General features: G+C 40.8%; 1 protein-coding gene across 7 annotated transcripts; it reads right to left on the bottom strand.

Moving 5' to 3' along the window:
* Positions 1 to 586: 586 nt before the first annotated feature.
* On the bottom strand, positions 587 to 98,380 carry LEF1 (lymphoid enhancer binding factor 1). 7 transcript variants are annotated; one of them, XM_050944520.1, is made up of 13 exons: positions 97,855 to 98,380; positions 97,035 to 97,285; positions 94,718 to 94,781; positions 93,127 to 93,260; positions 39,292 to 39,424; positions 35,176 to 35,266; positions 32,174 to 32,257; positions 30,284 to 30,406; positions 29,001 to 29,163; positions 23,258 to 23,365; positions 18,347 to 18,395; positions 13,569 to 13,592; positions 587 to 1,624 (listed from the first exon to the last, which is right to left on the bottom strand). In XM_050944520.1, exons 2-13 carry the CDS (start codon positions 97,245 to 97,247, stop codon positions 1,545 to 1,547), a joined length of 1,266 nt encoding a protein of 421 aa, XP_050800477.1. In that variant the 5' UTR covers positions 97,248 to 97,285; positions 97,855 to 98,380; the 3' UTR covers positions 587 to 1,544. The 7 variants fall into 7 exon arrangements, with proteins under 7 accessions (XP_050800477.1, XP_050800481.1, XP_050800478.1 ...); XM_050944522.1 differs by lacking the exon at positions 13,569 to 13,592 and adding an exon at positions 17,646 to 17,686 and having other exon boundaries at positions 1,538 to 1,624; positions 97,855 to 98,379; XM_050944523.1 differs by lacking the exon at positions 587 to 1,624 and adding an exon at positions 17,646 to 17,686 and having other exon boundaries at positions 97,855 to 98,379.
* Between the last annotated feature and the right edge of the window lie 23,516 nt (positions 98,381 to 121,896).

The following is a 121,896-nucleotide window of genomic DNA, read 5'->3' as shown; positions in this document are numbered from 1 at the left end:
GAATTCCATCTTCATGTTTTCTCTGCTTATTCTTGCACAAACTGAGCAGTATCAATGTGGAATTAGAAGCTTGTCACAGGCTCCACTTACTTCAGCTAGTTTGCTCAAGAATTGGGGGTTTATTAAGAGACTGATTGTACCAAGCGATAGTTTCTTTGGTATCACACGTGCTTCAGAAGGTGGCAGGTTTCCTTGGAGAGAGAGCGAATAGTGTGTGTGTGTTGATGGGTATAATTGAATATTTTTTCCCTAACAGCTATCATGTGCAAGTGTTTAGGGAAGATCTGCAAAAGCATGTAACAGAGCAAAGGGAAGGCTGGTCTGTAGTGTACAGCAGTTGTAGTACTGTTCAATGGCTTAAACCCCCAAAAGCAAACACAAAGAAGTTGAGTCAGGTATGTTGGTAGTAGCAACTCTAACTGCTTCCCAGCAGAAGTCCTAATATTGTAATAAGCAGTAGTATAAGCCCCACCCTATTCACCTTGATCAAATCCTTAGGATTGTTCTAGCTGTTATGGATTCTAGTCCTTTTAAACTAGATAGCTCATGCTAAATTACTCTTAACTGGACAAGTAATGTTTTATTACAAAGCTTTTATTTAAAAAAAAATGCTCAGCACAGTAACTCAAACTGGAATGACAAAAATTCAGTTGACAGTATTTTGGCAAAGGCTGTGCCTTATTGTTAAAAAATGGGTACATCGATGCTCATTTCAGTAACTGGCATAAAATCCCACTAACAGGCTAACAAAAACAGATACAAATACAGAACAAGTGAAGTAAATTCAAGTGCTGGGCTTGTTTTGTTTTTACAAGGAGAAGGGAAAGGGGTGAGAAGAACTCACTGCAGTTGAATTTACAAAGTGTAAATGAAACAGGAGTGACATGTCTACTGACCAGCTGATTGTGGTGTTACATTTAGTTCTCTAGGACAATCTATTACATAGACTGAGAGGCCACTATTTGTTACAAATAGTTTAACAAAAAGCCACACTTTCCATACAGGTTTTTTCTCCTCCAGCAGAAAAAAAGATGAAAAAAATCAGATACTTGAAGCTTATTTCAAAGCTCACAACTAGTAAAATATACACCAATGACGTTAGAAACTAAAAGTTAAAATATAAAAGCATTCAAGTTTCTTAAAGCTAAAAACAATTGATCCTTTTGCACCATTAAATAAAAATGTTTGAGCGTCTTCCTCAACCAAATGAATTCCATTCTTCCATGTGCTATATGAGTAGCTATTAGTCTACGTTATTCAGTTGGCTGAAGCAGGCAGAGACAGCTGACCTAGCTGTTGCCGACTCAATATGGAGACAGGAGAGACAGACTTAGGAGTGCAAGGTGAAGATGTTCTGCTGACCTGGGAGTTCTGAAATGCTCATTTGCTCCTTTTTATAATCCGGGTTGGGGTCCTGTGGTAGTGACGAGTTTTGACAGTGATTGTCTTTATGGTTCAGTGTCTTTAGCAGTGACATCATGGTGAATTTGACCTCCTAGAAAGACCCTGGGAGTGGTCTGTGCAGATGAAGGACACCTGGGGGTTTAACAAGCTTCCATTTCCAGAAGGGGTCCTGGTGGTGCTGCCTTTGCTTTGCATGTTGAGAAAGCATTTCTTTTCCCACCTACAGAGGAAGGAGGGGAAAAAAGTATCAACCAAAACCAATTTGCTTTAAGCACTGTCCAAGGAGCCCTCTGAACAAATACACCTTAACCAGGCTTCCTCTGGGAATGCCTATGATGCTCACAGTAATCTCATGGACCAACTGCGTTAGGGGACTGATTTGGGAATAACTGGAGTTCTAGCAGTGCTTTGGCTCATGGTGGAAGCCAGTTAGAATGTTCAGGGCTCTTGTTTTAATATAGTCACCAGATTATTTTGCATTAACAACATTTAAGGTGCCCATAGCTCTAGAATGTGAAAGTCAAAAGTGTTAGGCAATGTCACATGACAAAATAAAACTACCTCCAACAAGGTGTGGTAGCTTTGGCCATGGGAGCATGGCTCCTGTCGTCAAAGTGCTGTCCACGCTTTACATCAAAACTTGTCGTTCGGGGGGAGCTGCGGTGGGTGTTTTCACACTCGAATGACAAAAGTGCCAGTGTAGATCTAGCTTTAGAGAAATAATTCCTGGGTAGGGGAGGGGGCTTTAGTTCTTTGCAACAATTGACCTAGAAGTCTGTTAGAGGATTAGACATCCTCACCCCTCATTACAACAATAGTAGGAATTAGAGGTGCAGCTTGGTTGGTGCCTCATGCCCTGCTCTACTAAGGCTGTGTCTACACTACACAGCTTTTAGGGACATGGCCGTGTCACTACAGCAGTGCTGCTAAAAGTCATGCGGTATAGCAGCTGTTTGGTGGCTCTCCTGCTGACTAAAAGCGTCAACCCCCAACGAGCCGGCAGGAGAGCGCTCCTGCTGACAATGCACTGTTCACACTGGCACCTGCTGCGGCAAAACTTTTGTCTTTCCAGGGAGGGGGATTTAACATTTCTGAAGGACAAAAGTTGTATCGTTCAATAACCAGCGCAGAGCTCCTTTGAAACAAATGGTCTTTTTTTAAGCAACTATGGGGAAGGCTAAATGGGAGGCTGCTTAGCAGGGTCCTCTGAACCCATGCCATGGTGTCAAACAGCAAGAACAAGCCCCATCACGCAGCTAGGCCAGTGTTAAACTTGGGACACCGCTTGTGTAGGGAAAGCCACTAACAGGCCAGGCCGGTTTGTTTACTTGCCCTATCCACAGGTCCAGCTGATTGCAGCTCCCACTGGCCACAGTTTGCTGCTCGAGGCCACTGGAAGCTGCTGGAAATGGCACAGGACAAGGGATGTACTGGCTGCTACTTCCAGCGACTCCCTTTGGCCTGGAGCAGCAAACCGCAGCCAGTAGGACCCGCAAGCGGCTGAACCTGCGGACCCAGCAGGTAAACAAATCAGCCCAGCCCACCAGAGGCTTTCCCTTCACAAGCAGCATCCCAAGTTTGGGAAACACTGAGCTAGGGTATGGCTTCTAGGTCATTCAGAGACTGCGGTCAGAGACCACAGGGCTCAGATATCTGAGGACAGAGTTTGTAAGGATCTTAGGAATGGCTAATATTGTAGCATGCAAAAGGTCAACAGTGCAAACCTTAAGTACTGTTCATGTCCCCTCCAGAGATAAACAATCCTGATTGTTAGCCAGGTTTAGGTAATACAGGCACCTATAAAGACTAACACAGGTACCCCTCTGAAACAGAGACCTGTGTAATTGATTCAGCAGTCACCCATGCCCTCCTGACCCAGACAGCAGGATTATAAAAACACTTCCCAATGCTTGTCTAGTGAGTCATGCCACAGTACTAGATGGTGAATCAGGTATTTTCAGCATAAAGATCAATCTTCAAGGGTGAGCTCAGTGCGACTGTTATGCCATCACCATCTACATGTGCAGTACCTGAAGGGTTACAGTTCAACTGCCAGTCACTTAAACTTTCCCATTAGAAGAGCTTTTAAATTTACTGGAAATTATCTCAGATTTCAACAGACGTCATAGATAATCCAAAGATTTTCTCAGCTGTCCGGGATAAATGAGGTAATATCTTATTAGACCAACCTCTGATGGAGAGGAGAGAAAAAAGCTTTGGTGCTTACGGAGCTGCTCTACAGGGCCTGGGAAACTACAGTCAAGGTGGAACCTATTGTTTAGCGTAAGCAGTTAACACCTCTCCAGTCTTTGTGGGGGGCAGGGAGGAGCAAAGGAGAAAAAAGAATGACAAACACTAAAGAAAAGGTGATAGTGATTTAACAAATGAGATAGTATAGCACCTTGGATCAGGTAAGCCACAAGATGATAAACCCTTTCCAAACAAATGGGTTACGGGGTTAATTTATTAAAATATGTCAAAGCAGAGAATCATATTGCTGAGTGGCTCTATCATGTCATCAGAGCTGTAACTAAAGCCTGCTAACTTTACAGTGCAAATATTTATCCAGTGTGCCAGACTTGAAAATGTAAAGTACATTCCTGTCAGCAGTTTAAACTGCAGTCTCATTATAGAAGGTGTTTAACCAATAGTCAAGATGCACTGTACAGACAGCCGTTGACTTATACTTTAATTGAGCAAGTATCCAAGCTAAAGCTCTCTAGGGACCAAATCCAAACACATGCTGAAATAAAGACATTTCTTTAGTAGGTGCAGGATCAGGTCCTAAATCCCAACTAGTAAGTTGAATTATCAGAAGAGTCCACTAAGAACCATTATTTTGGTGGAAGAGAAAATGTAAGGGAGGACTTAACACTGAATAAACAAGGCTGCTTCAGAACTGCACTAGAATGAAAATGCAAATCCTGCTGCAAAATCCATTCTGTCTCACCCTCCTCCCTCCTTAACTGAATAAGGGAAATTTTCACTCGGAGCTGTGCTTGGTAGTCACAAAAACAGCAAGTAAAGCTGCTGTGCCCTTAAAGAGCAAAGTCAAATACTCATTGCAAAGAAACAGCTGTTTCAACAGACATGGTCTGTATTGACTAATTCAGTTCCTATTTCCTTGGAAAACCATCCCAAGCCCCAACTAAAAAAAGCCTCTTCAGTTTCCTGCATTTTTTTAAAGTAGCACATTGCTCCATATCATACGAGGATCAAAGAGTTATGAAGGGCTCTACCTTTCCAAGGAGCACGAGAGAGGCCAAGCAAACAGCAGAGGAACACTGGTAAGAGCACCCTGCAGATTTATATTTACTTTGTGCCTTTTCATCCCAGATTTTCAAAGGTTTGGTCCAGGTTTCTCTTCCTGGGAAGGTTTTCCTCTCAGTCTTACATGAAAACATTCAGCTTCCTGTTGAGGAATGGCTGTGAGGCGCCAGGCCAGTAGTTCACAGCAGTCTGATACAAGTGCTGTGATTTAGAACTACTCCCCATTAGCAGCCACCAATGTCTACTTCAGTGAAGGAAATGAAATGCTCTTCTGTTGAGATGATTCCCTACCTCCGCCCCCTTCCCTTCCCAGCAAGCTGTCTTTGAAGTCAGAAGGTTAAAATAACGACCACGGCCTTGCTCTGGCCTTCAGTTTTTAAACTGGGACCTTTACTACTTTGAGTCAAAGTACAACTGTAGCAATTTCTGGCTCATTTTCATAACCTCTCCCTTCCTCTCCTCACTCCTTTTTCCACCAGTAAAAAGAGGCTGCTTACATGGATTCCAATTGTACAAAGCAGTGTTAAAAAGGACGCCTAAAGTTATTGTTTCCAGGGTAATACTACAGAAAATTACACAGTAGTTATCCTGAAAATGAGGGCTAAGATACAGTTTTTCCCAGCTGCCTATTTTTTAAGGCTACAAACTGAAAGTAACTTCTACTGTTGATAGACCAAACAGTACCTTTAAAAAAACCCTGAACTACTATAGTGTTGCCTTAAAGATATAAAACAGGTCAAATCAGGATTCTTTTCAAGAAACCACAGGCATGTGCTAAGGAGACTGAAGACTTCCCACATCTGAGACTTCACTGGGGGGCTGCAGCTGAAGTCTGGCCAAGCCAGGCATGCCCCAGCAAAGCCCAATCCACAAGTGAAGTCGGCGCAATCAAAGACTGCAATTACAGTTCCCTGGCTGTGGTTAGGCTTCAAAGAAAGTGCTGCAAGTCACATTTTACATATGTGAAGTCTTGAGCCTAAGCCACAACCTGCCACTTGCACAGTACATCAGAGTGCAGAAAATACACACAACCCCTCTCTGTCTTTGGACTAAGTAACCTAAATGGAAATACAATCAAACATAAAAAGCTCTTAGATTTTGATAAAGCTGAACTTCAGCAACTAGCAACCCCAGACTTGTTACTCACAACTGGAAGTTAGTTGGGTGAAACAAAAATGATTTTTGTTTTCCAAAAAAGAGCAACTAAAGTTTTGCACCCTTTTCCTCCCTACTCTTTGCAATGAAATGGAATGAACACTAGCCCCTGGAGGCCTTATCAGCCTCATCTCACAGGACGTTACAAAATAAAGTTACTCATCTTCACGATTAAACAAAGTTTAGAGAGGATGACATGTTGGAGCTTACATAGATTCATCCACTTCGGATCAGTTATTGGAAGCAGGATGTGTAAGTAGCCTTACAAAGGAGGTGGACAGCCCTCCGGAAAAGGCTATTTGAGAACAAGTGTGCTTTAAAATGGGCTGCATTTGCCTGGTTTTTCCAGCACGCTCTGGGATGGGGCAGTGGAAAGAAGGGAAGGGGGGGGGGATTCCAATTACAAAACCTGCTTTTTATTAGTGTGTTTTGAATGACATGTCATTCAAATGTCCTGAGCAAAACTAATTAGAAATCCAAAAATGTTTTTTCTTTTGGAATTTGCAGAACTGCTGCTAAAGGCCCAACTTCTTGCTACTGTTTCACAATATTAAAGACAAGTAAATAGAAAAAGAATATCAAGCAAGATGTTTATAAGTAACACACACAGTCACATTGAGGCCTTGTCTTCATCCATGCTAGCACCAGTTCAGCTCCATTGCTGGCGATTACAGTGGGATTACTAGTGTTATGCTGGTGTTTTATATAACATGAGTCAAACCTACTCTAAAACAGGGGGGTTAATGACAGGGTTTAAAGTGCCAGTGGCTACCTAAAGCCCTGGCTTTGCTAGGGCTCCCACTGGTCGAGTAGAACCAGCAGCAGATTTTGTTAAAGGCCTTCTAGAGAGCCTGAAGATGACCCTCAAACTATCACTGTTACAGTGATTGAACGGATTATACTGGAAACTCTGGACACATTCTTTCCATTTCAAAACAATGGACTTTGTGTAGTTTATAATAAAACCTTCAGGTTACCTCGAAGTAGCCAAGACTCCAGCAGCTTCTCTGAGGGAAGAATAATCAGTATATTAAGTGACCTGCAAGGGAGGAAAAATGGGTTTGTGCCCTTTTTGCTTCTTTATGATGTATAATAAACATTTGAAGGAATTTCAAGGGTGGGAGGTGGTTGCTTTAATTTTTTACATTAGAAATTCAGTTTTTGTCTACACTATTCCTGCTGTAAGATTTGGTCTGATAGAAGAAAGTATAACATCACAAGTATCAAGGAAGTAAAACCTGCACAATTGAGAGAAGGGAATTTAGTCAAAGTTTCAAATTTTGTTAATGTGCAACACCTAACTCAAGCACCTGACAGTGTCAGGTGCAAAGATGTCCGTCAGTTCTCATGGTCCAAAAAAGTTTCTTGCAATAACAGGGAAAACTTGATTTACTTTTTAAGTATCAAGAATATCAAGTAAAAATTTCTTCAGATAAAAAAAGCAGCAGCAAAAAATGGCAAAAACTTTCCCCCTTGTAAATCACATTTAAGCTATAGCAAGTACAATTTTTGGTTAGACTTTTAACTCTGATTTGAAGAACCAACTTTAAAATTCAGCCTATGCTCATGAATGAGTTAGAGAAATAAATTTTATATTGGAGCAAAAATCTCTCAATTGTTACAGCCGTCTGTTTTTACATAGCTCCATTAACCCCTTCTTTCCCAAGTCCAAAGTTTCCAATACGAAGTAGCAATGCATAGAACTCACTATCCCAGCACTATAGAATCCAAAGGCTCAATCATTCCCTAACCACCAACTGCTACAAAAAACAAAAACCTTCTCTGTTGTGCTCTCAAGCTGGAGTACTTAAGGCAAATAGCAGTACACATTAGTCTCCAATTCTAACAACTCATGAAGGGATAAATTTGCAAGAAAAAAAAAATCACAACCAGTTTTAACAAAAAAAGCTTTCATCAACTTTCAAGTTAATGCAATTTTTTCCACAATGGAACCTGGAGCTATTTTTGCACTAAAATTCTACCTTCTGACCTTTGAATATATTGAGGGAGGCTGTGCTTTCCAAAAGTCACATGCTGGGAATCAGGGTGTCCAGAGTTCTAATTCCACCTAAATGAGAGCAGATTTCATAAAGTGAACTTTTCTGTAGCTCTTCATAAACATTGGTTGCATAGCACATTATCCTCATTTTTACACTGAGGAAGCAGACTCAGAAAAAGTAAATGGAGCCACTCACATAATAGCACAGATGAATCTACGTAAGCGGGGTGGGGGAAGACGAAGTCCTGTCCTTCCCCATCCAGGCCAGGACTAGCAGCTAGGAACCCCTGACTGGGGTGCTCCCAGCAGCAGCACAGGGGAGATCAGACCCACCTCCAGAAACCGCCCCTGGCTTCAGGAATCTTCACGGCTTCTGAAAGCTCAACTCTGAAGGCAGCGCAGAAGTGAGGGTGGCAATCCCGTGACCTCTCCCCCCAACCCTTTTTTTGGTCACAACTCCTACAGTTACAACATTGTGAGCTTTCAGATATGAACATCTGAAAATGTGAAATTGAGGAATTTTAAAGCCATGAAATCGATCAAAATGGACTGTGACTTTGGTAAGGCCCTACCCATACGTATGGCTGTGGAAGTCTTAACCCTGTACATCTTCAGATTTTTGCTCATGGTTGAAGAAATGAAACTGGGGAGGATCAAAGATTGATTAAATAGACTTGTGTGAGGGGCACTGAGAGATAGATAGTTGTTTAAGTACGAGATCAGGCTCAGGAGACTGGGTCAGTTAACAATTGGCAGAGGTCATGCTGCCAAATCAAAACCTCTGAGCCTCAGGTTGCTTATGTGTAAGATGGTTGTTTTCATGTTTTACTTACTACATAATGTTAGAGTGTTTCCGAAGAGCAAAGTACTATAAAATGCCAGCCAGTGGTAGAGGGGAATTAGAACTCAGGACTAGAGCTGGTTGGAGAATCAGTGGAACCATATTCTGTTGGAATATGCAGTTCCATTGAAACTGAAACGCTTCATGATTTGCTTGATTTTGCCAAAAATTCATTTCAGAGGGGAAAAAAATTCTGAATGTCAAAACAGGATGATTTTAGGACAAAATATTTTGATACAACTTTTTATTTTTGTAAAGGGGAATGTTGAAATTTTCAAGTTTCATTCTGATTTGAAATTAAATCTTAAAATAGTTTGTGAAACAGAATTTCCACCCTCAACACGAGGCTCTACTCAGAACTACAGTTGCCTGTTGGTGCTAAATTCACTAACCCATGCAATTTTGAGCAGGGCTGGAGGTGGACTACCAGCAGCCTTCCCCTTCCCTCCCTTTTCCCAAAGGTCAAAATTAGAGCAAAATATTTTCTATGGATGGGATTTCAAGATCTTGTAAAACTCCTCCTGCCTCACAGAAGTTTCCTTTGAAACAGGGTTTTGTTTTATTAATTTAAAATGTTCATTCTAAATAGTCAACACTGATTTACTTACTTTTTGGACTTCATAAATTTGGAACATGAAAAGGGACAAGTCAGTTTCATTTGTGTATGGCTGATTTCACTTTCTAGCTCTTGTAGTAGAGTATGTGGGTTGCAAATATTGCAGGTTGGGATTTAAATACCAATCAACTTAATAGTTTAAATCCATGGAATCACTTTGACCTTAAATTTGTAAAAAAAGTTTAGAAAATGTATATGTTCACCCTAGATTCACCTGCCAATGGTCCCTTAAAAATCAACAAAAAACAAACCACACACTATGCCCTAGGTAACAGATAGAGACATGGCACAAAAACTTTACAGGTTTATTCTGGAATCTACTACAAATGCCAAAAGGTAAGTAGAAGAATGTTCTATCCCTCATCTCTCCCAATAGGTGTCACTGTATTCTCCAAATGTTACCTGAAAAGGGTAATTAAAAAAAAAAGTTTGTCTTTTTTGTTTCTTCATAATGTGTGAACACCTGAAGGGAGGAGACTTTCCTTGTTTATATTTCACATTAGAAATGTCATTATCAAATCTGATCTCCCCTTGGTTTTCTGGCAGACCTGCTGTGTACGTTAAGTCCATATGTGCTTTTACACATTCTTTGAAGCTTCATCAAAAGATACCTACAGGTATTTCCAAAATGTTATTCCCTGATATTAACACCTGTTTCAACAAAAACATTGTAAATAGCTTGACAAATTATCTTCTGCTCAGTGGCCCAGTTTTCACTCTCTCAAAACATGTCATCATTACCCTATTTCTTCAGCCATCAGAGAGCTTCCAGGGTAGACAAGACCTAATTTCTCATGTGATAAGATTTTTTAAAAATGCAAATAAGCTTTATATATCATAAAGCACCAGAGGAGACCATGCACTTTGCTGGTCACTTAAGGCTTAGAAATTAGATTAATTGCAGCAGTCATATTGCTATTTTTTTAAGGGAAACTGGCAGGGTAATTATTTTCACCATTATAGCTTAGGGTATTGATAAGGTATACTAGGTACACTCACTCTTGCTCCTCTGCCAGTGCTGAGGCGCCCATCTGGTGTTTACTGCCTGAAATGCAGGTTCTCTGTTGCCTCCTGGGGTCTGCCTAGCAACAGTGCCTTTTTTTTTCTCTAGCTAATCTTTTAAATGTAAAGTAAACCAGAAAAACCACTTTATTTGCATGTGTATTGTGCTGGATACTTGACTCTCGATCGGAGTGCTATTGTCTAACAAAAGACCCTTTGTCAATCCTTAATGGTTCCTTGCTTAATATGCAACCCAAAAACTGCAAGAGAGAGCAGGAAAAAAAAATCTCTCTGGCTCTGTTTAAAACCATCCTTTCTCTCTGCATGAAAGTCCTAGCAGAGAAAAAGAAAATAATATTCCTTCTGGATTCTATCTTTCCCACAACGCTGCACACCATGTCATAACATTTCTTCCCAGATCTGCACCTTAGCATCCAAAATATGGGTGTTAGCATGAAAACCTCCAAGCTTAGTTACCAGCTTGGATCTGGTAATTGCTGCCACCAGCCAGGAATTATACAGTGCCTAGCTCACTGTGGTCTCCCCAAAACCTTCCCTGGGGGACCCCAAGACTCAGATTCCTTGAGTCTCACAACAAAGAGGAATAAACCATTTCCCTTCCCCCTCCTCCCCTCCAGGTGTTCCCTCCCTGGGTTCCTGGAGAAATATACAGAAGCAAGCTCCGTGAATCTAAACAAAGGGATTCCACCCTCCCTGCTTCAAGTCCTTGAAACACAAGCACCGAGAGATCTAACCTCTCTCCCTCCTCACCCAGAGGGTGTGCAAAGTCAGGCTTAGTAAATCTAACACAAAGAGATTTTCCCTCTGACTTCTTCCTCCCACCAATTCCCTGGTGAGCTGCAGACTCAATTCCCTGGAGTCCCCACTAAAGAAAAACTCCAACAGGTCTTAAAAAGAAAGCTTTATATAAAAAGAATGAAAAAGGACATACAATGGTCTCTGTATTAAGGTGACAATATACAGGGTCAGTTGCTTAAAGGAAAAAAATGAATAAACAGCCTTATCCAAAAAGAATACAATTTAACACATTCCAGCAACTACACATGTAAATACAAAAAAAAAAAAACAAATATAAACCTATTGTCTTACTATCCTTGTACTTACAACTTGGAAACAGAAGATTAGAAAACCTGGAGATAGAAAAAGCACTGTCAGAGCCGAGAGGGCACAGACTCAAGACAAAGAACTTACACCCAAAACTTCCCTCCACCCAGATTTGGAAAAGTCTTGTTTCCTGATTGGTTCTCTGGTTAGGTGTTTGGTTCCCTGTGTTAACCTTTTACATTAACCCTTAGCTATCTGTTTATGACACACTCTCTCTTGCTCCTCTGCCAGATAACATACAGGGTCACAATGTTCATACCTCAAAAACACTTTTACTGCCAGCCACCTTGCCTATATCCAAACACACTTTACTAGAATAACTATGTGCACCAAATACAAAATTTATAAGCTTTAAAGTAAATAAAACCTCAATTACTCCCCCTCCCAACTCCTGACACATAAACACATCCAGGGTCACATTTCTGATGTTCTCCACACTCTACTTACTGAACTCTCCAATCCTGTCACTGGATTGCTTTTATTTTTTTAACGTTATCTACCAGCAATTTAAAGAGCTTTACCAGACAAGCAATAAGATGTGTACTTCATCTTTATGTTTCTACATGATATCGGCCAGGAAACTACCTGGTCAACTGCAGTCATCTGACCAAGTTCTTTGCCACGTATTATTTATGGCAGTGGGGTTGGTCTAGTTCATATTGTTTTTGTCACTGTCTCACGCATTTCCACTACTGCCTAGAAATAAATTTTGGTTTGGATTCGTTAGTTACCAGCCGTTCAAAATCTCATTCCTTTTTAAATAGAATTTGGCTCCAATATTTCTGTAAGGGAACAGATATTTAAATGTAAAATAGTCAGTCTTCCACTTATGCCTCACCAAAAAAAAATAAATCATTAATGTTTTGATTGTAAATAAAAATGATTCAGGATTTCTCCTCATGTTTGAGAGTGCTGCTGAACTAAATGCTAAAGCTGCAAATAAAGATATATTTAATTCTCCCAACTTTATTTCTAATTACTTTATCACTCCTTAACCAGTTGAGAACTTGACATATAGCAGGGTGCAAATGATTAAGTGATATGCCAGTCGCAGTTCTTGTATGTGTCAAGTTAAATATTTCCTCAGTGTAACAATCTGCCTCCCCCGCCCCCAAGAGTGACCTTTTCATTATCAATTCATTGATCTGAAGCCACCTTCCCCACCAAAAATGCCACTTTTACCATTGTCAAGTCATATGGCACCTTCAGATTGATTCTAGAAAAAGTGTTTTTCCAACAAAGCAATATTTGTGATGCTGTGTTAAGCAATATCTGCTTAAACCATCACCACCACATGTTTGGAGACAATTCTGTAATGCTTTGAAATCCGCCATATGCATTTGAGGATCACAGAGTAGTTTCCAAACACTGGATTGCCAAGCACTGAGCTCAGTATTGCAGCATGCCATTTTCAAACAACTTTATTAAGCTTAGTCAGAATCCAATCTCCAAGTCTCATGCAGCAGACAGGTGAGCATGAAGCAGGGTTTCAAATGAAAACTAACTTTAAATCGCCAACAGCTCATCCTTCTTTCAACTACACTCCCCTTAGTACAGAAGTCTCAGGCTGACCTCCCCTGCTTAGACCTATGGATTCTCTCTTTGCTCTCTCCCAACTAATTTCTGTTTATTCTCAGAGCCCTAACCACTTGCCCTCTGACCTTCAGTGGACTCCCTACATTTGTAGAGATGGTATGTGGTGTGCCAATTTAGCACTGCTTCCCTGAGATCTTCAGATCTCAGACCCTTTAGTGAATCATATTTTAAGGGCACTCCCAAATGCATTATGGTCACTCATCCCCAGGGAAGTCCCAGAGACTGATTTCAGAAAGGTCTGGCCAGTACAGACTGCAACAACCCTATTGTGGACACTGTAGTATACTAAGGAAACTGATGCCTATGGTAGGAAAAATATACCCTGGACTGGGTGTGGAAAGGATACCTACTCTAGCCTTCAAAGTAAACATGCATTATTTTAAGTCTGGGGGGACTTAGGTTTTCTGAATCAGTCTGCTCAGTCGTATCTCTCACTGGAACACATTTGCACTGCCCTTATAATCACACACAATCACTTTATCAACAAGTGTCATTCAAAAAAAGCTATCTGCACAGAACAAACAAGAAAGCTCAGCTCCAATGGAGAAAAAGATACCTACCATTCTCAAATTCCATGTTACAAACTGCATGAGGATAGAGAGACAGGTATTATAACACTTCCCACGCCAGTTAGGGAAACACAAACACTCGCAACACATTCATTCACTTCTATTTCAGCTAGTAAGAACGTGCTCTTTGTTATCGACAGAGTTCATAAAAATATTCCAAAACAAATAATTCACTTGAGGCAGGGCATCTGTCCTGAGAATCAAAGCAATCCAAGAAAAACTGAAAATTTCCCAATGTTCAAGAGCTTTTAACTGAGTGGAATATATTGAAGTCTTACATGTTAAGAGATTTTAACCACTTAAGTATTTACCCATCTACAAAAATTCAGAAAGAGTATAAATTTCGACCTGTGAGGATAGTAAGTCAAAAGATCAGTTTTATTATAACGCTAAAGCCCACAATTAAACCATGTACATGACATTTTTATTAAATGTGGCAAGGAGATAAAGGTTGAGCCAAGTAGGATATTACTCACATGCTGAGAAGTGTCATGGTTTGTATTTCCCAATTTTAATACTTGGGCCACCACTGTTCTCTTATTGGGCAAATGATTCCATGCAAATAGCAAGAACCATCCTACCTGGTATGCCTGCATAATAAAAGTAGACCTAGTTCCACATGATCTACATGCATTTAATCTGCAAAAAAGGGACCCTTCCAAAGTATTTTCAATTTCAATACAATTGAAAATATTTACTAGAGGCTCCTTTTTCTGTTTTATCATTAGGGATATGTAGAGATGATTTTTGCTGTTTAGGCATCAATCTGTTCCTGCTTCTTATTCCTCCACTTGCAGTCATGAGCTTTTTCACTATATAAATGACTTCTACAAATAGTAGTGAGGTCTCAGAAAAGAGGATTTCAGGTGAATAAGCAACAGGAGTTGCTTGCAGATGAGTTTCTAACAAAGAATGAGCCTATTTTTATGCATGGTACAGAGTGTATTTTAGCACAGTACTCCATAAAACTTGTATTTAGCGATTGCAAGGAAGGAGGTACAGAGTCTAATACTTCAGGCATTCACGTTTACTTTTGACAAATCTGACTTCAGAATATTTGCTGTGCAGACTCTAATAGTCAGATTTACTATAGAAAGGGTCTGGGTCAGATTTTCTGAAATTTTGCATAAAAGGCAAAACATCCAACCTTACATTTACTTGTATATTTCCCTTCCCCCATTCATTTTAACCAGATTGCACCCCTTAGATTTCACTATTGAAAACAACAAATAGCTCTTCAACACAACCCAGTTTAGACTGAACAACATGACAGCATAACATGCAGAAGGGTAGTGAGTTTTATTCTGAGTGGCATATAGCACAGGGGAAATACTAGGGTAGCTTAGCTTGTATTCCTCTGGTAGAGCACAAGCAGCTGAACATCCAATAGATAACAGTTTTACTGGCTACTTTCAAAGCGTGAAGTCAGCCATGGAAACAAACAATAGAGAAAGAGAAGGGACCTGGAATGTGGTTCATACCTCACACTGGCAATGAAAGGGTTAAGGGGCATTGGTGAGCTCAATTAGCAACTACAGAGCACATCAGGCTCAATTAAGGCTATTATGTAGCGGAAGAGCTTTGTGGTTAATATAAAGAGGTTTCAGGGCAAAGGAGGAAAGAAGCCCAGGAGAGAAGGCCCTGGTGTTCTCTCCTGAGAAAGAAAGTCTGAATTGGTCAGGAGAGAGACTAAGAAACTACAGGGGTGGATAAAAGGGCAAGAACCAGATGTCCTGGGGGGAAAGCTCTGGGCAGTGTTGCTCACTACCAGAGGCAGAAAGGAGCTGGGCAAGAGGGCCTAGGAACAGACCAAGATAGGAAGAACCCAGGGAACAGCAAGAAGTTGGAGGGAGCAGACCTTGGGACCAGGACCAGAACCCAGAGGGTTGTGGGGGATCTGGGTTCCTCTCCCCAAACCAAGGAAGGTTGTGTCAAACCCCATCATGCAAGATACAAAGACTAGTGGAAGCCTTTAGACGAGAAAGTGGAAGGACCACTGGACTCAGGGTTAGGGGCCAAAACCCCGACATAGAATTCAATGACCTTATTTATCAGTTGGACTTTGTTACCCTTAGTCTCTCCCCACCAAGGTATGTCTACACTACAAAATTAGGTTGAATTTACAGAAGTAGATATTTTAGAAATCAATTTTATACAGTCGATTATGTGTACACCCATTTAAGACCATTAACTTGGCAGAGTGCGCCCACAGTACCGAGGCTAGCGTCAACTTCTGGAGCATTGCACTGTGGTAGCTATCCCACAGTTGCTGCAGTCTTTGCTGCCCATTGGAATTCTGGGTTGAGATCCCAAGCTTGATGTGTCAAAAACATTGTCGCAGGTGGTTCTGGGTACATGTCATCAGGCCCTCCCTCCGTGAAAGCAATGGCAAACAATCATTTCTCGCCTTTTTCCCCCCCTGGGTTACCCATGCGGACACCATACCACGGCAAGCATGGAACCCACTCAGCTCACCATCATCGTACGGCTCCTGGGTGCTGGCAGACGTGGCACTGCATTGCTACACAGCAGCAGCTCATTGCCTTTTGGCAGCAGATCGTGCATTAAGATTGGTAGCCATCGTCGTCATCTCCTGGGTGCTCTTTTAGCCAGCCTTGGTGAGGTCAGTCAGGGACGCCTGGGCAGACATGGGTGCTCCTGGCAGACCTCGGTATGGTCGGTCAGGGCGCCTGGCATAAATGGGAGTGACTCCAGGTCATTCTCTTTTTAAGTTCCATCTCCTGGAGAGTCAGTCTTGCCTGCAGTCATCCTGCACTGTCTTCTGGCAAGTAGCCAGGAGACGATGATGGCTAGCAATCGTACTGCACCGTCTGCTGCCAGCCTAAGATGTATAAGAGAGATGGAGTGGATCAAAAGAAGAAAGATACCAGAATGGTTTGTATTCATTTGCTCCCCCCTCCTGCCTTCTGTGAAATCAATGTCCAACAATAGTTTCAGTGAGGTCTGTCAGGGGCCCCTTGAAAAGTTTAATGGAGATTCAGTCTTGCCTGGAATAGTAGGGGGGAGGAATAGCTCAGTGGTTTGAGTACTGGCCTGCTAAACCCAGGGTTTTGAGTTCAATCCTTCAGGGGGCCATTTTGTGTGACAGTGGGGTGCGTTTCTCCTTGATGCAAATCCACCCCCTTTGTTGATTAATTCCCTGTAAGCTATGTCCTCAGTTGACCCTCCCTTGGCACAATGCAACTCCTGGAGACCAATACCATCAAATTGCGACCACACTACCCCAAATTCGACCCGGCAAGGTCAATTTCAGCACTAATCCCCTCATCAGGGGAGGAGTATAGAAATCAATTTTAAGATCCCTTTAAGTTAAAAAAAAAAAAAAAGAAACAAAAAAAACAAACCACACACACACACACCTTTGTCGTGTGTACGGGGGCAGGGTTAAATCGATGTAATGCTGCTAAATTTAACCTAAGCTCGTAGTGTAGACCAGGACTAAGTGACCTGCCAGAGATGGAGAGAAGAATCTCTAATCTCTAAACTGGAGAGCAGACCTTGAAATATAAAAACAAACAGGGACTTAGCCCAATCATCACGGGAGAAAAATTCTTAATAGCTGAAATAGTCTATTTTCTTATACCTCGCTTTTTGTTAGTGTTTATGAATCATTTTCAATTAAAGTATAAGACTATGAGAAAAAGCAAACCAGTGCACCCAGCCAACCAGCATCTTCGAGTCAGCAACAAGTTAATTGCAGTGCTACAAAGCACAGCTCTAACCTGCCCTTTATGAATTGTGTGGTGTGCTGGCTGGAAGGGTTTATATTGCTTAATAAAGCCATCCTTGTGCTTCACAGGCAGACTTGCAGCTAGTCAGTGAGGTATGGTCTGTTTGAAAAATGTAAATAAGAACAGGGAAGTGGTACATCTCTAATATATAGCCGGTATAAAAACCATCAATAATCAAAACAAGGTTTTTTTGGGATATGGTATTTCTATAATTTGTGCTAAATTTAGATTTAATTGTAGAATTAAATCTAAGTAGTTTTACAAGAGTGTCTTTCACAACTGAATTTTAGCAGCAAAGCTTTAGAGATGTTCTTACCATGCTTCAGATGTAGGCAGCTGTCATTCTGGGGCCTGTACCTGTAGAAGATTGTTGTTCTTTAACAAAATTTCCATAGAAGAGTTTTTGCACATTCCAAATAAGTTTTATACCACAATATATTATAATTTGTTTTGTTCTTTTTTATGGTTCTTATACCAGCCATTTTGTTGTTTTTTTAAATATATTTTTCAAGGACAAGGACAAGGAAAAGAAAGAGACCTCACTGATGCTTTGAGCCAACCTATAAGGCAGCTGTTAGTGTACAAAAACTAAAATGTAAAAACACAATGGAAATACTACAGTGGTTACTAAAGAGACATGAAAGGATTATTTAGTGTCAAATAATCACAGGTCTGACACACTTTCTTTGGTCTAAGTATGATAGGGAAATGGGCATAAAGGAAATAAACAAGCAAAACAAGACAAGGTGGCAATGGATAAGTTTATCCAAAGTGAAAACACTCAGTTTCTATCTGAGGAGTGAAAAAGCGTATTTGATGTATGTTTAGCCACTCACATTCAAAATAAAATATTTTAAATATAAGAAGAGGTGAATCAGAAACAAGTGAAAGTGTTCTGAAATGGAACAGTAAGTGGTGTGTGTGTGTGAGAGAGAGAGAGAGAGAGAGATTGATTGATTCCACATGTGACATGGAAAGTAAAAACAAAAACAAGAGAGACAGCCACTCTCAACATACCTGCCGTTGACTCCTGTAGCTTCTCTCTCTTCCTCTTCTTTTTCTTCCCCTGGAAGATAGATCATTTTACCATACCGCTCTATATATAGAATTTTTTTTTCCTTTGTCACCTCCACCCAATAACCATTAAATGAATTCTTTGCATAACACCCCAAATCTGAGGATATTGCGAGAAAGTGGCATTGAAGCAATGGCATTTTCAATGTAGTTAAAACCCAATCTTACATTTCTTCCAGCTGTTCCAACTGTAGCCACAGATTTACCCTTTTCATGCTTATGGAGAAATGTGCAAGGGCCTTAGAATGCGTTTTTTTAAAATGTGACAATTCTAGACACCTAGCATTTGCCAGCATTATTTCGTCCCAGGTAGACCACCAGCAGAAATATTTTTTTGCTGATGTAGAAACACTAGGTGAGTGCCATAATTTACAGTCCTAAGATGCCTTCATATTTCATCTTAGAATCTAATAGGAAAGAAATGGTCCTATGTGACACCAACAAAAGGGTTTTCCAGGTGCAGAAATAGTTGGCAACTAAACTTGCCCTCCTGTTATAAATCACTCAGGGAAAGTTTGTTCCAGTATGTTAACTGTAAAAATCAAGGCCCTGTGTGTCATGAGGCTGAACAATTTGCCACAGAAGCCACCCTTAGACCAGATTTCATTAAAAAATTGTTAGTCCTTGTGCTCACAAAGATAACCTTTTAAAAACCATGAACCAAGTATAAAATCCATGCAGCATGGTCTCTGAGTTTGCAAAGAGCCTGAAACAATAGCTCAAAGAGCCAAGATGTGGTATTAACTGAGGGGGGAGGGGTCGGCTTAACTACATTGCTCAGAGGTATGGATTTTTACACCCCAGAGCAATGTAATGGAGTCGACCTAACTTTTTAGTGTAGACCAGGCCTAAGACATATTTAAAATCAACTATAGGATACCAGAAACTTGCTTGGAATATATTGAGTTCAAATGTAGTTTTTGTTTACCATATTACTGATGAATGGGAGTGTAAAACTCATGTTAATAGGTAAAGTGGTCAGCCAAAAGGACTGGTGAACAACTCCTGATTTGTATCAGATCACTCATTCAAGTATCTCAAAGCACTTTTGCAGACACTAAATTCCAAGCACACGTGGTAGGGATATCTACTTCACATATGTAAACCGAGGCACAAAATGTTAGATTATTTGCCCAGGATCACAACAATTTTTTAGCCACTGAATGCAACAGAACCGTTAAGGATAGGCCATAAAGGCTTTAGATGTGACCAGAACTCCTGCCTTGCTTTAACACTATATGAGCACTTATGTGGCCACCTAGCAGTCATGCCAACTCACACAGTAAAAGAATGTGTCAGGAGTTAACCGTTTCCCTCTTCATATATGAAATAGCGCAGGACCTCATCTGTGATCTTTTACAAAGCTTCAGTTTTTAACAAGGCCCACAATTTTAGCTTCTGTTGGCCTTCACCCATTCTAACTGCCATCTCTACATCCTTCAGTGGCGTTTCTTTCCTGCCCTACATTGCTATCAAAACTCTGGTCTTCTAAACTTCATTGGGATGATAAGGAAGAATAAGTCTGTGATCTGACCCAGCTAGTATTTGTTAAGAGTCTATTTCCAAACATTATGCCACTTTCCACTCAGCACTCTGCCAATACTGGCCTGCATCACTCCTCATGTTCACCTCCTTGACTGTCCGCAGCAGAGCGCCAATTGCACCAGATAACTGGATCTGAATCAGCTTCCAGAGGCTAGATCAAGACCAAACACTTAACTTGTGAGCAAAACCAAACGTCAAGGGCTCTGAAAGCACATCAGCACCTGTGCCACCTAGATCTCTAGATAGAGTGCTTCTTTACAGAGCAGCTGTCATGATGCAACATGCAGTTTGAGAATATCAGGAGAGCAAGACCTTTTTTTGTTTGACCCTGCCATCTGAGGTGAAGTTATGAATACACTGGAGTATTAAGACAGATGAAAACTATTTGAAATTAGATCAGGAAATCCGGGAAAAGTTAGTTGTCAGCATTCCCCAAAAAAAAGATATTAAATTCTGACAGCTCAGACATTGCTACATTAACATTATTTTCTTGGGTCTCTTACAATGGTGTTATCAAATGACAGAAGTAGTTTTGCTAGCAATTTCCCCCTCTTTACTGACGAGGATCCCAATACAATGTCTTTACAAGAATACCATGAGAAATTTTTTTTTTTGCCAAGGATCTTGTCACCTTAAACAACAATGCACTTAGGAAATGTTCCTTCTCATGAGATTTCGGAGAGAGTCCAAATAAAACAAAAGCATCACATGGAGTGGCGGGGAGGGGGAAGAGATGTTGTATACATTAATAGCCCCAAAACATAGTAACATCCAAGGGTATTTATACCTCATGTACTAGATATATATTGGCCAGTCTAAAGTCCAATTCAAACATAACCAGGCAAAGTGAGCATTTTAAAAAAGTGAATCACTGTTGAAGCAATTTATTTTAAGTCATAAACTGCTCTCTGCTGGGCTGTTATGCTCATCACCTCTGTGACACAGAATTGTATTCTTCTAAGAGAAAAAGGTACTGCAACCTTGTGTCCATCATACACATGCACCCAGAGAAGTGTGATAGAGTACTAAACAAAACAGTTGGTGACACCAAAAACAGGAGTGCCCTTATTTGCAACATCAAAAATACCCAATGGTCTCAACATGCCACTTCTGCCTCACTGTCCGAATGTAATGGCTAGCAGCATGCTCTGATTTGGGCTTGAAAATAATGCCAACAAATCATTGATCTGGAGGTGCTGCACTGGAGATAGACATCAAACCCAACTTCCCTATGGTCTCCCCTATATAGTTTATTGCCAGCATTTCCTCACACAGGTGCTGGTTTTCCTACCCAAGGCACTGTTACAGATATTGCCTAGCTCTCTGGTTCATCTATGGAGTACTGCTGGGCTGGCCATGCAACAGAACAGGGAGCCCAATGCAGCTGCAACTTGGAATATTCCGTAAGAGGAAAGCTCTGTGGTGAGGTGCAAATATACTATGGTGATGGGTGGCACAGAAGAGTCTATTAATAGGTGGAACAGGTCAATCTCTTACCATAGACAGGGCTTACAAGAAGTAATAAGTGTGCGCTAACATAGCTGGGCGTGGGAGTCAGGTGGGAACAAGCCAATTTTTTTTAGTAAAGATAATAGCCCTGAAACCACTTGACCTGACTAACACCCTCACTGCTAAGAATTCCACACACCCCCCATACTCAGGGTTTATTTGTGAGTTAAACTCGAAGAAAAACTGGTTTATAATGAAAACTGTAGCTACCATGGGCTCTTTTAGGTATTTGTTTTCAGTTGACTCAGAACATCCGGAGTGCTTTGTTTTGATTCTGCTATTTTCTGGTGTTTTTCAGCCTGTGTGGGTTATTTATTTATTTATATGAAGATTTCAAATTCAAATGTGGCCAATGTTTAGAGACACAAAAGTCTAAACAAAACATTTTTTCTTTTGAAATTCTTCTGTTTTTTTTCTTGTTAAAAATCTGAGTCAAATTCAACCTGAATTCACAAATAGGCTTTAGTGCTCCAAAATGATTAAAAAGGCAGCTTTATTTAGCTCCAGGATCAGAGCATCACACAATTAGAATATTTATTCTCCAACACCTGTAAGAGATAGTGTAATAAAGTGCATTCTCTAAGTGACCAAGATCACAGATTGCAGAGGCGGAAATTAAACCCTGCTCTCCCAAGTCAGCGGCTAGGATGCTGCTTCCTACAGAACCACAAGCTTCATGTTTTGACCAGGTCACATTTTGACCTGTTAAAGTAGTTACAAGCACAGACATTATGAAATTAAGTTTTGAGCCTCCTTTTCAGCAATCAATGGGCAATAGATCAGTTTGGATATGTCTTCATGAGGTATAATGGTAGATTCAAAAGGCTACACTTTCAGAGCAGCAGACTGATATTTAATTGCTTGGCTCTCTCAAGGCTAAATTCTCTCCACAGCTTTGAATATTCACTCCAGAATGCAGCATGAGCAAGGGCCAGATTTTAGCCAACTGCATTTTCCTTCCGTTCATATATCTCTTACAATTACATGTACAATGAAGGAACATCCCATCAAACACTGTAAATACGTCTTTTCCTCTACTTTGGATCTTACTCAGGGTGGCCTCATGCTGAAAACTTTATTCACAACTTGATTTGGTATTTCAAAGTAATTTAGGATTTTTGGAGAAATGGGAAATTTTAAGATTTGAGATAAAAATCACTTTTCCGCAAACACACTGATTTTTATGTTCTCCTATAAAAGCGTCCATTCTGTGGAAGTTCTCTCAAAAGAAGATTTTTGGATAGCAATAGGCCAAGACCAAATGGAAAACAGCACGTGAAATTTGAAAAGAGTGGCTTTCACAGAGCTATATGTAGTAATATAATAAATTGTATAGGCCACATGATAATCTTAAGGGAGGAAAAAATCTTAATTCACTAATTCTACATGTTGAACTTTGAGTTTCCTCTTTCAGAAAAACATGAGGCATCATGCTCATGCATCACTCAGAAAGTATTAGGCTACAAAGTTTTCCAAACTTGGATGTTTAAAGTGAAGACCAAAAAACTTTTACACATCTATATGTATTGTCATTTTAGGCTAGGATTTTCAGAGAAGCCTAAGGGACTTAAGGTGACCAAACTCCCTTTGCTTCTTATCTACTCCACCCACACAGTTCTACACTAATTTGTAATTATGACACAAGAAGCACTAATGCAACTGCTAGCAGATTTCCTTAAAGAAAAGTAAATACAAAGGGAATTTTTTATGACCCTTTAAAAGGCTCTGGGAGGTGGGGTGGTAAAGTAAAAATCAGTTAGGAAACACTAGTCGAAAATATCCATCAAGTGAATGACTTACATAGTTATCTCTTGCAGACCAGCCTGGGTAAAGCTGCATGTGTAGCTGCCTTTCTTTCCGAGCTAGTTCATAATATTTAGCTTGTTCTTCACGGGAGAGAGCATGCCACTAGAAATAAAACAAACAGTGTTAAACTAGGAAATACATCACACTCAAGCAATGTGTCTCATGAACAAATGTTTCTGTGACCCTTTTTTGGTCTTTTCCCCCTGCAAGTGGAGAAGAAATTCATTACTGATCATGAGCTCTAGCATTTCCTACCCAACCATTTGAACATTTGTAAGCAATATAAATGCCAGCTGCCTAGAGCAAGACAAAATTTGTTTATGCCAACTAGAGGATTCTCCATATAATCTATTCAAGAAGCCATGATTGCCCATCGTCACATGAGAAGCCCACAGTACTGGTAATAAAACAAATTTGCCTTTACACAGCCTTCTCCATTTCACATATTTGAGTGCAAACATTAAAGGTATGTCTACACTACAGCAGTGAAACTGTGCAGCCATAGCACCATACTGTAGATGCTTCCTACAATCGACAGAAGGGGTTTTTCCATCAGTGTAGTTAATGTTGTCATAAACAGATAGCTAAGGGTTAATGTCTCTTTCACCTGAAGCACCTGACCAGAGGACCAATCAGGAAACCGGATTTTTTCAACTCTGGGTGGAGGGAATTGTGTGTCTGAGTCTTTTGTCTGTCTGCCTGCTTTCTCTGAGCTTTGGAGAAGCAGTTTCTACTTTCTAGTCTTCTGTTTCTAAGTGTAAGGACAAAGAGATCAGATAGTAAGTTATATGGTTTCTTTTCTTTGGTATTTGCATGAATATAAGTGCTGGAGTGCTTTGATTTGTATTCTTTTTGAATAAGGCTGTTTATTCAATATTCTTTTAAGCAATCGACCCTGTATTGTATCATCTTAATACAGAGAGAACATTTGTATGTATTTTTCTTTCTTTTTATATAAAGCTTTCTTTTAAGACCTGTTGGAGTTTTTCTTTACTTCAGGGAAATTGAGTCTGTACTCACCAGGGAATTGGTGGGAGGAAGAAATCAAGGGGAGATCTGTGTGTTGGATTGCTAGCCTGATTTTGCATTCCCTCTGGGGGAATAGGAAAGTACTTTTTGTTTCCAGGATTGGGAACAGAGAGGGGGATTCTCTCTGTGTAGTTTCACAGAGCTTGTGTCTGTGTATCTCTCCAGGAGCACCTGGAGGGGGGAAGGGAAAAAGGATTATTTCCCTTTGTTGTGAGACTCAAGGGATTTGGGTCTTGGGGTCCCCAGGGAAGGTTTTTCAGAGGAACCAGAGTGCCCCAAAACACTCTAATTTTTTGGGTGGTGGCAGCAGGTACCAGGTCCAAGCTGGTAACTAAGCTTGGAGGTTTTCATGCTAACCCCCATATTTTGGACGCTAAGGTCCAAATCTGGGACTAAGGTTATGATAAATGTCTCTCAAAAGGAAGTAGCTAGGTCAATGGAAGAATTTTTCCCATCAACCTTGCTGCATCTACTCCAGGGATTAGGTCAACCTAACCCCAGCACTTGGGGCAAATTTTTTTCACAGCCCCAAGTGACATACCTAGACTGGGTTTGTTTTTTTGTTTTTGTTTTTTTAAGAGTTAAGACTAGGCCTAAGTCTTGGTCTACACTTAGACATTAGGTTGCCATAGCTACGTTGGTCGTGGCAAGTCACACTCCTGACAGACACAGCTATGTCAACCGAACCCTCAATATAGGCACAGCTGCATCAACGGGAGAATGTGGGTCATGTTTCTAAATTTATGGAAAAAACCTCCCATAAAGTATACAGGACATATGTCTACAGTACAGGGGAAGGCCGGCATAGCTATGCCAGCACTCTCTCCACAGTGGAGAGACAGCCTAAGTAAGGCTCAAATACAAGAGAGCCTCCTGTCTTAGGTTTAAAAACAACTAATATATCCATATTCCTATAGGCTCGACTAACATGAAGGCTGGTAAATGAAGTTACAGAAAGAACGTCAGAAGCTATTTGGGGAAGGGATTTTTTGTTTGGTATCTGTACAGTGCCTAGCACTGTGGGATCCTGTTCCATGATTGGGACTCCTAGGCATTATGGTAATATAGAAAATTAACTTTTGCAAGTTTGCACCAGTAAGGCAACCAGATAGCTGAAGCATATCCTTGGAACCATGAATTCCACATTGCAGCAGCATCTGCAGCTCTGACTGTGACCTGTCCCCCTGCAAACATTAAACCAGTCTTTTGCTGGCTCCTGGGTGCAGAGAAACGTTTCTAAAAATACTGGAACAAGGACATTCCTCCTTTCCATCTTCCTAGCTTCATTAATGAATTTCCAAAGGCCAAAAAAAAAGCGATGCTTTGTTATTACCCACTTTTAAAAACTAACCTGCATAGTTGGCGGGGCACTGCCAGATAACAGGGGTCAATGTCTGACCCTTTTCAACTTCAGAACTAAAGAGTTTAGATAACTTTTTAAACTTGTGCAGAGTCAAATTTGTGGTTTTCCCCAGAAGAGCCATTTCCCTTGTTTGTTTGGATTCTTCACATAACGTGGAAGAGTTGTTTTTAAAAATGACAACGTGACGAACTAGCAGGGAGACTCAGAAGCAGGAGTGCCCAACTGAAACTAAACTACTTTTAACAAGAGACGAGGATTTCGGGTCAGGAGCATCCTTTTAATATCTTTTTGACACTTATGGCAAAGATTCACAGTAAAAGGTTTGGTTTTAACTTGGCAAGTTCCAAGATGTTGCTGAAAGCATAACAATCTAGCCTATTGATGGCTTTCTACCAAACTAAATGCATGGTATCTCAATGCTCTCCAAAAACCACCAACTATTCCAGAATAAATAATGTTAGTCTTTTACATCTGAGCAGTCAGTCAATCTGGGACAGCCAATAAAACGAAAGTAACAGCTATGGAACAAATGCCACACAAAGAACGCCATTCAGGCAGCAGGTAGACACAGCTAAGGCAGCCAACTTTCAATAGAAAGAGAGGCTAGACTAGAAAGGTCTGAGTACCTCAACTAGCTGCCAGTTTAGACATTTCTGCTCCAATGCACAGAAAGTGAAAATGCTTAGAAAAGTGTTTCAGATAAGATAGACATGTTTTTGGGAAGATTATGCTGTTCATAGCAAAACGATGCATTGACTATAGCTGCCTTACGACCATGAAAATAAAAAACATCTAATAAAGGGAGCTCACCTTTCCATTCAAAACTTAGTAGGAAGTTTACATGTAACATGAGCAGATGAAAGTGCAGTGGCAGGAGGAATTCCATTTTATTTTCTGGGGTCACTGGTTCCTAAAGGTCATGCAACTGTTTCTGATGTGGCTGAGCAGCAGGAGTTTCATTTCTCATTGGCTTAATCGTTCAGACTCCTGGACTATCCAGCAAAGCCTGGACTTCAAAATCTTACAGAAGATTTACTTGTACAAGTGCAGAGGCCCCTTTGGATAAAGGAGATGTTCTCCCATATCACATCTCTTGAAAGTGTGCTACACATGTTCAAATTAAGGTTTCATTGATTACTACTATATACAAGGATTTCAATTCAGGGTCTAAAAAAGAACTCAGGAAAGCAAGAGAATTCAGAGTTCAGAATGCACATTGGAGCTGGCACAGAGACCTTCATTCACAAAGTTATGCCAAGTGTGATGGGGGGTGTTGAGAGGGCAGGTATAACGATGCTAGTAAGGCTAGAATGATAGCCTAGATTTGCAGCCTTAAGGCTGCATTTCCTGACTTATGGGCATAAAACAATGCCCTATTACATTATCTGATGCTTTAAAAAAAAAAACAACATAGGCAGGCATTAGGAGCCATCATAATCTATAGATAAATTCTAATTTCACTACAGAGTAGACACGTAAGACCCATAAAGTTGCATTTTGTCAGATTCTGCAATTTTCATGGGTTTTTTATTAGATATCTATGTCTTGATATTTAACAGTTGCATCCACTACAGTCAGCAGTTCTCACTGATCCCAGAGTTCTGCCAACTTAAAATCTAGACTCCAGAGAGGCTCAGAGAATAGGAACTCATCCCACTTACAGCTAGGAGTTTGTCAAAGAGGTCACCATTTCACAATAGCATCAGAATGCCCAAAAGCCTGCAAGGGTGTCAGAATACAAGCTCTTTGAGGCAGAGACCACGTCCCTGTGTCTAACTGACAAGAGGCAATGAAAGGGAATGAAGGAGAGAGAGCAAATAAGGGCTCATCTTCACTTGACACACTTGAGTGGTGCAGCTGCAGCACTTCAGCATAGACACTATTTACACCAACAGGAGGGTTCTCCTATCAGCACAGGTAATCTACCTCCCCAAGAAGAGCTAGCTAGGTTGACAGAAGAATTTTTCCATTGGCCTAGCACTATCTACATCAGGGGTAGTCAGCTTTACTGTGTTACTCAAGGGTGTGGATTTTTCAGGCCCCTGAACAATGTAGCTAGGTCAACCTAACTGGAGTGTAGACCAGGCCTAAGGTTACAAACACTCAAGAGGCGCGCACACACACCCCTACGTTTTGTGTTTGTTTTGTTTCATTGAGGGAGATGGGGTGGTGGTGGATTAGTTAGAAAGTAAGAGCCACATAAAGTTGTTGACACACCTTAAAAGTAGGTCTTGAGGTACATTAGTGAGATTAGCGTGATAGCCTGGATTAAAAGATTCTGAGACTTGTGAGAAACAAAATGGAGCATCAAGGCCAGAATGATTAGTGGAGAGAAGGTGAGTATATTATTTTTTATATATAAGAATAATCATAATCAAATAAAGCATGTTTTGCTGGAGCCAGAAAGCAAAAACTCTACAATACACTTTACGAACAGAACCATACTCACATTGACACCAAACTGTTTTAAAAGCCAAGGGCTTTAAGTAGCTGGCAAGCACAGGTCAAACTAAAGAAGCCCCAGAAGAGAGAGAAAAACTGATCTTATTGGCAGTCTCAGAACTTGCACAGAAGGAAGAGAGAGAGGGGCTTTTTAATCATGTTCCTTGCATGTATTCTGATCTGATTTCTAAAGTAAAAATGCAGTGTACCAAGGCAACACAGCTTCACTACATCTCCTTGGCTAGTTTACTCATGCTGGGTGTGGATAATTCTAAGGTCTGGTCTACAATAGGAAGATGATGTAGTTATACCAACCTGAGTGATGTGAAAAATTCACATCACATACAATGCAGTTAAACCAACCTAACCCCCAGTGTAGACAGCAAAGAATCCTCCTGTCGACCTAACTACCACCTCTTGAGGATTATCTACAATGAGAGCATCCCTCCTCTCAGTATAGGTAGTGTCTACACTGAAGCAACAGCTATGCTGCTGTGGCATTTTATGTATAGACAAGTCCAAGGGATGGATTGTGGTTCTACTTAGAACATGCATTTTATTTTTAGATCAACTGAATCTAATAAAAGTCTTTCCACTTGCTTTTTACTCCCCAAGATAGAGTTAGGGAAATATTAAAACAGTCCTTGGTAACATACACATTAGACAGAATCACAACTTTTATGTTGAGTGCTGCAGTCAAAAGGAGAGGGGCAAGTCTGATGATATGGCTAACTCCCCTGCATGAAACCAAGATGACAGTTTTTATTTTTAGTTGCATATCCTTGCTTTTACTAACTGTTAATGTGTATTCTAGTCAACACATCAAGCCAGGAAATTTGCCTTAAAACCCTCTAAAAAGGCTATATACACCAATTACTAGTAAGTACATATGACTGTACATACCCTTCTGCCAAGAATCTGGTTGATAGCTGCGCTCTCTTTCAGAGTACACTCTGCTACGACGTTTGCTCTCATTTCTTTCATGTATAACATAAAAGCATTCAGAGGTTTTTTAATGTGAGGTCTTTTCGGCTCTTGCTCTTTTCTCTGTTCATGCTGAGGCTTCCTAAAACGTGGGGGGGGGGGGGGAAAGACAGAACATCTATTTACCCTTAGCCTAAAAGTTATTGAGAGGAATATTTTCAAGCTTCAATTTGAAATTAAGGATGTGCTACTGTATGTTAAGTTTGAGAGCTCATGTTTGATCTACTACTGCAACTTTTGAACTTACAGTAGAATCTCAATGTTACAAACACCAGAGTTATGAACTGACTGGTCAACCACATGCCTCATTTGAACCAGAAATGGAGATGGAAGGAGGAGGAGGAGGAAAACGAAGAAAAGAAAGCAAATACTGTACAGTACTGCGTTACACTACTAAAAAATAAAAGGGAAGTTTACTAAAAGTTTTGACGAGGTAAGGAAACTTTCTGTGCTTGTTGCATTTAAATTAAAATGGATAAAAACAGCATTTTTCTTCTGCCTAGCAAAGTTTCAAAGCTGTATTAAGTCAATGTTCGGTTGTAAACTTGTGAAAGAACAACTGCAACATTTTGTTCAGAGTTATGAACAGGCTCCATTCCTGAGGTTTTCGTAACCATGAGGTTCTACTGTATTCTGTACTTAGGACTGAATTTAGTCCTCATGGGAGGACTGTTGGATTGGCAGTCCTTGACGATGAATGAAATTGTACTTGATTTATCCATGAAAAAACACATACTGCCAGCATGTTTCCCCAGTGCTCTGGAAGGACATCTTTAGAGGTGAAAAGGTAGGTCAGTCTCCTTGCCCATTTATTTCTTGAGTCCTTTGTGTTCATCTGCTAAAAAGGATGCCAAATTATAGTGGTGGCTTTTGCAGTTAACACCTTTGCACTAGAAACTGACTGAGTATCAGCTCACAAGCCTAGCTTCAGATATGCCACTGAATGGCAATACACCTTTCGGCAGCTACCACCTTAGATAACATTCAAGGGAGCGACCTAGAAATAAAGGTTTCATTCATCTCAATACTCCTCCCATGAGCCATCCACTCTCCCCTTTAGTTATGGCAAACTTTTACAGAATCATAATTCAGAGTGACTATGAAGGACACTTGCTTTGTTTTTTTACTTCTCAGTCCTCCTTTTAACTATTAATCTGCAAACACTTCAGGATTTAAGGGCTAGCACAGAAAGGCAGACTCACACATGCATTAAGTCGCTGTCAGTGTGTGGATGTTCTTGTTTGACTTGAGGTGTTACAATAGCTGGGTGAGGAATTCCAGTTGCGTGAGGGCCTGCAGGACCAGGAATCATATGATGTGAAAACCTAAAAAAACAAACCAAGTAGAGAGTCTATAACAACAGGAAGAACAGGCTGCACATCCAAAGCTTGTACATTAGCAGTAGAACACTACACAGCTTGCAACAAAGAATATGTAAAAATTAGTTAGTGAAGAGTCATGCATTGTATCTAAGCTTATTCAAAATAGGCCAACATTTTGGTCTGAAGAAGTTATTTTGTTACTTCTCAGATAAAGAGATGGCAATGTACACAAGTAAGTGTAACATACCTACTGTTGCACTAGATATCAACAAAAATACATTTTCCCTTAACCAAAAGGGACATTTCCATAGCAGCATACAAGTGCTGAAAATATCCATCACCAGCCAACAAAGGAGGGAGCTGCCATGCAGGGGGAGGGCAAAAAGGAAGAGAACAGTTCTTTCAAAAAAAACCCATAGGTATGTTGGTATTTAGTTTAGAACCTTTGGCTTTTCAAAATATTTTAAAGTAAACATGTAAGGGTCCAAGATCATTTCACCTATACCCCTACTTCCCCGACATTCTGGGCTAAATCTTTTAACTCTGAAGGCAAATCTGGTATTTTGGAAGGGAAAACCAACTGGTTCTTCCAGAACTAGACGACGTTCCCTTTCATTGTGTTAAGAATGAAGTCATCCTCATAATCAGGTGTACGATCCTCAAAGTGCTGAGCATTCTGGCTCCAATCAAGCAATGCATTCAAGCACACGTTTATCTTTAAGCATGCAAAATAGTCTGCTGTAAAAGCAAGAACATGCCTCGGTAGCTTGCTTGATTTCAGTCCCAAGTGTTCAGTACTTGCAGGATCAAGCCCCAAAAGAGAGCCGTTTACTGCATTTGTCAGTGTTAAAGCTTATGCTACAGTGATTTGCACAAGAGAGCCCAGTAACCCAACAGAATGAGGTTAGGAGGGGGCAAAGTTTGTTGTGGGGAGAGTAGCTATTTTCCCTCTTGGATACCCTGACTGAAACATGCCTGTAGTTCACCTGAAAAGGAGTAGAGGAAGAGTAATTAAACACAGAAGCCCATATAAAAAGTTGTGAGGAGCCCACCACTTAAGTGGACAATCCAAAGCCCAGTGTGAAAACAAAACAAAATGCAGAGATGAGACATTGCAACCTTGTGTACACCAAGCACAGGATGTGTAAGCCATCTTTCCAGAGTGCAAAAGCATTACACAGAGAAGATTTGGAGTTTGGCATGGCCAAGTCTCAGCATTGCTTGCTTGCGCTAATATGTAAACATAGTGCCTGATTCACACACCAGTACAGACATACTGTGTGTATTTACAGCTTGTTGGCATCCCTTTCCTTCTAATAGCTTTGGGCTAAGAAATTCCAACTGGGGAGTAGTTCTGCATATTTCCACATGGCACAGAACCCAATTTGAACTATTTAAGAGTGTAATTACATAATTCAAACTGGAATGAGAAGTTTTGCCTGGTTTCATATTTGAAGAATAAAAACGGGTATTTCCTAATTCATTGTGTCTAACAAACAATGCCCATTTTATATGAAATGGTTTGATTATCCATTAGCACAATTCATAAGTGTTCTAATTTCAATACTTCACTGACTGTCAGGGAAATACTGAATGAGACTAGTATGGGATCCAGGCAAACTGTACATACACAAACGTTTTAAATAAAAATTATACATACATTTTTCACTGACTGAAAAGCAAACAAAGGCAGACCAAGATGCAAGCAGAAGAGCAACTTGCCCTTTAATGCCAGCAGTTACTCCCCGGTCATACACCTCCTACACCTACCTGGACATGGAATGGTCGACTGAGAGTGAGGATGGGTAGGGCTGCCTGAATCCACTCGAGATGGGATATACAGGCTGACCTTGCCTGAGGTCACAGAAGAAAGGAACCCATCAATAATATGATATTGTATTAAAAGATACCCTAGAGTCACAAGCACTTGATGGGAACTCAGCATGGTAGCATAAACAGTTATGTGCCATGTATTCTATAGCTCATAGGTGTCTACATGCTTGCACTGAATAAGATTTCTCTCGCCCACTGAAAAGATATTTGTAATCTAGGTTTTGTTTAAAAAAAAAACAAACAAAAAAACATTGCCTACTTTTAAGTCATTGGGCCAGGTTCCAATACCATCAACTCCTGTGGAACAGTAGTCCCACTGCAATCAGTGATGAATACCAGAGTTTGGTGCACTGGTAGTGTATTAACAGTGACTCCCACAGAACTATTTGGAGAGTTTTCTTTCTTTTTTTGGGGGGGGGTGAGGTGGGGATTTTTGAAATCCCAGGCCTGTCTTCATTTTACATTTCATACAGCATGTCACAAGTTGTCAGCACTTTTAAGAAGCTAAACAAAAAAGTTATATTTTATTAATAAATATAAATAAAAATGAAAAGTACACTTTAGTTACTTGGGTTTAAGGCTTTTCGGGGGAGGAGGAGAGGCAATCAAGTGACTAAAACCAGCTCATTTGAAACCCTACCATTCTTTAGAATTTCTTAAAGATATCGTCACTATATATGGACTTCTATCACCAATTAATGCTTCAAACACTTTGAACTTTTTCTGCTTAGTTCACATCGTCTTCACTTACAGTTGACGTTGATGCAACTCTTGAACAAGGATTAATGCACTCAAGTAATAAAGTTCAGACAGAATAATTGATCCAGCTTTGAAAGACTAAGCTCAATCAATTCTATTCAAACACTTATTGATAGACAAATTTAGTGTTAAAACTGGGACTTCCAAAGCTACTGCATTTATAATGCTCAGGATGAGAGTTTTCACACTAAGTGAGTGGAGGTGGGTGGCGGGGAGAAGAGTGCTCAAACCCAGAAAAAAGTGGTAGAAATCTCAGTAATGCTGCAGCACAGAAATGAGCTGGAAAGAGGCAGAGCATAACTGACTGTGGAATATGTTCAGGTATGAGTGAGCACTGCTGAGTGGATTTCCAAATTTACAATTAAATAGTCTCTCCTTTTCCTTCCAGTTTCCTTCCTCCCTTCCACACCCTCCCAATCTTTGCATCAAGAAACTATTCAGAAGAAATGCTGGCACTTAACCAAAGCTGGAAAAGGACCACCAGAAATCATCTGGTAGAGGTGGAGGCGGCAGCTCAGTCTCGAGACCAGTGAACAGTAAACTGGAAATCAAGTGCTCTGTCTTTGTTATTAACTTACTATTGTGGCTTTCAGCCAGTGATTTTTGTCCTGATACCACAAGACAGAGCACCCAGAGCTCATACTCAGACTTTATGTCCAGAAGGGACCATCATCATCATCATCTAGTCTGACCTGACCTCTTGCACACGGCAGGCCACAGACCCTTGCCCAGCCACTCCTGCAATAGACCCATAACCTCTGGCTGAGTTACTTAAATCTTCAAATCTTGATTTAAAGACTGCAAGTTTCAGAGAATCCACCATTTACTCTACTCCAGTTCAAACCAGCCAGTGACTTGTGCCCCCTGCTGCAGGGGAGGGTGAAAGACTCCCTGAATCTCTGCCAATCTGATCTGGAGCAAAATTCTTTGATGGCCATATCTGGAGTTGGGAATCAGACCCTGAGCATGTGGGTGAGACCCACCAGCCAAACACCAGGGAAAGAATTCTCCGTAGTAACTCTGAGCCCTCCTCATCTACTGTCCTATTTCTGGCCATTGGAGATATTTGCCACTGTAAGCAATCGTCATACCATCCCCTCCATAACCTTATCAAGCTCAATCTTAAAACACATGTATTTTTGCCCTCTTTGGAACTTCACTCCTCTGACCATCAGCAACCTAAATTTCTAATCTAAACTTCTTGATGGCCAATATATATCCACTTGTTCCATCTTGTTCCAACTTTGGACCTTAATTTAAAGGCTCCTCTCTCTCCCTGCTGTTTATCCCTCTGATGAATTTAGAGCAATCATTTCTCCTCAACCTTCATTTGGTTAAGATAAACAAGCCAGGCTCCTTAAGTTGAGAGGCTGCTCAGCACCTTGCATGATCTGGTCTGAAATGTACGTTGGTTTCCCCTCAATCTAAAATTGGAATGATAATACTTACCATTAGATAGGGCACAGAATTGAGTAACAAGGTATGGGATTCTAATTCACTTAACCCCTCTGCATTCAGATTGTCCTCCTACAGTTATGTATACACATTTGTTATCCATTCTAAAATGCTTGGAGATTCTCAGACAGTAAGCATTCAGCATTATTGATCATTCTGTAATGGGAGACATTATATGTAAACACTACCTCCTGAAGGAATCCTATTCTGAATATGGGAGTAGGAGCCTTAGACTGCTAGTGTTAAAAATTAACAAAAATATACAAGCTCTCCAGTAACTGAGTACTGTCCTCAAATCTTATTGATTCTGTAAGGAACATAATATAAAGTTTGTTCTCTATTTTGGTGCAGTTTCCAGTAAATAAACAATTCCATACTTGAAAGTTTGTTACAAGTAATTGCAATTTTGTTTGTTAAAAAAAATTGATATTTCTTGAGACCTGTTTTTCTGCAATCCTACCACATGTCAAGACCCAGAAGTGTGAGCCATAAAAACTATTCTCACTTCAAAGTGAAATCTGTGTATTTCAATTCCTGTACATGTTAAAACACAGACCCAATTCATTTCAAAGATAAAAAAATGTTGATCTTTCAAACTAAAATAAAATATAGTCATTTCTCTGACCGTAGCGATGTTTTTCTTAGTTCATAAATTCTGCATTTCATTCAATAATCCTAAAGAATGTGCGTGAACATATGTCTAAGCAGCAGCAAGAGGATCTTACCAGCCAAGAGGTGGCGTTATCTGTCCTACGCCACCAGGAGACAAGGGATAGAAGGTAGGGATATCAGGAGCTGGAGGATGTCTGGACATGCCTGTCAGAGTATGGAGAACAAGTTTGGTATTTAAGTGAAAATGTAGTGATTAATACTATAATACAAAAACAACATGGTTAACATCGCAGTAAAAATTGTTGTTCTATACAAGGAAGTCTAGCTTCATTTTTGGTTAGTATTACAAGAGAAACACCATTAATTCCAGCCTTTAGAATAATAAGTAGAGCTTGCATCCTCTACTAGATGCAGGATTAAAAGGGCGGGGGGGAGGGGAGAACCTCTTGAGACAAGTAAAGTGGAAGGAGAAGACAAAAACAACCACCAAAAAAACCCCTGACCATGAATGCAGCACCCATGAAATCTAAAAATCGTATGGAGATGCTGTGGCAATACTTCATCTCTGAAGTGTTGCACTGAACCTACTGACAGAGTCCTGAGCAAATGTTCTGAAGAGCCACATGAAATGAGAAAAATAAAGCGTTTTCAAACAGGCAGCACACCAGAGCTAACAGATTAGGTAAATTGTTACTTGTACATTTTTCACTAGTTCCCTTATGAATTTACAGATTTTCGAAACTTGCTACCACAGAGGATCAGTAGTTAATTAAGAATCATTTTCAGGCCTGTAATGGTCACACTTGATATGATTCATTTGGCTTCTGATTGTCACTCCAGCTCCAACTAAGCTCTTCATCAAGTTGACTCCTATGGGCTCCAAGGTCAATCTCTGTTGCACTGGTAGTGTTTCATGGAAAAAAAATAAGAGTCCCATGAGAAGTGATCCATCAGTTCACATTCCCCAGAATACAAAGTCCTACAACTGTAGGAATCACCTCAAGATTAAAACTAATCCTAGTCCCAACTGGGTCTGTGGTTAACATGTTTTACCTAAAACTCATGCTCCAAGGAGAGAAAGAATTATGGCTAGAGGCCACAGAGACATTGGTTTATTTAAAATATGTTTCAGGAGGAGGAGGGGTTTGGAACAGCAAGAATTGCAAATTTAACTTCACATGTTAAATCAGCTACTTGAAAATGTGTATTAAATATTTATATAGAGACACTCTAAAGGTGAAAGATGGAATGTGTCTGATCTTTACTTTGAGTCTCTTAATGTTGATATATTTTGACCACAAACTGATTTTTAAAATCTGCATTTAAGATTAAGGGATTTAAAAGGGTATGTTAGAAATCTTAAAATTGTAGCGGGGAGGGGGTGAGGATGGCAAAAATGTCACCTTAACGGTGTTGCTGCTACTCTGTCAGTTTTGACATTTCAGTAGGAGCTGAAATGAACAATTTAAGACCAGAAAATTCATCTATGGTAAATTCATGGTTACAAGGGGGCGGGGGGGACACCCAGAAACTAGGATCTGAAGCAATTCATTTGATTGAGTCCTCAGATCAAAGAGTAACCAGGAGGTAGGACACAAACACCAATGCAAGCATATGGCAGGAAGCTTTCTTGAAGTTTACTGCGGACATCTGGTCATTCTACATTTTACTAGATTCTGGTGCACAGACAGTATTTAAATTGGGAGACCTAGTTTGACTAAAACCGTGGAGTATTTGGTCACCTTAGAGGCCTCCAGCCTTCTCGTTCATTCCCACTTCCAGCAACCTTTCATCTGCTCAGAAGCATGAGCACTGGAAGATCCCCTAGTTCAGTGAGAATAGGATCTATTCCTTGTGTTAAGGGAAAGATCTGGCAAGGAGAGAGAAAGGAAGGACAACAACAGAAGAAACCAAAATAAGGGAGGACTTTAAGCTAGGGCCTATGATGGATACAAGAGAAAAATGACTGTTGTACAGAAAGACACATGAAAAGCAAATCCTGGCTGAAGTCTCAACATCTTTGGAGTTCCTGTGTTGTGCACCCAATGAGCCACCACAGGCTGGCAACTCTGACATAAGGGATAAAACTTCAGTGTCATAATGGGGGCACATCATAGCAATGGGACTGAGTAATTTGTTCAAAGTCCCCGATGAATTAATTCATATACATATTTATCTTCTGCATTCATGCCCAGAGAGCAAGACTCACAAGGCCAGCACAGTCAGTACTACTGTCCCCGTTATAGGAGCTGGAGTAGTGCCCTGGTCTATACTTGCTTGCCTCAAGGCTTAAATTCGGACCATCTCACAAGCTAGACATTTAGGAATTAAACAGGAATCACACAAGAGAGTGTGACTGGTTCTTGGATACAGTCCATTGATATTGGTGGCATAGGAAGGACAATGAGCACACAAAGGATACATGGGATGAGTTTAGAAAACCTCCCTCAAATGGACAATACTGACAAGTACTCAACGATTTGTCTAGAGATGGGCTTGCACCCGGACCCCAATCCAGAACTCAATGGACCTTCACATTCTAGCTGTGCAGCTTGGCAGTCCTCCAGGAGTATACAAGAGTACTGAAACTAAGGGAGGCAACTGCTACTGATTTCAGTCTATGGATTACGCACATAGCTAGTCCCCTATGCAACCTGAGCCAGCTGCCACCAGTCCCTCCACAAGGCCAAGTCTGCTGCCTTTGTTTCCCCAGTAGAGACCATGACCATCACAGACCCAAGGGAGCAGCCTCTGAGCAGGCCCTCTACGGAGGGCAAGGAGCTCTGCTTTCTTTTCTCCAGGTATTACTGGCTGCCCTAACATCCAAGGGAAGCAAGAGACTTTTCTACAGCCTCCTAACTACCTGTTTTAATAATGATAGCATCTATTAAATCTGTGCCTCTATTGCTCCATCTGCTGGGCTACCCTGGCCTCTGAACCCTCTGTTGTTCCTTTTCCTTATCTCCAAATGCTGTGCCACTATCTTCTGACCTGGATCACCCCTCCACTCTCAGCTTCACCTTGTTCATCATTGTGCCTCGTGTGTCTAGCTTATACCCACCTCGCTTGCTCCTTCCTTGTTCTTGCCAGTCCCCTGCCCTCACCACACCATACTCCCCTCCTTCTCATTTCCCCTCTTGGGGATCTCATTGGGAGCTTGTTTCCTTGCTCTCAAATCCACTCATCTCCATCGCGTTCTGTGCATCTTCACTTCTGGTGATCTGTCTCAATCCAGGTTAGTACACTCCCACACCACGTTTTAGGAGCAATTGAACCATGAGACTAAATTAATCAAGACCCACATGGTTTTAGGTGAAAACTACCAGCACCTCTGGTTTCAAACAAGATTCGTAGATCTTCTCAAGTCTTTCAGTGAAGCCCCATAAATTGCACTTAGTGACATTGTGTTTGTATGTTGCAGGACAAAGCTGCCCAGCATACTGTAAATCTGTTCAATGGCCACTACATCTAGGAGATAAACTTACAAAACTATTTGGTTTGTATGTTTTACATGCACAAAGAAACAGCTGACATCTAAAGATGCATACATCTAAAAATCAGTCTTTTTGCAAGATTAGAAATCTTACACAATTCAGCTACATGCCCAAGATTCTGTTACACTTACATTGCCTGAAATTGTGTGTTCTGAAAACTACACATGTATTTTATAGACCACTACTCAATTAAGATAAGTAGCAATAAGGAGAGAGGGAACTGAGAACCTTCCTCTTGCACGGCACTACATTTTGGAATATGATGAAATATGGAAAGGAAATAAGGACATGAAATACAAGTTTGAGAAAACAAGGAACTTAAGGTTTTAAATATATAATTCAACTCACCTTCCTGTGTCTCAAATAATTGAGATTTCATATTATGGCTGTATGCTGCAATACTTGGGCACAACAGGGGGCGCCAAGGACTAATTTTTTTTTAATCATTTTAAAATATTTTGATGAGCAAAATAAGACAAAGTGATAAAAATGTGCACTGTCCTCCAACTTTAAACAGCCAGTTAAGAGATCCGTATTACGTAAGACTAGCTGTCCCATACAAACACATTACATGTCAAGTTTCAGAGGAAGATAATTTGCTAAATTGACACCCTTGAAACCAGGATTTAGAATAGATCCTTTGATATGCTGGCGGGCTTCAGGGTACTAGAGCTCTAAAACTAGCATCCACAGTTGTTTCTTGTGCTTTCCTTTAGTTGTTAGAAGTAGCCTCACCTTGTTTTGAGTTGGCATCTGAGGGGATGTGTGAAGGGTGTGACCCTGGAGAAAAGTGCTCATCGCTGTAAGTGATAAGTGGGGTGAGAGGGTGAACCGCATGCGAAGGCTGCACCACTGGCACCTTATTTGACTGCAAGAGAGTAAAAACAAGAAGTATTAGTAATAATTCTCAATTCTGTTGTTTTTGGCGGGGGGTGCGGACACTCATGGTAACTAGTTTTAAAACGAATTTGTATTACTAACCACATTTAACCTCCTTGCTTCTGAACATAGAAAACATGGGACTCTCACCTGCTAGGACAGAGTGCTTTTGAGGGGGGATAAGGCACGACAGGCAAGCTTGTAGTGGCAGCCTGAAGACTGTTGGGGCGGACCAGATAGAGAGGATGCTGAAGCCAGAAAGTTTCTGTGATTAGGTGGAGAGACAGCCGCAGCTGCTCTTGGGAGGCCTAGTGGAGTGGGGTTATGGGAAGAAGCAAGAGGAGGAGCTGACTGGTAGGAGGGCAAGCAGAGGCCAAGCAGTCCACATAGTACCAGAATAGGACCAACTACACAGCAGAAATTAAATTATGGGAAAGCTCTACACCACCAATTACAGTTTGCATTTCTTCGGCCTTGAACAGCGATACCAGTCTGATCAGTGTCATTTTTGTTTAATGTCACTGTCTGGTTCTTATGCATTAATACAGTGCTATACTGTTGAAAATTTCAAACACTGCTGAGGTATTGGCTCCTTCCTTCTGCCCTACTCCAATTCCCCAAAAGAGTGATGAATTTTTAGATAAATATTTCAGTTCATAGCAGAGAACAGAACAGTCCCCCACAAGAGTGTAATTTGGGGTATGAGGAGTTGACAGTGTCCCTTTAACAAACTAGGTTGCTTATGATCAAAACATACCAGCTCAATTTCTGGAGAAGGGTAGCACCAGATCCCTGCTGCTTAGGTTGTCATGTACTACATTTCTAAGAACTGAAAAGTGCTAAGAATGCCTGAGAAGACCAGTATTTTCGTGTTTTTCCCAACACCCAGTTGGGAGCATAAAATACAGATACAAATAAACACACACACTTGTATTTGATATTTTCTACAAATTAGACAGCCATTAAAAACAAAAAAAGTGTTTGCCTGATACACGCAAGAGTGGCCTGAAGCTGAAGAAACACCACTAGCAGTAATTATTCTCACAGCCCAAACATTATCCCCAACCCTTTACAAAAACACAAACAAAAAAACAAAAACAAAAACCCCACCACACTAGAAAACAACTTTTTTGGGGACTCACCAGGCCATGTGCACATTACCTATTTTCCTATATATCTTCATTCCTCGCTTCTCATAGCAGGACTATGCTATAGTAATCCTAGCATGTAACAGATCAATTACTCATCATTTCTATCCCAGTATTCTGTCTGCTGCCCCTCCACAAAAATTAGGCTACAAACAGAGGTTTTTAATTAAAAATGAAGAAAGTGGTCAGACAAAAATGCTCTTAAAGCTCAGCAAGGACATTAACTGCCAAATATTTGGAATTAAGAAAAAAAATTAAGAGCCCATTGAAATGAATTTTATTTGAATCCCGATATTCAAACCCTGGCATCATAATAGATTTTAGGACTATATTTCAAAGTCTAAATCAAGGATTTCTTTAGACTTCTAGAACTAGAAGCGTTAAGTGGATAACTAAATTTAAAAAAAGGCTGATAAAAGTGCATGGAGCAGTGTGGCTGGGAACCAGTACAGTATTTTCTGCTTTCCTTGTTTTCAAGAGCACCACCTTAAGGAACTTGCATTAGAAGGCAGTATCTTCTTAATGTCTGACCTAACCCTCCAGTCATATAGCTCAGAATCTAGTGCCATGATATTTTGCTAAATTATGCTATCCTGCTCTCCTCTTAATTTTACGGTTTTCAGCACAGATTTGCTTTCCTGTGGGCAGGAGATAAGAACCTGAGGATTTTAATTTAAGCTTTGGCCTTGTCTTATATTTTGCAAGATGGAGAGAGAAAGCAGAGCTAGTAGGTGTTTTAAAGCCAACAAGCATTAGGTCCATTTTTATGACGAAATAATAGAACCAATATGAATTTTCAATAATATGTAGGAGTTCAGTTCTAAAGGTGATCGCTCAGACTGCTGTTTATCCCTCCTTTTTGTATAAATTAAATAAAATAGGTGCCAAATTTCAGATGATTTGCAAACCACATCTCAGTCTTTAGCTGAAAGATTCGTGCATTGACTCTCCAATCAGCAGTTACTTTAGCTTCAATAATCAGTGTATTGTAGGTCTGTAGATGTGTTTACGTCACACATCAGTTAGTCAGTATTGATTGTTCAAGTTTGGTAACTAACCTTTTGTACCATGTTGAGTATAATTAGTCTGCATGTTCCATGGTAGCAAGGTTACTCAGGAATTAGTTTTAGATATTATCCATTTATGCTTTTAGTTAGCCCTTCCTTCTATACGCTAGGTCTTCAGTGTCCTGGTGACTTATTTATTTAAAGCATCTTATTTCACACACCATAGACATCAGGTTATCCAGCATGCCTGCCACATGCTGCTTTTAAGTGCTTGGAGCAGGTAGAGCATGTTGTTTACCTAGCCCCCTCTCAAGAGCAGCAAGTGAATCACTCAGTAGCTTCTGTAAGAGGAATGGTGGCATCAGTCCACTTCCTACTGGATAGTTGTCTACACTAAAAAAAACCATTAGCCGGAATGGATGGCAAAGGCCCCAAGGACTGAATGGACAGACTACTGAACAACCCACTCATCTCTAGAGATTGTACCCTATATATGAGGGATCAGACACATTGGTGATGGGATTGTGGGGAAGGGAACTTTATTATCATTGCGTGTGCCATTACCATCCTAAGAATGGAGGAATTCCCTCTAGGTGTTTCAATCCAGCTCTAACAATGAATAGAAAATTAGAACCAATGGATACTCTTTTAGAAGACTGACATTCCTAGAAGTACCAGGACAAAAAGTGATCTTAATTGGCTGATCCATGCACGGATACCCCTTCAAGTCACTGCTTGCCAGAAGTTGCATTTCTGGTAGTGGCTGTGCTTGTGACCCCATAGATTCAGATTACTTACTGGCAAGTATCAAAGATGTACCCCATTCTACATATCTCTAGATTTCATTTCAAAGCTGGGGCATTCAATCAAACTCTGCTTGGAAAGTTTCATGTTCAGTTTCAATTTTTTTAAAAAAATGTATTATTTTAAATCAATGTTCTTCTGGTGATCACTGAGGAACACCAAACTTCCATAAACTCATTCATGGAAAGGGATTCAACCTGGACTCGGTGTTCTTAAAAACCTTCTGTAAGTCTGGTACTAGTGAAAGAGTGATACTGTGCTTTACCCATTCATTTCCCTGAATCTTAAGACCCCTGACTGGGCTCTCCAGGGCATGCGCCCTCATGGGCTGAAAATCTGCCAGAAGTGAGGGGCAGAGACCAACGCATGACACCCAAAACCATCACTCTACTGAAGAGGCCAGAGTCATCTGACCCAGATAATATAATGGGATGGGCCAAGCATTCAATCAGGCCTGGTCTAAATGGGTGGGAAAGATTCAGAACAACATATGAATGAGCTGATATAGTTATGCCACTATTATTCCCCATAGACACTTTTTGCAGGCTATGAGGGGGCCTTTTTTCAGGTCAGGTTGCTTGGTAAGGGAGAATATCTATACTGTGTACAGCTATATTGTGGTAGCAAGCTCTCAGTGCCTCTTCCAGCAGGGTTCTTATGGAGCCCTGATCAATTTTAGAGCTGCCTCTCTCCTGGTGAAATTCCTGAGGGAGGACACCAGGTAGAGGTTTCTAAGGAGAGGGAAGTGAAGTCACAAAAGTGCAGCTTGCCTGTACACACTCAGAGGGCATTTTAAAGTTAACCTACAAATATCAATTTTAATTTATGGCATTTCATCGCTATATGCTGCATTCCACCCCTCCACCCCACCTCCCAATAACCAATCTAACAGAGGAATATTATAGAAGTTGCTGCCAAGTCAGTGTGCTTAGGCAGGATTTGTATCATGTTATAAGTGTTAACTACAATACTAAGTGATAACTGCAATTAATCCTGCTCTTGCTGAAAAGCTAGCAAGGTTTTGTTTTTCACTCAGAGGGTCTCCTTTCCAGAGTGTATTTTATTCATGTATAATGTGACAAGACACAGTTAGAGGGAGGCTGGGAAGAAAAAAAAAAAGAGGGGGGGAGAATGTGGATTTTTAGGTCTTTGCAAAAAGAGATGACTAGCTAAAACATGTAGAGAATGTGTTGAGTTCCATCTCTCTCCAGGCCAGAGCCAGAGGTAATAGGATGTTGTACTGGAGAGCATCGACAGACACAATGGCCACAATCTAGGTCATGTAGAGTAGGAGAGGAAATTAAATAATTTGGTATCTCTTCTTGTACAGTTTGATAAAGGAAACCAATCTTCAACCATTTTAGAGATTGGTTTCCCTTTATCAATCTGTATTATGGACTGTGCACATCAGCCTTTCCCCAATTATTCTATAATGTAATGTACTTTACTCAGGGCCGGCACTTCCATTTAGGCGACCTAGGCGGTCACCTAGGACACTAGGATTTGTGGGGGTGGCATTTTGCCACCCTCGGCGGCAATTCGGCGGCGGGGGGTCCTTCCATGCTCCGGGTCTTCGGCGGCAATTCTGCAGCAGGTCCTTCATTCGCTCTGGGACCCGCCGCCAAAGTGCCCCGAAGACCGGGAGCCATGGAAGGACCCCCCCGCCGCAGAATTGCCACCAACGACCAGGAGCACGGAAGGACCCCCGCCTATGGCGCTAAAAACCCTGCGCCGCTCCTGACTTTACTGCAAAAGATGTGAGCAATTCAAATAGATCTGAACCTAGGGCCTATCACAGTTTGGGTCATAGACACTAAGCTCCAGGAAATGGAGACTGTTTATGCCTTCTATGTTTTGCACAGTATTCAGTATACACTCAGTGACTACACAATTTAAAAAAAAAATAGCCATTACTACCACATGCAAGTTTCAAGGTTTAGATTTTTATACTGGTGTGATGTTTGTGTGTGTACAACATACCTTTCATTCCAAATAGTTTACAAACTTGGATTCTAATCCTGTAAACCCTTAATCATTTGATCAGTCCCACTGAAGACAATGGGACTATTTGCATGACTATGAACCACTTTTGTGGACTGGTAAGAGTTTCAGGCATCTGTTCCTATAAAGAAAGTTGAATCCCCCATTGAAATGCAATGTTTGGATACAATACCATAAAGCAGTTTATGATTCAGTTCTTCTTAAAAATAGGTCTTTTAATAAAGTCATACATATGCTGAAATGGCTCCTCACCCAACTCCCAAATTGCATATAAACAGACTGAAGCCTATGTATTGGGGGAGTGTGGGGAGGAAATGAGTAGTTAAGCATGTTGATGTTTGTATATACAAACACCTATTTCATTGTTGTATTGGAAAATATAGTTGAACTTAATTTTCTGTGGAATTTTAGGAAAATGTAACAGCTCCAACTGTTTTGTATGTCAGTCTGTACCCCTAAAAAATTACATGCCTTTTAAGAGAAAAGAATCAGTCCAGACTTACTGAACAAAATATTTCCTTCCTCTGCTGTTTAGAAGAATGCTGTAAGACACATACATAATCTCATCTTTGTGCAAAGTATGGAGGATACCCTCCCATAGGACAACAAAAACACACCACACACCCCGAAGAAGCAGAGGTTCATAGATTTGCAAACCTAAAAACCTGTGTTATGCTTTAAGCTACCTTGTCAGAGATGTTAAACTAGGTTTATGACCATTAAAAGTTAATTGCAAAGAAACACTTAAGCCCATTAACCTGAGTGCATGCCACTTATGCTCTCACTGACCAGGCTCAAAAGGGCAGTCACACCTAAACAGCTAAAAAACTAACCCTGCTCTTTAAGGTAGAACAGAGTCATGTCACTGGCTCCACCTCTGTTACCTAACTAGGATGATCAGATGTCCCATTTTTATAGGGACAGTCTTGTTTTTTGGAACTTCCTTATTTAGACACCTATTACCTCCCACCCCTTGTCCCGTTTTTTCAGTTGCTATCTGGTCACCCTATACATAACAGATAACAAAACTTCATTGGAGCATGGGGTCTCAAGTGTATGGTGTGATTTTCAGAATCTCATGTATGTTGAATAACTGATACTTATTGAATCTTCTCTGGGCCACTTCCACACGTCATGGAAGTTTTGCCATTACCTGTGACCTCGCAGAATGATACATCATTATTTGTTACTAGCATAGTGCTAACAGACTGCTAGATACTTTGCAAGCAGGTAAGAAAGTCCCTGCTCCAGAGAACTTGCAATCTAGACTGAGAAGTCACAGCAGAGCTGGCTGGCCTGATAACTAAAGGGAAAAAAAAAAAAAACACAAATAAAAACAAAAACAAACAAAAAACCAGGCAGCTTAACTGTGTATGCTGAACTCCTCTCACATCTTGAGACACCTCCTGGGCATTTGGACGACACTGGTAAAGTTACTAGTGAAATATTGGATATTGCCTTCAAGTAATTCAAAATGTCACAACTGCATCTACTATTTCCATAAATGAAAAACAAAATGTGTTCAATAGAAAAAATAATAAATGCAGCCACAAAAGAAACCACACTTTCCCATGTACAGAAAGTCAGCCTAAAAATTTTTAGGCTATGAGCAGACGCAGAAAATTTTAAAAAGAGTTAATACAAAGGCAAACAGGTTTTCTGGCTGATGGCTTTTTCTTTCACAGACTACTAGGGCTTTATCTACATTAGACTTTAAGAAATCTACCATTATGACATTACCACAACTGGAATTTCACTGCTGACAATTTCCACAAAACATTCCATTGTAAGGAAGGCTTTAGAGAACATATTCCACATATCTGCAAAAAGAATCTAAGCCAAGCTTTCCGAAGGGACTAGTGATTTTAGGTGTCTTACTTCTTTGAGGCCCAACTTGAGCTATCTTAGAGGGGCCTGATTTTCAAGCAGTGAATGCCCAGGACTTTCTGAATAGTACATTTAAAGGTGCTTCAAGTTGAGCAACCAATAATTGGGATATCCAAAAGTAGTCACTTCTGAAAAAAAAAAATCTTGGCCATAGTTTTCACTTTCAAAGGAAAAAAGAAAAAAAATAAAGGATTTGGATGAGTATTCCTCCAACATTATTCAAGAATACATTCAAATCAATTCATCTGAGAAGACTTTGGGGGGACAACAATGCCATATATTAGATTCAGTTTAACCCCTAAACATTTTTGTTCTATTTTCAAAAGGTCTGTAAAGGAAAAATGATTAATTGAAGCTTCAGTGAAAGCTAGCAGCTGTAAGATATCCCATATGCAACAAGTGTGCAAAACTATAAAAAGACTGAGCCACCGCAGAAATGTTTGTTGGTTAACACCAGCAATGAGTCAAGCTGTTTTGGAAACTTGCATTGAGCAGAATGGAGACTTTGTTCCACCAGGTGCTGAAAGATTAAGTTAATAAATCTTCCAGAGGGCTCTTGTATCCGTGATGATGAGGAGTTAACAACTGGACGAGGAGTTTAAGGAAGATACAACCTATGATCCAAACACCATGAGCAAATGTGGAGAATATGGTGGTAATAAGTGGATGGATACCTTTATTGAAGAGGAGTAAAGTTCATGCTGTCACCCCCATTCATTTCAATGGTAGTCGCTGCATGTATTAAACGTGTATATACAAAACAGACACCACCAAATCAGAGGACTGAGTCAAATCAAGTTACCAGATTAGGTACTGCCCAGAACAATAAAGGTAAACAACTAGATAGCTCTGATATTTTATCCATACCACCACCCACAATCTGTTTGCAACCTAGAGGGGCTTTAATCCCAATCATTGTTTGAAACCATTCCAGAGAATCCTCATATTATGTCAAATCCCTTCATTTGATATAATCCAGGCTGACCTGCCCCATGACCTGATCTCAGCTACACAAGTTTCTGAAGCACAACCATCAGTAATTACTCTTACTAGTTCCCTGCCTCTAGGCTAAAACAGCTCTGAACCTCAGCCACTGGATGGATACAGTAGCATCAAAAATATAATAAGACTCAAGGAGTCAGAAGAATAAAAATGATGTAGGAGTAAAAGATAGCCTGCCTATACTTTACAGAGAAAGGAGACACCAAAATGCAATTGTTCCACTGGCTGATTATGTTCCATTGGAAGCCACTGTTAAAATACTATCTACACTCTACTTGTTTCATGCTGCTGTTAAGAAAGATGAATTTAATACAAACAATCATATGAACTTGCTACAGTGACACAGAATTTAGTGGTAAGCCTGTTTTATAGACTTCTCCAACCCAATCCCATTGGAACCTCTCAGACCATTCTTCTTTTCTCAGCAACTGTAGAATATTTCATATGTAATTTATTTTCTCTTTTTTTCAAGCAAGGCATGTTTATGCAGATTAAGTTATAATTACAGCTGAAACAATAGTCAGTGAAATAGCGTTACTATGTTACACTCACAAAATTCATGTACCAGGGAGCAGGCACTTGCTGAGGGGCAAAAGGACCTAGAAATTAATTTGATCCCCAGCCAACTTAAAAACATTAAATCATTATCAATGAGAGGCACCACGACCTGGATGGCAAATTCATGTTCAATACCCTTAGCAGGGAATATTCATGCTTTGTCCCTGAAAACAGAGTTGCTAGGTTAAATAAATATAAAAAAATACCACACACAACCACCCAATACGTGACACGTTAATGAAAACGTTAACAAAATAAGAATTTGGAAAATTTCAGCTAGATCCTCTAGGGAAAAAAAAATATTATATACACACACACACACACACACACCCCATTGCTAACATAGCAAGTGTTTGATTCTCTCTTGAAAGGAGCAGAGACCTTATGGGAGGAGATCTCCTCACCTGAGAAAGATTTTTGGGGAAAAGACATCTGTCACTTGGTATCCAATTTTGTCAATTCCAAGAGCAAGTGTTGTGCTCTGATATATCAGAGATTAAAATTATTTTTGGCAAGGAGGATTTAGCAGACCAAGAGAGGGGCAACTCCAAAGGCAAGGGAAATCATCCCAATCTTCCCATCAAAACAGTGACTGAATTGTAATGGATTTGCAAATCCTTAGGTTTATGCATATGAGGACTGTTTTTGTTCCAATAAATGTAGTTTTGAACAATGTAGGTGATGAGGAGCCTAAAGACCTTCATGAGGTTAGCCTCCCATTGCCACAAAGGTTTTACAGGCAGAAACAAGACTTAACAGGTGGGTGAAATGAATGTGTGGGCTGGATGGTGGGTAGAGAGGATGTGGGTAACAAGAATAGAATGTTTTAGCATAAACTAGCTACATGTAGGTATAAAATGGTGATCAGCGTCACAGTAATTGCAACTCACCACTTTCCTAGCAGGTATTAGATAGTAGCTTTTTGGGGACGTCATGGCAGAGGCGTGGCAAGCTTGAGATATCTACTAGAGTTCAAGTTATTTTTCCTCCTCTCACCTAAAAAACTTTTATACAGAATGAACACTAAGTATCCTTCTCTAGGTGCTTGCAGAATGAGGACTCATCTGACTTGCAGAGATTATTTTAAAGAAACAGAATAGAAAATAATTATATACTCAAAATGTATTCAAGTCTCTGAATCACTGCATTGAGTTTTGATCACCTGACCTTAAGTAAAAAGTAGCAAAGATGAAGACGACCAGACAAGGACAACAAAGATGGTTAGTGATGCAGCAAGAACTAACGTAATGGGTGTCCACAAAAAATTAGATTAATATACCCTGTAAAAGAAAAGAGTCACTGGGGGCTTCAGGAAAGTATTCAAAAGTTGTGAAAGTCACTGTGAAACCTGACCCAGACCATCCTTTCGCCCTGCTTCATAACATGACAAAAAGCCATTTAAATAATGTATATATGTATAACTAAAGAGGAAAATATGTTTAAGTGTATCAGTCCATGGATTTGCTACTCCAGCAGGGCAGAGTCAAATACTGCAGCCACTCAAATAAGGGATTGATTAGTTTTATAAAAATATAACGCGACCCGATATAACATGAATTCGGATATAACGCGATAAAGCAGTGCTCCGGGGGGAGGGAAGGGCTGCGCACGCCAGCGGATCAAAGCAAGTTTGATATAATATGGTTTCACCTATAACATGGTAAGATCTGTTGGCTTCCGAGGACAGCGTTATATTGAGGTAGAACAGTAACTAAATCTCATGCTTTAGGGAATAAACTGATCACCTGCAGAGTCAGAAAGGAAATAGTGTGCAGTTGCAATCAGGTAGGTAAGTTACCGAGGGGGGGGGGGGGAAGAGAGGGGATGTCCTCTGAATTAGGCATTCACTACAGAGGCAGATACCCAACTTGGACAAAGTGGTCTGAAGTGGTATGGCAAATCCTATATTCTTATGCAAAGGAGATTGTGAGGGTGCAGTAATTCTCTTCATTCAAAGGAGCTAACAGCTCATTTTGTAAATGAAGTGCTACACATTTCAATATCACTCTCCAACTGGAGCTTTATGCAAGACAGGATCGGAGCTGAGCTAGCATGGGAGACCAAGAGGATACAAGGGAAAAAAGCAACCAGGCCCAGGCCACCAGAGCCAAAAAATAGATGCCCAGTAAGGGGCACGGAAATGTGCTAAAAAAGTCTACCTTATTGCAGAAATGTTCTGCTGTTGCTAGGGAGCAGAAGAAAGCAACTGGTAACTAATTTAAAGGAGCCTGTTTGTCTTCTAGCTGTCCTCTAGTTCCTGGGCAGCCCCGTAGCAACTGGCCATAGCTGCACCACATGGGAAGACAGTCTGCAGCGGCAGCAGCAGCATCCAAACAGATGTTTTTACCAGTCACCCAACGGGTTAAGGGGGCAGACAATAAGGAAAGAGACAGAATAGGGGTAGGGGGAGATTAATATGTGAATTAAGAGGATGGGAAAGCCCTCCCTCCAGAAAAATGGGGGTGAGGGGAAAGCAAGGGTGGCAACTTAAGAAATGCAGGTTGTGGGAAAGGTTAGAGGCAAAAAACCCTGAATTTGTACTTTGGGGCCCATCAGATGCACAGATTTCAAGACCCAAAGGGGCCAGTATGAGCATTTAGTCTGACTTCCAGTACAGTAACTTCTCACTTAAGTCGTAGTTATGTTCCTGAAAAATGCGACTAAGTGAAACGATGTTAAGCAAATCCAATTTTCCCAAGAGAATGAATGTAAGTGGAGGGGTGGGGGAGTAGGTTCCAGGGCAGCTTCCCCTACTCTGCAAGCACCAGAGGCAGGGGGGTTCAACCTTCAGCCCACCCACTCCTCTCCTTCCCCCAAGCCCTCACTCTTGACCTGCCTCTTCTCCTCCCCACCTCCTCCCACTTTAGAAGGGAGGAGGAGGAGGAGCCAGGACACAGCGAGTGAAGTAAACACCAGCTGACTGCCACATAGGGGAGGGAGAGGGAGGCGCCCCGAGTCCTCACTCCTCCCCCCTCCCTCCCTCCCCTGCCTCCCGAATGCTGCAAGCCAGCTGATTGCTGCAGGAAGGAGGCGGGGGGTGGAGGGGGAAGGCGCTGATCCGCAGAGTCTGCCCACAGGCGGGAGGCGCTGGGGGGAGGGGGCTGTAGGGAGCTGCCAGCTGTGGAGAAGCCAAATAACGTAAGCGTGGAGCATTGCACAACTTTAAATGAGTATGCTCCCTAATTGATCAGCAATGTAACAACGAAACAACATTAAGCGGGACGACTTTAAGTAAGCAGTTACTGTATAACACAGTCCAAAACCCATAACTTCTTTTGAGCAGTACCATATATTTTAAAAAGACTATATTCAGTCTTGATTTTAAAAGACTTCACATTTGGAGAATCCACCATGTTGCAAAGTAAGCTGTTCAAATACTTAATTACCCTCACTGTTCAACAATGTGCACCTTATTACTAGTCTGAATTTGTCTGGCTTCAGTTTCCAACTACTGGATCTTGTTATGCGTTTTTCTGCTAGAAAACTATTATACCCCTGAGACACGGCATTTCCAGCATGGCCAGTTTAGAAAGGATGAGAACCCTGTGGGTCTGCAGACAGTGACATAAGGTGGGTTACATAAGCAGCGTTGGATTTGCTTGCTGTTGGTATGCTTCACAGTCAGGTATTTTTAAAAAATCGGTCAGAATAGAGTTTGCAACACATTGGCAGGGACATAGAGCAGCATATAAAATCAGAGCTTTAAGCATAAAAATAATGGAGCAAAGAGCTGGAAAATGATGGCAACACGCAAGAAGGAGGAGCGAGACTTAAGTGCAAGCTAGACTGCAAAAAAAAAAAAAAGAGGTTCATTCTGTAAGGTCTACATAGTTAGCACATGGGATCAAGCAGGGGAACATTGTGAACAAAGAATGAAGGGGGGAAAAGATGCGAAAAATGAGTTGATAAATACTAGAAGAACCACCACGTAATTGACCAGTTTTAATAAGCTATTCAATGGTTCAGATTGTACAACAGAGAAACAGCAAAATTGCAGAAAGGTGACCTGTAAAGGATATTTTTTAAGAGAGAGTTTGTGCCCTTTTGCAATTATCATGCTACTTGTTTATTAGCAGTTTTAAGATTTAAAAAGAATCTGGCCTTCTTTGGTTTTGCTGGATGACCTCTAGCTGGGGCAGGGAGAGGAGGAAGACAATCTCAGATATGTTTATTGTGAACTGACACCTTAAAAAAAAAGACATGCCTTTATTCCATGTGTTCAGTAGGCACTGGAGATAAATGAGTGATTTAAGAAATAAAGTTTTAAACAGCATGATTAGAAATCATTGCCATATCAACTGTTATTATGCACTTGAGACCAAAAATTGACTTGTTCTTCAGTCTTCCAGAGTAGGCAAAAGCTGAATGTCTACTGCTGAACACAAGAAGCCTAAACAAACAGCAATAGGCACTTCTATCAAAGGACATAAGCCCATTTACAGATCACCATTAATATACTATGAGTAAACTCACAGTATAAGATCTGATACTTTTGAAAATAACTATTGATGAAGGAATGGAATGCTGACCAATATATTAGGCACTAGGACAATGCAATCAACAAGACATCATTCTCGAGAAAAGCTGTGTATTTACAATGTAAGCTACATCACTTATTAAAAATAGTCCTCATATCTAAACAGTTATCTTTCATTTTCAGCATATAGCATTAATTTCCAGGAAATGCCCTGCAACTTGATCACCGATTAAATATTTACTTAGAAGTCAGTATTTTTCACTAGGGATTCCTTTAGTTTTGTCTAGTCTTAATATAGTTTTTTTGATGTCCTTTGTAATATAAAAAATGTTAAAAATATCAAGGTTTCAAAGTCAAGCACTCAAGTTAGGAAATGTCAGAATTAATGTTGTCCATGCACCCTTAATATATGGAGATATACCTATCTCATAGAACTGGAAGGGACCCCGAGAGATCATCGAGTCCGGGACCAAGTACTGATTTTTGCCCCAGATCCCTAAGTGGCCCCCTCAAGGACTGAACTCACACCCTGGGTGGGCAACCCTTGTACGTATGTTATAAGCATCTCTAATTACATTTCACACACCTTTTTCAACAGGACTCATGAGCAACCTTAATTTGGCATTTCATGGTTTGAGTTTGTGACTTTGAAACCTTAACATTTTGAACAAATTTTACTGTAATTTCCTTTTAAAAAAAAAAAAAAAAAAACTTTAAAATGTGAAATTATGTGCAATCTTTTTAACCCCTTAGTTGGGTCATCAGCAGAGTTTGGATCCTTAGATCTGCAGCACAGTCCTCCGCCACTTGAGAAAAAGCAGCAATTGGTAGCAGTAGTAGGGTTTTATCCTCCCTGTGGAGGAGCCACTGCCAGAGGGTTTCACAGCTATTTCCTTACAGCAGAAGAATGTGGAGAGTCAGGACACCTGGGTTCAATTCTAGGTTCTGGATGGGAACGTTCTCTAGTGGTTATAGACCCTTCTGTCCCTGTGCCCCCATCTTTCCAAACTCCCATTTTGCATCTTTCCAACTCCTCCTTCCTTACCCAGCCTTCCCCTCCCTATCATGCCATAGGCAGATCCCCTCATTTCAAGGTGGTTTGATGTCAGCTCTCACCCTTTTTCCTGGGCTTTGCTATTTTTATTGTCTCAGAGGAGCACAGTTATCTTGATTTATAGATTGAAACTTGGTCTTCAAAGCAATTAATGGACCAAACTCCAGATACGCTGAAGATTAGGACAGAAGACAAACGGGCACATGAAACTGCCTGGGAGCCAACGCAGGGGACTGATGTCCTTCCTCACATGCTTTTTACATGCTGCTTCAGCACTGCTGCCCAGACTGGATTTGCTGAAGTGAGGATGTGCACTGCATGCAGGGCAGGAAGCCAGGTATTTTGCTGGGTGCCCTATCTCAATGATCATCATCACCTTGTGTGACAAAGGTGCGGCTGCACAGTAGCATATTTAGAATACGTAATCTCACCAAGTTATGCTATTTTCTTTAAACAATTTTTAGCACTTCTAGCCCAGAAAAACTGCATATGTTTACATTACCAAGGCTGCTGTTGTTCTGTGTCAGCAAACTCACTGACATCTCCAAGAGAGGTGCAAATTTCTTACTCTAATCTTATAGAGGCATTAGATTTAAAGCCTAGCAATGACCACTTAAGCGCCTTTTCAATGATGTTGTACCAGATACACCTAGCTAATATGCTTATCCACTATGGCTATTCATGTCCCTATGTTCAAGAGATTAAGAGACTGCAAGTTTTGCATACTGTATATAATTTAATTGGTTAGTAATAAGTGTCTTGATAATCTTGAGACATTGAGGTAGAAATATTTTCAGGGCAGTTATCTTCAAAGTCTTGGAGTCCTGCAGTTTAGGATAGGATGGTTAAACAAAAACCCCTCAAACACTAGAAGCTGGTCCAGCAACAAACAAGTCACATCAGAACAATAAGCTGACTACTTCTGAAACTCCTGGTGTCTTACAATGATATCTGTATTGAAACTCTGTGGGGGACTAAAGATGAATTTGCATTAATCGCTAGGAGATCATTTACAGATTGCTTGTTCCACATAATCTAGTGAACAGAACAAATTTAAAATCAGATGCATCACAAAACATACTTCGCTCATTTATTTTGTAAGGTGATGTTTAAGTTTACAACATGGCATGTTATAAATGTTTATATAGCATAGTACTGTATATAAATAGTTAAAATAGTAAGGATTGAAGAATTCTGTAATGAGGTCTCATTACTGAGGATGAGGTGAGATTAGTAATAGTATTATTTTTCTTAGAACAGAAAATTGTCAGGTTTGTGGATTAGAGGAGCTATTGGTTTACAATATGCAAGAATTACAGAAATTGGAAAATATTCCCCAGTCCTGCCTTTTGTCCCTGCTTATAATGCAAAAATTCTTGTGGCTCAGAGGGGTGTTTATGCAGACTGTCATTATATATTTGGAACATCTGAAAGTAACAAATTCTAGAGATCAATATACAAAAAGCCAAAGGAGCGAACTGCTAACTGCAGCAGCCGCTCAGTGATCAGACTTTGCTTTTACCAAGTCTTCTTCCCTGCAATGCTTTCATTAGTATTAAACATTTTATGCTGCAGTAAAATTGACAGTCTCTGCCCCAAAGAAATTGAAATATAAAAACTCACAACATAACAGAACCTTCCACCCCCCAGCCACAATGTTGCTAACTTCAACAAGGTGCTAGCAGACACTGGTCTTTTTACCACCATCTACATCTGCTCTGAGTCTGTCACAGAATACATGCCCACTTGAAGCAAAGCACACAGCCTTGATTATGTTGAACATGATTATGAGACTTGTGACACTGCACAATGTAGTTAACATGCTGGTAACGTAATATACAAAAGGGAAGAAGAGAAGCAGAGGGTCAGTTTTTTGAAATTCAAGGACTTCTGTAGACACTGACCCTGCATACACTCAGTGGAGAGAAAAAAGTTTTTAAACTAACTGAGTCCAGTTAAATCGTATTAACAGATTTATCCAATAATATGCAAATTTGGGTTTAAAAAAAGTCTTAAGTCTCATCTCTAAGTGATTTGACTTCTCTGCTGATGGAGTCTGCTAATGACTGAAGATTTAATACATCAAGTCTTAGCATACATCAGTGCAGACAATATAGTCATTTATTGAAAGTAAAAAAGTCATCTCATTAGACATCCATCATTGGATATGGTCAAGATGGTCCAATGGCTTTAAATAAAATATTCATTTTAAACTGAAGAAAAAATCCTCTAAAGGTCTAATGATTACACCCAAAGCAGCAGTCTGTCTACTAAAGCTTCAGTAAGAGTGACAATGCAAGCTGCAGCACATCTGGAGGTAAAACATCTGCAAGTACTTGAAATTGTTGTGCCTTCTGTGGAACAGTTCTGCAGAATTTAACAGAAATTAACCCAACAGGGCCCTACTGCAGTTACTCCATTAAATAATTATCTCTTTTAGACAGGTTATTTGAATTTTCCTACAGAATTTTATTGCCAGGATTAATTTTCTACTAAATTATACAAGAATTTGTACGAACTGAAGAAACCTGTTGAAAAAACATGGTATTTGAGAATAGGACTTTTCTATCAGAGCCCATAATTCAATAGTGACAAGAATAAGATGCAGATTTGATTTGATATGTAAACACATCTTAATTATGTTTATAAACAGAAGAACAAGAATAATTTGGAAGAGTTTAAGTACTGTTATATGTAAAGGGCATTGAAATCTACAGGTAGAAGATGACTTGTAACCCACACAGTATATATAGTAACTGACTCTTGCCAATAACCTCTTGAGCTGCCCATTGAAAGACTAACTGAACCCCAAGCTAGCTAGCTATATCTGCCCAATGCTTTTACCCAGTGTCAACATGCACAAATATGAAATGCTGATGGAAACTAACAACAGAAGTCAATGGGATTAATGTGTTTAAAGTTATGCTTTATATGCTTTGCTGGACTGGGGCCAGAACACTCAGCATCTTGCAGAATACAGCATCTAGAATCTTTTCTGAAAATTGCTCCATTAATGTTTTCATTTTATATGTAAAGGAGATGCTTCAGTAAGAGTCTTCTGTGAGTATCAGTCAAGCACTAAATATCCCTGACACATACTGGGCAGATCCATGAATCTGTCTGCGCAGGGAAGAGAGCAAAGCAAAAGAGAAAGGAGTGGTTTGAGGAGGAGTCATATGTGTGCCCGCACACATGTACATCATCGCTCATATGTGGAAAGATCAGAATTTTTGCAACAGTCTCCAAATGCCAAGGAAGGAGTTGATTGAGGCTTGCTTAACAATTCAGCAACTCAGACTCTGGATAGACATCTGAATGCTGACCTGCTAGCTAAGTGTTTGAGATTCGTCCATCATTACTAAGAATACATCTCCAGGATTTATCAAGTTAATTAAGAAACGTTACACAGCTTCAGTACTCAATAAGTCAACTTTACAGTACTTTGAAAAGTGCAAACTTGCACTCTCTCAGCATTACCGAAAGCAAAATGTCTTGATCGATCTTAGCATCTGCTTAACTTGCTGTAGGATTCCATCTAATATACTATGTATCCCTTCCTCTTCCACATTGACCAGATGAACGCTCAGCGGTATTAATCTTGAGGGTGATCTGGACTCTCTTCTAATCGCTGTTGCTTAGGTTTTACTGAGGAGCCCAAACGGTACCTCAGGCTTGCGACAAAATGGACACTCTTCCTTTTACGTTTAGGCCTTGACTATACTGGGGGCAGGGAGAAAGACACACAACCAATGGTTTTGACTCTCACGTCTCAGACTATTTTCAGTCGCTAGGAGCCAAACTGTTTTTCAAAGCAGGAAGAAGGGGGTCCAGAGGACCCATGACATATCAACCCATATCAAGCACAGACTGAGCCTTAGAAGCCCTGACTCCTCACTGTTGGCAGTTGCACACTCCTGCTGCTTGAATGCCATACCTGCATGGCAGACCATGATCTGCCACATCAAGCACCTAGAGGGAGAGGCATGAACAAACTTCACAATAGCTAAGACTGCAGCAATGCTTCTCCTGACCTTCCTCTCCACTGCCCACCCAGTCATTTTGTTCTCTTACTCCTGAGCTCCTTCCTCCAGCTGGCCAAATGGCTTAAAAAAACTAAAACAAAACAAAGACACACCGTTGGTATATACAACACAGATGATTTTTAAATTTTATGCAAGACCTTCCTGTCTGCTGCTAGGCTTAATTTTTTATTCAAGAGCTGCCTTTTTAAGTTTAAAGGAGAAAAAATATTTTTCAAAAGTTTGGAGAGTTAAACAATTCTAACCTTCGCCCACTGTAAAGTAATCTTGTATATACTTGCCTGGCATATAAACAATACAAGGTCTTTTTGCGATGTTTAGTTTTTTAGTTCAGATCTTTAGTAATCAACACTACTGGATGTACTTCTGTTTTACATAAACCTACTAGCATTAATAGATAAATGCAGAACCAAGTCAATCCTACAGAACTCTTTGGAACAATATGAATTATGCTTTTTTTTTTTTTAAAAAGGACTTCTGAAAGTTCACCATTATCCTTCCATTACAAATGGCTCTTTCAATTTTTCATGCAATTAGCACCTTCCCCTAAATTATGTGAGGAGGATGGATGATTTTCCATCATAACCGCTTTCCTTCTTAGTAGTTTATAGGCCATAATATCCTCTAGGGAGAAAGAAACATTAAGAGGGGCACATTGCAAAATGATTTATCAGACAAATCTGCATGTGTCAAAATAGTTTAAGGCATTAAACTTAATATTTTTCCCCAATCTCTTCATGTCACACAGGAGGTAACAAAATTTAAAGCAAGAATATCCCTTATTGAAGTTTATAAGATTCTCACACTTATTCCTCATCACTAGATCTGGATTCTCACATTTATTCTACACATTAAAGCAGTGCCGTTACCACTACAAGGAGTTTAAGGGTTCAGGATTTCTGTCAGCTCTTTCAAATCTCAGCCTGGTTAAGACCTTTTATGTGCTGGAACAAATGAAAGAGAAAGAAAAAACAACAACAAAAAAATAACGTACAACCAGTCCAGCTTTAAAGAAAAACTGAAAAACTATTATGGATGGACTAAAAGTGTGGTGCCTGCTTGCATCTTCCCATCCCCTACAGCCTCTACTTATATCTTGTTCTGACAAAATGTGAAAAGATATTTTAGGTCACACAGGAAGATAGAGATATTTGATTGCTTGTGGAAAAACCAGAAGTGACTGATAGGTGACCAGAGCCCACAAGCATGGAAGGTCTATCCCCTCAGGAGATAGGAGCAGCAAAACTAAGACAATTACTGAGTACAGGAATAAACACCACACACACAGAGAGGGACAGGGAAAAAAACCAAGCCAAACCAAAACAGGGATGCAATTCATAAAAAGTGCCAGAGCGAAAGGCTTGGAGAGAAATCTAGTCTCAATTTGACCGCGTTACTCTGCCAATAAGGTGTCCCACCATGAACCCAGACCAATCACCTTTAGTGGCAATAATACAGTTCACTTCAATACCCATCACCAGGTCTCCTAGACCTCTTCTATACAAGGAAGAGAGTCTGCATCAGATGAACCCCCGGGTTCAGACAACATATTTCTTGTCAGACTGAACTCTCAGCTGTCAGCATCCTTGGTGGTCTTAAGAGCCAATTTGAACTTTTTTTTTTTTTTTTTTTTTAAAAAGGGGAGGTTTTATTTTTTTGCACTGTAAAACTGTAATGACACCCACTCATTTCCCATAGGCCACTGCATAGCTGTCACATAACAAAACATTGATATTGCAGAATAGTCTGGTGGCCAGCCAGTGTAGAGCCTCATTGTGTTAAGCGCTGCACAGTCAGTGACCATCACTATCCAATAACCATTTCAGTTGCTACTACCAATGTTAGCCAGATTTGAGCCAGTGACTAGGAGTAACAGGCTCTGTCCTATTAACTGATGATAAAGTGGGGGAAGGGTGGAGAGGAGGGCAAGGTGTCTGCTTAAATATTACCAAGATACTTTTGCAAAAGGAGCAGCATCCCTCCACAGAAGCTATATCACAACAAGGAAAGAAGATATGGCTTTGAAAGAGTCGAGCTGCTAGGCAAGCAATTAGGAGCAGTAACTATTTGAGGTCTGGTGCAACCGTAAACCAAAAGGCAAGGAAGGGGTTATGCTGCTGAAGAGTGACAGGATTTGATAGCCTTCAACTACCTGAAGGGGGTTCCAAAGAGGATGGAGCTAGGCTGTTCTCAGTGGTGGCAGATGACACAATGAGAAGCAATGGTCTCAAGTTCAGTGGGGGAGGTCTAGACTGGATATTAGGAAACACTATTTCACTAGGAGGGTGGTGAAGCACTCGAATGGGTTACCTAAGGAGGTGGTGGAATCTCCTTCCTTAGAAGTTAAGGCCCAGCTTGACAAAGCCTTGGCCGGGATGATTTAGTTGAGGATTGGTCCTGCTTTGAGCAGAGGGTCGGACTAGATGACCACCTGAGGTATCTTCCAACTCTGATATTCTATGAACCTTCCAGAAGGCTTGAAGTTTTTACCAATCTTTCTTCAGCACAAATTGGCAGTGTCTTTTTTAATGAGTATTTCAAAAAGTTGAAGCCAGGATCCGGGGATACATCAGATCCTCCCTTATTCCTCAGAGAAGGATGTTCTTTAGCCTACCAGTCTCAGATTTCAGTGACAGTTCAAGGTTTAGTTCTTAAGAAAAACACTCCAAACTTAATCACACTGCTGTCTGAATAGAGAGGAAAGACACCACACCACACCTGAAAGGGAGGGGAGAAAGCGTTTCAGTTTACTCTATGCATTTGACAGCACTTTGTTGACCAGGCAGTTTCACGCTTTCCCCAGGTTATTTCGCATTCAGCAACAAGGGAGATATTTAAAAAAAAAATGCAATTGTGAAACCACAGAAATAAGGAGGGGGACTCAGACATCTGAAACTACCTTTATGTGAAGGCTGACAAGATTTAAAGTTGATTGTTCTAGCCAAACAGTTTTGCCCATTCCCAGCACAAAGTGCCTCTTGCCCTGTAAATTTACGTATGCTGGTACCCATTCTCTCACCATGTTTAGTTAATTTGTATTTGTACACCTCACTCCCAGTCTAAAAAAGAATCTGCTTCACATATCTAAGGATTCCAACACATTTTCATCAGCTACCTTGTGCCAGCACCAACACGACAGCACGCCATGAAGAGCAGGCAAAGGAATCAGTTAATCCTTCACATGTTGCCTCCACATTTGAGGATGAAACTGGCAAGAACAGTTTATGCTGAACTGGTTTTTAAAAAACAAACAGTTTTAAACTAGTTAAGGCTGACACTAGTTACGGTTTGCCTGGTTGCTTTGGGCAAAGTTTTTAAACCGTAATTGGATAGTATAAAACGGAGTTCTTTAGAGGACTAAAAATCCCACCACAACCACTAAGGCTAGGTTTATTTAACTAGAGCCAGTTTAAGGGCTTGTATACACAGTTTTTCTACCAATCTAAGTACTGTAACTCTTCACTTAATGCTGTAGTTATGTTCTTGAAAAATGCAACTAAGTGAAACAATGTTAAGTGAATCCAATTTCCCCATAAGAATGAATGTAAATGGGGGGGAGGGTGTTTAGGTTTCAGGGATTTTTTTGCCATACAGTACAGTACTGTAGCTGGGAGGTGTAGCATGGGCGGGTCAAGGGTTGAGCCCCCCCGCTCCTGGTGCTTGCAGAGTAGCCTACAGCACCTTCAGCGTCCTTGCCTGCCTCATTGTCTCCATGGCCAGTGGGCTGTGCCTGTGTAGGGTAAGGCACAGCCCACTGGCCATGGAGACAATGAGGCAGGCAAGGACGCTGAAGGTGCTGTAGGCTACTCTGCAAGCACCAGGAGCGGGGGGGCTCAACCCTTGACCCGCCCATGCCACACTTCCCCCAAGCCCCCCCTTAACTCACCTCTTCTCCCCTCCTTCCCCTTTACTCTGCCTGCCGCATCCTTGCTCCTCCCCCCTCCGTCCCTCACCTCCTGCTCATGGCAATCAGCTGGCTTGCGGCATTCTGGAGGCAGGGAAGGGATTGGGGGAGGGGGAGGCTGTGCGTCGAGTCCTTGCTCCTTACCCCTGAACACTGCAAGCCAGTTGATTGCTGTGGACAGAAGGAGGGGGAAGGCACTGATCCATGGGGTCTGCTGGCAGGCGGAAGGCGCCATGGGAAGGAGTGTAGCAAAGCTGATAGAGGGCTGGCAGCTGTGGACAAAGTAGGCAGCCAAACGACATTATAACGAAGCATTGCACAACTGTAAATGGAGCATATTCTGTAACTGAGCAGGGACGAAAGAGCGAAACAACATTAAATGAGAGGACGTTAAGTGGGGAGTTACTGTAGATGCAACCCCTTGCTGTGGGCACAAGTACAGTAGTAAACGGGTTTGTCTACACCAGAAGTTCTACATTGGCACAGCTGCACTGATGTAGATGTGTTGCTACACTGCATCTGGAGAAGACACTTTATGCGGATAGGAAAGCTCTCCCATTGGCATAATAAAACCACCTTTGCAAGAGGCAGTAGCTATGCCAGTGGGAGAAGCTCTCCTGCTGACCTTGCCGGTGGGGACAGCGCTCTCATGTTGCTCAAGGGGGGTGGTTTATTCACACACCCCCAAGCAACACAGTTATGCTGACATAAGCAGTAGTATAGACATAGCCTTAAGGTGCTTGCTATACCACTATAAACCTTTTATAGCAGCATAACTGCCCATGCTAGGGGACTGCATCTATTTACCCACGTCATTTTTACTACCAAATAGTTAGATACAAAAACTGCATGCAGCCAAGCCTTAAAACCACTTCAGCTAAACTATCCCAACATACTCCTTTCTCTCCACCACCCTTCTCTCCTCCCACCCATACTTTAACAATTGCTGCCTTTGTAGAACAGCAGCCCAGAGACCAATATTCAGGGGCGGCTCCAGGGATTTTGCCACCCCAAGCACGGCAGGCAGGGACCAGCGGACGCCCATGGGAGGTCCACCAAAGCCGCGGTACCAGCGGACCCTCCGCAGGCAAACCGCCGGAGGCAGCCTTCCTGCCACCCTCGTGGCGCTGGTAGAGCACCCCCTGCGGCTTGCCGCCCCAAACACGCGCTTGGCGTGCTGGGGCCTGGAGCCGCCCCTGCCAATATTGTACCTAAATCTAGCAGAACAATGCAAGTTAGATCAGTGCCATAATGAGGGCTAGGTGAGCGAGGCACTTGACTCGGGCACGGAAGGTGAAGGGTGCAGAAAGTCTCTCCTTCGGTGGCAAGTCCTTCCCTCCCAGAGGGACTGAATTGCCACTGGTTGTCGGCAAGGGAGAGGGGCAGCACGTCCGGCTCTTTGGCAGAAATTTGGCGGCAGGTCCCCCACTCCCTCTTGGAGGGAAGGACCTGCCACCGAAATGCTGCCAAAGAATGGCGGCAATTCAGCGGCAGGTCCTTCCCTCCAAGAGGAACCCGCTGCCGAAGAGCCAAACGTGCCGTCCCGTCGGGTGCAAAAATCCCTAGATACGGCTCTGAGTTAGATTAAGACCACTCTCCTCCTATTGGATAACTTCTCAGGTTTGTAAGCTAAATTCTGGAATCCCAAACAGTATAATCCAACACAGAGGGAAGACACAAACAGATCGTTAGAAGTCTAATTATTCAATTGGTTCAACATACCAGAAGGATACACCCTCCTCGGCATGCTATTTATATGATGTTTTTTGAAGGGGAAAGGAAAAAAGAAAGAAATGCTGCCTCCTCTACAAAACTAAGCAGCCAACCTCCCACATCACCCCCCGGAAAAAAAAGAATTTTATATACATATAGGGGGACGGATTTGCCACCTCAGAAAACCTAGGCCAGGTGTTTCATGCTTTAGACTTCAGGGTAAGACTAGGCCAACTAATCTGTAGGCTCACTCAATAACGAGATAAAGGATTTCAGTTAGATGCTGAAGCTTCTGCTGTGAGAGACGTGGGATGGAACAGTGCTAGCAGGCAGCAGAGGGTCACTCCTACTGGAATGCCTGACCTTTCCCAGGGCTTTGATCATGCTGACTCACAGTGTGAGATAACGAGCCCTCTGCAGAATCTGCTGGTGTTAAAAAACACACACACACACAGAGAAAAAACCCACACACAGGCCACCGCACACCAGCAGCTTTGAGGCCTCTTGTTTTTACTGCCAGATACCTATCTGTGCTTCCTGCACTCTACTCAATCCCCTGCTTTCCTTTCTAGAGATTGTTTCTAGACCTGAACTTTAAACGGACCCATTTTCTTCAGAGTAAATACTGACAAAGTTTTAGAAGTCCAAATGGGAGCAGGTTAGCCCCATCTTCAAGCCCTTGCTTACGACTGGTTTAAGAGTTAGAGCAATAGTCTCTCACACACACAAACCTGCATATGGGCTGAAGTCTTTAGCCCCACTTCCATTTTGAATGTTTAACCCATATTATTTATTATATATAGGGCTATTAAAAATAAGTTACATCTAATTTATAGGAGTCGCCCTCAGAATGGTTCATTTGGAATAATGTAAAATCAACAGCTATTGTACTAGGTTAGTAAAGTACAAGACATCTGGAGTTCTGGGTAGACTGTGCTGAATATTGTATATGCTAATTAGATCAAATCTTAAATCGTTTTCTTTAATAAGACCCAAATCCACTTAACGCCTAGTCTATTTTTGGCTTTGTTTTACATAAATTTGCAAGTGGATTATCTCAAATTATTATTGCTCATGCAATTTTAATATGATTTAAAAAAAGTTGGTTACAATTCCTTAAATGGTATGTTGTGGACTGCATTGTCTACAATGGTTTTACCACAAACATGGGTCACTGAGGAGAGCTCTCATCTGCTGCAGGCAGACTGAAGCCATATCTAGCAAACCTGGATGTTATCCTGGTTTAATAAGAAGTTGTAATCAGCCATGTTGTCTTCCTCGAGGAGGTTAACTGTGTAGATTTCAGATGCAAGTTTTACTTTAGGGCAGGCTTTATGATATTAACAAAGTCTCCTTTAGCCTGCTGAAATTTCGTATGTATACATACTAGTGCTCTCTCATCTCTGTTAATTAGGTTTAGTGAAATCTTGAGGCTAAGAGGGAGGGTTGCCTATTAAAAGTGTGCTCTGCAAAAGTGGATACAGAAGTGTTACATACTACAGTACCAGGAGAAAGAAAGAACACCTCTTAGCATACTATTCAACTTTGGAAGAACCTTTCTTCATCATTAAAAAAAAGAGGAGTTCTAACAGTTGACAAGACGGGGGTGAATAGGGGATATTCAAACTTGTCAACTGTTGGGAATGGATCACATCCACCCTAACTGAATTAGCCTTGTTAGCACTGATCCTCCCACGTGGTAAGGCAACTCCCATCTTTTCATGTGCTGTGTATTTATACCTGCCTACTGTATTTTTCACTCCAGGCATCTGATGAAGTGGGTTATATCACTCGAAAGCTTATGCACAAATTAATTTGTTAGTTTCTAAGGTGCCACAAGGACTCCTTATTGTTTTGGCTGATACAGAGTAACATGGCTACCTCTCTGTCATGTTTCAGGACAGATTTTCTTGAGCGTTTGAAGAAACTCTTATGCTGCTGCTTCTGGCCCTGGTTAGAGCTATGCTGATTTTTTGAAAGGTGCACTCCCCTGGAACCACAGGTGGATTTCTGTACCCTTTCTATTCAAGTTTCACGAAATAAAGATTTCATAGATGTTCCAGAGCTGAATCTCCTCACAAGTTCAGGTAAAGCCAACTCCTGAAATTAATACTTCCTTCAAATAGCAGTTATTACACCTAATCTGATAGTGATCTGAACTCTAAGCCTTTGAACCATCAAAGAGACGATGCAACCCTCCACTCCCCCAAAAATTCAACTGGTTTCCCCTCCCTGCCTCCCATACTATGATCTGGTACATATGACTCTGCCATTAAGGACACAGTGGAGTTTTAGCCAGACTCCTATGCAGGATACACGTTTGGTTTTGCATTTGATAGAACTGTCCTCCTCCTGTGCTCCACATGGAGTGATGTAAAAGCTTGTGTGACGTAGCCAAGCACAGCTATTCCTACATCTACTATAAATGCAGCTGAGTTTCATTTTTAGTTAAGGGGTGGGTGTGGAGGCAGAAGATACGAAAGCGTGGACATTTTGGGCATGCAGGTTTATTCCCTCTATTTCTCTTCTCCCCAAACGAGCTGCTGCAGCTATCACGAGGCTCACCCTCTCACTAGGATGCTGGAAAGCTAGCCTCCAAGGCAGTCAATCTCTGTTAACCAGCTGAGAGAGTGGGTGTTGCTTACATAGAGTCAGCTCTCTACCCTCCAAAACACCACTGGCCTCTCCTACAGCCACATGACAGGTCCCCAAAAGTCCACAATATACGATATAAGCCACAAGGCTACTGCCCAACCCAGGTTTCTTATGTACCAGGGTAATGAACCAGTGCTGCTAAACCAATCACTGGACAGGCTAAGATAGCCTCACCTTAGACGGCATGAGCAGAAATAATGCAGGAATATTTTATCTACACTTTGATGAAGCAAGCTTTGACACCATGGTGATGAATACCATAGAAAACCCTGAGGTAAGTAGGTACAGAAGGCAGAGGAGGATGGTCTTTCCAAGGGAAGTGCCCAATGGTCTGGATCAGAGATTGGTTTCTCATAAGTTTGGAGAAACATCCTAGATATATGAAGTATATACAAAGGGGAGAAACAAGTACTTGTAATGTAGGTATCAGATACATGCAGGTCATGCACATGAAGAGGGAAAAATGCAACATTTACACGTAATGTGTGAAACATGAAGACAGTTGAGATGGTTTCATCATTTTAATCTTGCTGTTCAGCTAACTGTTAGTTTTGACCAAATCAGGGAAGAATTGGGAAAATGGACAGACGTTGGTATAATTAAAAATCAAGGGTGCATAAGTCTTAGAGAGTTATGAGACATGTAGTTTCAGTTCATTGAAGTGATGATGTAGCCAGAAAGTGTGTTTTGGTTAAGTTTCAATGCAAAAACATAACAGCATGTCACTCGTGTTCCAAGATTAACTAACTGTATTTTCCTGAGGCAATCTGGAATGTTTAGGACTGAGCTATGTAACGTGCTGTAGAGATCTCTCTTCAGTCTGCACCATCACTCAATCCCTTTCTATCTCAGCCTCTTACTGATCGATTCAGTTACTGCTTTTTCAGAACACTAGCTGTAAAAGAGTGCCTACTGAGAACTGTATGTACACATTTCTGCATCTACACAACCTACTAATAGGATTGTAGGATCTCAGATCTAGATTTCCTTCTATGTACAGACACTGAAAATGTTTGGTCCACCGGAGATACTGTTTATGTAAACATTTGGGGAAAGAAAGCTTGTCCAGCAGTGGGTTGGATATGAATTCTACTCTCAGCAAATCAGTTAGGTGGTGTGCAAATTAATAATTTTTTGTCACTGGAGTGTGAAAGCTGAGGCATGTGTGCCCAAAGTAGATTGCATGCTGAAAGGGGGTGAAATTACAATATTGTGGTCCTCTCTAGATGACAGGTAGCAGTTCCTGTCTCGCATAAGCTCAGTCAACTGCTGTAGGCACGCCAAGCATTAAGTTTCACTACCCTACGTCACGAATACAGACACAGTAATGGAGGATTCCTTCATTATGGCTGCCAGAAATAGTGGTACAAAACAACCTAGGCACGGACTACTTTAGCAATTACTACATGATCACAACAGTTCCTAACGCAGCCTTAGAGCATCTAGTATAGGGGACATCGAGCGAGACTTGGGACCCCTCCACACTGTCCTCATGCTTGCATTCTCCTGCTGTGGTTACTACTGACCTCCCACCAGCAACATGAGAGATCTCTGCCCAAACTTCTTCCATAGCCCACTCCCCCATTCGCTACGCAGTCTTGAAAAGCAAGTTTAAAGTCCAGGCTGTCAATTACTGGAGCCAAATTCATCTTTGACGTGAAGTGGAGCTGCATCAGCTTGCACTAGTGGTGATTTAGTTCTAGCGTCCTGGTTATTTTTGTAATTCAATACACTTATTTCTGGGTGAAGCTGATCAGACTTTTCATTTTGAAAGAAAGAGGACCAAGCTTTCTTTGGCATTGCTAACTGATCTGAAAAGGAAGGCAATAGGGAAGGGAATTGAGATGAGTAAAGAAAAGATAAATTAAAAAGTTTCCTATAAAGTAGCAAAGGTTTGGTTTGGTTTAAAAGTAAAGGATTGGTTTGAAAGTTAACTACAATAAAAGCCCAATACAGCAACTCTCAATCCATATAGCTTCAGGAACTTGGGACAGTTATACTGGAGATTTGGATTTCCCCTATTCCTACACAGCAGCAATAGTCCCCAAAAAGTCTAACAGCACAGTAAAGCAAGATGCATTATAAAGAGACAGTACTTCAGTCAAGTTTTGATAGTGCAATTTCTGTAATACATGCAGTATAAACACTTTACGCCTATAACTGCCTGTCACTCAGAGTTCCACTCCATCAGGATACAAATGGATGGAATTTAAGAGTATGGAGGCAGCGTAACTACACAAACTTTTGCTCTCTGATTAACAATAGGGTTGTGAGAAAGACAAATGCAGAAATTCGGAGTTAAAAACGTAGCTTATTCATACTCCTGTGCCATTCTCAACCAGTGTCACACACTTAGCTTTGAGTTTTCTGGCTTTTCACCATTGGTTTCATACTATTAACATTTCAGTCCATGGTTTTCATTTGGCATTGAGATACTATGTCCTACATAAAAGTAACACTTATTGTACATAAGGATGCTGTTGACTCTAGTGTTCATGTGCATTTCTTTAGCATTCAGCACCATAAGGAGGAAGCAGTTTGGATTTTTTCCCCAATAAATATAACATATATAATTAGGTTTTAGTAAATCAGTTCACTGTGATTAATTGTGCAGTTTTCAGAAGAACAATTTCAGGTTTCAGTGATATTTCATTCAGGTAAAAGCTACTTTAACTCCAGTAATTCAATTAGCTGATAACTGAGAATCTCAGAAACAGGTTGGATCAAAAAGGGATGTCATGTTTTACTCACTACTGGGTATAGAAACACAAACTGGGGACAGATCATCAAGTTTTCATCTGAGGTGCTTTAACCCAGCCACACCAAAAGCAGCATTATTCAAGGATCGCAAAGGAACATTAATGACTGCTTTTTAAGTGGCTTCCCATGATGGAGGCTTCAATTAGTTTTGGAGTGTGCTTTTTTTTGCTGTAGGATATGGAACAAGGAGAAAGAATGGAAGTCAAGAAACATGGCATTACTACACTTTTTTTAACCATTGTTCAAGTTGAATGTCAAAGTTAAATGACCCCATGATGATAATGTCTCTTACTTTTGGTGTCAGATTAAACCATTTTAAATCAAGTGCTTCTAGTCAAGACCTCTCATCTTGGTTCAAACCAAATTATCCAGTTATTCCTAAAGTCCTCCGGGATGGGGCAGGGTAGGAGACGCCCACACCAACCTTTCAAGACTTTTCTTTTTTTTTTTTAAATGCATGTTAAAAAGAAGAGCAGGGGTCATCAACTCATGTTCCCCTCATTTGCAGGGTCTGATCTTACAAACACAACTTGTCTTAGTCCGACATTATACCCCAAATGAAGTATTTCCAGGATCAGACCCAAGTATTTTCAGGATCAGGCCCTCAGTTTGTGGTGTTTAACTATATTTGCCCCACAAATAGACGAAGTTTTGTATTCTATATAATGAATTAATCTCAGAAGGGATACTTGCATAATTTTGTGCTGCAATAGCACATAATTCATGATGCTGCTAACAACTGATAATGATAATTGCAGTGGCTAAACAACATGGGTGGGAAGAGACTGATGAATGGGAAAGATGTTTCCAAAAATGCAGAAACACACACACACCCCATCCACTCTTCTGCTATTGCTGGCAGGCACCAGATTCAGCTCAGCTTCTCATACAATTTAACTACAACATCCCTGGTGACAGATACCGCACCACTGCTCTATACTGAAAAGTGTGAGGCAGCAAGGATTCCAGTTAAAACGTGTTTCAAAACAAAATGATCTACAAGATGCTAATTTAATTTTTGATAAATGGAGTTAAGTTTTGAACAGGATTTTTTTGGGGAGGAAAAGAGGGACAAACCACTAAGCAGTCTGACATTCTGAATTGGTTAGAGGTGTTGTAATTTAATGCCTTCAGCCCGTCAATTTCAGAGATCCCCAGGCTGTCACAATATGGACTATAACTTCAGACAGAATGCCTTGTGGTCCCCTTCTTTCCCCCTTTTTGAGAGCCCATAACATCCTTCTAGCAGCTACTGAAACTGTTTATGTGGAAAAGTTATGAATTTTTAGCTGCCTTTAATTGCAATTTAGGATCAGGCAAATAGCCAGCTCTCTGCATTTCAGTAACAAGTGCTCCATGGGTCACAGTTTGAGAAATGATGTAACACTATTCTGTTACTATTGCATGTTCAGTACTTTCTAAGGTAATGAGATGAAGTCCATGCCTTTTCTGGAACAAAAACTCCTTTAGGAATACTACTCCCCATATTCTCACAATTAAAAGCAGGAGCTATTGTATTTTTTTGGTACAGGTTTAGTCCTGAAATATAATGAGGAGTTCTTGATCTTTGGCACCTACATTTCATCAAGTACCACTTAATGCTAATTTTAAAAATCAAGCAAGCTATGAAATAGCATTTTTAAGAATTACTTTTAATACAAGAGGTCAGATGTTTCAGGAGTCTGTTTAAATTTAGGGCCTAAGAAAGTGCTTTCCTTTTAGCCTGGAAAGGTAAAAAGTTTTTTTTTCAAACAAAAACCAATTATACCTCTGAAGTTTTCTTACAAGCCTTTGAAATCAGAGCACCAAAGGCCTGTTTTTCAGAGGTACTGAGAACTTATTACTACTCCTATTGAGGTCAAGTGGGCATTCTGTACCCACAAGTGTCAGACAGACATCACTGATTGGGTCATATTAAAGAAAGTTGCATTCTTCTTTTAAAATGCTCATTACAAAAATAGTACTAACAGACCTGGTTAGACCAATTCTATTTTACACAGCATGATTACATGATAATATATTTTCCACCTCTTTTTGTGATACCAAAGTCCAATTATGGTGGCAAGTATGTGATCAGCAAAGTTAACAGGTTTGTTTTTGAGTGTGGCTTTAAACTCTGCTACATTTGCATACATAGCAAAGCATGCGTCTTAGCAGAATCAGGGAATGTGCTTAATTTTATACTCTGCAACTTCAGAAAGCCTCTGCAACTTCAGTGGGACTATTCCCAGTACAAGATTGGGGTTTAGGATATTAAGGCCTGGTCTACACTTAAAATTCCATAGTTATGTCAAACGTCCACCCGCCACAAGCACCATAGCTTTGCCAACCTAACCCCCAGCATAGACGCAGCTAGTTCTTTTTCTGACAACTTAGCTAACGTCGGTCAAGAAGGAGGTGTTCCTACTGTGATCGGCGGCGGCAGGGGGGGGGGGGGACACAACACATTTTCTTCACTGTAGGCTATATCCACACTATGGGGTTATGCTGGCATAACTAGATTGCCATAGCTGTACTGCTACAGTCCCTGAACCATAGACATAGCCTAAGTCATGTACCAAGGCAAACTAAAAATGCTTCATTAAGTTGGCACACACTAAATTTCAGTTTTATCCACTGAAAACGGAAAAACCTAGATTTCTCTTCTCAGTGCAATTTAAGATTTGGAGGGAGAAAAAGCACTACAGAGATTTGCCTCACTTTTCATTAGGGCTGTCAAGCAATTAAAATTAATCACAATTAATCACCATTGATTAAAAAATTAATTGCACTGTTAATAGAATACTATTTATTTAAATATTCTGGATGTATTCTACGTGTCAAATACAAAATATGAAGTGTACAGTGCTCACTTTATTTTTGATTACAAGTGTTTGCACTGTAAAAATAGTAGTATTTTTCAATTCCTCTAATACAAGTACTGTTGAGCAATCTCTATCATTAAAACTGAACTTACAAATGTAGAATGTGCAAAAAAAATGCATTTGAAAACAAAACACAAATGTAAAACTTCAGAGCCTGCAAGTCCACTCAATCACTCAGACAAACAAGTTTGTTTTACATTTCCAGGAGATAATGCTGCTTGCTTCTTGTTTACAATGTCACCTGAAAGTGAGAACAGGTGTTCTCATGGCACTGTTGTAACCCGCATTGCAAGATATTTACGTGCCAGATGCACTAAAGTTTCATACGTCCCTTCATGCTTCAGCCATTCCAGGGGACATGAGTCCATGCTGATCATGGGTTCTGTTGGATGACAATCCTAAGCAGTGCAGACCAACGCGTATTCATTTTCATTACGTGAGTCAGAGGTCACCAGCAAAAGACCGATTTTCTTTTTTGTGGTTCAGGTTCTGTAGTTTCCGCATTGGAGTGCTGCTCTTTAAGACTTCTGAAAGCATGCTCTACACCTTGTCACACTCAGATTTTGCAAAGCACTTCAGATTCTTAAACTTTGGGTAGAGTGCTGTAGCTATCTTTAGAAATATCACATTGGTACCTTTTGTGTTTTATGAAATCTGCAGTGAAAGCGTTCTTAAAATGAACATGTGCTGGGTCATCATCCAAGACAGCTATAACAAAATATATGGAAGAATGTGCGTAAAATAGAGCAGGGGACATACAATTCTCCCTCAAGGAGTTCAGTCACAAATTTAACTACCCTTTTTTTTTTTTTAAATGAGTGTCATCAGCATGGAAGCATGTCCTCCGGAACGGTGGCCAAAGCATGAGGGGGCATACAAATGCTTAGCATATATTGGAACATAAATACCTTACAATGCCGGATACAAAAGTGCCATGCAAATGCCTGTTCTCACTTTCAGGTGACATTGTAAACAAGAAGCAAGCAGCATTATCTCCTGGAAATGTAAACAAACTTGTTTGTCTGAGTGATTGGCTGAACAAGAACTATGACTGAGTGGACATGCAGGCTCTGAAGTTTTACATTGTTTTGTTTTTGAGTGCGGTTATGTAACAAAAAAAAAATCTACATTTGTAAATTTGCACTTTCACTACAGAGATTGCACTATAGTACTTGTACACCTCTACCCCGATATAACCCAACCCGATATAACACAAATTCGTATATAACACGGTAAAGCAATGCTCGGGGGAGGCGAGGCTGCGTGCTCTGGCGGATCAAAGCAAGTTCAATATAACGCAGTTTCACCTATAACGCGGTAAGATTTTTTGGCTCCCAAGGACAGCATTGTATGAGGGTAGAAGTGTATGAGGTAAATTGAAAAATACTATCATTTTACAGTGCAAATATTTGCAATCAATACATACTTTGATTTCAATTACAACACAGAATACAATATATGAAAGTGTAGAAAAAACATCCAAAATATTTAATAAATTTCAATTGGTCTTCTATTGTGTAACAGTACAATTAAAACAACAATCATTTCAGTTAATCGTATGAGTTAACTGTGATTGACAGCCCTATTTTCATTTAAGTTTGTATCTTTCACTAAACATTTTTTTAAAAAAAATCAGCATTTATACACACAATATCAAGGGACTATAAGAACCCCTCATACAAACGCTTCCCGACTTATGCAAGCATTCTGTTCCAGACCACCTCACGTAACTTGAATTTTGCATAAGTTGGAAACGTATACCCAACAGTTACACAACACCGCCCGCCCCCCCCCCCAAAAAAAAAAAAAACCAACCAACCACAACTTTCTAGCTTACAGAACTTTTTCCATAAGTGTGAATTTGCCTAAATCGGGTTTGCGTAGCCCGGGGGCATCTGTATATTGTTGAAGTCTGCAGCAAAGTTAACATGTAATCTAATTCTTGTGTGGTTATATTTAAGGGGGTGAGGAGAAGCAACTGTATTGAAGCCAATGCTTCAGGCAGCCCTGGAGCAGACTAGATCCAGTTTGAAAAGAATTGGCAACCCTAAAACTTTTTGATAAGATAAAATTTCATTGATGTTGGCTCACACTAGGCCCACTTCAACTCTGCACTTGTCCTCTGTGTTTCCTTGGCATATCTGTTCCTTTCCTCTATCTGCTTTAGCATAACTTTATTTTTCTCTTTTATCTTTAGATAACTGCACCCAAGGACCGGAGGGATTGATTTTTTGTTTTGACTTATTGTTTGAAGATCTGTAACTCAAAGCAGCTCTCACGCCTCTGATGTCTAAGCTTGAGCAGCATAAAAGGTAAACCTAGTCCTGTGTATCAAACTAAGCAGTGATACTATTTTATAATCAGTCATCTATGTGTTTTATTTTGCTTTTGTGGGGAAAGGAAGGCTACTTTAAGGCTTTATATTGTAGGTAACAAGATTTTGAATAAGTAGTACTGGCATATACAGTAGTCATCATGAAGACTTATTTAAAAAAGAAACTTTGTGAACCACAGACTACTACTGGGGGTGTGTGGGGAGAAGAGACCCTTATTCCGAACATAAGTACATCATTACAGGTCATGTTATACTACGTACGAGACTGCCACAACCAAAAACACTACCATGCAAGTCTCAAAAACACTACACGCAATTACTTGAAGATGAATCATATGAAATTAACTTAATACCCCAAAAAAAGGGGGAGATAGTAGGAGACACATTTGTGCAGAAACAGTAATGTGTCAACACAAAAAACATCCTGAGATAGGAAATCAAATCAATGGACAATTTAAAAAAAATTGTAATTTCTACATCAAGCTTCCTTTGAAATGATCTGAGATTCCCCTCTTCACCTTGCAGTTCTCTTCCTCTCCTTCCCCAAAGGTTGCTAAGATGTTTTTAATAATCAATTCTGTAAAATAATAAATAAATCAGGCACTCAGATTTCCTATACTAGTGATATATTTTATATTACAGAAAGCCAATACACACTACACACACACACACCCCTTGTTTATGATAGCTCATCTCATCTACGCCCTGAATTTACCCAGCTTTCTGAAATATGGTTACATATGCAAACATTATCTCCCAATTGTAACCTCATTTTCTGCTCTGCTGGACAGCGTGACCAGCATTTGTCATCATGCCTCCCCTGCCCACATCATTCATATGTCTATAATTGTCATCAAGATGTGGCATGTCAGCAGGACTCCAGCGTTCTCTGTTCACCATCTCCACACAGTAACTCAGGTAACAAACCCATAATCTCGTCCTGTTTTCATGATGGTTGAATTACACATAATTGTTTCTGCACAATGATTGATTTCTGCCTGAATAGAGACCTCTGCCTTTTTTCAATGCAAGCGAGTGGCAGCCAAGTCTCTCCATCTAGGAGGAGGCAGCAGCCTTTGAAGAGATCAAAGCCAAGGCCGCAAGCAGTTGTGCACCCTGGGAATATGGAAAGCCTTTATGCTCTCAACCCCATTTCTAACATCATGTTGGATTGCAGCTGCATTACATTCTGCCAGCATTCTTAATGCTTTTAGTATTGACTCTGACATCACCAATAGCTGTTTTAAAGTAACAAAAGCTGAAAGATGACTTATTTTCACAAGTCTGTTTGGAACGTGCAAAGTTAAGGGAGGGAAGCATTTGTTTTTAATATGAAATAAAAGAAAGCACACAAATTATACACATTTCACACAATTAAAAACATGTTTTTCATATGGAAAGAACAGAGGGGGTATTTTATAGCTTGGACCACACAAAATGAGCCAATTATGCACCTGCTTTTTCAAGCATAAAGACTTTAGTAAAAATACAAATGGATAAACAAGTCAAACTGGAGAAAATATTTTTTACTATCTAAGCACCTGATGTAAAGTGAAATAATACAGATGCCTAAGGATGGTCTCTATTTCCCATCTTCTTGTAGTAACCAGACAATGGTTCATTCGTGCATTTGTAATACATCACGTGTTCATTTTAGAAATGCATAAAATCCTCAGTTATCTAAAGGATTTAAAACAAAAACAAAAAAACAAAAATCAGAGCACCTTCCTTCGAGATTTTTTCTCCATAGAAGCGCCTATACAGTCAGTCTCTCTCTCTCTCTCACACACACACACCACACTTATGCCATCTTAAAATTGCTCCTGCTACATCAATGTTTTTACAATTGCCAAACACTCACATACAAACCACTATGACAAATTTTGACAGTGCAAACCAAAACAAACTGGATTTGTCTTTATCAAGACAAATTTTTCCAGATTTTGATTTTAAAAAACTTGCATAAACCAGATAAATTACTGGAAGAAAACTTTGAAGTTTAACAATTTGAGGAAACAGAAAAGAAGAGTAGCAGCATCAATAACCACACCGCAACTCTGAAACAGTACTCTGGCCACAGATGCACAGCACTGGGTATTTTGGTAAATAGTTTTTACTATTATGAAAAACTTGGATGGCAGCTATCTTAAAAATATAACAGGAATATAACAGAAACGTATCAGCTGCCAGCTAAAAATTTCTTAAATGTGTGGGTACACTAATGCAGGAATGGAAGAATATGTAAAAATAAAAGCAATGCAACTTTAAAAAAGGAATAAATGGATGTTCATAATATTTTAAAGCCAACTCCTCTTTTTTCCTGCATTGTTTTAACATTTGCTTTTTTATTTTTTTAGTCATAGTGACCATTGTTGGGGATTATTGATAGGAAATATTCTCTGCTGTAGTCCCTCTTTCTTATGGATGCAGACCTTGCTGTTATATGCCTTTGTCACACCAAGATTAGACTATTGTAATATGTTCTCCATGGGCTACTCCTTAAAGCCATTCAAAGGCTGAAGCTGGTGCAGAACATGTCGGTCCAATTTTGATTTCCTGGACATATTGTAAAAGCCATTTATATATTACAGGGCTTTGAGGATATGTTCTTAGGGATGATTTTTCTGGAGGGGAACAGGGGCAACAAGTGGGTTTTCCATTTTGTTAGCTGGCCAAGATAATTAATCAAATGAAGTTAAGTTTAAGTCTATTGACAGTGTGAATTTAGAGAGCGAGATTAATGCTGGTGTGTGGTTATCACAGATTTAATTATTATGGTGCTCAGCACTTTTGTATGAGCATTTTTTATTGTTGTTAAATACAGTGAAACTGTATTCTGCTCCAGTCCAGTCCCTTTCATCCCCACCCACCCTACCAAACAAGTTGGTAGCCTTGCACGGCCAGTCCTGCTCTCCTGAAGATGGACTGGTTCTTCACAGCCTGTCTACTCTGAACCTCTCCCTCCACACCTGCTGATTCATGACAGGAGTGAGGGCTGTGATTCAGTGCAGTGTCTGGCCTTGAATCCCAAGAATGCTGCCTTAACCCATACCTCCTATAACAAGCCTACATGGCACATAAAAGGATGCATGATACACTTTTGTTATACATATTACCACTAACTCCATGCACAATGGAAGGGGTAAAAGTCAATTTTTCTGAGCTATGAGTTCTCTTTAGTTGGGGAAATACACGTTTGATTCTGTCATTGAGATAAATACTGCTCTACTGTGGACAACACAGGCCAACAACAAAAGTATATGAGCAAAGAAAAGGAGCCAGAGATCGAAGTGTTATACACAAAAACACCTTCATCTGTTTTCCACTGGGAAAAAAAGGGAAGGAACTTAAAAACTCTACTTAAACATATACAAATCAGTTTTGCTGAAAAACTGGTCAGTTTTTTGGGGAAAAAGCTTTCTATAATTTATTTTTCCCAAAAGGCCTTTGTCAAAGTTTTGAACAAAATATTTTAGCCTCCTCTACTTGGGGCCCTTATGGCAGACTGTTAATACCGCTTTGCTAGCAAGAACACAGTCAGCTTTTACCTGTCATTCTGATAAGAAATGCCATCTATCTTATAGCCATGCACTGCAATCGTTCCCAGTAAAAAATCCAGTGCATTAGACAACAGTTAGGTGAAGGAATTTGAGTGAACCATATCCTGTTTATTCTCTTCCTTTGTGTTCATCCATACACCAGTCACTCTCCAGTCCAAAAGCTTAATGACAGAAAGACCCAGTTTCAGATGCAGTTTCGAGTCTTATCGCTTTAGCTCAGTTCTCAAATTTCTGTATTGGTGACCCCTTTCACATAGCAAGCCTCTGAGAACAACCCCTCTCTCCTATAATTAAAGAGACTTTTTTTTTTAATGTAACACTATTATAAATGCTGGCGGTGAAGTAGAATATAGGGGTGAGGCTGACAGCTCGTGCTCCCCACAAAATAACCTCATGACCCCCTGTTGTCATGACCCCCAGTTTGAGAGCCCCAACTTTATTCCTTGGGTTGGGATCACTGCAATAACCCACCTGCGCAATTTAGTTAAAATGTTTACCAGTCACAGACTTCCTCTTCTCCCAGTCGCAAGGGGTATGAGATATGAAAGTGAAGGAAAAAGAGAGGGTCTAATGCGAACAACCCAAATCACTATTTCAGTGAAGTGACAGTTCCTGTCAGACACTCAGCTTTTAAGAGATTGCTTTAGTTCCCCCATGAGGCAGGTAAGAAGGGGACAAGTTTTAAGAGCTTGAATAAAAATATCAAGGTTTTGCAGTTTTGGTTTAAGCTTTGGAGGAGCAAATGTGGGTGTAAGGCCATATCTACCTGATGCTGTACGGCTACTTCACCATTTGTGCCCTTGTGGGGGGGGGGAACCCACAAACCTATATGTGTTTCTAGAGACACTTAACATTGGAAGTGTTTTGCACTATTATTTTGCTATTCAGTTTGTTTTTAAAAACAAAACAAAAGTTCCTTTGTAATTCTTATCAGATATAGCACAATGTCCTCAATTAGCACTGCACATGTTTACACATGGTTTTTTATATAAAGATTCTTGTATGTTGGAATAAAGTCTACAAAAGTGTTCACTGAAAGGCTCAATCCAGCCTAAAAACTTCTGCAGTTGCTGTCTTACAGGGAAGCTGTTCTGTATTGCCATCTCTAGCAATCTGAATGTTAGATTAGGCATTCTGCAGCCATCCCATCCCCACCAAGATTTAGATACCCCTGAATGACATCATGCTCCACTGAATAAAAAGTGTGTTCCTTCTCACATTCAGTCCCAGAAAATTTTTTGCAGAAGCTGAATCTGAAGTTGCTTGGCTTCCCCCAGCTGGCAGCTCTATTTTAGCAGTCAATCATCAGTGGAAAGAGGAAGGAACCATGCGGCTCTAAAGGCCTCAAAAGGCAACTGGGTGAAGGGTGAGCCACCTCCTGAAGTCCAGCAATCAGACAGTAAGTATGGAACGTTCTTTCCCCTCCCCCTCAGGAAGTTATTGATTTGTGCTTAGTCCAGCCATCTGTCTCCAAACCCTAGATTGCCAGGAGTAACAGTATCTTGTGGTCTGCATAGCCCTAGATAGTCAAAGTGGAGGAAGGAAGCTCATTGCAAGTTTTTCCACTCTTCCTCCTTTGCCTATTCCCCAGAGGTCTGCAAATTCTTATCTGTAGAGGCCTCAAAGTATCTCGCCTGATCTTGCCCTGCATATACTGACATGACTAAGCCAAAATGAAACTGTGCAGTTAGAGTTTTGGAAGGAGCTGCAGATATAGTCCAGCAAGATTTTACTCCTTTTACCAGGCAATTCATATATAACAGTCGATACCAGAAATCAGCACTTCCTGAAACACTCAGGAGTTTCTACATGAAATTAGACTAGTCAAACCTCAGTCTGCTTTCTGCTTCACTCACCGGTGCCAGTATACGCAGTTTAAAAAAGCACCACTGAATGCACTGAAGCAGTGTTACAAGTCTAAATACAATAGGCCTTACTCTGGGGGCAAAAAAATCTGGAGTTTAGTCATGTTAAAAGGGGGCAAGTGTGATATCAGAAAGGTGAAAAGAGAATTGTTTTGTAAAAGTAGCCTATTACAACCATTCCTATTCTCCTTAGTCATAAGTGAACTTAAAAATGGCATCACAGCAGAAGAGACAGCCTTACTCTGTAGAGCAGGACAAATGCCAAGCTTTCCTCAGGAAGACTGCTTTTAGACTACTCCAGCGAAGTTGCAGCCATGGTGGGATCAATCATGATTACAATATGCTGGTCGGTTTGATTTTAAACCAATCTGTCTCATTCCCCTCACCATACTGCCCCCCCGCCAAGTTCACCCACAGCCAAGGTACCACAATAACTACAACATGATATAATCATTCAAAACAACAAAGTTTAGGTCTTTTAAAAGCACTGCAGTAGAGCCTCACTAATGGCCAGCACATGCACAGCATGTTACTGAACTTCGTAATTAGCAAATAAGATCCACATCATGGAGGCAACTTTGTAAATAAAGCTACATATTCTACATTTTTAAAATGAAGTACTGCACTGGTTAGTGGTCTGTACCGTAATTTCTGATGAGTTTTCTTTCTTGTGTTAATTCCACAAACGGCATCCACTCTACAAGTCCTCAGCTTCAAGGTACTCTGCTCAATGCCATATCCTCTATCACACCACCTGCTAACATGTCTTCCTTTGTGACATCCCACCACTTCTTCTTGATTCTTCCTCTGCCTTTTATCCTTCAGTCTTGATCTGCTGGCTATTACTCACATAGTTGTCAGGACTGTGCTTTATATGACCAAAGTATCCGAGCCTGTACTCCCTCATTTTCCCCCCTTTATTGGTATTACTTGTATACACATTCCTCACATTGGTCTTGCTTGCTTACACCATTCATCCATCTCAACGTTTGCATTTCTATTGAACAGGTCATCTACTCATGTTTCTTCTTTGTTGCCAAACAATCAGCACCATATATTACCACTGGACAGACCACCATGTTATAGACTTTCCCTTGTAAGTGTAATTCTAAAAAGCAACATGCCTTTTTAATGCTAGACCTCACTAAGACACTATTAGATTCATAGATTCCAAGGCCAGAAGGGTCTTGTGATAATCTATTCTGATCTGTATAACACAGGCCATAAATTAAAAGCAGGGAAGTGGGTAGAGGTGCCAACATGCAAGAACTGTGGGGGGAAAATGCCATCCAGGTCACTTTCATGAGCACTTAGTCTCAAGACGTTGTTTTACTATGTAAGAAAATAAATACAAACAAAATGGAATTATAACCCCATAATGCAGCTGAGTGACAAACCCCGAGAAAACGTCTGAGCAGTTGACGAACCTTTAGCTGGAAGTTTACAGCTATGCTACTTCCAACTTTACCTCTTTTGGGCTTTCTACAGTACATTTATCTTCCCCTTATATCCATACCCTACAAAGGCTACTAGACCACGTTCATTTTTTTTCTGTTTGTGGTCCTTCCCAGATACCTATTTGGGTACTGCCAGACTCGTTGTCATCTCATCCCTAGCACCAGCACCTGTCCTGCATCTACCACCAAGTATTGTCACATAAGGCCCAAAGCCAAGATGTGCAGAGAAAAGTAGAACTCCCAATGACATCAGTGGGAATTCAACTTTCTTCGCCTTTCAGCATCAGGCTTTTAAATCCTGCTAATTCTCACTCTCTGGTGTGTTTTTTCCTTTGTTTTAATACTTGCAGTAGGTTTAGATAGCAGGGCAGAGAGTTTCTTAAAGAGTTTGTGAGTCTAGCATAGCTGAGCCTTTAGGTTCTGCTGTAATAAAAAAAAATTTCATTAAAATACTTTTTAAGCTTCCCTTATCCTTAAAAAGGTGAACAAAGGATCATCTCCAAAAGAAAAAATATTTTGCTATTTGAGACAGCATTACTAGGATTCCCCAGCAAACACCCCCCTCCCCACCCACACACACTGCAGCAACTGCTGGCATAAAGCCTAGAAAATTTCTAGAAGGCATATGTGCCTACATGCTGTGAAGTGGAATCACAGAATCCCAAGAGACCTGGTGCATCAGTTCGGGTTAAGTAGGATCTACCTAAACCCTTATGCAGTGGCACTTGAAATGAAGCCTTGAGTGTTGATTACAGAAACACTTGTGTGGATGAAAACCTTTGGGAGCATATCAATCCCTGTCTCACATAATATATACAACCAAAATGGTTCTATACGCAAAAGTATAAGGTTACAGGTAGTGTTGTCAACAGTATGTTTGCTATTTAAATTACAGTTAATAAAGATGCAGTAAAAGCTGAGTAACTTGGTGGTCTGTGCTAGCCAAATTTGACTACTTAGCCATATTCTCAACTACATTAAACAAACAAAACAAGCAAACAAGGACAGACATTTAAGTCCACTTTCATCTCCAAAGAAGACAGTTAAGATCTTATCTGAAAAGATTTTCCTAGCTCAGACATAAAATTGTCACAAAACTGGGTGACTGGGCAGCAAAATGGCAGATGAAATTCAATATTGATAAATGCAAAGTAATGCACATTGGAAAACAATCTCAACTCTCCATACAAAATGAATAGGTCTAAATCGGCTGTTACCACTCCAGAAGGATCTTGGACTCGTGGATAGTTTTCTGAAAACATCCACTCAATGGGCAGCAGCAGTCCAAAAAAGCTAACAATGTTAGAAACCATTAGGAAAGGTAGCTAATCAGACAGAAAATATCAATGCCTCTATATAAATCTGTGGCATGCACATCTGGACTATTGTGTGCAGATCTGGTTGCCCCATCCCAAAAAAGGTATTAGAAAAGATACAGAGAAGGGCAACAAAAATTACTAGGGACGTGGAACAGCTTCCATATAAGGAAAGATTAAAGAGACTGGGATTTTTTAATCTTAGAAAAGAGATGACTAAGGGGAGGTATATTATGGAAATCTATAAAATCTTGAATTATGTGGAAAAAGTGACCAAGGAAGTTTTATTTACTCCTGCATACAATACATGAACCAGAGGTCACCCAATAAAATTAACAGGCCTCAGGTTTAAAACAAACAAAAGGAAGTACTTCTTCACCCAACACACAGTCAATCTCTTGGAACTCCTTGCCAGAGGATGAAGGCCAAAAGCATAACAGGGTTCAAAAAAGAAAGAAGATGTTTGTGGACGATAGGTCCATCAATGGCTATTAGCCAGCATGGTCAGGGATGCAACACCATGCTTTAAGGGTCCCTATCCTGTTTGCCAGAAGCTCAGAGTGGATGATGGGATGGATCACTCAATGATTGCACTGTTCTGTTCATTCCCTCTGAAGCATCTGGCATTATTAGCCTAGTATCCTTTGTCTGAGTGGCCAGACAGACCATTGGTCTAACCCAGTATGGCCGTTCTTATGTCTTCATTAAAAAACAATTACAGTTTTAGTTACCCATCGGATTCTAAGTCAGTGAACACACATGTCCGCTGAATACACCCAGGCTCTTCTAAAGTCATTCACATCGCCATTTTCCTTTCACAGAAGTGGACAATTCCTGGCTGATTATCACAGCTGGGACACATGTTAACTCACTACTGTACTTTTAGTTCAAGCCCAAAGATTCAATTAATATATTTCTATTTAAGTGCTCAATCAATCACTTTCTTGTTGAGTGGACAGATTCCTTAGAAGTGGGAGGTCAAAAATAAACAAACTATCCCACAAGATTAGAGTCTCAAAATAGAAACTATTAGGCTGCTAAATTAAGTTATTTTGCATGTAATTTTAATATGAATTTAGTTTTGGCCCTCATAAGCACAGTAACTAGAGAGGATAATCCTGAACACCCAGGGTAGGAATAGCCCACAAAGTAGCTATACAGTAACTCCTCGCTTAACGTTGTAGTTATGTTCCTGAAAAATGCTACTTTAAGTGAAATGATGGTAAGCGAATTCAATTTCCCCATAAGAATCAGTGTAAATGGGGGGATTTAGGCTCCAGGGAATTATTTTTTTTGCCAGATAAAGGCTATTATATACATATACAGTGCAATAATTTTAAACAATCAAACCATTTAATACTCACCAATGACGACTGTGAAGCTTGGTTGAGGTAGGGGCATAGCAGGGTCAGGGCATGGGGGCTTGCCTCACTCTGCCTGCCTGGTGCTCCTGCTGGGGACTTGCCCACTCCCCAGCTGGAAAGCTGGGCGGGCAGACCAGGGCTAGCCCCCACCTTGCTTGCCAGCAGGAGCACCAGGCAGGTGGGTGGAGAGGAGCAAGCCAAACAGAACATTGCACGACTTTAAACAAGTATGTTCTCTAATAGATCAGCAATAATAAAGACGTCCAAGTTAACACTAAGTGAGATGTTACTGTACAAGCTTCTTCACAATGACCTACCAATGATCCCGATAGATCAATACCAGTGGCAAGAATGACATTCAGACTTCTTGCACAGTCTAATCCAGGGGTAGGCAACCTATGGCACGGCTGCCAAAAGGTGGCACACGAACTGATTTTCAGTGGCACTCACACTGCCCGGGTCCTGGCCACCGGTCCCAGGTCGCTCTGCATTTTAATTTAAATTTTAAATGAAGCTTCTTAAACATTTTAAAAACCTTATTTACTTTACATACAATAATAGTTTAGTTATATAACAGAGAGAAACCTAAAAACATTAGAACGTATTACTGGCACGCAAAACCTTAAAGTAGAGTGAATAAATGAAGACTTGGCACACCACTTCTGAAAGGCTGCCGACCCCTGGTCTAATCTCGTTCCTCTCTGCCAACAAGAATGCCAACTATATACCCCCACCAGGAACTGCCCTACCAGTAAAACTAAAGCACCTTATCTTCAGTCTTGGGATAGCTAGCACACATTCATATATGCACCTCTATCCCGGTGGAAACAACACAGCATTTTTAGCTGTGAAGGCAAGCCCACATAGCATAAATGAACCCACTGTAATGTCACTGCAAGTACAGTGGTGTACCAATCCCCTCTAGATGCGTGCTAGTATGTGCAGCGTATCCACAAGTGCCAAGCACTAGGCTCTGCGATCTCTGGTCCTTAGTTGTTTCCCTTGAACATCCATGCTTCAAGTAACAGGGTTCTTTTTGTTAATGCTGCCAAATACTACAAGGTGCAAATATGCTAGTCATGGTGACTTTAGCTTATAATAAACAATAAGCCAACAGATCCAGCCGCTCGGGACAGTCCAGGATAGGTTACAAGGATAACTAAACCTATGAAGGCCCCTGAGGCTGCTACTGACATGGCTAGTGTTTTGTCAGCAAAAGACCACTTCTCTGTCCAGCTTTCAGGCCCATCTCTCAAGCGATCTGTTGCCCAGCCTCCCCGCTGAAGCCAGTTCCCTGACTGCATCCTCTGGGCTTACTACTCTTGCTCACATGAAGTCACTGGCTCTCAACCTCATCCTCTGACTTCGGCTGTTCCTTCTCTACTCTAGGAAAGAAGGGTCCATCTATTTATTGGCTGTCATATGGGCATGGTAACATTGCATAGTAGTGATCCGGCAGATTCGTTACAAACACATTGTCCTCATCCACACAGGCCAGTTAAGATACACAGGCACAATGTTTAGCCATGCCACATAAGAACAAGAGTTAACTGTGATTTAGCTAATGTAGACATGGCTTAAGTTAGGTACTAGAAGAGATTTTATTTGTGGTTCAACAACTCAAAATTAACAAAAAGTGAGTGTTCTTGTATACTAGTGGTAAAAGGCAAATTTTCATCACTATAGCACATGCATCTAACAAGGTTTTTATAAAACATATACTGACACTTCACTATTTTAGTGACATTTCCTTCTCCTATCAGAGGAGCTTTTCATACCTAAAACAGATTTTAGAAACTTACTAAGTCAGTCTTACAGTTTTTCTACATCCAGACTGAATGACTGAAGAGTATGACATGTATTTGGCAACATTTCTTCCCCTTTTGCCTTCATGAACTCTAGAGGTTCATGCTTCCTTCTTGGCATCGAACATTATGGATGTGATAACAAATGAATGCCTGTTTCTTTAGAGCCAGATCCTGCATGGTACTGAGAGCCTGCAACAGGCAATTCTGATCAACATTTTCTCTGGAGCATGACTGAAAAAGAAAAGATGAATACACTGCCAATGGGATGACATTTTACTTTTAAACCTCCTTAAAATTAAAGTTGCAGTCTCCAGTTTTTAAAAGTTGCATTAAATTCGCTTGTGTCATAAACAGATAGCTAAGGGTTAATGTCTCTTTCACCTGAAGCACCTGACCAGAGGACCAATCAGGAAACCGGATTTTTTCAACTTTAGGTGGAGGGAATTTTGTGTCTGAGGTCTTTGTTTTCTGTCTGCCTGCTTTCTCTGAGCTTTGGAGAAGTAGTTTCTACTTTCTAGTCTTCTGTTTCTAAGTGTAAGGACAAAGAGATCAGATAGTAAGTTATATGGTTTCTTTTCTTTGGTATTTGCATGAATATAAGTGCTGGAGTGCTTTGATTTGTATTCTTTTTGAATAAGGCTGTTTATTCAATATTCTTTTAAGCAATTAACCCTGTATTTTGTCACCTTAATACAGAGAGACCATTTGTATGTATTTTTCTTTCTTTTTATATAAAGCTTTCTTTTAAGACCTGTTGGAGTTTTTCTTTACTTCAGGGAAATTGAGTCTGTACTCACCAGGGAATTGGTGGGAGGAAGAAATTAGGGGGAAATCTGTGTGTGTTGAATTTGCTAGCCTGATTTTGCATTCCCTCTGGGTGAAAAGGAAAGTGCTTTTTTGTTTCCAGGACTGGGAACGGAGAGAGGGAGTCACTCTGTTTGGATTCACAGAGCTTGTGTCTGTGTATCTCTCCAGGAGCACCTGGAGGGGGGAAGGGAAAAAGGATTATTTCCCTTTGTTGTGAGACTCAAGGGATTTGGGTCTTGGGGTCCCCAGGGAAGGTTTTTCAGGGGGGACCAGAGTGCCCCAAAACACTCTAATTTTTTGGGTGGTGGCAGCAAGTACCAGGTCCAAGTTGGTAACTAAGCTTGGAGGTTTTCATGCTAACCCCCATATTTTGGACGCTAAGGTCCAAATCTGGGACTAAGGTTATGATAGCTTGTCTATACACAGCCTCTAGCTATAGGGGGAAATAAGAGATTGTCACAAATAACCAAATCAACCAAAGCCATGAAGAATCAAAAGTGGAGTAATGAGCAAAACTGCAATGAGAGTTTTAAAAACAGTGAGAGTCACGTACCCACATTTATAGCTCAGTCCAAAGCCAACTACTTTCTATTCCTCCACAGCCAGTAAAGATTTTTAACAACTGGTCAGTTTGTAGAAGTTCGTTTCCAAGTAAGAGTCACCCTGATTGCACCAGCTTATGGAAATGAAAGCAGCAGTGGAAAACCACTCTGTGCTGAATGTCCTCACTAACGCCTGGAGAAGGACAGTCAATACACAAGTGAAAAATTTGTCTTTTAAAAAAAAAGTGTTCTGTTATATGCACAGAACCTTCATAAGGCCCCAGTGAGCATCATTCTACATTGTCACAGCTACTACAGTAGTCCTTTGAAACAGGGGCAAACCAGAGGTACTCAGGTAATTTCTGTTCTCTCTCACCCATTCCTCTTTCCAAATGCCCAGTGTACTTTGTTTAACAAACAAGAAACTTGAACCCCATATGGTTCATCTCTCTGTTTCAAAGGACCTATCTCAGACATCACAGACTAATGCTCCATGAGGCATCACAGCTCATCAGAGCCAGGCCAGCTGGTAGGAATGCTTGAAACAGTAAGGTTCACTTGTTCATGTTGAGGATTTCCCTTTTCTCCCCTCCATGTATGAGCTGGATGCCCACACTTCGATATTTTGATTTTTTTTTTTTAAAAAAAACAAATATCTGATCTAAGAGCCCCACTTCACTCCTATCCAGACTGTACCAATGAAGTACCAACTTAGGTACCAAGTTTTGTGTGGCTCCAAATGTGATTTTTTAAATGTACAGTATTTAATAAGCGAATTTGCTTAACCCCAAACGTCATCTTAAAAAAAAAAAAACATGTGGCATTTCACTGCTGGTGAAAGAGTATCTTGACAGTATCTTGGTAAACGAAGTCCTCTATTTACCTATACACTGCCTAATATGCCACCATTGTGTATGGTGGGGTGGAGGGAATGGAAAAGGGAGTGAAGAAAAGGGGTCATGGTTTCAAAAAAAAGCTAAGAGGAGTAGTTTTGTCTAGGGCCCATACAGGTCTTGATCTCAAGCAACTGATTCCAGCTCCCCCATCTTTCATCATCATATCTTGCACTAAGACCCAAAACATATCCATTAGAAATATAATTCCTGAATTAGGCTGGTTTCAAATTGGTGACTATCCAGTTTCCCAGTAAGTGCCAATGTTGACACCTTCAAGAATAAAGCTTGCTTTCTTGAAAAGTAAGTTTAAGAACTCAAGTTCTGAGCTATCTTCTGCTCTGGATATAGAGGCACCAAACCCCCACCCCAAAATCTCATACTGTTTTCAGGCTCCTACAAACACTCTATAATCAAGTGCCCAACCCTGTTCTTGAAGCTCCCAATGACCAAAACTGTTAGTCTATATAATCAATTTTTGTCTTAAGTCTTCTCTCAACTCTGTTTCACTCATCTTGAGGTGTAAGCTCCTCAAAGCAGAAACTGTCTTGGGCATCTGTACAAAACCTAGCATGATCAGGGCTCCAAATGCAATTGGAAATTTTGAACACCATTTTAACTACTTCCCACATTAGAACTTCTTCCTGTGGAACTTCTAGCAAATTCCATATGCATTGTCCATAGTGGACCATATCCAAGCCTTTTTGCAAATGTTGAGAATATTCTTCGGCCTAATTAATAATTTCAGATGCTAATCAAAAACCAGTTTTGTAAAATAATAAATTAAAATAAAAATAAAATAATTCTTACGTTCTCGCATGTGTGTGCATACACATTTTGTAAAATAATAAATTAAAATAAAAATACAAATAAAAATAAAATAATTCTTACATTCTCGCATGTGTGTGCATACATGCTTAGCCGGGGCGGGGAGGAAGGGTAGAAATAGAGTTGGAGGAATTCTATACCATACAATATAAAGCCTAATCCCTAGGAAAGAGATGCATTTAATAGCATAGTAGGTGTCATGGTATAATTCCCCACTCTGAACCTTAGCGTCCAAAAGATGGGGTCCCAGCACGAATTCCTCTAAGCTCAATTACCAGCTCAGAACCTGTAGCGCTGCCAACCAGGAATTACAGTGCCTGGTACACTCTGGTCCCCCCCAAAAACCTTGCCCGGGGACCCTCAAGACCCAGACCCTCTGGATCTTAACATAAGGAAAGTAAACCCTTTCCCTCACCGTTGCCTCTCCCAGGCTTCCCCTCCCTGGGTTACCCTGGAAGATCACTGTGATTCAAACTCCTTGAATCTTAAAACAGAGAGGAAAATCCACCTTCCCCCCTCCTTCTCTCTCCCACTCCCAGACGCTCCCTGAGAAAGAAAGTAATCCTAACACAGACAGGAAATAACCTCTCTCTTCCGCTTCCCTCCTTTCTCCCCACCAATTCCCTGGTGGATCCAGACCCAGTCCCCTGGGGTCTCACCAGAATAAAAAAAACAAACAATCAGGTTCTTAAACAAGAAAAGCTTTTAATTAAAGAAAGAAAACAGTAAAAATTATCTTTGTAAATTTAAAATGGAATAGGTATAGGGTCTTTCAGCTATAGACACTGGGAATACCCTCCCAGCCTAAGTATACAAGTACAAATTAAAATCCTTCCAGCCAAATACAAATTTGAACTCCTTCCAGCCAAATACACATTTGCAAATAAAGAAAACATAAGCCTAACTCGCTTTATCTACCTAGTACTCACTATTCTGAACTTATAAGAGCCTGTATCAGAGAGATTGGAGAGAAACCTGGTTGCACGTCTGGTCGCTCTGAGCCCCAGAGTGAACAACCACCAAAATCTAACAGCACACACATAAAAAACTTCCCTCTTTCAAGATTTGAAAGTATCCTGTCCCCTGATTGGTCCTCTGGTCAGGTGACAGCCAGGCTCACTGAACTTAACCCTTTACGTGCAAAAGAGACATGAAGTACTTCTGTTCTATTAACCCTTGACTATCTGTTTATGACAGTAGGAATTCATTGAGGAATTTAAAAAATACAAAAGGTTTTTATGAAGGTTTTGCTCCAAGATCGCTACCGGAAACTAGTCTTGCTCAAAGGGCAAAAAACAAACAGCTACCTACTTTTTCTTGTCTTCAACACCCACGCTGCGTGCCAACAAAGAGAAACCACTAAGAGAACTCTCAACCTCATGGGACTCATATTCACCAGGTGTTATTGTGGTTTTCATATTATTGTGTGTGTGCACATCACTTTTGCTGCAGCTACCTAAACGTATTTCTTTGCTCTTTCGCCTACCCACCTATCTGATAAGGAGTATACTGTTATAGTGGCTTCTATTCTACAGCGCTGGAGGTACAGAAGAGCTTGTAGCTTGTTTTTCTGCAAGAAGTAAATGAAAGATCAGTTACCAAGGTGGGAGAAAAACACAAGAGGAGAAAGTAGCCTAACCTTAGTAGAATTGAACACAAAATTGCCTTTCATCTCTATGTCAAGAACAGTGTCAATATCAGCTCATTAATTTTCCTTTTTCAATGTTTAGTACACATCTTGCACTTTATTATAGAGTTTAGTTTCTGATTAAAGTCCAGGCAAAGAATCAAGTATGCATGGAGGAAAATTTTAGTGTTTTAACATCAGCCTTTTAAGTCATTTTTCCATTGTTCTGAAATTTTCAGTAATCTTGACGACAGTTTTTTCCACCTAGCATTTTTTCTAAGCATGATTAGTGACAGTATTGGATCTTCTTCTCCCAAATCAAACTAATCTTGACATTAACTCCTTGAAAACTTAGCTACAAAATATCACTGGTACTCTCCTGGCCCTTGCATACAGGACTGTACGTGTGGCACATAAAGATCCAGAGGAAAAAAGTTCAAAGTTGAATGCCTGGACACAATTTGCCCACCCCAAACTGCAAGCCTCAGGCAGGAGCAGCCCCATTGGCCTGACTGCCCCCCCACCAAAATATAGAAGTCAAATTACACCTATGGTTGAATGACCCAACCCTGCTGATAAACAGTGCACAGCTTTATGCATGTACCTAATTCCATTAAGATTAGTGGAATTATTCACATGCATAGGGTTAAGCATATGCAGCATTGGCAGGATCAGGGCCCGAGCTTGTATCCCTGTCCTCTGAAGGAAGAGCTGGTTTTACACTTTTGTATCTAATATCCTGAAATAAAACTGTGTTAATTAGAAAGGGCCACCACAGCTAATATCAATTCAGTTTAAATGAGCATTTACTGGATTATCTGAACATAAGCAAGTCAGACTGTTCAGATAGTGTGAAAAATTACCAGTACCCTGAGGTGATTTAAAATTCTGTCTAACACCTCCAGGCAACAGATGCAGTAAACAAGTAGTTGCTTTGTTATGCAAATGAAGAATCTCAGGTATACCACAAGGCTACTTCACACACAAATGGTCAGACTGACACCACTGATGAGAGTTTGGGGTCTCTTAAACGGACTTATCTAAACTGTTTTTCAATCTTGCTATCTGCAAGGAAACAGAGGGAAGCTGAATGGGTGACAGTTAGAAGCCGAACAAAGGTAGAGAGCAGAAGTGATGAGGTGGGAAGGCATAACTGGTTACCACATAGGTTGTGGTTAATAGCAAAGTAAGCGAGTATAATCATCTGGATGCAGTATTTTGATCTCTCTCTCTCTCACACACACACACACACACACACACACACACACACACACACACACACTCTAAAAGACAGCTGTCAAGTATAAAAACAAAAGATGACAGTTCATTTAAACAAACAAAACAAAAGATTAACTCAAGTATGTAGCCTTGTGGTTAAGTCTGGAGATTTCAGTTTATGGTCAACATTAGCATATTACAAGAACACTACTTCACAGGAATTGTGGTGTTGCTTTAAGATGCTCCCTTAGACATCAGGCTGGGATATTACAATTAAATGATTCTGCTTTCTATCCCCCACAATATCAACTCAAATGTTTCTACAATAGAAGGAAGCTGATCAATTTAGTCTGAAACATCAATTATTATTCTACTTTCTGCAGAGGTGTACTAACAGTGTGCAGGTAAATAACTGATGTCCCACTGTGATGCATTTAAGAACAAAAACATTTTAAATTCTCTAGTCATTTTTATAGGGCAACATTAAGAAGTTAGATTTATTTTGCTTCCAAAAAACTCATGTATTGTTTCTTGGAGGTAGAGGAAGTAGCACAGGGTCTTATTAAATCCCTGATCTTCAAGGAGACACAGGTCTGAGCATTAAAGACTTCCAACTGACTGCATCCTTTCTGTTAGCAAGTCAGAACTGCAATTTAAAATCAGTCAAGAATTTTTATTTTACATATACCTTTCAGCAGAAGCCAGTATAGAAAACCACATGGGATATACACTGCTACCTCGATATAATGCAACCCGATATAAACACGAATTCAGATATAACGCTGTAAAGCAGTGCTCCAGGGGGGCAGGACTGCACACTCCGGTGGATCAAAGCAAGTTCAATATAACACGGTTTCACCTATAACGCAGTAAGATTTTTTGGCTCCTGAGGACAGCGTTATATTGAGATAGAGGTGTAGTTTGAATGCTTCAAAATTAAGCACACATATATAGACCTTCAAGCTGAAATTAAAAAAAAAAAAACTGTCTTGAATAAGACGACGTTTAAGACACAAAACTATAAAAGCAGTATATTGTACACACCTTTGTTTTTATTCTTTCAAATGTAAATAAGGTTCCATAATATAAGACAAGCATTTGCAGCAGGTTTCAGAATGCCAGAATCTATTGTGTCATTCTGAATTCAAGCACCTTTATTTGGTGGAGACTGTCTCCAATATTTAAGTATAATGTTTTGCTGTTAAAAATACCAATACAGATCAAACAAGTTTCAAAAAAACCTACCAAAAACACAGAAATGAAGTTAGAGTAGAGAAGTTGCCAACTGAACACTTTTGCATCTTACTAGCTCTTTGTTACTAGAAAAAAATGCAATGCATACAATGAATAAAATGTATGAAATTGTTTTCCACTGAAATTATGATTCTACAGCAGGAGACACAAATAACTTCTGGTTTTCCAAGGCAATTCTCCTAATGTGATTTCCTCAATTAGAATTAAATTTACAAAAACAAGTGGGAATTTAGTATACAGATGTTAATCAAGCACACTTCTACACCAACCAGAGAATACTACTCATCTTGACAGTAAATCAGGTCTAATGGCCACCACATGGTAGAGCACAAACACAAAAGTTGCTCTCAGCTACATCTTACACAGTTCATCCACAATTGTTTCACATGCTATATCTTCAACTATGGTTATTTTTCCTAGTAACAGTCAATCTCACAGACCCAACAACTTCACACATAGCTGATATTTATTCCTAACACAGGCTGCTAAGAACGAATAGATGAGGAAAAACATTTGTCAGCTCTTTTTGAATGTCATGTACAGATTAGCAATTCCAGTACTCCTACCCCCAATCCTCTGTTTTCCCTCCTAAGCAGGAGGGCTAAACTAAAGCCAGTATAGTAGTATTGCTGTCCTTCCTCTTACTGTAAAAGGTAGCATTTACACCATTCCATCACAATTTATTCCACAAAGTCACATTAAAAAGTATCTTTTTCAGCCTTATTCAGACACAAAACTCGATACTTCAGTTATTAGATTTGCAGCTTTTCCTCCACCAACCCAACCAAAATCGTCAGGAAATTTATATACCAAATGAAAGGAGCATGCAGAATGGCAATGCATTGTTCATCTTAGTTGTATTTAACATAATATCAAAAGTGTAATACACTGAACAGAAAGCAATTTGTCTCTCCAAAGACTATTTGTGTAACAGGTAACTCACTGTTCTAGGGATGGGTGGAGACAGAGATCCGTTAGACATGTAAGGGTCATTGTTCATATTTGGCATCATGATATACCCAGAATAACCAGAGTATGATGGGCCTTTGCTGTATAAACCACCATCTGGATGTTTTCCTGGGAAAGAAAATAAGCGGAAGCTAAATTACCACCCCCTAAGTTTTTTCTGGTACATTAGAGGCATTTTACAGTAAGAAATACACAGTATCTTTTAAAAAAATATTGGGGAGGGAGTGCTGGAGGGGTGCATATTGCTAGGGACTTCCATTTTATTTTTATTGCATTTCTGACAGCAGTTACTCCCATAAATGGCTTATTAAACAGGCATTTGTTAGGAACTGCACTTAAAATATGGGAAGACTTCAGCATAGCCAGTCTATTCAAACACAGAGATTGGACTAGGATGATTTGCATAAGAGCCTGGAAGAACAGACACACGTAATGCACTACATTAGATTCTAAAGCTACTTGGTGGTCTTTGGTTTTGGCCCCCATAATTTTTACAAGCCATAAGAGAAACACCATTTCTAGGCTGTGTTGGTGCATTTTCATTGCATGAACAGCAAGCAATGCTACAGACAAATACCAAATGGAGATAAAATTTATAAAGCAGTAATTTTTTCATTTTTGGTAGCATCTATTGGAATTGTCCTGCATATGGACTTCTCCCATCAGTTACACAGCTGGTTGCAAGAAAGTGCAGTATTATGGTTAGACAGAGCCACTTCCTTCACTAAGTGACATACTGCATGTATGAACAATTTTTCTGGTCATGCTAATTGAAAGTGATTAAGGAGAATAGGAATACAGGCTGGTGTACAAGGATACCCTACTGTTTATTGGGGCCTAAGAGGGTTCCACTTCTAATTTGTTTAATATCTTATTTAAATAAGAAAAGGTTATTAACAAGGACCAGGACTGAAGAAAAAGCTGAAGCCCCAAACTTTATGTGGAACTCTCATTTCAATTCTAATGGAGATCATCCTCCTTATCAACTAACCCCATTATAATAATATACTGAAGATAATCCTACATTACTGTCCAGCTTTCTAAACTAAACATGTACATTGTCAGTTTCACTCATCTTCCTTAATGAAGTATTATAGTTCACTAATTTGCACATCAAAACATGTGAATGTTGTTCCTGATTTTAAGGCTTTTTTTCTTTTTTTGTTTTTTTTAAGTGACAGACTTGGGTTGCAAAGTGAGCGTACAACTTCTTAATATACATAACTCAGTAGGATTGTCAGAATGAGGGAAGAGTGAAGATTTTATGTATGAACTACTGATATTCTAAAAATAGTTATTTCTTTGGCAAAAAGATCTGTTTGGCCTACTTGCTTCAATTGGCAAACAGCTGAAATAGCATTTAGTTATTGAAGTTAGATGAACAAACAAAAAATCTCATTTTTGCTCAATTTTGAAAATGTTTTGATTTTTTTCAATAAATACAGATCACATATTGTATATACATGTTAAACTGATTGCTTACTAAAAGGCAATTACATCTGTGCACACTCTGAGAGGGACATAGATAAAGTAACAATGTAGAGTAAAGAATAAGCACATCTCACCTTCTTCAGAATGTTCTCTGCCTTTGTCATGATAGGATTCCTGAGCTTGGGCTTGCCTGGAAACCTAGCCACAAAGAATCCACCATTAAAACGGGTATTTTATGCATATCTATTCACTTTTGCTTAGCACTCGATCTTTCAAAAAAAATATTACGTGTCTAGGTCAGGAGAAAAAATTGTATATTTGTCCTAACTCGTGCTAAAAAGGAATTGTGCTGAAACACAGAATGGTCATTTTTATTATAAATTTAATAACCATGTGCTTCTACAAAGCAGTTCTAACACAAGTAGTGCACTTAATTTACTAAAGGGGCTTATTTCTCAAGAATACTTTAAGCTTTAGGAACCAAAATAGTATTCCTAAATTAGTACCAAAGAAGAATGAATATTGAGTGCTCCCACTATATGGGCTTTCAAAAATTCCATCCTTGTTCTTAAGTTGTTTTCATGTTAGTGAATTGCTACCAAAACAGTTTGTGCAAATCCTTTAAAGAGTTTACGATTAATGCTCTGACCTTTGATTTTAGCAAAGAAATTTCATGGCTACTTTAGGCCTAATGCTATTATAGGATCCTGTGACTCACATGAACTTGCTTGTTCTGGGCTATGGAAACTGACATATGAAGGAAAGAGAAGGTCCTCTTGCATACACACTAAAAAGGTGTTTAGCACTCACTTAAAATATGTCCAAGCAACAATGCAGATTCCTTTATTTATTTTTTAAAAGGCTATTTTTACAATATGCAGTTTGGCTTGATCACAAGACAGGCTGGAACGGAGAAAAAACCAGCTAAGCTTTTGGATAGTCCCTGAGTGGAAGTTGCAGTAGAAGCCAAGAACCAGCATGTCAACTCTGACTACAGGTGAAAGGTTGTTTGTTAGCTGGCAGTGTTAATCTACCCTCAAAAATAAGACTTCCGGACTCAAAGCAAGGTAAGTACTAATGTTAACTACTAATGCTGATTCTCAGTATTGCAACCCTAAATTTCTGACTAGATTAGCTTATTGCAAATGAACTCCCAATCAATATTGTTACTACACATTCACCTTCTATTACTCCCCCCCCAAAAAAAATCCATGCCCATTCATTAATTACTAGAAGTACCACTATATTAACTCCACCAGTGCAGTCCATTAGCTGCTCATTCTAGTTTCTTAGGATCACTGCCAATTGAAATGCAGCAATTAGGGAGAAAAAAACTGGTTAACAAAATGTTTCAGATGTGATCAAAATCAAATCCGAGTCTGCACAAATCTTGTCCAGCAATCTCGGATTGTTATCCAAATCCACCACTAAAACTTAAACACCAAAATTAATGTAGTGAATGCATCATATCTCAGGCACCAGATGTTTCCCCCTTCTTCCCATGGGGGGGGGGGGAAAGGGGGAAACATCTACAAAAATCTGACTCCCCAATGCAATGAATTGTCCCAAACCTCTCTGTGTTTCACAGATGATCTGCAACTTTCTTCCCCACCCCCCCTTTAAGAGAAAAGGTAAAAGGTCTAGTTGGTTCCCTCCCACAAGCACCCACGTGTCTCTATTTACTCTCTCCGGTATCTTACTGTACCCTCAAGGCGCTAGAGACGAAGGAGCCCCTAAGCAAAGAACAAGCTTGATAATACACAGCACATGGCTCCAAAAAGGGGGTTTTATCGCAAGACAGGCTGGAGCACACAAGACAGACTGGGAGAGCAACGACGCGGTCGTGCTGAATCGAGCATCACAGGTCTCCCAACGGTCTGAACCCGAAGTTGGGGGCAGATCAAAGAGCCGCCGGCACTGAATGAAGTACTGCTATTGCCCAGGCTCTGCCCACATTTGCCCGGTTCGCTCTTCCACTCCTGCCCCCCCCATCCCTTTACACACTTCCAGGTGCCTGCCCTCCCATTCATGGGAAACTTGGCGCACTAGTTTACAAAGCGCTTTGGTCAAAACCGCGTCTCACTGGGCGGCTGACGACGTCCTGTTTTCCTTTGCACTCCCGCCGTTCCCTGCCTTTCTGAAGCCTTCACTAAAAATAGAGGTGCCAGGAGCGGTGCGCACAGTGCTGCTTGCATTTGACTGGATCGCCTTTAATTCATCCCGATCTGTGAACCCGATCCAGGACCCTCGTGGTGTTTAACTGTGGAGCCAGAGAGGCCAGGCGGGAATCAAGGTGCTTCAGAGTGAAGCGGCGTGTTGGTCTTCCCTGGCCTAAGCCCAGGACTGAAGTCTTTAGAGCCTCCCCCCCCCCGATCCCTTATCAGGGTGTCTCTGAACACTTGGCCTCACGAACCGCACCGCAGCTGGCTGCCCGCCCGCCGGCCCCCCTACCTCATGCCCGTTGCTGTTGGGAGCGATCTCTGACTCGTTAACGAGAGAGGACTTGATGTCGGCCAAGTCTCCTTCTTCCTCCGGGTGGCTGATCTCCGCGAAGATTTTCTCCTTCTGGGGATCGCCTTCGTCTTTGAAAGGGATCATTTCATCGGTGGCGCACAGCTCCGGATCCCCCCCGCCGCCGCCTCCGGCTCCCGGCAGCTGAGGCATGATTGCGCTTTAATTCCTGCTCCGCCCGGGGAAGAATACTAATAAAAAGGAATAAATAATAGTAAGTCTTTACGAGCCGCTTGCCCTCACTAGTCTCAGCCTCCCCCTTCCCGCAGGAGAGCGGAGGGCAGGCAGGCACAGCCACCTGGGGGAAAGGAGGGTCTGTCTGCCGCTGCTGTGCGCGGGCGGGGGGGGTACATGCACTTTTCTCCTCCCCCGCTTTCCGCTGTGTCTGCAAGAGGACCGAAGAGTTTGGAGAAGTTGGGGCCCTTCTGGAGCTGCTCTGATCTCCTCCGGGGCTCTTCTAAAAAGAGCTGCTCCCATTCCCCCTCCAGCTACGGGGGGGAGACCAGCCGGCCGAGCTCCAGCTAGCGCAGCCGGAGGGGCGAGCCCGGTGCCTGGCAGAGCTGGGGCGTTCCTCGGCTGCCGCCCCAGCAGACACTCAGGCTCTCCTTTCCTGGGGGGAGCGGGCGCTACGGAGTTCGCCTCCAGAGTTCAGTGGGGGTCCCCGCCTGCCTGTCGGGGAGCTGGGGAAGATGAGGGAGGCCCAGAGAGCGCTTCCCCCGCTAGCTCTCACTAGCCACCGCACGCGCAAAGCCAAACCCACCGAGACTCTTTGCTTTTGTCCTCTCTCGCCTGAGCTGCCCTCGGAGCGCCGCTCTCTCGCTCCCCTTCGCCGTGCCCGGCTCGCCCGGGCTGCTTGAGCCCCCCGAGGAAAAGCGACCCTCCCCCTCAGGCGCGCAGGCGGCGCGAGAAGGGAAAAGTTCTCGTCCGAGGAGTCCCAGCGGCCCAAGGCTCCTCTGCATTCACAACCCCTAAAGGGTGCCAGCCCAGTCTCCGCGAGCCGCCTGCTGCAGGCCGGGGATGGAGCACCCCATGGAGGAGAGACGCCCAGCAGCTGCGGCCCCCTTCGCCTCTCCAGGTGCAGCTGCTGCCAGGCTTGAGGGGCGCCACCAGCAATCCACGCGCGCGCTCCCAGGGCACCTTCTCCCTCCTCTCCCGGGCTGGCCGAGGGGAAGGTGGCGAGACGCTGCGTGGAGCCTGGAGGACGCGGTCTCGTGGCCTGGGCGTCTCTCGCTCTGTCTTTCGGGGCAGAAAGTGCAGAGGGACGGACCGAGCGCGCTCGCCGGAGCGAAGTGGGAGCCAGTGTCTGTAATGTAACTTTAACATCCCCTCCGCCCCCCGCCCCCGCCTTCTCTCTGTGGACCGGGCGGGGGCGGGAAGGGAGAAGATGAAAGAGAAGCCGCCGCTCTGATTGACAGCGCATTGATAGACACTCTGGAGAGAGCCGGGAAACGGATCCGCTCAGCAGCCCGGCTTAGCCAGCGGCCAAGCAGCGGAGAGAGCTGCTGCAGCCTTCTCGTTACATACAAAGAAGTCGCCTCGACTGTCATAAGCTAGTAACGAGGAATCGGTAAAGCGATCGATTCGTTCAGTTCCAGGGCAGAAAGGGGGGGAGAGGGTAGAAAGTAAGCGACTTGGGGGGAGGAGGCAGGGGGAAAAAAGAGGAAAAAATCTCTTTCTTTTGTAAAGTGCAGAACTCCTGCATGGTGCAAACCTCCGGCCGTCTGCATTTAGCCAGTGAGGATTTTGCAAGTTCTCAGCATCTTGCGGTAACGTTGATTATTTTTTATAATGCAGAGCCGCAAAGGGAATTACTACTCTAGGGGTGGAGGTTTATAATTCACCCCAAACACATACACCCCGAGGAGGGCGAAGAATAGTTATCTAAACATCCCCAGACAAATCTCGAACCAGGATGTTTTAGGATGCTTTAAGACTCCCCCTTTTTGGAGGCACAGGGACTGCACACTCATTAAATGGTTCGCAGAGGGAAAGGGGCACTACGTATTTTTTTAAAATGTTTGCAGTAATTTCAGATGAAGGGCAGAGTTATTAGATCATCGTTAAACGTAGCAAGCCAGCAACTGACTGAGAGAAGTACCTGGCTAGTAGTCCTTGAACGGACAATGAGATAAACAGGCATCCGAGTTTCATGTTTCAAGTCATCAAAATAAACTCTGTAATAAAAAAAAATAGGAATAGCAAAAGACAATCAACTCTCCTCCCTATCCATTCATTTAGGGTTTGTATTGTTAGCCCCTATGTTTTAAACAGCATCCAGAGTATCTGTATAAAACAACCAGCGTTCAGGGTATTTGGAAATGTCTCTAATATGCATTTACTCTGATTAGTCTATCTATGTGGTGTAGTGAAATTTGTTGTGCAGAACCAGCTGAACTTACTTTGGCTTTGGAAGACTACAACTCATGTTTTGTATAGACGTTGTAAAATTGATAAACATACAAGCTCAAGAACACGGTGAAATAGAAACGTAAAGATATCTTCAATCCGTTTTAAACATATTATAATTTTACGTTTTATAAGAGACACCTAGAAGGCAAACCTGGCTCTCTGTGACATAATCATGAAAGTTAGGATGAAATTCCAAACGTTAAATGTTTTCTTTACATCATTTCCCGTGCAAACTGTAATTAAAATCCAGCTGGAATATAAAACCAACAAACCCTGGTAAGAAAATAGGAAAAGAGGAATGGGGATATGTTTGTCACGTTATTAAACAAGTGCACTAAGTACATTAGAAAGCAAGACATTCAAAATACAGACCCCAAAAGAAGATGAAGTGTACAATGTCTCCGTAATTAAACAAACACCTTATGGAAGATGGGTTGAGTAAAGTAATTAAGAGGCGATTGTTGGGAAAATAGGGACGTTAGTGATTATTTGTAACGTCTGAAAGCTACACCTAATTCAAATCCTATTTTCTCCTTCATGTTAATTGTGCGGACTTCCATACTCATTGCAGAACACCTCCCTTTGCTCTCGGGATTATTGCAGGCAAGAAGGATGAGTTCAAGCTACCTAATGGGACCCAGTTTAGAGAGGGGGAGGAGAAGATGTTCCATTTGGTGTTTTCTAGCAGGGATCTTCTATTCTGGAAAACTAACGAAGCCCATTAGATGCTCTGGGAATTTTCTTTAACATACACATGTGATTTTTAGTGACTTGATTGTATTTGTGTATATTGCTGTCCCGCTCTTGTCACACGTCCAGTTAAAGGGAACTCATGATAGCCGAAAGGGTTCGCTTACAGATCCAGAATAAAATAGTTTTGGCATGAAGAATAAAAACCAATCTGGAGAAGATGATTTCAACCTTTCTATAATTAAAAAAAATCTTGAACAGACATTCTGTGTGAGAAGACTATACTAATTGTCACGACTATTACCATGTGGGTCTCCAATCAACATGCAAACACCCACGTATCTAATCGATTGGAATTGGCATTACAGCGGGAGGGGACGTTGTCCTGTTGAAATCCCTTCCAGTCCCAATGAGATGTGTCGATGTTGTTGTTTACTGTGCAGAATACTGGAGGAGGATGAGGGGAGAAGGCATGTTATAGGTTTCTTTTTATCAGGAGGTGAGGTTCGCGTGGCGGATTTAACAATTAGCGAGCGATTTGTTTGTGTTTTGTCCTCTCTCTCTCTGCTTTCCTTACGTACAGGCACTGAGCAGGCTTCCTCTCTGTGGAGGTCCAAACAAAAGGGGTGGTTGGAAAAGTGGAGGCATGTACAGTACACACTTCTGCCGTGTTACACAGAGAGATGCCCTTCTCCTTATAGCCAGAGGGGGTAGGTAAAATCCGAACAGCAGTTCCCTGCCAAATTAGTCTGCGCAAAAATAAACTGTGTTTAATTAAAGAGAAGGGAGCTGTGTCCCTTGTTAGAGGGCTCCTCGCGCCACCCCCTCCTGTTTTCCCCCCTTCATGTGGGCTGGAGCTTTTCCCTTGGCAGTTTTTTGGTGGGAGCTTTTTGAAAGCAGAAGGGGGGGTGGGGAGCGTAATGATTTATGACAAGAGGATAAACTCAGGAAACCTCAACTCCAACGCCAGACTTGACTGGAGACAACACAAAGCTGTCGGTATTTTCAGTTCGCAGGACTGGAGAGAGAAATGGAAGAGGAGGAAAAGGCAATTTAAGTCTATTGCAAACAAAAGCAGGGACGAAGAGTTAAAACAGAGGGTGAGGAGCGGAGAGAGGAGAAAACAGAAAGATCGCAAACACGGAGACAGAACAAATCAGGTGGCAATCAGATCCCACTCCCCCCCAATAAACGATGGAAATAGGCCGTGTTCCCCGTTACCTCTTCCCTCCCCATACACACACACACCCGCAGCCAGACCCAATATTCTTCCGGATTTGGTCTGAAGAGTTGGTGCAGTGCAAGTGAAGGAGCCAGTTCATTGTTTGACAAATCAATCACTGTGTAACTCGAGACAGCCTCTGAACTTTGGGGGGCGAGGGGGGAGAAAGCGAGCTGCGCTTTTAATATTACTTAAGCATGAAGGGATGGATTTTTACCGCCCCAGATAATCAAGCTCAATTCGCCTTGGGGGCGGGAGAATAATTATAGGAAACATACTAATCGGTAACGGAGCTGAATAAACACCAGCGGATGGACCAGTGGGATAAATCACTGGAATGAGAGTGAGGGTATTAGCCAAGGTCTGACATCAGGATATGACTAAATCGACCCCAGGCTGTAAATCCTCTATCAAAAGATAACGAGACGTTTCCAACAGCCACAAATAATAAAGAGGAGAGACCGCGACCTAATAGCTTGGTAAGAGCGGAGCAAGAGAAAATAGGGGGGTTTACACATGCAAATGGCAACTCAAAACCTCCCCACCCCCAATATTGTTAAGTTCGTAAAGTAGAAAGGCCGCCTGAAATAAGTTTGTGAAGAAAGTAAATGCCCATCAGGGAGCCCGCCACCTTTCCCACCCTGTCTACAAATGTACATTCAAAACACAGCCTTCTAATTTGCTTCCATTCAAAACGGGGGTGGGGGAGATCATGGCAAATCTCTGGGAAGCAGAGAGCCGGCAGCGATACAGGGAGAAGGGACGATGTGGAGGAGGGAGCAGGCGGCATTGCGTGAGAAGAACCCACCGCTGAGAGCCTCCCCTTAAATAGGCAGAGGGCGGGGTACGGGGAGCGGACGGGCGGGGCGGCAGCTCCCTTTGATGTCCGGTCGGCTGCCTCTTTCATCCTCTCTCCCCTCCCCCCCATCCCCTTTCTGGCCCCTTTGTGTAACTAAATTTGGCAAGAACATGGAGACAAGCCAGGTTTTCCACGTGTGCTCAGAGCTCCCAGCTGAGCAGGCAAGGGTTCTCTTCCGGGTAAGGAGACAGAAAGAAAGATCAAAGAGTTTGTGGAGTTGGATCTGAAATGTGCATTGAAAATAAAAATCAAGGCTTGGACGCATTCCAACCCCGAGCAGCCTCACTGAGTCACACAGAGAAGGGAGCGTTAGGCATGTGGGGTAAAATAGAAGAAATAAGAGTGGAAGAGTTATTCCCCCCTCTCGATTTTTTATGGAGGTTTTGCAATTATTTTCCTAAGGAAAATCTCACGTGTATAATTACCATTCTGTGCAGCCAAATGGCTTCAGCTGGAAGTATTGTTTTAGCAGAAATAGCAAAGAGTCCTATGGCACCTTATAGACTAACAGACGTTTTGGAGCATACGCTTTCGTGGGTGAATACCCACTTCGTGGGATGCACCCACGAAAGCTCATGCTCCAAAACGTCTGTTAGTCTGTAAGGTGCCACAGGACTCTTTGCTGCTTTTACAGATCCAAACTAACACGGCTACCCCTCTTGATACTTTAGCAGAAATGTGTCTCGCCCTTTTCTCCAGATGTGACAATCGGAACTAGAGTGCTGATGAGTGAGCTTTGTTATGACTCACTGCAAAATTTGTCATCAGAGGAGTGAAATACTTTGCTAAACAAACAAAGAAAAACACCCCCCCCCCCTTTCCCCGACTCAGTTTAATCTGCAATGAGGGAGGGAGGGAGTTTTGGCAGGTCTGCTGTAATGTTTAGAAACATACTGTGTAGTGACAAAACATACAGCAGTGTATTTTTACCAAGGGAAAATATTTATAGACACATGCTTGATATAGCGCCGGTATTCTCTGAAAGTCAGAAGCCTAATGCAGACTTAACTGTGGAATCGCTATCATTGCCCCGCCGAGAATACTTTATAAAAAAATCCAACTCGGCAGACTTAAAATAGGGTCTAATGAACAGATTTTAAAGATATTGCTGATACAGAACATACCATTTTTGTATTTTTTTAATATTAACTGTAAGGTGTGTTTGCAGTACAGCTACGAAGTTGGAATGAGAGAACCAGCATTGAAACATTAACTGTTACAGCCTGTTTTTTGTTTCTCTGTAAACTTCCCACTTACTAAACTGTGTCAACATTCTGAGATAAAGCTGTCTCTGCTTTGCCAATATTTTATGTTTGCTGTCGTTGCTCCACTGGGATTGAAAAGAAAAGAAAAAGAAAGAAAAAGGATGCTAGATTCTAAACTAACAGCTGAACTTTTCTTTATAATGCTTTTTTAAAAGGCTACCTGATTGAATGAACATGCTTCCTGAGTCTTTGTTCACCACTGTATTTAGATAACATCTTGGTTTATATTAAAGATTAATGTGTAGGCTAAATCCTGAAGTTCCTGCTCAGGCAAGTTCCCAAATGACAGGCGGCTTGGGTTAAATAAGGACTGAATAAAGGATTTATAATAACTAATTAATGCTTTGCACTTATAAAGTATTAGTCAGCATTTGATTTCCGACAATTATTTCAGCACAATGGGTCCTGCTAAATTGACCAGCCCTTAGTTACACAATCACAAGCAACACAAATTTATATACTGTACAATGTTACCATTACAAGGCAAAACTTCAAAGAGTGTAAAATTCTTGAAAGCTTTCAATTGCTGGATGCCCAGCTCAAGACACTTGAAGGTGCGGAGCACCTGCAATTCCTATTGACTCACTTCACTAGGAGTTGTGGGTTCTGAGCACCTCTGAAAATAAGTCAAAGGTGCCTTAAAGCAGGCACCTTTCTCTCTGTAATCTGGTTCACCATCTCTAAAATGGAAATATACTCTCTGAATGGGGATTTATGAGGATAAATTCATATGTGTGTGCGAGATGTTCCTGTACTATATTATCATATACCACAGTCAAGAGCACCATAGGAAAGCCTATAAATAATGAATTTGGATGACCACCCTAGAGAGTCAGAAGAGACCTCTGTTTTAAGGATGGCTCCTTTAACAATGCAAGTTTCCCTTTAGTGCTTTTTCTAACACTGGGTACAAGACCAACATTTCTTGCCTAAACACAAAAGTGCTACTAACAGATCCATACTGACTCTGCAATGTAAAATGAAGACAACAAGCATCATGCTAAACCAGCTGTTACTTTCAGTCACAAATTAATGTAAATGTCAGCTGCAATAATGACAGTCTCCCTTTACTCTTTTTAGTCTATAAAGGGAGCTTTAGTGAAAGGTACCAGGTTGACAGCACCATAACCTAACCAAAATGCTTTGTTTACCCACAGGTCAGGTAAAGCATGGGCCATGGCTGTACAACCAAGAACCCATCATTGATCTTCATTCTTGACATAAAAGGACCACTTCCAGAGGTAAGAGGGGTCAGTCTTTGGCCTCTGCTGAGATACTAACTGGTGTTAAGGCAACACCTATTTACGAGGTACTGGACGGTGACCACCCAGCCCATTTCCCATAGGTTTCTGAGCTGTCATCAGGTTGGAACAGATTTCAGTCACTGCTGGCATCGGCCAGATTTGAACGAGTGACCTAGAGTTGACAGGCTGTATCTCAATCCTGAACTATGGAGTTCCCAAACCTTTGATTTTAGCTGCAAATGGTTTGAACTCAGATAATGAGGAAGTTGCGTGTTGCAGATTCAAAGTGTTTCATCAGTGGGGTGTCTGGTACATAAAATGATGCCATCTCATTTGGGTGATTAACTTGAAGCATATAGAAAAGTGATGTCAGTGGAACTCATTAAAATGCAGAATTTCTTATGGAGTTCCCATAAAGTTACCAAAAGGGACTAAACCCTGAAGTTTTGACTCAGTCCTTACTCAAGCAAAACTCTTTTATTTAAGTTAATGAGTTGCTGAGTAAGGATCACAAAATCACTTCTGTAATTGCCCCATAATTTGGCCTTCACAAATTTGTTCTTTGAGAACAAGAAATATAGAATGAAATAATTTTATGTCTTTTTTTTCAAACTCAGCTGTCATAAGTCTTTATAAAAAAACAATGTTATTTAAAGTAAAAGGGCACTTCAGTTATATATCTAGCAGCAGTACTAAAGGCTAACAGTATTTTGGAACTGGTCATGTATAATACATATCAGATTAAGATGTTGTTTAATTATTATTTATTATTATTTGTATCATACACATCCAGCTTTTCAGTCCTGGGATGCCATCAGAGTTCTTAACTGAGAATGACTGTACATAAAGTGCTGTTTTTTCTTAACTAAATCCCCATGAGATTAAGTGGGATTTTAATGGGCAGTCTCAAATGAGTGTTTTTACTTGAGAAATTTTCTTTAGAGGAAGACATTGGTGGCCTAGAACTCATGAATACTTTTAAAATAATTTTACAATTGAAACTGTTAACACTCTGGGGAGCTCCCTGGAATCGTTTCTGTGTCAGAGAGATGAGAGTCAAGCTGTGCAATATTGTCTCATTTAAGAAACAAATCGATTGTAGGTTTAACAAAATAGAATTGCCATATCAGGGGCAAATTACACACCATATTTTCCCTTTATTCTCTATTATCTTCTTTTCCAAAGTACAGCTTTTCTTCTGTTTTGTTCTTTAACCTTCACACAAAAGGCATAAAAAATAGTATGGTTTGTTCAAATGAACTCTGTCACAAAAGCTAATTTTGCTGACTCATGCTAATGTCAAGTACTGGGACTGTGCATAGAGATACAGAATTATTTCTGCTGATTCACCACACCAGGTGAATCCTATTAGCTCCAACCCAGGTCTATAAAAGAGGTATGAGCCCATTCTTTAAGGGGGACAGAATTAGTGACAATTCCAGACATTCAGGCACAGGTGAATGCTGAAGCTTATGTTTTGTTTTTCTTAATACGATAATAAAGGCAAGCCCTGTGAAGAGGATAATGATTCACTGGTTGTGCAGTGTTTTCAGAGCATGATGAGGACTCTATTTGATTACACAGTCCTAAAATATGTGCTAGTTGGAAAATATTTAGGCGCCTTTGAAAATCCTATCTGTAATTACCCTAACATAAGGTAAAGCGGGCAATATAAGACACTGTATTTAGACCTTCTATTTGAAGAAAAGTGTTTCATTTCCAAAATAGCAACTTTGTTAGCTGATGCTGAAGTTTCTTAGAGTGAAATTCTGCCCTTGAATAGTTAGACATTCTGTGTGGACCAGTGTGGGGACCGGAGGTAATGGAATTCTCTCTTTCAATGAACTAGGACAGTGGATATCTAAGCTGCAGGTACATGGCTAAACTTTCAAAAGGGCCTAATATCAAGCTCCATTTGCACGGGCTTTGCAATCATAAATGTTTGTGCACCCATCTTTGAGCATTACCTCTTGCATGCACTAGTGACATTGCTCAAAATGCCTATGCAAGTGCTGTTGTGTGCACCACAATGGAGGTCACCTGTTGAAAATGTTATGTATTGGTACTTGATAGTAGAAAATGTTGTTATTTATATAGTACCAAAAGTATGCTGGTTGTCCTACAGGCACATGATCCTCATAAAATACCTCTTTGCATGGACTTTTTTGAAACTCAAGCTACATTCTCATGTTGAGGTTCCTCACCAGTTAATATGCAGAACTCTCTACATTTCACTGTTTTCCCTTACCTGAAAGGGTGACTTGCTACCATCTCCATACATTGAAGGAAATCTGCGATAGTAATTTTTAACTTGTTTTTAAATGACATTATTTCCCTATGCTCTTACAAATTATTGCTAGCAGGAGAGGTCTGGTAGTTTCAAACAAGGTTCTCTGAAAGAGGTGGGAGGGGGTGAGTAGCAATGGGCAACTTTCCAGTGGCAGCTGTACACTGAAGGCATGAGAATGTGGGAGTCTCCGCTTGTTGAGTAAGACAGTTAAGCAATGCAATGAATGTTTGCTCCAAGTGCACGACTCCTATCTATTTTTTTTAATTCTTTGACCGCAGTCTGACCAAGTCCATTTCACAAATGCAGCCGGAGATAGAAGGGGAGGATCTGTGGGCTATGCCACAGAATTGTCTGTATTGTAAGAAACAGCATTTCCCCAAGGAACGTCATTAAAACAAATAATACAGAAATGTCTTTCCTCCCTTATTGTGAGACATTTGGAGGTTTATTTTATTGTGAAGTTGAGCCTCCTACTTCCTGGCGAAGTAACTGACATTCATTTGCTCAACCAAGGTATGAAGATTCCTAAATTAATAGTAACAGATGCATGCCAGCAGAATCCAGTGTTGTTTGCTAAAGAAATGTGCCAGAAGAATACAATTGGAAGGGTATTGTAGAAGTGTGTGGTATAGTTTAAGAGGGTCCTTATCAAAATACCATAACTTCATGGTTTAGGAGCCTGATAATAAAAACATGCAGCTTGATGGTGACTGAAATACAAATAGCTACAGTATATCAGAACAACATTTTCTCTTAAAAACAAAAAGGAAAAAATTTCTGAGTTGAGGCTGAAAACTTCACCTTTAATTCAGTTCTGTTATGCATAGGCATTGTATAATATTGTTTGTCAAGAAGACGTTGGTTAAGTAGAAAATATACTATTCCTACTGGTAAGTGATTAAGTATTCTAAAATCACTCCCTAAGCTCAGGAAAATGAGGGAGTGTGGACAGAATTACTTAATTCAGTTACCTCTTTTTATAAGTATTATCAGAGAAAGAGACTGAAACAATACAATACGTTCTCGAGAAAAGAATTTTAGGCTAAATTCTACAGACATTAATCAGGAGTTTTGCCTGAGTGAAGACTGAAAGTTTTGAGATGAAAAAAGAGAGAATATGAATTTAGCAAGAATGCAGGAACCAAGGTGGAGCTGTATTGTTTAGTCTAGTGTCCCAAAATTCTTTATACTAGATGGGTCTGACTTTCAGAGGTATTGAGCATCTACAGTTCCTATTGACTGCAGCTGGAGTTTGGCTGTTCAGTATTTATGTAAATCAGTCCCTATATTTGTATCAGTCGTTGTGGAATTTCCTAGAGGAGCAAAGATACTGCAGTGCCTACTCCTAGACTCAATACATATTTAATATTGGAGTGGGGTTGTTATGATTGTTTTAAACTTTAAAAGCTCCATGAAATTTGCAACCACTGAATGCAGTTTTATTGTGCTGTAGTGCAGTCAGAAGAAAGTTGCTCAGAGAGACTCATACTGTTGCAACAAAGGTAAATTAGTGCCTCATTAGTTACTAGGAAAAGACAAAAATAACAAGGAGTCCTTGTGGCACCTTGGAGACTAACAAATTTATTTGGGCATAAGCTTTCGTGGGCTAAAACCCACTTCATCAGATGCATTGAGTGAAAAATACAGTAAGAAAAATATATATTATAGCAGATGAAAACAAGGTAGGAAATGACACAGATACTCAATGCTACTTCTGAGCATAGTGGACAAGATTTTCAAAAGTTATTAGTGTTTTTGGGTGTCTCAATTTTAGGATGCCCAACCTGAGAAAACTTTTAAAAGAGCCTGATTTTCAGAGGGTAGGTCATCGACACTTTCTGAAAATCAACACCTTTAAGGTATCTCAGGTTGGGCACCCAAAAATGGAGGTATCCAGAATCACCAGTTGCTTTTGAAAATCTTCATCAGTGATATCTATATAGCATTTACTGTTTAAAGTGCCTGCAGAACAAATTGTGTTTTGATGCCTAGTAATCTGATACTGCTAAACTTCATCGTCTCAGCCAAAATAAATGTTGTAATAATTGGGGTCCACCAGGCCTACCCCAACCGAGAGCTCAATTATTAAAAACTGTGTGAAAGTTCATAAAATGTTACATTAACCTATAACAATGTTTAACTCCTTGGGCCCCTTTAATTTCATCACAAGTAACACAACAGAAGAACCTATAAAAAACTGAACATATAGAAAACAATATAAGCATCTTATGCAATTTCAAGATTAGACAACTCGCAGTCTTATCTGAGTTAAAATGAGATTTAATACATAAATTAAGAAGACCATATTTTCCCCACAATATTTGAATTTACAATGTACCATCAGTCACTAATTGCAATGACTAAGCCTCAAGCAATAATGATGATTAATACCAGCTGATGTGCATGTGCCACTGTTATGTTGATAATGAAATTAAACACTCCCTGTATCTAACTTTCCTATCTATGAAATCAATTCTGCAGTTCTAACTCAGCCACCACTCCTGTTAATATCAATATGTTTGGGTTGACGATCACCCAAACAATATTTCTAATTAAAAAAAAATACATACTGGAGTTTAAAAAAACCTATATCTTTGTATAAATACCAGCAATGTTACATGGGATTTATGTTCCTTTAAGGAATATAACATTTGGCATGAATGCAGGCAGGTTGATACTGTGCCTTAAAATTGTATGCTATCAAAGGATGTTTCATGAAAATTGACCATGAAGACAAAGCTAACCCACAATAAAAAGAGAAGGCAATTTTTTTCCAGGGGATTTAATTTAATTTTTTATGTAATATTTTAAGTTTCCGTAAAGCATTTTTTTCTTTTAATGCAAGTGGATGTCACAATACTTTGAGCTATTTTCTTTTCCTCTTGTGAATCCCCAGTTTAGCCCAGATACAGATGTCAAATTCACCAGATTATTTTGCATTAGAAAAGTTCTATCTTTAGCAAGAGCAATTAAAACAAAGGGGCTTCAGGCCAAAGTGCTAAAGCTGCATAAGGATAGGGAAAGTTGTAGATTAAACTATATATTAATTATTGGATTCCCTTCTGGGAGTCATGAATAGTTAATTCTTTAATGTGTGTTGCGTTTTTAAGGTAGTTTATAGTTCCGTAAAACCTACCGCATTAGAAGTTTTTGCATGTGGATTTTAAAGTGAGGCTGTTTTAGAAGTGTTATTTATACTCTGGGAAAAAAAGCTCTGACATGCCAGGTATACTGGGGGATTTAGGGGCCTAAAACCTTTGAGGATAGGATACTGCTCTAGACCCCAGCCCCAAAGAGGTTACAGTCTGCAAGAAGCTTGTCTCCTGGAACCAATAACTAACCTGCTTAAGTTAGCCTGAACCGGGGAAATGAAATTATCCTTCTGTTGTATCTGGAATTCTCACATATGAGGATGAAGGCGAACTGAATGCTGACGGTGTTCTAATGTACAGATCAGTGCATCACTCCACACTGCCAAGTGTGAGTCAAGGGCCATGAGGTAAGGATGTTAGTGAGTTCTGTTTTGCCTTACACTATAATTCCCAATCAACTCTACACTGTGCTATTTGCCAGCTCCCAGCCTGACTTGCCTCCTCCAGAGATATACCCTGGAGGGTTTGGTGGATCTCCCACCCCCTTTTACAGCTACCCTTGAGTAAAAAGCCCAAGGGAAAATTTATGTAGCATAAAAGAGAGTGTCTATTTTGGGATGGAATCATCAAAGGGGTCTTCAGATGATATTAGATCCAAATAGTACAGGACCTGTCCTGTAAACTGAGGATACACCACAACCAGGAATTGTCTCTGACTTTCCAGAAGGTTTCACCAATACCATAGGTGTTGGAGAAAAGTTCAAGCACAAGATCCAGCTAAAAAACTATGTGGTACCTGTACACCATAAAATGCGAAACATGCCAATTGCACTGAGACAGTTACTCAAGGAAGAGGTTCTGAATCTATACAAAGCAGATATCATTGAACCTGTTGACTCATCATAATGGGTTTCTCCTATCATTCTTGCCAGGAAACCTAATGGTGCTAACTGCATGTGTGTAGACTTGAGAGATCTAAACTCCAACATTGTTGTGGATTGTCAATCTCTACACAACATCAATGAAGTGTTGCTCACCTTGAAGGAGGCAAGAGTCTTTACTATACTTGATTTATGCTCAGCTTAATAACTGATCCCCTTAATGGAAACATCCTTCAAGTACACAGCTTTCATCACACCAGAAGGTTTGTGCCAATTCAAATGGACACCTTTTGGGTTAACCTCTGCAGCATCCATCTTCCAAAGAATGATGCTTTGGAGAGACAGAGGGTATCACTTACTTTCAAGACGACATTCCAGTGTATGGCAAAGATGAATCTGAACATGATGTCATCCTAAAATAGGTTATAGAAAAACTTCAACGGCATGAACTTATCAGCAAGAAGAAATATCAATTCTGTATTGACTCAGTGACATATCTAGGACATACGATCTTTCAGAACAGTATACAACCAAAATGAGACCTAGTGAAAGTCATTTCTGATGCACCAGAGCCTGACAACAAGAAAAAACTTTGATCTGTCTTGGGATTGTGCAAGTACTATTCAAAGACTGTACAGTGATTTGCTATGGAAAGTAGTTCCTTTCATTTCCTAAAAAAGGAAGTCAGGTTTGAATGGGATGAAGCATGCAAGAACAGTTTAATGAGACAAAACAAGCAATTTCCACCAACCTGGCTCTTAGCCCTTTTGATTCTGAGAAGCAAACACTTGTCACAATATATGCATGTGAGTACGATCTTGGTGCTGTCTTGACTCATCAAAAAAATGGACAAGAAATCACTATTGAATTCACCTCCAGAGCTCTAACTGATCCAGAAAAATCCTATTCTGTCATTGAGAAAGAAGCTCTGGCATGTTTCCGGGCAGTAAAACACTTCAGAACCTATCTGTGGGGTAGGAGATTTATCTTAATGTCTGATCACAAACCTCTTTCAGCTTTATTGACCACATGAGGTTCTGGACAAGCAACTCCAAGAATTGCCAAATGGTCCACCAAATGAATGGACTTTGATTTGAGCTCTCTTCATCTTACAAGTGCCAAGAACGCTACTGCAGATTGTCTGTCTCACCTGCCCAGACCTTATCAAGAGGATGCCATAGAGAAAGATGATGAAAAGATTGTCATTGCACAGATCTCTGCTACAACTCAAGGAGTGATCACAGAGTCTCAGAGCAGGCAAGAACTGAGAGAAGACAAGGTACTTCAGAAACTAAACACTTGCATAATCCACAGATGGCCTTGCAGGCCGGTGACACCAGAACACTAGCAACCATATACATATCACTTTAGCTTCATGGTAAATGAATGAATTTTGAGAGTTGACTATCTTGTTATGTCTACACTTCTGAGAGAATGATTAATTCACCTGGCACATGAAGGACATCTGGGAATGAGTCTAATCGAAAAACGACTGAGACAAGACTTCTGGTGGCCAGGCATGGACAAGTAGGTTGAGGAAATAAGAATATCAAGGCTTGTGCTAGTAGTGATAAGTCTCAGAAAACTTTCAGCATCCCTCACACAATAGTTGACTATCCCAACTGTCCATGGGAGAAACTGGCTCTTGACACAATGGGATCATTTGAAGATCAGCCTGTTACACAAAGGTTTGTCATAGTAATGGGAAAATATCTTTCAAAGTGGCTGGAAGTTACATTCACTGGTGATTAAGTTCATGTATCAGTCTTCGCCAGAGAAGGTTTTCCTAAGAAATTGATAACTGACAATGGAATGCAATTCACCTATGCTGAAATGCAGCACTACCTCATTTGTAATGTCATCAAGCACAAAATGATTTCTTTATACCATCGAGAGAATGAACAGACTGGTGAAAGAAAGCTTGCCACCTACCAGCTTGCAGCAAGACCATGCAAAGAAGCTTTATGTGAAACACTGTTTGCTTACAGGACCACTCCACACTCACCAACAGGAGTATCACCCTTTAAACTATTAAGAGGACTTAAGGCCAATGCATGACTCTTAAGAGGATTTAAGGCCAATTTCAAGGGCTTACAGCTTCTACTTTTTCAACCAAACCTTCCAATGAAACTATTTGTGGACATGTTAAGAACAAACAGAAGAAATACAGACAGTATGTAGATTGTAAGAAAGGTACTAAATCTCACAAATTTAAAATTGGAGATTTTGTTTGTGTGAAGCTGTCATACTGAGTCAAAAAGGATGTTCAAGATATTCATGTCCTTTGCAGATAACAGAAATCCAAGGAGATTCTGCTGTAATAATAGATGGAAAGAAATGGAAGATTTCAAGATTGTCCACAGTTCTTCAGTCAGCAGCTGCAGAACAGAATGCTGATTTCCATCTTGGACCAGAGAACATTGATGACACTGTTCTGTTGTCTTGGGAGAGGCTATGAATGAGCTGGCTGGAGGGCCGACTCACAAGAAATACACCACTGTGGAGCCAAAGCTGCTGTTGGCAGGGGGCACTAGATGAGAAGACCCTGGAATGCCAGGCACTGCCATGAAGAGACATGCAAGTGGTGAGTCACTCTTTACCCCATAGTGCCAGTGGGTGTTGCAAGTGCTCAGCATCTGTCAGAATTCATTCCTCTGTCCTTAGAAGCAATAAGAGAGTTACAGTCAAGGACAGGAACTGTCCTGCTCCACTGAAGGCAGTGGGAATTTTGCTACCAATTTCAGTGGGGTCAGGAGCAGTGCAGTTAAGGACCACATTTTACATTTTTCATTCCTTACTTAGACAAAACTTCCAAATCAATGGGAATCTTGCCCAGGAAAATGCTGCAGCAGAGTTTTGCCCAAAGTGCCACAGGGGACTTATTTAAAAAACAAAACAAAACAAAAAAACCCGATCAGGGTTGTGCAACAACATCTCTTGCAGAAGTAGCAAAACGACTCTCTGGGACAGTTATATTCCCATCTGTGTCCAGTCTCCTCTTTGACCCTTTTATTCACTGTTATGTGAACTGATACAAGAGGACTAAGACAGACACCTGGCTTGCATCACTTGGTGCTATAGCTCAGCCTCATAAAAGTTGCTGTTTTGGGTACTGCTGCTACTGGCCTTCTTCCCGCTTCTTTAATTTTTGATGTTTGAATCCCCACTGTACTATTAACAATAACAGGTATTCTCTGGATAAGCTTATTCCCTCTCTCATGGCCAGATTCTGCTACCTGTATCCATGTGGAGTAGCAGGGGTGGCTCTAGACATTTCGCTGCCCCAAGCATGGCGGCATGCCGCGGGGGGCACTCTGCTGGTCACCGGTCCTGCGGCTCCGGTGGACCTCCCACAGGCCCCCCTGAGCCATGGGACCAGCAGACCCTCTGCAGGCAGGCTGCCGAAGGCAGCGTGCCTGCCGCCCTCCCGGCGACCGGCAGAGCGTCCCCCGTGGCATGCTGCCTCAAGCACACATTTGGCATGCTGGGGCCTGGAGCCGCCCCTGTGGAGTAGTACCTGACTCTGTAATCAGTGGAACTGCTCTTAAAGTACTGCTCGGTGTGAGTATGAGTGAAAGAATCTGTCCCTCAACCACTGTCTATCCTTTAACCAAAGAAAAAGACAAACAAAAATTAAATCGTTGACAACTAATTTTCTGGTAATTTAAAGGTCCAGTCCTGTAAGGTGTTTAGCAGCCTCAGCTCCTGCTTAAGTCAGTGAAAGTTGAGGAGGCGTAGCACTTCATAGGATCTGCCCTAAACTTGCTAAGATTATTTAAATATTACATTGAAATTTCCTGTGCAGCTTCACAAATACTAGGTCACTGTAATTTCGTCATGAACCAATTAGGAAGTACGATTTATCTTATCTAGTTTGTAAGCTTCCAATAGGAAGGACACTGAAGAATTAGTGGGTACATGTTTTAGAGAGTCCAAAATTAATCTTTGCTTATGGTTTTAGGGGCCTAATCATGCTCTTGTTGAAGTCTGCTGGATCCCAAGCTATGTCTGTGCAGTGCTCAGGAGGGGCAGCAAATGTGGCTTTAAACTGTCTTCACACACTCCTAGTCCTGAGGCTGTCCCGCTGCTGGTCCAGTACCCACTGCAAAGGAAAGCAGCCTCAGTGCTGCTCTATTTTACACTGGCCAAAGGATGTTCCTGCATCTGGGGATAACCAGAGTTAAGGGGCACCACAGCCACTTCCTCTTTCTCCTGGCTACACCCCCGATGCTGATGTGATGGTGAGTGTGTGAAGATGATTGGTTTAGGAGTTGCTGTTGTGGCCCTATGCCACCATAAGCTTCTCCTATGCATGATGAATCTGTGCTGGTTAGATCTGCCAAGTTAGAGGCCAATTTATGTCAGCAGACCAACACAATGTGGCCACAGTGTGGGCCAATAGCACTAAGTCTATCAGGTTAAACTAGAATGAAGAGATATCTGCCCTCTCCAGAAGTGACCCTGTGTCCTAAAAAATAAAATTTCACTCTGTGCTCCTTGTATAAGCTCCTTGAGCAGGACCATGTCTTTCTTGTGTGTGTGTATCCAGTAACCAGCACAATGGGACCCCAATGCAAATTAGGGCTTCTGGATGCAATGGAAATGCAAAGAATAAATAATAATAGCAAGGTGAAGATTGTTGCAACCAAGACAGTGGCTTAGGAGAATGGATCCTGAGATTCCTTAAGGCCAAGTCTTGCTTCCACTGAAGCCAATGGCAAAACTCCTATTGTCTTCAACAAAGCAGAATTGGGGTCTTGGACTCCATTCAGACAAAACTTCTATTGCAGTTCCTACTCTGGCTGAAATCAGGATTTAGCCCCTCATCTTCAGGATTACTGAATTTTATCTCTCCATTTTTTTCTGTGGTAATGGAAAGCCCAAATGTCCCCACACAGAAATGAAAGGTGTCGAGTGCTCCTTCTACTTTTAAATTAGTGTATGATTAGTAAAGAGAGGAAATAATCCCCACCTTCCAATTTAAGTCTTTGATCTTGCAACTTCTTGTGTGGCATGCAGCACAGGACAGCGCTGTACTATCCTACTGCACAGGCCTGATTCTATCCATCTATATGCACATTGGTGAATAGTTTACTCCTGTGTAGTCTTTTTCACTACAGCAGTACTACTTGTGTGAAGAGGGGCTCCGCAGCCCGAGTAAGAGTTGCACAATTAGGCTTGAAGTGTTTATCTGCTTGCTCTCCTTTTAGGCATTATTCTTACTACTAGAAGAATGGGAGTGAGACTAGAGAAACTTGACAACTGTGTAGCAGCACTCTAATTAATGCAGGATCAGATTTGCTTATACTTTCTGTCCCTTGTGCTTACACATGCAACACTCCATGCCTGTTCTACACAGCCGGTTCAAGTCAACGTATGCATCTCTGTTTTATTCTGATTTTTTAAGGCTCTCATCTGTATTACATCATTAGCCTAAGAGTGACATATCTCTGGAGATCCCCCATCTGAGCACCCGCACTTGTCCTGCATACCATATGAAAGTACAGGACTAGGGAAATACTTCAAAGGACCTGAATGCACAATACATTTATTTTCAAATGACTTTTCTTTTGAAGAAAGCAAACACAACCAAACTGAGAAGCAATAAGGGCTTTACAGTCTATTGTTTCCTAATGGGAAAAGAGTGGAAGAGTCTCAAAACTTGGGAGGGCTGCTGATGAACCAGGTGTTTTATTTGTCTTTACTGCTTGATCATGTCTGACTGAGGTCAGTTCAGGTAGCAGCAATGCAATGCACAAAGCCATCTTATTTTCAGTTTCTTCTCCTTTCAGATGCAACATTCTGCATCAGTGCAAGGTACTGTGTATGAAAACAGCCCTTTGTGTAGTCAGATTGGGCTACGCAATTAATCACATTTATGCAACCTAGAAGGGTTTCTGTAGAAAACCCACCATCTGTTTAGTATAGTGTATGTCTGTCTGTAGAGAGAGATGATAGTGTGATGTGAAGGATTTATTGGCAGGAATTTGGGAGTTTTATTTTATTTAGACTTACACAAACTAAAAAAGGGCACCTAGCCAGGGTTCTAGGCACCCCTGACATAATCCCCTTAATCAAATTAAACAGCTAAAACCACACAATTTTTCCCTCTGTTCCCACAAATCTAATTCACGCCTCAACAGCCCATCTCTTCAGCAGCCTTTGCAAATAGAACTCCCCTAGAGCGTACCCTGAGTGTCAATAGACCTGGGCTATTCTGGACTGGGAGGGAAAGTCTGACCTTGAGAAGCACCACTTACTAAGTGGACCACTCCATTCTGCACCAGCTTACATTTGTTGGGTTGTTTTAGGCATGTGACCACGTAGAGGGCTGTCTGTATTACTCACAGGTAGCAAGGTTGCTTGTGAGTTGTACAGATTACTCCAGATGAGCATTAATTAAAACCTTTATGCTACATCACACTGTTGGGCATTCTATATATCCAAAGTATCTTACTGAAAACTCTACTTTAGAGATATTTTGAAGTAGAGGTTCTCAAATGAGGACTGTCAAGCAATTTTAAAAAACAGTCAAAATTAACCGCCTTTTTAATTCCCATGTTAATAAGACAATACCAATTTAAATTAATTATAAATATTTTTGGGTGTTTTTCTACATTTTCAAATATATGTATTTAAATTACAACACAGAATTCGAAATGTACAGTGCTCATTTTATATTATTTTTATTACAAATATTTGCACTGTAAGAAAGATAAACAAAATAAATAGTATTTTTCAGTTCACCTCATACAAGTACTGTAGTGCAATCTCTTTATCATGAAAGTGCAACTTAAAAACGTAGATTTTTTTTATTACATAACTGCACTCAAAAATAAAACAATGTAAAACTTTAGCACCTACAAGTCAAAGCATGAAGGGACATACGAATGTTTAGCTATGCAGACACCTGTTCTCACTTTCAGGTGACATTGTAAATAAGAACTAGGCAGCATTATCTCCCATAAATGTAAACAAACTTGTTTGTCTTAGTGATTGGCTGAACAAGAAGTAAGACTGAGTGGACTTATAGGTTCTCAAGTTTTACGTTGTTTTGGTTTTGAGTGCAATTATGTAACAAAAAAATCAACATTTGTAAATTGCACTTTCACCATAAAGAGATTGCACTAAAGTAGTTGTATGAGGTGAATTGAAAAATACAGTTTATTTTGTTTGTTTTTCTTACAGTGAAAATATATTTGTAATAAAAATAGTCATATAAAATGAGCATTGAATTCTATGTTGTAATTGAAATACATATATTTGAAAATGTAGAAAACTCCCCAAAAGTATTTATAATAAATTTAAATTGGTATACTATTATTGTTTAACATTCCCATTAAAACTGCAATCAAGCGTGACTATTTTTTTAATATAGTTAATTTGTTTTGCGTTACTTACATGCATTAACTGAGATTAATTGACAGCCCTATCTCAAACTTTTCCATAGTATGCACTGTATCTTAATGGAGTATCTTGTGGGCTTTTCCCTTCCATTCAAGATTTCCCAAGCTACTACCTCATATGCAATTTCATAGCATCCCTTGATGAACACAATTACTTACATGAAAAAGTGCTGTAAGTGCTGAGAGTACTTAGTGTATTAACTTCTTTTAATGCACTTCAGAGCTGGAAACAAATAGGAGCCAGCAACATATGAACAACCAGCTCCCTATAGAACACCAATGGTCTACAGTTTGGAAACTTCCATTTTACAGAGGCTTTGAAAATGTTATTGGAACTATTTTTCATATTCCTCCACCTGTATAATCCAACTCCCTTAGTCTTACAGCTATATGCTGAGGCTTCTCGCTCCTTCTCTGAAGGTCTGTTCAGTGCTGTGTGTTTCTCCAAAACTGAACTCACTTGTCCAACTTGCTGATCTACCTGGTTAGTGTCACTTGTCTCAAGACAGAAAAGGGATATGATAATGTCATCTAGTTTGCTTTGGAGTGAATCTAAGGAGATGATAGTTGAGTCTGTTCTGTGATGCTGTCTGTGGGATTTTCATCACTGAAGATAACAGATTTCTGATGCTTCTAGCACTGGAGCAGAGCTCTCGGGGGTGGGCAAAAGACCCATTCCCTCCAATTTTTCTTTGTATTTAGACATGATCTAGCCAGTGGGAAGTTTCCCTGCACTTTTACCTTAATATTTCTGTCTATTTTACTCTGTCATTCTCTGCCAGCAGAGCTAAGGGTTTGCTGAGTTAAATTCATGCAGAGAGTTGACAGAACTTGACTGCCACCATTGTAACTAGAATTATTTTACTGACTCTTTCCAAAAATCCTAATGCCATCCCTATACCCAGTAGTGTGATAAGAGTGGACAAAAATAGGTCATGTTTAGTAGGTGGAGAGAAACGCCACAAACATGTCACGGATGAGCTTTGTAAGGAGGCAACAGACTTTTAGTGTATTTTACTTCATCTGGTGTGGAATCTCTCCACTCTATCAACCAAGACATGTTTTTTTGGGGTGGGGAAGAGTTCTCAACAGTTTGTAACTGTAGACTCAGGAAGCTAGAAACATAACAGGGAAAAATGCTTTTTTTTTGTAAATAAAATCAAGTGAGTATCAATGATCATTTAAAAAATCGAATGGTATTTTATTTAAGTGAACTATCACGCCATTCTGTTAATACAATACTGGAGGCCACCAAGAGATAGCGCAATGGTTTCTTCATGTATTCTGTTTCCTGGAGGACTTTCTAGGGGGAAAATAAATATAGGTAGAATCTATAAGGTAAAATAGTACAGCAGGGGTAGCTATTTCTGAAAGAGTAAACCCAATTTTCAAAAATGGTAATAAGTGGATAATAGGTTATCAAACTATTATAGTTGAATACGCAAGTCAAGAGTAATTAAGGGTTACATTTTAAATGCTATTTAATTGCTTAAAGATGCAGATAAGCTCTCCTGAAAATCCCAGTAGGTGCCTAAGTACCTTCAGCATCTACATGCTTTGAAAATCCCACAAGGCAACAACTTGCAACTTTAGATGCTTAAATACCTTTAAAAATCTGGCCCTAAATGTATATTTTGTATGCTCAGCTGCTGTTGTGAGTATCCAAACATGGAACATATATGTCCTGTCTAGGAGCTGACAATCAGTTTTTAAAAGTGGGATCTACTCTGAATAAAGGTTAGTAATTTGTTCTTTTAAAAACAACTCTGTTTAAAACCATCTGTCTAAAATATCACACCTTTATAAACTTTATCCTTTCATAAAAGATGTCTCCCCGTTTTCTCCCCTCCCCTCTCTCTCTTTTTTTTTTTTGCACATGTTAAGTAATAATAATCCCAGTGCAGGATGTTTCATGGAGAATATTGACTGTGAATTGATTGCCCAGGCTGGTAATTAAGATCCAGGAAATGTTTCTGCTCTGAGGTTTACATTGCTCTTTTAAACTAAATGTGTGAAGATACGTGAATACCTTACACTGACTCCCCTGTATTCCTTGTTTTCCTTTCGGATTTTATGGACTTGTCTATGCTACTGCTTAAGTCGATGGAAAACCTCCCCTTCCTCCCTGACTGATGTAAGTTACATAGACTTACAGCGGGGTCTGCACCTCTTGTTGAGGTGGAGTAATTACGTTGAGGGCAGAGCGCTCTTCTGTCAATGTAGCGTGTCTTCACCAGGCGCACTACATTGATTCAGCTGTGCTGGTGTAGCACGGCAGTGAAGACAAACTTTATGTATGTTATGTTGTTAATGTGGCTGTGTAGGGAATTACTGTCTGAATGATTCATGTTTGTTTGTTTGTAACTTGACTCCACACTGATATATGCAGGGCTGTTGTAGCTGTGTCAGTCCCAGGATATTTGAGAGACAAGGCCAGTGAGGTAATATCTTTTATTGGACCAACTTCTGTTGATGAGAGATTCAAGCTTTTGAGCTACACAGAGCTCTCTTTCAGGTCTGGGACAGGTACTGAGAATGTCACAGCTAAATACAAGATCGAACAAATAGTTTAGCATAAGCAGTTAGCACATATTATAAAGGACAGTTCCAGGGGAAGTGGCCTGTTAACACTCCTGTTCATAGAACAAAAAGAGAGGTTAGTGGGCTACAGATTGTTGTAATAAGCCACAAATCCAGTGTCTTTATTAATTTTTAGCGTCTAGCAAAGTTATGAATTTAAGCTCCCAGGCTTGTCTTTTGAAAGTGTTGTGCAGGTTTCCTTTGAGGATGAGGACTAATACATCAGATACAGAGTGATGGCTTTGTGAAAAGTGTTCACCCATAGGTGATTTGGTATTTATCTTTTATCATTTTCCTGTGTGAACTCATTCGGGAGCATAGCGATTATCTAGTTGTCTGGTCGCATGAGGTACACCTTGAGTTGTGATAGGCATGTGTAGGACTCCTGGATCTTGAAAGGTGTGTTGATCATTGTGGCAGTGGACATATGTCTGCAGATTTTACATCTGTTCTGGCAAGATCTGGTGTCACACTGAAATGTCTATTAACTCCAAAACTATGGCTTAATTTCTCAGATAGGATGGATTCTGCCCAGCCCAAGACCTGGATGTGGGAGAAAGGTAGCTCTAGGGCCTTAGGGCTGCCCATATTTGCTCTTGGCTGCCTATAGCCTCAAGAGGCCATTCTGGCAGCCAAGAACAGAAGGAGATATATTGTGCTTTCTGGCCCTTGTCTCTTCATACCCACTATACCAGGCACTGTGAAGGAAAGTGGTATAGAGCCATTGTAGCAGCTGTATAACATGCAGGGAGTCCCCAGTGGCTGGACTATCCCTTTGACTTTGATAAAAGCAGTGGCTGCATAGCTCCTCTGAAAACTAGGCCTTTTCTCTGCCTCAGTATCCAGATTTATTAAACAGGTAAA

This window comes from Gopherus flavomarginatus, chromosome 3, assembly GCF_025201925.1.
Source record: "Gopherus flavomarginatus isolate rGopFla2 chromosome 3, rGopFla2.mat.asm, whole genome shotgun sequence".
In the NCBI taxonomy this organism is placed as follows: Eukaryota; Metazoa; Chordata; order Testudines; family Testudinidae; genus Gopherus; species Gopherus flavomarginatus.
Note: the sequence above shows the minus strand (reverse complement) of the source record. Positions and strands in the feature narration are given on the sequence as shown.

Bases quoted from the DNA above. Each gene is read 5' to 3' on its own strand.
- LEF1 (XM_050944520.1), bottom strand. From the start codon at position 97,247: ATGCCTCAGCTGCCGGGAGCCGGAGGCGGCGGCGGGGGGGATCCGGAG. The intron at 93,261-94,717 runs GTGAGATGTGCT...TTTCTTTCCCAG, and splicing joins CAGAGAACATTCTGAAGAAG to GAAAACATCCAGATGGTGGT. The intron at 13,593-18,346 runs GTATGTTGAGAG...ATCCTCATGCAG, and splicing joins GCTACAGGAGTCAACGGCAG to TTTGTAACATGGAATTTGAG.